The 144179-nt window shown below is 42.9% G+C and overlaps 1 long non-coding RNA gene across 1 annotated transcript; it reads right to left on the reverse strand.

The window, feature by feature from the left end:
* Positions 1–18024: 18024 nt before the first annotated feature.
* Positions 18025–95196, reverse strand: LOC130273165 (uncharacterized). Its single transcript, XR_008843896.1, has 4 exons — positions 95032–95196; positions 84718–84796; positions 62603–62636; positions 18025–18383 (listed from the first exon to the last, which is right to left on the reverse strand). It is a non-coding gene; the product is annotated as an uncharacterized LOC130273165 (long non-coding RNA).
* Between the last annotated feature and the right edge of the window lie 48983 nt (positions 95197–144179).

Below are 144179 nucleotides of genomic sequence, written 5' to 3' on the forward strand. Positions count from 1 at the left end.
CTTCAAGTTTGTCATACACTAGTCATGCCCCCTCCCGTAGGCTTGCATTGTGGGGCAGAGCATGATGTCAAACGCCGGCGCAGGCATGACGTCACATGCCGCCCGCCCTGTAGTCACCGGTAATCAGTCCCGGAGCGAACATGCTCCGGGGACTGATTAGAAACGGGGTGCCGCGTGCATGATCCCGGGGGTCCCCAGCGGCGGGACTCCCGCGATCAGGCATCTTATCCCCTATCCTTTGGATAGGGGATAAGATGTTTAACCCCTTAAGGACCAGGCCATTTTACACCTTAAGGACCGGAGCGTTTTTTGCAATTCTGACCACTGTCACTTTAAACATTAATAACTCTGGAATGCTTTTAGTTATCATTCTGATTCTGAGATTGTTTTTTCGTGACATATTCTTATGGTAACTTGCATCCTTTCTTGGTGAAAAATCCCCAAATTTGATGAAAAAAATGAAAATTTTGCATTTTTCTAACTTTGAAGCTCTCTGCTTGTAAGGAAAATGGATATTCAAAATATATTTTTTTGGGTTCACATATACAATATGACTACTTTATGTTTGCATCATAAAATTTATGAGTTTTTACTTTTGGAAGACACCAGAGGGCTTCAAAGTTCAGCAGCAATTTTGAAATTTTTCACAAAATTTTCAAACTCACTATTTTTCAGGGACCAGTTCAGTTTTGAAGTGGATTTGAAGGGTGTTCATATTAGAAATACCCCATAAAAGACCCCATTATAAAAACTACACCCCCCAAAGTATTCAAAATGACATTCAGTAAGTGTATTAACCCTTTAGGTGTTTCACAGGAATAGCAGCAAAGTGAAGGAGAAAATTCAAAATCTTCATTTTTTACACTCTCATGTTCTTGTAGACCCAATTTTTTAATTTTTGCAAGGGGTAAAAAGGAGAAAATTTTTACTTGTATTTGAAACTCAATTTCTCTCGAGTAAGGACATACCTCATATGTCTATGTTAATTGTTCGGCGGGCGCAGTAGAGGGCTCAGAAGGGAAGGAGCGACAAATGGTTTTTGGGGGGCATGTCACCTTTAGGAAGCCCCTATGGTGCCAGGACAGCAAAAAAAAAAAACACATGGCATACCATTTTGGAAACTAGACCCCTCAGGGAACGTAACAAGGCATAAAGTGAACCTTAATACCCCACAGGTGATTCACGACTTTTGCATATGTAAAAATATATATATATATATATATATATATTTTACCTAAAATGCTTGGTTTCCCAAAAATTTTACATTTTTAAAAAGGGTAATAGCAGAAAATATCCCCCAAAATTTGAAGCCCAATTTCTCCCGATTCAGAAAACGCCCCATATGGGGATGAAAAGTGCTCTGCTGGCGCACTACAGGTCTCAGAAGAGAAGGAGTCACATTTGGCTTTTTGAAAGCGAATTTTGCTCTGGGGGCATGCCGCATTTAGGAAGCCCCTATGGTGCCAGAACAGCAAAAAAAAAAAAAACACATGGCATACCATTTTGGAAACTAGACCCCTCAGGGAACGTAACAGGGGGTAATTTGAACCTTAATACCCTACAGGTGTTTCATGACTTTTGCATATGTAAAAAAATATATATATTTTTTACCTAAAATGCTTGTTTTACCCAAAATTTAACATTTTTAAAAAGGGTAATAGCAGAAAATACCCCCCAAAATTTGTAACACAATTTCTCCTGAGTACGGCGATATCCCAAATGTGGCCCTAAACTGTTGCCTTGAAATACGACAGGGCTCCAAAGTGAGAGCGCCATGCGCATTTGAGGCCTAAATTAGGGATTTGCATAGGGGTGGACATAGGGGTATTCTACGCCAGTGATTCCCAAACAGGGTGCCTCCAGCTGTTGTAAAACTCCCAGCATGCCTAGACAGTCAACGGCTATCTGGCAATACTGGGAGTAGTTGTTTTGCAACAGCTGGAGGCTCCGTTTTGGAAACAGTGGTGTACAGACGTTTTTCATTTTTATTGGGGAGGGGAGGGGGGTTGTATAGGGGTATATGTATATGTAGTGTTTTTTACTTTTTATTTTATTTTGTGTTAGTGTAGTGTTTTTAGGGTACTGTCGCACGGGCGGGGGTTCACAGTAGTTTCTCGCTGGCAGTTTGAGCTGCGGCAGAAAATTTGCCGCACCTCAAACTTGCAGCCGGATACTTACTGTAATCCTCCGCCCATGTGAGTGTACCCTGTACATTCACATTGGGGGGGGGGGACATCCAGCTGTTGCAAAACTACAACTCCCAGCATGTTCGGTCTATCAGTGCATGCTGGGAGTTGTAGTTTTGCAACAGCTGGAGGCACACTGGTTGTGAAACACCGAGTTTGGTAACAAACTCAGTGTTTTGCAACCAATGTGCCTTCCGCTGTTGCAAAAGCTACAACCCTCAGCATGTACGGACAGCGGAAGGGCATGCTGGGTCTTGTAGTTATGCAACAGCGGGAGGCATACTACTTTGGCTGGGGATGCTGGGGATTGCAGTTATGCAACAGCTGGAGACACACTGGTTTGCTACTTAACTCAGTGTGCCTTCAGCTGTTGCAAAACTACAACTCTCAGCAGTCAGACAGCCAACGGGCATGCTGGGAGTTGTAGTTATGCAACAGCTGGGGTCTCCCTGTCTGGGAAGACACCGGCAGAAGGCTCTGTTCATACTATACAAAACGTACAATGTGAACAGAGCCTCAGACTTACCAGCCTGGCTCCCGTCTCTAGCTACACGGACTTCATCTTCTGTACACACTATATACAGCTATCTATAGATTGCTGTATATAGTGTATACCGCCCAAAGGGGCCACAGGAGCAGGGAATCCTGTCAGTCTGGTGACTGGATTCCCAGCTCCTGTATAGTATACACGGTTACACTATGCACTCCTGCATACTATAGGGCCTAGGGAGGTGAGTAGTGTTGCTATATATCACTCCTTACCTCCTTACACTCTGTCGACTGACCGCACAGCATCCGACCCACAGAGTTGTACCCTGAAAAACTGCAACAGGATAAAAATTTGTCTATTTCCACACACCAGAAAAAATGCAGGTAAAAGCTGGGACAGTTTTGCTGGCGTTTTTGCTGGTGTTTTTTTAGATGTAAAAAAAAATAAAAAATAAGTGGAAACCTAGCCTTACTCCTGGGCAGCAAGCTTGCTGTCTTGAAGTAATGATATATTCAGATTTGTCCTTTACTCCATATAATAAGTCCCTTTATATTCTTGCCACTCGCACCTTAAAAACAACTTCAAAACCTGTTCTTTTTTTTACTATTGAAACAGCTAAAACTTTGCTTGTTGCTTTGGTTCATTCTCACATTGTCTATCTTAAAAGGGTTATCCACCATAAGGTGATTTTAGTGCGTACCTGGCAGGCAGTAATGGACATGCTTAAGAAGGATCTGCGCTTGTCTTGGGGCTAAATGTCATGAGATTACCATAACACTGTGGCTTTTTGTGAACTGGTGTTTTCTGTTTGTCTTTTCTTTTTTTTTTTTTACTAAAATCCCACAATTCCATTTTCCTACCTCCCACACATAAGCCACCCCACCCATTGAATCATAAATGAGCTGCATCCATTCAAAAGACCTGTGGTTTTCAATCAGGGTGCCTACAGCTGTTGCATTAGTTGCAGATTGATCTCTCTCTCCCACCAAGCGATCGCTCCACCCATTGAAGCAGACAGGCTCCTTATCATCAGCTGACTAGTGAGTCAGGTCTTGGCCGCATTGCAAGCTGGGAAAAATCTGAGACAACAGTCATTTTGTATGCTGGTAAAAATAAATATTGGGGTGAAAATCACAGAAGAATTGTGAGAAAACCGTCACACACAGGTACAGACACTATGAACAACACTAATTTTACAGCCCCTGTTACATAGTCAAATATGTTTCACCGATGCCTCCCCCTGTGTCAGTCACTACAGTCCCACAAAGCTCTCCACAGTGCTGTATCACCCTCCATCTCCTCTCTCTTCTCTGTCTACCATTCTACATGTGTTCTCCGATCTGCTAATGATCTGAAACTAACATCTTCTATAATCCGAACTTTTCACCCTAATCTCCAAAACTTTGCCCATGCTGCATCAATTCATTGAAATAAAATACCCTGAATCCTCAGACTTATACCCAACACACGGAGGTTTAAACATCACCTAAAAACACATCTCTTCAATTCCCCAGTTGGTCTCCCTACTATTACTTTGCCCCCTTTTGAGACCTCTGGGTCTTAGAGACACCAAAAGTGCCATCTTGTGCAGTCTCCCCCTACTCTCTGCACTTTAGCCATTTAAAAATTAGTTGGGGACTGGTTCACCCACCTTTATGTACTGAACTTATTTATAAAACATGGCTGGATCATTGCAACAATAAAGCATATTCTGCCTTTTATCTAAATCCCATTCCTCATAGACTGTAAGCTCTCGTGAGCAGGACCCCAGCTCCTCCTGTTTGAATATTTAGTGTGTAATATTGTAATGTCTGATACTTGTCTTTATTTGTATCCTCAAAATTGTAAAGTTCTGTGAAATCTGTTGGCAATATATAAATAAATAAATATTATTATTATTATTATTATTATAGTACATCATATAAGGGATGGAGCTATAATATAAGGTACTGCACAGAGAACCATCTAACTAAAATCCATCCCCGATTGCTATCTACATGTAATTTATACAGCCTGTTATTGGTGTCCATTATTATAACCCAAACAAGTGTTTACTATTTACCCAGTTTATGTTGCCCCCGATAGTATGGGGATTTTAATTAAAGATCAAGATGATTTGTTTTTCGTCTTCTCTAAAAACAATTATGTAAAAGTGAGGTTATGAACTTTTTGTTATTAGTAATAACACCATTATACATAGTGACCTGATCTAAACCACTTAGTATGTCAAATGGTTAATATGAAAATTAATTTATACCTTTCTCTGTAAGACATAATTAAAGTCTAGAGGAAATCAGAAGCATAATTGAAAATGAGTAACGAGCAAAGCTGGATGTTATGGAAAAATTAGTTGTTTAATTAAGAGAGGAAGTCAATGCAACCAGGAAAAATTATGCATGTCACCTACGGTACAATTATATTTCATTGATAGTGTTTAACCAGAGAATAGAAAACAGAAGAGCTGAACTGTATCAGCAAGTTTCATTGTGTCTGGCAAAAAATGCTTTGCTAAATTAACTAGTGTTCCAAACAACTTTAATTAAAATGACTATTTCTAATGCTCCAACATTTAACACATAAATAATATTATATTAAATGCACTGGCGATGAGTACTGGTGAACATGCTGGAAAACTCATTGTCTATATGGCGTCACAATGAACATGTGCAATAGTTTACATACAACCATAGGCAAAACTGTGACCTTAGTAGGGAAAGTTCCTTTGGAATCTAAAATGAAAGGGGCCACAAAGATGCAGGAATGTTGTCTCCTATTTGGGACCTCCTTATGGGAGATAATCTGCTATCTGGCCCTATTGTTTACATATTCTATGATGTGCCCTTTGCTGTCGTTTACACAAGTTGGACTTAAGAAAGTTACATCAAACAGCACCTATGTATTTCCACATCTTCCTAAAAATCAATCTACTGTTGACTGACCCCAAGATGATGATATGGGAACGAGCTGTTTTGTTGATGCTTCAATATCCTGAGCCAATCGACTGAGCCTAGAAGAAGAGCTGTGAGTGTAATACTTGCCAATACCTGCTATTTTCCCCAAAGTACATTTTGTCTTGCTCTAAGTGAAGTCTCTGATTTTTTTTTCCTTTTGAACTCTAGCTATGTCCGTATGTATAACCTATGACAGCATTCAAGGTTTAGCAACTTAACACAGACTGCCGAACATGTCTGTCACCTGTGTCCTAGCAGACAATGGAGTGAGCTCAAAACCTGAGCTTGCTTTTAGACAGCAGGTGACAGATGCTTTTTAGTGTTGCTCGCGAATATTCGCAATGCAAATTTTATTCGCGAATATCGCATATTCGCGAATATTCGCGAATATAGCGCTATATATTCGTAATTACGAATATTCTTTTTTTTTTTTTCACAGTATACATCACAGTGATCATCCCTCTCTGCTTCCAGGTTGTGTGGTGTAAAGAAGGCTCTAATACTACAGTGTAAGACTGGTGTGCGAATTTTCGCATATGCGAAAATGTACATGTGCGCATTTTCACACATGCGAAAATTAGCATATGCTAATTTTCGCATATGCGAATTTTCGGAATATTACAAATATGCGAATATTCGCGAATATATGACGAATATTCGTCCATATATTCGCGAATATTCGCGTATTCGAATATGGCCTATGCCGCTCAACACTAATGCTTTTAGCAGCCAGCACTCACCATCAAAGATTAGCATAAGCCATTACACTGGTGGTAGCCTTTTAACCCCTCAAAGACCCAAGGCGTACCTGTACGCCTGCGGGAATTTTGGTCCCTGAGGCGCATCGGGCAGGGACCAGACCGGGATGCCTGCTTAAATCATTCATACAGTGCAAATGTCTGGGGGGGGCGAAGATCAATTCAGATCGGCGATTTGCGGCGATTCCGGGATGATCGGGTCTATGGGTATCCGATAGCCTGGAAAATAGGGCTGATCGGAGCTGACAGTGACAGCTCAGTGACAGCTCCGACCATCCTGAAGGATATGAGCAAGGTGGCAGTGGTGCCACCTTCTCCTATCTGACCAGCGGCAGGTAAATTGGGCATGCAGGGACCAGCGATTGGAGCAGGGGAGGACCGGCAGGCAAATGGAGGCAGCCGTAGTGTCAGAGGCAGCAGTGAAGATCGCTGTAAAGTGATCTTCACCGCTGCTTCTAGGAGTTTCAAAGCTTCAACTCCTAGAATGCTGGGAGAGGTAGTTTTGCAACATCTGGAGGCCCACAGTTTGGAGACCCCTGAAGGGCTATAGTTTGGACACCACTGTATAGTGGTCTCCAAACAACGTCCTTCCAGATGTTGCAAAACTACAACTCTCAACATGCCCATACAGTCCAGGCATGCTGGGAGTTGTAGTTCTGTAACATTTGGCCCTTCAGATGTTGCAGAACTACAACTCCCAGCATGCCTGGACAGTCTCAGCATGCTGGGAGTTGTAGTTTTGCAACATCTGGTAGGACGTTGTTTGGAGACCACTATACAGTGGTGTCCAAACTGTAGCCCTTCAGATGTTGCCAAACTACAACTTCCAGCATGCCTGAGCAGTCTGGGCATTCTTGGAGTTGAAGTTTTGCAACATCTGGAGGGCTACAGTTTGTACACCACTACACAGTGGTCTCCAAACTTTTCTCCTCCCGATTTTGCAAAACTACAACTCCCAACATGCCCTTTGGCTGTCTGGGCATGCTGAGAGTTGTAGTTTTGCAACAACTGGAGGCACACCGGTTTGGAAACATTGTCTGTTTCCTAACTCAGTGTTTCCCAACCAACAGGGCCTCCAGCTGTTGTGAAACTATAACTCTCAACATGCACCGACAGACCAAGCATGCTGGGAGTTGTAGTTTTGCAACAGCTGAAGACAAACTGGTTAGAAAACACTGAGTGAAGTAACAAAGTGTGTTTTGCAACCAGTGTGCCTCCAGCTGTTGAATAACTACAACCCCTTCATGCACGGACAGCCAAAGGATATGTTAGGAGTTGTTGTTTTGCAACAGCTGGAGGTTTGCCCCCCCCCCTCCCCATGTGAATGTACAGGGTGCATTCACAGGAGTTGGGGTTTACAGTGAGTTTCTCGCTGCAAGTTTGAGATGCAGCAAATTTTGCACTGCAGCTCAAACTCCCAGCACGAAACTCACTGTGAACCCCTGCCACTGCGAATGTACCCTAATAACTATACAATACTCTTACACAAACTAAAAAGTAAAAAACACTACATGTAAACATTAGTGTTGCTCACGAATATTCGCAATTCGAATATTATTCGCGAATATCGCATATTCGCGAATTCGCGAATTTCGCGAATATAGCGCTATATATTCGTAATTACGAATATTCGTTTTTTTTTTTGTTTTTTTTCACAGTACACATCACAGTGATCACCCCTCTCTGCTTCCAGCTTGTGTGGTGTAAAGAAGGCTGTAATACTACTGTGTGAGACTGGCGTACGAAAATTCGCATATGCGAAAATTAGCATATGCTAATTTTCGTATATGCGAATTTTTCGCGAATGTTAATTTTGTGTATGCCAATATGCACATATGATAGTTTTCGCATAGGCGAATGTTCGCATATGCGAAAATAAAACGGGAATATGCGAATATTCGCGAATATATGACGAATATTCGTCCATATATTCGCGAATATTCGCGAATTCGAATATGGCCTATGCCGCTCAACACTAGTAAACATACTCCTACACAATCCCCCACCCCAATAAAAATGAAAAACATCTGGTACAGCACTGTTTCCAAAACGGAGCCTCCAGCTGTTACAAAACAACAACTCCCAGGATTGCCAGACAGCCATTGGCTGTCCAGGCAAGATGGGAGTTTTGCAACAGCTGGAGGCACCCTGTTTGGGAATCACTGGTGTAGAATATCCCTATGCCCACATTGCAAATCCCTAATTTAGGCCTCAAATGCGCATGGTGCTCTCTCACTTCAGAGCCCTGTCATATTTCAAGGCAACAGTTAAGGGCCACATATGAGGTACTCCCGTACTTGGGAAAAATTGCCTAACAAATTTTGGGGTGACTTTTTCTCCTTTTACCCCTTATGAAAAGGTAAAGTTGTGGGTCTACTCCAGCATGTTATTGTAAGGAAATTTAAATTTTTACACTAACATACTGGCGCTGCCCCATACTTTTCATTTTCACAAGAGGTAAAAGGAAAAAAAGACCTCCAAAATTTGTAACACAATTTCTCCGGAGTAGGAAATACCCCATATGTGGACGTAAAATGCTCTGCGGACGTACAACAAGGCTCAGGAGTGAGAGCGCATGTACATTTGAGGTGATATGCACAGGGGTTGCTGATTGTTACAGCGGTTCTGACATCAACACACAAAAAAACACCCACATGGGACCGCATTTTGGAAACTACACCCCTCACGAAATGTAACAAGGGGTATAGTGAGACTTAACACCCCACAGGTGTTTGAAGAATTTTCGTTAAATTTGGACGTGAAAATTTTTATTATTTTTTTTTCCACTAAAATGCTGGTGTTATCTTAAATTTTACATTTTCACAAGGTATCATAGGAAAAAAGCCCCCCAAAATTTGAAACCCAATTTCTTCTGAGTATATAAATATATAGAGGTAAAGTGCTCTGCTGGTGCACTACAATGCTCTGAATAGAGGAAGCGCCATTGGGCTTTTGGTGAGAGAGAATGTGTCTAAGCCCCCATAGTGCCAGAACAGTGGAGCCCCCCCCCCCACACGTGACACTATTTTGAAAACTACACCCCTCACGGAATGTAATAAGGGGGGGGGGGGGGCAGTGAGCAATTACACCCCACAGGTGTCTGACAGATTTTTGGAACAGTGGTCCATGAAAAGGAAAAATAAAATTTTTCATTTGCACAACCCACTGTTCCAAAGATCTGTCAAACACCAGTGGGGTGTAGATGCTCACTGCACCCCTTGTTACATGCCTTGAGGGGTGTACTTTCCAAAATAGTATGCCATGTGGGTTTTCTTTTGCTGTTCTGGCACTATAGGGCTTCCTAAATGGGGCATGGCCCCCAAAAAAACATTTCATCAAAATTTGCTTTCGAAAAGCCAAATGTGACTCCTTCTCTTCTGAGCATTGTAGTGCGTCTGCAGTGCACTTGACATCCACAAATGGGCTATTTCCATACTCCGAAGAGATGGGGTTACAAATTTGGGGGGCATTTTCTCCTATTACCCCCTTGTAAAAATTTTACATTTAAGGGAAAACCAGCATTTTAGTGGAAAAAAACCCCCCATCATTTACACATCCAAATTTAACGAAAAGTCGTAAAAACACTTGTGGGGTGTTAAGGCTCACTGTACCCCTTGTTACGTTCGATGAGGGGTGTAGTTTCCAAAATAGTATGCCATGTGAGTTTATTTTTTTTTTTGCTGTTCTGGCACCATAGGGGCTTCCTAAATGTGACATGCCCCCCAAAAACCATTATAGAAAAACTCACTCTCCAAATCCCATTGTCGCTCCTTCCCTTCTGAGCCCTCTAGTGCACCCACAGAGCACTTAACGTACACTTATGAGGTATTACAATTTTTAGGAAGATTTCTCTCCTTTTACCCCTTCAGTGTAAAAAATTAAGATTTTGAATTTTCTCCTTCACTTTGCTGCTATTCCTGTGAAACACCTAAAGGGTTAAGAAACATTCTGAATGTCATTTGTGAATACTTTGAGGGGTGCAGTTTTTATAATGGGGTCATTTATGGGGTATTTTTAATATATAGGCCCTGTAAATCCACTTGAAAACTGAACTGGTCCCCGAAAAAAATTCCGATTTTGAAAATTTTGTGAAGAATTGGAAAATTGTTTCTGAACTTTGAAGCCTTCTGATGTCTTCCAAAAGTAAAAACATGTCAACTTTATGATGCCAACATAAAGTAGATATATTGTATATTTGAATCAATATATAATTTATTTGGAATGTCTATTTTCCTTATAACCCCATAGCTTCAAAGTAAAAAAAAATGAAAAATTTTCAATGTTTTCATAAAATTTTGGAATTTTTCAAAATGATGCAAGAATTTTTCGAAATGATGCAAGTATCGACAAAAATGTACCACTAACATAAAGTAGAATATGTCACAAAAAAACAATCTCGGAATCAGAATGAAAAGTAAAAGCATCCCAGTGTTACAAATGCTTAAATTAACAGTGGTTAGATGTGCAAAAAATGCTGGGGTCCTTAAAGGGGTTATCCAGGAAAAAACTTTTTTTATATATCAACTGGCTCCAGAAAGTTAAACAGATTTGTAAATTACTTCTATTAAAAAAAATCTTAATCCTTTCAGTACTAACAGAATTACAAATCTGTTTAACTTTCTGGAGCCAGTTGATATATCCAAAAAAGTTTTTTCCTGGATAACCCCTTTAAGGTGAAAATGGTCTGGGTCCTTAACCTCTGTATGTCCTGCGCCTGATCCCGGTATTTAAAATGGGGTCATGCCATGACCCTGTGTCATACCGGGTTGGTCCTGGTGGCTAATGATAGCCGGGACCCTGGGCTAATAGGGTGCAGCACAGATCGTTGTGCCGCACACTATTAACACTTCAGACGCGGCGATCAAAGTTGATTGCCGTGTCTAAAACCAAAATAAAAGCTTACCAGCAGCTCAGTCAGGCTGATCGGGACTATCGCGATGAAATCGCAATGTCCCAATCAGCTAGGATGTGAGCGGAGGCCCCCTTACCTTGCTCCGTCGCGTCCGATTGGCGTTTGATTGCTCCAAGCCTGAGCTACAGGCTTGAGCGATCAACCCCCTATTACGCTGATCCATGCAAAGCTGTGGCTTTACAGGGATCAGGGTAAAAGATCAGTGTGTGCAGTGTTATAGCCCCCTATGGGAGCTATAACACTGCAAAAAAAGTGAAAAAAAATTAATAAAGGTCATTTAACCTCTTCCCTAATAAAAGTTTGAATCACCCCCCTTTTTCCATAAAACAAACTGTTTAAATAAAAATAAACATATGTGGTATTGCCGCGTGCGTAAATGTCCAAACTATAAAAATATATCGTTAAGTAAACCGCATGGTCAATGGCGTACGCGCCCAAAAATTCAAAAATAGTGCATTTTTGGTCACTTTTTATATCATGAAAAAATGAATAAAAAGTGATCAAAAAGTCAATACAAAAATGGTACCGATAAAAACTTCAGAACGGTGCAAAAAATGAGCCCTCATACCGGCCCGTACGCGGAAAAATAAAAAAGTTATAGGGGTCAGAAGAAGAGAATTTTTAACGTATAAATTTTCCTGCATGTAGTTATGATTTTTTTCAGAAGTACAACAAAATCAAATCTATATAAGTAGGGTATTATTTTAACCATATGGACCTACAGAATAAAGATAAGGTGTCATTTTTACCAAAAAATTTACTGTGTAGAAACGGAAGCCCCCAAAATCTACAAAATGACATTTTTTCTTCAATTTTTTTTTCTTAATTTTTTTTTTCCATTTCGCCGTGGATTTTTGGGTAAAATGACTAATGTCACTCCAAAGTAGAATTCGTGGCACAAACAATAAGCCATCATATGGAATTTTATGTGCAAAATTGAAAGTGTTATGATTTTTAGAAGGTGATGAGGAAAAAATGAAAATGCAAAAACGGAAAAACGATAAGTCCGTAAGGGGTTGAGGGGTTAAAAGGCTAAATGACAGGTGCCACTTCTGTTGGTTGTCCAATCTTTACCCCTGCAATGTGATCACAGGATGCCGATCAGTTCTATGGCAGATGTAGAGGTCTCCGCAGGCTGTACAAACAGAGCACTAATCTAACTGATGCAATAGCATAGCATTGATCAGTATAAGCAAACTAAATATTGCTTAAAAAGTCTCCTAGCCTAGAAGGACTCAAAAAGTGTGAAAAAATGAAGTATTATTAACAATATTAACCCCTTAAGGACCCGGGGTTTTTCCGTTTTTACATTTTCATTTAAAATTTTGCACCTAAAAATCCATATGATGGCTTATTTTTTGCGCCACCAATTCTACTTTGTAATGATGTCAGTCATTTTAACCAAAAATTTACGGCAAAATGGAAAAAAAAAATCATTGTGAGACAAAATTGAAAAAAAAAAAAAAACATTTTGTAACTTTTGAGGGCTTCCGTTTCTACATTTTTCGGTAAAAATGACACATTATATTTATTCTGTAGGTCCATACAATTAAAATGATACCCTATTTATACAGGTTTGAGTTTGTTGTACTTCTGGAAAAAATCATAACTACATGCAGGAAAATGTATACATTTAAAATTGTCATATTCTGACCCCTATAACTTTTTTATTTTTCCACATATGGGCAGCATGAGGCCTCATTTTTTTGCACCGTGATCTAAATTTTTTATCGGTACCATTTTTGCATTGATAGGACTTTTTGATCGCTTTTTATTCATTTTTTCATGATCTAAAAAGTTACCAAAATGCACTATTTTGGACTTTGGAATTTTTTTGCGCGTATGCCATTGACCGTGCGGTTTAATTAACTATATATTTTTATAATTCGGACATGTCCGCACGTGGCAATACCACATATGTTTATATTTATTTTTATTTACACAGTTTTTTTTTTTCATGGGAAAAGGGGAGTGATTCAAACTTTTTAGGGGAGGGATTAAATGATCTTTATTCACTTTTTTATTCACTTTTTTTTGCAGTGTTATAGTTCCCATAGGGACCTATAACACTGCACACACTGATATTTTACATTGATCACTGGTTTCTCATAAGAAACCAGTGATCGATGATTCTGCCGCTTGACTGCTCATGCCTGGATCTCAGGCACTGAGCAGTCATTCGGCGATCGGACAGCGAGGAGGCAGGTAGGGACCCTCCGGCTGTCCTGTAAGCTGTTCGGGATGCCGCGATTTTGCCATGGCGATCCCGAACAGCTCCATGAGCTAACAGGTATGGTTTCACTTTCACTTTAGAGGTGGCGTTCAACTTTGAACGCCGCGTCTAAAGGGTTAATAGCATGTGGCCCGTGTTATAGATCGGGAGCGGACTCATGATGTACGCATATGTCATGGGTCCTTAAGAGGTTAAAGGTCCCTCCCCTAATAAAAATTCTAATCACCCCCATTTACTATTGTTCAAATAAGAAACTATAGAAAAAAAAGAAACAGATTTTGTCTGAACTATCAAAATATTTGTCAGGCATGGTGAACAGCATAAATAAATAAAAAATACTAGAATGCCAGAATTGCGGATCTTTGGTTAGATCATTTATCAGATTTTTTTTAAAGAAAAAGCAATCAAAAAGTCCCATCAGTTACAAAAGGGCATAACAAATGACAGATCATGGTGCAAAAAATTATCCCTCTTACAGCCCTGTAAATCCCTCAGACAGAAGTAAATCATACTAACCCATAGTATAAACATAACATGTCAGTTTTAACGTTAAATACACTGCGTACAAAATTTGCTGAATTGTGTTTTCTTTTCCGTTTTAATCCACAAATTATGATTTTTTTTATTTCTCTGTATGTTATGGTAAAATAAAATTTGTTATTACAGAGTACAATTGGTCCTGCAAAAAACTGGTTCTGTGAATGGAAAAGAAGAATTAGGATTCTTAAAAGGTCAGTAGGAAGTAAGAAAAACACAAAAAAGAGAATTGGCCCGCTTGTTAGGGATTAATAGCACATGTGGTTAAAATATGTTTGAATATTACTGATTGAAAGAGTCAAATAGTGAAAAGACCCTAAAAGTAAATGACCACTTGCTTGGTGCTGTAAACCTTGACTCGGTGGTGGGGTATGTCTGTTCTTTATATGAAATCTCATAAGTTAAACTTAGAGAAACAATGGCCCAGATTTATCAAAGAATGTCTACAGTAGAGCTATTTCCCACGTTTATTTGGGTGGTGGGTTTGACTAGCGTGCATCTTATTTATCAAGAAGGTGCAGCAAGATGATGAATTTTGCGCAGCTCTGCTGTGGTGGGAAAAGCTCTATCACATACACTTTTTCTAGACACTTGTGAGGGAGGGACGTAGACACTTTCCTGGGTCCTGAACTTGGCAGGTTAGGTGTTTTTACTTAATTTCACAGAGCTGCCGGGACATTTTTACTTGTGTTTTAGATGCTATAATCACATTTAATTGCTGTTTCTAAGGGGTTAAAGCCGGGCATTACCGTGATCGGTGATGTCTGGCATTAGAGATGGGTCCTGGTGGCAGATAGTCACCAGGACCACCAAGCCATGACCTGCGCTCAGCTCCTGAGCGTGTGTCATAGAAGGGGAGTGGGACGCTGTAGTCCACAAGAGGTTAAAGGGGTTCTCCGGTGCTTAAACATCTTATCCTTTGCATAGGGGATAAGATGCCTGATCGCGGGAGTCCCGCCGCTGGGAACCCCTGGGATCATGCACGCGGCACCCAGTTTGTAATCAATCCCCGGAGCATGTTCGCTCCGGGACAGATTACCGGTGACTACAGGGCGGGCGGCATGTGATGTCACGCCTGCGTGGCGTGTGATGTCACACTCCGCCCCTCAATGAAAGCCTACGGGAGGGGGCCTGATATCTATCATGCCCCCTCCCGTAGGCTTGCATTGAGGGGTGGAGCGTGACGTCACACGTAGGCGTGACATCACACGCTGCCCGCCCTGTAGTCGGCGGTAATCAGTCCCGGAGCGAACACGATCCGGGGACTGATTACAAACGGGGTGCCGCGTGCATGATCCCGGGGGTCCCCAGCGGCGGGACTCCCGCGATCAGGCATTTTATCCCCTATATTTTGGATAGGGGATAAGATGTTTAAGCACCGGAGAACCCCTTTAAAGGTTGAAGTGATTCTCACGCTTACTGGTAGGTGGTGTAGCTTTGCACCTAAAAAAGTACCTTTGCGCACAAAATAGCGACTTTTGACAAAAGTCGCAAATGATAAAGACGTGACCACTCATGGTCAAAAAGAAAAAGTTCTATGGGCAGGAAAAAAGAGTGAAACTGTCCATATCAAAAGATGCATAAAAGTTGCTAAATATGCTGCTTGTGCCTGAACTGCGCCAAAAAAATGCTCTAAAAGCAATGATAAATCTCCCCCAATGTCTCTTTTTTGTTTTCTCTACATACAATAGGTATCAAGAGAAAAGTACTGCATTCTAAAGGAAAAAGATATAAAAGCGGCCTATGTGGCATTAAAGCAGTGGTAGAGAACCTCCAGGCTGCAGGCCATATACGACCCATGATATCAATTGGTCTTTCCAGCCAAGTCTATAGACCAGTGGTTTCCCTCAAGGGGGCCGTAGCATTCTGGTTGGGGAAAATGTTGATAGAAGGTGATAGGACGTGGGTGCCTGAGCAGGTCTTATTTTTCTTCAAGGGTATGTTCACAATGGGGAATTGTGTTCACACTCGAGGAATGCAAGCTGAAAAGTTTCCGTCTGAAATGCAGTATTTTAATTTTGCGTGGAGATCGTGAAATCAAGAATTTGCATGAAAATGTAGTCCTCCCACACCCTTTACCCTTCCACGTGCAAATTCCACACGGAAGGGTAAAGGGTGTGGGAGGGCCAAATTGGGCTGACTATTTCAAGATTTTGCGCGGAATTCCACGAGAAATTATTTCGGGTGGAAATGTTTTTTTTTATCATTGACTTCAATGGAATTCTGCTTGCGTATTCCGCAAGAAGAATGAACATTCTCTTTCTTCTAGCTGAACAGAATTCTGCGGTGAAATTACGCGAGCGGAATTTACTAAGTGTGAATAGTGCAGAGTGAAATACATTGAAGTCATTGGTAAAAACAGATGTTACTTATTTCTTTTATTTAGTTGTCAAGTGATATATCCATTTTTAGGAGGAATACAGATTTCTAGGAAAAGATTCTCTTTAAAGGGGTACTCCGGCGTTTAGACATCTTATCCCCTATCCAAAGGATAGGGGATAAGATGCCTGATTGCGGGGGTCCCACCACTGGGGACCCCCGTGATCTTGCTCGCAGCACCCCAGTTAAAATCAGTCCCCGGAGCATGTTCGCTCCGGGTCTGATTACCGGCGACCATGGGGCCGGTGGCGTGTGACATCACGCCTCTGCCCCCGTGTGACATCATGCTCCGCCCCTCAATGCAAGCCTATGGGAGACAGCTGTCACGCCCCCCTCCTATAGGCTTGCATTGAGGGGTGCTGTGTGCAAGATCACGGGGGTCCCCAGCGGCGGGACCCCAGTGATCAGGCATCTTAGTGTCCAAAAGGTGGGTCCAAACTGCTAAGGACCGCAGACTGGCACCCTCCCCGCTTACCCCCACCTCCCAGCCCCCCCCCCCGTGATGGAGCTATGTGGCACCTTCAGCTCCAGGAAAGGTGCAGTTTGCTTTTACAGTGACCCCCCGACCTACGATGGTCCCTACATACGATAATTTCAGTATACGACCACTATGAGATGCCATCGCATGTTGAAGGCAGCATCAACGTACGATGCTTTTGTATGTCGGGGCCATCGCATAAACGGCTATCCGGCAGTGCAGACTGCTTCGGCTGCCACCGGATAGCCATTTACATTGCCCCGTGTGGTCTGCTGACGATCACTTACCTGTCCTCGGGGCTCCGGCGCGTCCTCTTCGGGATCCCCTGCATCGTCGGCGCTCTCCATCATCGTCATCACGTCGCTGCGCACGCCGTCCCGTCATCCAATAGGAGCGGCGTGCGTATCAACGTGATGGCGGCGAGGGAGAGCGAGGATCCTTGGGAAGCAGAGACGTCCGGAGCTTCGGGGACACCCGGGGACCCGGTGACAGCGATGGACGGCGACATCCAGGGCAACGGTGACAGTCCGGAGCGGCGGGGACAGGTGAGTACAACTTCCTATACCAGTGGTCTTCAACCTGCAGACCTCCAGATGTTGCAAAACTACAACTTCCAGCATGCCCGGACAGCCGTTGGCTGCTACATCTGGTGGTCCGCAGGATGTAGACCACTGTCCTATACTTTACATTGCGATGGTTTCAACAAACGATGGTCCATTTGGAACGGATTACCATCGTATGTTGAGGGACCACTGTATACCCTAACATCTATTCAGTTGTGCCTGAAGCTCTTACAGCTGACAGATTCCCTTTAAACTTTTATTTTGTTTAAAGTTTAGGAACCATCTAATGTAAAAAATAAAATCAATAATAGTGGTTTTGTGGACGGAGGCAAATATATGTTTTCTCTGCCCCGTATGTGCAGCATAAGAACATTGCTTTGCGTCTTGCACACATTTGTGAAGCAGGGTCATCAATCTGCCCTGCAGGTGCCTTGTACAGATGTATTATTTAGTTTTCCTGCGTGGAACAAGCCTCAGTGAATAATGAAGAACATTACTTCTCATTGTTTTACAAAGAATTTTACTTAGGAAGGAATTATTTGTATGCCCATCGGAAACGTCTCTGTTGCTTGTCGATTTTGCATTTTCTTTCTAGAATCACTTTTGCCCCAAGTGTTTCCTCCGGACCGGCATCTTAATTGTTGTTATTTGGCAGCATGAAATATTGATGACATTGTTCAAAAAGATTGACAGCTGCATGAATTGTTATTAACCAGCCTGTTGGTTGTAGCTTAAAGTTCAATAAATTCCAAGATAAAGCGTAAGCCCTGGGGAATCTGTGTCTTTTCTGAGCAACTAGAATTAACTATTCAATGACTTTATAAGCCATTGAAGTTTTCTCTTTAAAAGTTGGATGACTGATCTGGAACAAACATATTTATCTTCCGATTCTTTTCCTTGTAATAAAAATATGTGAAAACAAAATAATTTAATGTAAGAAAACACGATACATCAGATTTAAAGGGAACTACATTTTCTAAAGGAAACTTTCTCCAACAAATATAGAATTGCTAAAGTAGAAATGATCTGATCTTTAGTTAAAGGGGTACTCCACTGAAAAGCATTATTATTTTTTTTTAATCAACTGGTGCCAGAAATTTAAACAGAGTTTTTAATTACTTCTATTTAACAAACGTAATCCTTCCAGTACTTATTAGCTGCTAAAGCTGCACAGGAAGTTCTTTTCTTTTTTAATTTCCTTTCTGTTTGACCACAGTGCTCTCTGCTGACACCTCTGTCCATTTTAGGAACTGTCTAAAGTAGGGGAAAATCCCCATAGCAAACCTCTCTTGCTCTGGATAGTTACTAAAATGGTCAGATGTGTCAGCAGAGAGCACTGTGGTCAGACAGAAAGGAAATTCAAAAAGAAAAGAACTTCCTGTGCAGTATTTAGCAGCTGATAAGTACTGGAAGGATTAATATTCTTAAATAGAAGTCATTTGAAAATCTGTTTAACTTTCTGGCACCAGTTGATTTAAAATAAAAATGTTTTCCAGTGGAGTACCCCTTTAAGACACTGGTGTGATCTGTTATATCATACTCATATACATACAGATGTTGTCATTGTCAACATGAGTACAGTGGCACAAAATTCACCTCTTGGCTGTGTATGGGTGCAATCCAATCACGTGTATATGAGCAGTGATGCATATACTGTGTGCATCGCTGTTCACTGAAATACATTCTACATATGATAGTTTGCATCTAAATAAGGGTGGTTTCACACCACGTTTTGTACTTACGGTTCCCGTATACGGCTGGGAGGAGGGGGGCGGGGCTTAAGCTCGGCGCTCGCACTCAGCCGTATAGGGGAACCATATTTAATGCATGTCTATGAGCCGACTGGAGTGAACCGCAGCCTCCGGACGTATGCAGTTTCCCGACCGCAGGCAAAAACATGGTCGACCGCGTTTTTGCCTACGGTCGGGAAACCGCATACAACCAGAAACGCAGCTGGCCGGAGGCTGCGGTTCACTCCGGTCGGCTCATAGACATGCATTAAATACGGTTCCCCTATACGGCTGAGTGTGGGCGCCGCGATTAACCCACGCCCCCCTCCTCCCAGCCGTATACGGGATCCGTAAGTACAAAACGTGGTGTGAAACCACCCTAATAAATACTCTCACATTGACAATTGCTTCTGCAGTGTCAATGTCTGTAAACGTTGAGTGGTGGCTGGTAATAATAAAAGGTGGAAATAAGAGGAGGAGGGAATAAATGTTGCAGTGCTTTTTCTAATAAACTTGTGCCCTCCTTCACATTTTTTCCTAGGCGGTTGCCTATCCTGCCTACCTCTTGTCCCGGCCCTGACAAGATTCATAGCGCCTTTATTTAATTTATTTTCTGTACTTTGTATGGTGCAAATCATATAGCATGCCACTCGAGTAGTAAGCAGCCAAACATGGCATTCATGTAAATCTGTATATTCGTTGACTGGATAAGGGAAATAAAATTGGTCTAGAAAGCATAAAAAGCTGTTCTGGTATTGCCTGGGTTAATGCTACCCTTGTTGGTGCCATCATGACTCATTGGAAATTCCTGCTCAGCCAACAACTGGCTGCAGCATTCTAGTGGCATGTAGTGGGCCTCTGTTTTTCTGACCTGATGAGCGATATAGTTCTGGCTGCAGACAGCCACCATTAGGAAGCGCTACTTCAGCAACTAATATTGAATTTAATAGGAGATGGATTCATGTGTATGCAATGTAGCTCTCCCTAGTTGCGGGAAGCTGCTTTGGAGGTGTCACAGTAATCAGGGGTAGATCAATGCTAGCCCACTTGCCCCATAGGCCTCATTGTAGTCTAATGCCCTATCTCTATAGTAGATATGCCATTCCAGATACCCATAGACCTTCACTGGTAAAGTGAAAAAAAAAGGGAAAAAATAAGTACTTTTACCAACATATAGACTTTTCACATTTGCATACTTTTTTTGTGGGATGGATTACTATAGCATACAATTTTTGTATAGTGCATCTTGAAAAACTTTTTCACAATGTATGCTTTTTTTCTCATTTGAGGTGCGTTCCCACAGGGCGTATACGCAGTATATTTGACGCTGCGCAAAATTTACGGCAGTATCGGGAAATACACTGCGTATTCCTCGCTCACTATACACACAGGGCTTTCCGGTGGCAGCCCAATGTGTATAGTGAGTTTTGGAGCCGGAGCCGCTCATAACACGCCAGCACACGGCCCCTCCTCCAAAACTCAATATACACATAGGGCTGCCGCCGGAAAGCCCTGTGTGTATAGTGAGCAAGGAATACGCTGCTGCCATAAATTTTGTGCAGTGTCAAATACGCTGCGTATACGCCCTGTGGGAATGCAACCTAAAGGGGTACTCCGCCCCTAGTCTGATCAGGGGGGACCTTCACGATCCAGGCTGGCATCGTGGCACTCTGAACACGAAAACTGGGGCTTTCATGTTCGTGACATCACCCTATGCCCCCTCTGTTCATGTCTATAGGAGGGGGTGTGATGGCTGTGTACTAGTCCAATAGTCAGACATCTTTAGATCTCTAGGGATTGAGCACTCCTTTAAAGTCAATGGCAAAGGCATAGTTGCAGCAAGGAGAAAATGACTTTTAAAGAGGCGCCCAGATATCCATGGAAAGATCAGAACAAGGTCATGAAAGTGGAAAAAAGCTTCAAGTTTATTGCAATAGCAATGAAGCTTTTCAGGGTGTCTAAACCCCTTCTTCAGATTAAGCAGATTCATAAAATAAGATAAACATCTTGGCTTTAAATATGCACACTGATAAAAAGATGGTAGCCAGATCAAAGGTCAAAGTGACACTTTCTAATAAAACAATGTAAATACGGTACTCAAAGAAGATCAGATTTCACATTGGTAAACAGTAACCTAGCTATAATATAACTATAGACATTAGAAATAATCATTGTACTATATATAAAATAATATATTGGAAAAAACATGTTTGAGTTCGTCCGGTTGAGGACCAGGATGAGGCTTGATCCACATCTTGAAGTTGCCGTGCGCTCCATGGCTAGTAATCAAAAGACAACGTGCCACAGCTTATGAAATTGACAGAGCTGGGCGGTGTGTTGGTTGAGAGGGACGCGTCACTAAGGAGCGCATCTCTCCAACAGAGGTAATACAGAGAGAGCGGACTGTCGTCGCGGCTCTGTAGTGAACAGTAATACGCCGCCTCTCTGATATAAACATACTGGTTGCTCAGGAGGCGTCGCTAAGGAGCATGTCTCAGCAAAGACTGTATAGCGGATCGCACTGGCCGCCTGTCCGGAGGGAATATTAGGTGGTGAAAGGGTTGATGTTTTGTTGATAGGAATGCTCTAGTACAAATTGAAACATAAGATTAAAGGGGTATCCCAGGCCAAAACTTTTTTTATATATATCAACTGGCTCCGGAAAGTTAAACAGATTTGTAAATTACTTCTATTAAAAAATCTTAATCCTTCCAATAGTTATTAGCTTCTGAAGTTGAGTTGTTATTTTCTGTCTAACTGCTCTCTGATGACTCTCGTCCCGGGAGCTGTGCAGTTCCTATGGGGATATTTTCCCACCATGCACAGCTCCCGGGACGTGACATCATCATTGAGCTGTTAGACAGAAAACTTCAGAAGCTAATAACTATTGGAAGGATTGAGATTTTTTAATAGAAGTAATTTACAAATCTGTTTAACTTTCCGGAGAGTGGACAATTGAAGTGCAAGTAATACATGGAACATACATTTTTCCAATGTGAATGGGAGAATAAAGTCCAACTAAGTACATAGACAATTAGAGAATGGTACTGATAGACGCAACTGAAGGAATGGATAGAGTGTGAATAAAGCAAACAGCTCCTGCATATTATACCGACATTCTTCAATAGTGGTGCACAACTCAGCATAATGTGTACTGCACCATAAGCTCATTCAGATGAATGCCATCATTTACCAAGTATCCATATTTAGTGCGGTGGATGGATTTAAATGCGCACAAATATCACTAACACATACATGCAAGTGTAAGCTATGTGAAAACGTACCTAAGTGAGTGCGAGGAAAGTCAAAATAGTGACCGCATATCCAAACATAATAAACATAGGATCTGGATATCTAAAGAAAATATACTGCATATGTGGAGGAGGTGCGTATATGACGGTCAGCAATGTAACTTGGTTTACGGAGAAATGTCTCTATACACTGAGGACTAATATCTAACATAATATCAACAATACATATAGGCAAGTGGCAGCTGTGTGAACAAGCATTGATACAGAGTGCAGAAAAATCACTACAAAGACTGTGTCTGAACAAATAAACACATGAACTGTTCTTGCAAGCACTTGGATCTTAAAGAAATCGTGTATAGACGACACATATGAAAAAAGCGCATGCACAGCGGCCAATAATGTGACTTGGCTCATATATTTAGGACTGATCAACAGATTCTAAAGAAAAGGGGAAGGAAAATCCTTGGAACAAGTATACATGTTACTGATGAAGAATGTTGAAATTATTCTAGTACACTGGTGGCGGTCAAGAATAAAAAATTGTTTTATAATATTTTGTTCTTATATTGAAAAAATGTTAAGAAGACGTAATAAAAGTGAAATTTTAAAGGTTCCCTTAATTCTGCTTTTTCTGCTAAATACTGGGAGACCTAACCTATATAGTGGTTAAAACCACATCATCTATCTATCTATATATATATATATATATATATATATATATATATATATATATATATATATCTATATACAGTATACACATATAAATATATACACATATAAATATATACACATATATAAATATATATACATAGATGGGAGAGAACAATCCATACGCATATATATAAAAATATATAACATATAGATACTAAATATATTAGACATAAATATGCAAAAACAGGAGGGTATAAGAGAAGTGTAAAAATGTCTGTAAAACACCTTATGGAGTTAATCTAATATAATCCTCCAACATCCCTCCCCCCCTGCTCTCTGATACACCCTGATATTGATCCCACACCCAGCGCTCACACCACATGGTATTTCCAATCATACCGTAGTACATCAAGTACAGGTTCATTCCATTCTTCAAACAGTTCCGGAAGAATTATTGGCCCAAACTGAAGACCAATCACACACCACCAACCCTACTCTTCCTTCCGGTCGATTCCATTCCATTGCGGAACTATCCTATGGGCATGCACGGGATTCCCCTTCCATTATACCTCTGCATGAGGTTATATGCGCATGTAATATATATCAAGGTGAGCGGCCATTTTATTGACTCCACGTCTGTCCCATTTTATGTGGGGCATATCTTTGTTTAATTAGGGTAACGCACGGGGTGCCTTTCCTGGGCCTTTTCTTTTTCTACTTCTATACAGATTGGGAAAGGCTGGGAACATAAAGACTAACATATCTATTTTCTCAGCGTATATTTATAAAGAATGTTTCACATACACGTAAAAAACGTAGATATGTACAAAGTTGCATGTTTGTCTACTTTTTTAGGCATATGTTTAAGGTGAAATGCACATTAAACTATGGTGTGTAAGGCACCTAAAGAGTGGAGTTCCTTCAATAACACTGCACCATGCCATGTGAGCTTTATATATTGGATTTGATGTTCAGCTATAGGGCAATTCATTCTCCTAATGTTATGATATCCCTCGATATGTATAAACCTTTCATAATCAGCAGTTTTAATGTTTTAAAGATGTAGAAACCTTAAAGGGGTACTCCGCTACTCAGCGTTTGGAACAAATTGTCACACCGCCCCTCAATGCAAGTCTATGGGAGGGGGCCCCCCTCCTATAGCCTTGCATTGAGGGGGGCGGTGCGTGACATCACGGGGGGCAGGGCTATGACGTCACAAGCTCCCGGCACTGGCTCCAGCGTTTGGAAGAGTTTGTTCCAAACGCTGAGCAGCAGAGTACCCCTTTAAGACTAAGATAACATTGCGAGACAGAAATATTTTCATAATTTGACTGACACTGGAGTGCAGAGCCTGTAGCTATAAGTTCTTATCATCCGTGGTGTCCTCAGAACAAACATATGGCTAATGCTATCTGTATTCTAATTCCATTTCATCAAAACAGATGTTCTCCAGCATCGACCACATAAATTCATATATGGTATCAATATTAAACAGATTTATCTGTACCATGGAATAGCAGAAAAGGATTGTAGGGACAATACATACAAATCTCATTGATCCTGAAAATAATTTACAGCCCTTCCAACATGAGAAGTTGTATTATTACATTTTGAGCCACAGAAACCAATGCTTATATGGTTTATTTATTATATTTGTCTTTGAACCTATTTATTACTTTATCATAATACAGAAATATACTAATAAAGGGAAATTCATCCATGTTACAGTTCACAATCTTTTCTTATTGCCAACAAATTCTAAAGCCAACAAATTTAGAACATTAATGAATGAAAAAATATTAAAATATCCTCCCAAATTTCTTTTGTTATCCCATGACGATCACCCACCGTTTTCTAATGATGAGCCATGGTGGTCCCCAGTCTATAGTAACCAGCTTTTAGTGCCCCTCGCTCTTTCCTGCTCTAAGGGTGGTTTCACACCACGTTTTGGCTGGGAGGAGGGGGGGGGCTTAATAGTGGCGCCCGCACCCGTATTTAATGCATGTCTATGAGCTGACCGGAGTGAACCGCAGCCTTCAGTCGGCTGCGTTTTCGGCCGTATGCGGTTTTCCGACCACAGGAAAAAAACGCGGTCGACCACGCTTTTGCCTACGGTCGGGAAACCGCATACGGCCGAAAACGCAGCCGGCCAGAGGCTGCGGTTCACTCCGGTTGGCTCATAGACATGCATTAAATACGGTTCCCCTATACGGCTGAGTGTGGGCGCCGCAATTAAGCCCCGCCCCCCCTCCTCCCAGCCGTATACAGGAGCCGTAAGTACAAAACATGGTGTGAAACCACCCTTACAATGAGTTGTTGCTGAAAAGGACCCCGCGATCTTGGCTGCGGCACCCCAGCACCTGGTCATCATGACCACCTTTGGATAGGGGATAAGATGTCTAGGGGTGGAGTACCCCTTTAAACTGTTGTCCTATCCAAAAGAGGACTTAAATGGGTACTGTCAGATACAAAAAATTTTTTAATGCTTTACAAAAAGGAAATAACATTTTCCCATGAAGTATATTAGAAAAGTTAATGTTTTCCCAAAATGTACAACATATAAAAAGTTTTTGAATCTGACAGTGTCCATTTAAAGTGTTCCTGTCATTTCAAGAAAAAAAAACATAATAAAAGTCACAAAGACATGTCAAAAGTTTTGATCAGTTGGGTTCTGACTGCACAGCACCTAACTGACAGCTTCTATTGTAAGTCTATGTAGCCCATCTACTGCAGCGAGCCAGAGAGAGAGGCACTCAGGTGCGCTCTTTTCCCAGCTTATTTTAGCAATAGGTGGGGGTTTGAATACCCAGACCCATCAAAACTTTTCACATTTATCTGTGACATGTCGAAAGTGTTTTTTTTTTTCAAATCACAGAGACTCTTTATATCCTGTCTCATAGCACTCCTCTGTGCTCTCTCCTGTCTCATAGCACTCCTCTGTGCTCTCTCCTGTCTGATAGGACTCCTCTGTGCCCTCTCATATCTGATACGCCTCATCTGTGCTTTCTCCTGTCTGATAGCGCTCATCTGTGCTCTCTCCTGTCTAATAGGACTCCTCTGTGCTCTCTCCTGTCTGATAGGACTCATCTGTGCTTTCTCCTGTCTGATAGTGCTCTTCTCTGCTCGCTCCTGTCTGATAGCACTCCTCTGTGCCCTCTCCTGTATGATAGGAATCCTCTGTGCTCTCTCCTGTCTGATGGCACTCCTTTGTGTTCTATACTGTCTCATAGTACTCCTCTGTGTTCTCTACTGTCTCATAGTACTCCTCTGTGCTCTTACCTGTCTGATAACACTCCTCTGTGCTCTTTCCTGTCTGATAGTACTCCTCTGTGCTCTTTCTCATCTTATAGTACTCATTTGTGCTCTCTCCTGTCTGATAGGACTTGTCTGTGCTCTCTCCTGTCTAATAAGACTCCTCTGTGCTCTCTCCTGTCTGATAGGACTCCACTGTGCTTTCTCATGTCTGATAGGACCCCTCTGTGCTCTCTCCTGTCTGATAGCACTCCTCTGTGCTTCTCCTGTCTGATAGTACTCGTCTGTGCTCTCTCCTGTCTGATGGTACTCTTCTCTGCTCTTTCCTGTCGGATAGCTCTCCTCTGTGCTCTCTCCTGTCTCATAGTACACCTCTGTGCTTTCTCCTGTCTGATAGTATTCCTCTGTGCTCTCTCCTGTCTGATAGTACTCCCTTGTGCTCTCTCCTGTATGATAGGACTCCTCTGTGCTCTCTCATGTCTGATAGCAGTCCTCTATGCTCTCTATTGTCTGATAGCTCTCCTGTGTACTCTCTCCTGTCTGATAGCACTGCTCTGTGCTCTCTCCTGTCTGATATTACTCTTCTCTGCTCACTCTTGTCTGATAGGACTCATCTGTGCTCTCTCCCATCCCATAGTAGTCCTCTGTGCTTTATCCTGTCTGATAGTACTCTTCTCTGCTCTCTCCTGTCTTATAGCACTCCTCTGTGCTCTCTAATTTCTGATAGGACTCCTCTGTGCTCTCTCCTGTCTGATAGTACTCCTCTGTGCTCTCTCCTGTCTGATAGTACTCCTCTGTGCTCTCTCCTGTCTGATAGGACTCATCTGCTCTCTCCTGTCTGATAGTACTCCTCTGTGCTCTCCCCTGTCTGATAGTACTTATTTGTGCTCTCTACTCTCAGATAGTACTCCTCTGTGCTCTCTCCTGTCTGATAGGACTTCTCTGTGCTCTCCTGTCTAATAGAACTCCTCTGTGATCTCATCTGTCTGATAGTACTCCTCTGTACTCTCTTCTGTCTGATAGGACTCCTCCATGTTCTCTCCTGTCTTATAGTACTCCTCTCTGCTCTCTCCTGTCTGATAGGACTCCTCTGTGTTTTCTCCTGTCTGATAGTACTCCTCTGTGCTCTCTATTGTCTGATAGTACTTCTCTCTGTTCTCTCCTGTCTGATAGTACTCCTCTGTGCTCTCTCCTGTCTGATAGTACTCCTCTATGCTCTCTCCTGTCTTATAGTACTCCTCTGTGCTCTCTTCTTTCTGATAGTACTCTTCTCTGCTCTCTCCTGTCTTATAGCACTCCTCTGTGCTCTCTCCTGTCTGATAGGACTCCTTTGCTCTCTCCTGTCTGGTAGTACTTATCTGTGCTCTCTCCTGTCAGAGAGTACTCCTCTGTACTCTCTTCCATCTAATAACACTTCTCTCTGCTCTCTCCTGTCTGATAGTACTCCTCTGTGCGCTCTCCTGTCTGATAGGACTCCTCTGTGCTCTCCTGTCTAATAGAACTCCTCTGTGATCTCATCTGTCTGATAGTACCCCTCTGTACTCTCTTCTGTCTGATAGGACTCCACCGTGTTCTCTACGGTCTGATAGTACTCCTCTGTGCTCTCTCCTGTCTTATAGTACTCCTCTCTGCTCTCTCCTGTCTGATAGGACTCCTCTGTGCTTTCTCCTGTCTGATAGTACTCTTCTGTGCTCTCTCCTGTCTGATAGTACTCTTTTGTGCTCTTTCCTGTCTGATAGTACTACTCTGTGCTCTCTCCTGTCTTATAGTACTCCTCTGTGCTCTCTCCTGTCTGATAGTACTCTTCTCCGCTCTCTTCTGTCTTATAGCACTCATCTGTGCTCTCTCCTGTCTGATAGTACTCCTCTGTGCTCTCTCCTGTCTGATAGTACTCTTCTCTGCTCTCTCCTGTCTGATAGGACTCATCTGTGCTTTCTTCTGTCTGATAGTACTCCTCTGTGCTCTCTCTTCTGTCTGATAGTACTCCTCTGTGCTCTCTCCTGTCTTATAGTACTCCTCTGTGCTCTCTCCTGTCTGATAGTACTCTTTTCTGCTCTCTCCTGTCTTATAGCACTCCTCTGTGCTCTCTCATGTCTGATAGGACTCCTCTGTGCTCTCTCCTGTCTGATAGTACTCCTCTGTAATCTCTCCTGTCCGATAGTACTTATCTGTGCTCTCTTTTGTCAGATAGTACTCCTCTGTACTCTCTTCCGTCTAATAACACTTCTCTGTGCTCTCTCCTGTCTGACAGTACTCCTCTGTGTTCTCTCCTGTCTGATAGGACTCCTCTGTGCTCTCTCCTGTCTGATAGTACTCGTATGTGCTCTCTCCTGTCTTATAGTACTTATCTGTGCTCTGTCCTGTCAGATAGTACTCCTCTGTACTCTCTTCTGTTTGATAACACTCCTCTGTGCTCTCTCCTGTCTGATAGGACTCCTCTGTACTCTCTCCTGTCTGATAGTATTCCTCTGTACTCTCTCCTGTCTGATAGTACTCCTCTGTACTCTCCCCTCCCTGATAGTACTCCTCTGTGCTCTCTCCTGTCTGATAGGACTCCTCTGTGCTCTCTCCTGTCTGATAGGACTCCTCTGTACTCTCTCCTGTCTGATAATACTCATCTGTGCTATCTCCTTTCTGATCAGGGGAATGCACAGGTTGACTAGAAAGGGGGCTTGAGCCTCTGCTCTTTTGATGTTCCTCCTATAAGTGCCCTGGGAAATATGGCATCATTATGTGGGCATTTATATAAATAATTATAATAAGTGTCCTTTTTTTTTTAGTTCATCCCCTGCCCCCAAAATGTCTGTGCACGTTCCTGTGTCTGATAGTACTCCTCTGTGCTCTCTCCTGTCTGATAGGACTAATCTGTGCTCTCTTCTGTCTGATAGTACTCCTCTGTGCTCTCTCCTGTCTGATAGTACTCCTCTGTGCTCTCTCCTGTCTGATAGGACTCCTCTGTGCTCTCTCATGTCTGATAGTACTCCTCTGTGCTCTCTCCTGTCTGATAGGACTCCTCTGTGCTCTCTCATGTCTGATAGTACTCCTCTGTGCTCTCTCCTGTCTGATAGCACTCCTGTGTGCTCTCTCATGTCTGATAGAACTCCTCTGTGCTCACGCCTGTCTGATAGTACTCATCTGTGCTCTCTCCTGTCTGATAGCACTCCTCTGTGCTCTCTCCTGTCTGATTGTACTCATCTGTGCTCTCTCCTGTTTAACAGTACTCCTCTGTGCTCTCTCCTGTCTGATAAGACTCATCTGTGCTCTCTTCTGTCTGATAGTACTCCTCTATGCTCTCTCCTGTCTGATAGTACTCCTCTGTGCTCTCTCCTGTCTGATAGGACTCATCTGTGCTCTCTTCTGTCTGATAGTACTCCTCTGTGCTCTCTCCTGTCTGATAGTACTCCTCTGTGCTCTCTCATGTCTGATAGGACTCCTCTGTACTCTCTCCTGTCTGATAGAAATCCTCTGTGCTCTCTATTGTCTTATAGCAGACAGGAGAGAGCACAGAGGAGTGCTAGCCCACTCTCACTTTCTGAACTTTGTCCTTGCCTGTACTCCAGCATGGACAAAGCCATGATTTCTGTAAAAAGGAAATAACATTTTTCTTATGAAGTATATTAGAAATGGTAATGCTTTCCCATAATGTGCAACATATAAAAAGTTTTTGAATCTGACAGTGCCCATTTAAAGTGTCCCTGTCATTTGAAGAAAAGAAAAAAACATTATAAAAGTCACAAAGACATGTCAAAAGTTTTGATCAGTTGGGTTCTGACTGCTCAGCACCTAACTGACAGCTTCTATTGTAAGTCTATGGAGCCCATCTACTGCAGCGAGCCAGAGAGAGAGAGGCACTCAGCTACGCTCTTTTTCTAGCTTATTTTAGCAATAGGTGGGGGTTTGGACACCCAGACCCTTCAAAACTTTTCACATTTATCTGTGACATGTCGAAAGTGTTTTTTTCAAATCACAGAGACTCTTTATATAGTTCCAAATTCTGGTTATAAAAGCTCACGTAAACTGCAACACAGAAGTAAATCCAGTATATAAAAAAAAAGTCCCAATTATCATAATTATGATACATATTATACATGACATTTTCTCATAGCAGTGACAATCCATCATCACTATTACTATCCAATGTATTACTTTATGGGTAACACAAATAATGTATTGTATCAAAGATCACTGTTGAGAAAAACATCGACCAATTGCTTCAATAGTTCCTTCTCATAGTTTATATTGCTGCAAGTAGCAATCTATCACAAAGTCCCATACCGCTAAACACAGCTAACAAGCACATCATCACTCCAGCCGATTGTCATCATGCTATCCGATAGCTGCTGAATCATTTTCATTCTGTCCCCAGTGGAAAAATACAATGTTCTCTGGATTCTGACACTCCTTCAAATCAACATAAAAACAGCAGGTACAAACATTTTTTACTGATCCACCAAGAGAATATAACTCAGATGCCACATCAATATAAAGAAAAGTCTGTCATCACCACGGCCCCGCACAACACAAAACTAATATTGTGTGAGGAGGATCTGAGCAGCTGGAATGTTTCATGTAACCAGCAATAAAAGGTGTGTGTGCTTGTATGTGTGTGTGTGTGTGTATATATATATATATATATATATATATATATATGTGTGTGTGTGTGCATGTATGTACATATATTATATGTGCATATGTGGGTGTGTATATATATATATATATATATATATTCCAAAAGGACTGCAGCACTCCAAGTTCAGGTGAAAATAAAGGTGGCGTTTATTCCATCTAGTTCAAAGGCAACGTTTCAGCTGCGTACCTGCAGCCTTTATCAAGCAAACACACAGTGTACAAGTAGTGGTATAAATATGGTGGAGACTGTGACATCATCATTACATCACACATTTGCATAATGATCATAATACATAAGAAAACAAAAGCGATCTCGCGATCGGTACAGGGTGATATCAAAATCGTGCATATGTATATAAAATAGACATAATAATAACATAAAAGTGACTCACATAGACGGAAGCTCTGGGCGGAACCTGCTTGATGCAAAAAACAGACGCCGGCTGCGTCATCACTCTGTGACAGGCGCGAGCACGGCGTGTACAGAGTTCGCGCCTGTCACAGGGTGATGACGCAGCCGGCGTTTGTTTTTTGCATCAAGCAGGTTCCGCCCAGAGCTTCCGTCTATGTGAATCACTTTTATGTTATTATTATGTCTATTTTATATACATATGCACGATTTTGATATCACCCTGTATCGCTATTGACATGCTTTACGCTACTGTATGTACACTTGATTGAATATTTGTACCGATCGCGAGATCGCTTTTGTTTTCTTATGTATTATGATCATTATGCAAATGTGTGATGTAATGATGATGTCACAGTCTCCACCATATTTATACCACTACTTGTACGCTGTGTGTTTGCTTGATAAAGGCTGCAGGTACGCAGCTGAAACGTTGCCTTATAACTAGATGGAATAAACGCTACCTTTATTTTCACCTGAACTTGGAGTGCTGCAGTCTTTTTGGAATATATCTACCTGTATCCCGTGACCTGGGTTTGACTGATAGCATCCACCCCAATTTGGTGTGCTGCTCCATATTGGATTTATATATAAATATATATATATATATATATATATATATATATATATATATATATATATTTTTTTTTTTTTTTTTTTTTTCTATTAAAAAATATTAATCCTTCCAGTAGTTATCAGCTGCTGAAATTGAGTTGTTCTTTTCTGTCTGACAACAGTGCTCTTTGCTGACACCTCTGCTTGTCTCAGGAACTGTCCGAAGCATTAGAGGTTTGCTATTGGGATTTGCTCCTACTCAGGACAGTTCCTGAGACAAGCAGAGGTGTCAGCAGAGAGCACTGTTGTCAGACAGAAAAGAACAACTCAACTTCAGCAGTTTATAACTACTGGAAAGATTAAGATTTTTTAATAGAAGTGATTTACAAATCTAAATGAACGAAATATAGAATAGTGGATGGCACTCACTCAGGTTGAAGCTTCAATAAATCCTTTATTAAATAGACAGAGTGGCGGTGTCAGACAGGTGAACAGACAGGAACGCCGAGGACCTCAGTGTGCAGGTAACAGCTGTGTCGTACTTCCGTACTTCGTCAGACCATAATTTACAAATCTGTTTAACTTTCTGGAGCCAGTTGATATGAAAAAATAAAGTTTTTCCCTGGTATACCCCTTTAACAAGCCTTTGACATGGCTCAATTAAGGCGCATAGCACCACACAACTATGGATTATTCATGTAACCATTGGCTGCACATGGCATATGTAACATAGTGATGTGCAGTTGACTAACAAGGATGTTTCCATGGTTAAAGTCATTTGATCACCTGACAAACAGACATTTGTTCTTAATCAGCTGATTGTTGGGCCTCGTACATAAGGCATTTGTTACCCTGTGTATTAGGGCCGCTACTTGTCTGCTATAAGTTGTGGCAGACTTGGCCAGTGATCCAAGTTAAGTGACAGTCAGCAGCAATCTGTAGGAGCCTCATGTTTGGGAAAATTTTTGGAATCTAAGTAACGTTGTTGTGTGGACTGTTAATGTTGAGTGTGTTGCCTGCCAGTGCCTGCTGAATCCAGATTTGGTCCTATAGCGCATACTGCCCTGTCTTTATTACATACTGCCCTGCTACACCCTAAAGGTTTATTGAGGGCACTCTGCAAAAAATCAAAAACACTCAGGATCAGATTAAAGGGGTATACCACCCCTAGACATGTTAGGGGATAACATGTCTGATCGCGGGGGTCCGGCCAGCGGCTGGACCCCCACGATCAGATATGTTATCCCCTATCCTTTGGATAGGGGATAACATATTTAGCGGTGAAGTACCCCTTTAAGACGCAAGTTTTGTCTGCTATCTGTTACCATAGAAATTCATACGTTTGCATAGGAACTGTAGATTAAAATTGTTTGATTTCTTCATTAATTTTAATTGAAATTTTTTGTATTGAAGTATTTTCGGAAATTTCAGAAATGTTTTTAAATGGGCACTGTCAGAAACAAAAACTTGGGCACTGTCAGAGTTAAAACATTAACCATTCTAATTTACTTCATTTTTATATCCTTTTTATAGAAATGTACTTCATTTGTATCTCCTTTTTATAGAAATTATAAAAAAAAAGACCACTAGGGGTCCCCATACCATCCATAACACAATCCTGTCCAGCTGAGCATTGTCTTTGTCCCAGCTGAAGCACAGGCTGAGATAAAGTTCAGGAATTGAGGGCGGGACTAGCACTCCTCTGTGCTCACTCCTGTCTTATCAGATTCCAGTCTGCAAACAGAGAGGAGGGGGTTAAAGAGCAGCCTGCAGTGATTGGATAAAGGGACCCAGCACAGCACAGCAGACTCAGGAAGTGATTGCATGGTGAGTGAGGACAGGCATAGTGTTTGCCTCAGACTTGCCCCTTCCTGATCAGTGGATATCGGAATGAGTGAGCAGCAGAACATAGGGAACAGTGAGCCAAATACAGAAGATAGACACATAAAAAAGACATGGAAAGAATCTGCATGGCCTAGTGAGTAACATACATAAACATTATTTATTTTTCTGTGATGTGACAGGTACACCTTAAGATTTATCTTTTTCCACCACCACCAACTTTCATAACCTTCTGCCTAAGAACGACTCTTTGTTCATGTTTATTAATTACTAGTACGTTTCTTATTCATTTCCCACCCATTATAAATTGCATTCATGGTTAAAATAATATATTCAACAAGACGTAAGCAATTCCATAAAAAAAAAAGAAGAAGGAATAATTGCGCAATTTAATTTTGACAATTTTAGTGCTATAAAGACCTTTCATGGCTGGTGAATTTTAAACCATTTTATTTTGCACATCATGAAGTAGTCTGTCAAGAAATAATGCCAATTTAAGCCCTAACTATTTATATGAGCATTGCAAGGATAGACGCAATGGTAAATTAATCTTCAAGCAGCACAAACCTTCTTAAAATAGGTTTTCAATATGCTTTGGTAATGAACTATTGCTATCTCCACTGAACAGACCTATTTGAATTACCGGGTCTAGAGTTGGTTAAAAGATTTCCTGAAAATTCCACTTCCAGACAGTTTTTTCCCTTGTGATAGAAAACAAGACACCCTGTATTTAGCTTCATCTCAGGGACGGAAATCGTAAATCAGTCCTGACTTTTACATGCTTTCCGTGCAACCTTCTTCCTGATAATCATGATGACAAGCTTCAAGGAATCAATCAATTTCCATAAAGGCATTAGTCTTCAAATGAATGGTACAATATTACCGTATATACCCGAGTATAAGCCGAGTTTTTCAGCACAATTTTTCGTTCTGAAAACACCCCCCCTCAGCTTATACTCGAGTGAACTCTCCGCCCTCAGTGGTCTCCAACTTGCGGACCTCCAGATGTTTCAAAACTACAACTCCCAGCAAGCTCGGCCATCGGCTGTCAGGACATGCTGGGAGTTGAAGTTTTGAAACCTCTGTAGGTCCGCAGGTTGAGGACCACTGCCCGGGCCTTCGTCATCATCCAGACCCCCCTCCCCCCCCCCCCTTTAGTTTTGTACTCACCTCCGCTCGACGGGACATTAGGGTGAGCTGGTCCGGGCCATCTGTGCTGCAGGGACCGTCCGGTGGGGAGGGATAGTCATTCCGGGCTGTCCATCTTCACCGGGGGGGGCCTCTTCTCCGCACTTCGGGCCCAGCCCTGGAATAAGGACGTTGCCTTGACGATGACGCACAGGGACGTTGCTCATGAACGTCCCTGCGCGTCGTCGTCAAGGCAACGTCATTATTCCGGGGCCGGGCGCAAAGCGCAGAGAAGAGGCCCCCCGGTGAAGATGGACATCCCGGAACGACTATCCCTCCCCACCGGACGGTCCCTGCAGCACAGATGGCCCGGACCAGAACACCCTAACGTCCCACCGAGCAGAGGTGAGTACAAAACAAAAAGGGGGGGGAGGGGTCTGGATGTTGACGAAGGCCCGGGCAGTGGTCTTCAACCTACAGACCTCCAGAGGTTTCAAAACTACAACTCCCAGCATGCCCGGACAGCCGATGGCTGTCCGGGCATGCTGGGAGTTGTAGTTTTGAAACATCTGGAGGTCCGCAGGTTGAAGACCACTGTTAAATCAGACATTGACAAGCGGTGATGATGAAGGGGGTGGTGTGGGATGATGACAGGGTAATGATGACAGGCGGTGATGATGAAGGGGGGGTGTGGGATGATGACAGGGGGATGATGACAGGGGGATGATGATGAAGAGGGGGATGATGAAGGGGGGATGATGACAGGCGGTGATGATGAAGGGGGGATGATGACAGGGTGATGATGATGAGGGTGTTAATGACGGGGGTCTGGATGATGACAGGGGGGGATGATGACATGGGGGGATGATGCATTTCCCACCCTAGGCTTATAGTCGAGTCAATAACTTTTCCTGGGTTTTTGGGGAGAAATTAGGGGCCTCGGCTTATATTCTGGTCGGTTTATACACGAGTATATACGGTAATGCTACAGATTAAACTGAATATTTTTCAGAATTATTTATTTTTCTTTCTAAATAGTTTCTAGGCTTCATAATATAGTAAAATAATATAAAAAAAAACATTCCATCCTACTGGAGTTATACATGTATAGCTAAGATAAAGTAAATAAATAAATAAATCATTTCTATGAATAAGTCCAGGAGGTTGGGATGGAACAGATGACGGAGACACCTCTAGTTATAATTGCATGTTCCGTTCATCTGCTGCTCTGTCACTCAAGAATGGAACATCTGCATTAATAACCCTAATCATAACCTGTTCCTCACATCACATTTTCGTCTTCAGAACCACCTTTAATGTAACAGCAATCCTCAGCCTCACAGCTTCCTGTCTTATTTATTCAGTCATTATTTGTATTGGTGTCTTGCTTTGCCTGTGTTACATCTTTATCGTTTTCATTTTTTTTCTCTCTGAAGATTTAGGGTTGATCAAAAAAATTAGTAGTTAAGTAGTTACATAGTGTGTTGAAAAAAAAATGCTGACATCCAACAAGCCTTTTATAGATACAAATCGAAGCTGCTACTTAGCTCATGTATTATCCACAAATGAGGATTATCATAAATATAGGTGTATATATATATATATATATATATATATATATATATATCTGTAGATGTATATGCTAGCCATTGACTACAATATAAAAAATATATATTAATATTAAAAAATAAACCTGTCGTTACCTCTAGTGTTCTCACGGTGCCCCTGGTGTACTGCTCCTGCACCAGGCTGTGATCCTCTTCTTGTTAAGAAGGATGATACTTGAACCCGGAGTGATGTCAGGGCCCAGGGTGTCATTCTGGTGCTTACTGACCACACCGATGTCCTGATGACAGTATGACACTCTGGGCCCCGTTGTCACCCTGAGCCCAAGTGTCATGCTTTTTTACAACAGAAGGATTGCAGCCGGGCACTGGAGCGGAGGTACTGGAGCAGGGACTGGAGTAGAAGTACCACAAGAGTTCTGGAATAAGCAAAGGTCTATTTTTTTTATATAATGAACGATGGCCATTCTTCTAAATCCCTCCTCCCGCAAAGTAACCCCTTTAACTGTTCAGCACTTCCTGCTCTTGTCTTAAGCTGCAGGAAATATCTGCTTAGCTATTGACTGGATGTAGCGGCACTCCATACTTATATTTTATTTGAAAATGTAGTCATTGAATGGGAACCTTCATTGTTTACGTGCATTGGTTACTGCTACTCCAGCTTCAGTGTAACTTTAAGTAATATTTTGTGGGGAAAACCAAGTACCAGCGCAAATTTGTGCAGTCAGTGGAGTTTCAGCCAGCCTCCAGGCTATGTACGTGTGCCTACCTCAGCTCTCCACACAAGTAGGCACAAAGCTCACCTGTCTAGGCATATGTGGAAATATATTATAGCCTCCTGCAAAGAGCATAACCAGTCCAGTCCTTAGTGAGGGAATATCATGTATCCTGACACCTTTGAGAAGAAGATGACTATTTTGCCCCTTTGAGAGGGAGTGAATCAGATTCACAAGAGCCCCTTTGCCCTTCTGGTAGTTTTTGGATTAGTCTCCAGCTGGGACCAGAGCTTTGTGGCTAATAAGTTTCATCTCTGCACAGACCTGCATCCTGCTACAGGATACTGCAGCTCACCATCCCTAAGTATATCAATGTTTACCAAACAGTGAAGAATCTTTTAGTTGGTATGTACTGTAGAGTTTACCCAGTCAAGAACTGTTCTTTTCCTAAGCTACAGCTGGTGTCTGGCTGCGTAATTACAAACTGAGCAAAGCAGGTACCCCAGGGCCATTCTTTGGACACATTACCCTAGGTGTGCCACAAGGGTCAGAGACTCATAGCATCAGTGCTAGTTATCAATGCTGTGACTCAGGGCCAGAGGTTGCACTCCACCTATTGTGACTCAAGTTTTGCTGTTTTGGAGAACTAAAAATCCCATCTGCACGATCTTGGCTGCATTTCATTTGTAAAACGTGTACAAAAGTGCATATTGATCCCATGTCCCCACTGTCTTCATTGACATCACACTTGGCACAGCTCACTGACATGCCGAGGAGGACTTGGTTCAAGCCAGAGTAATCATGCTGTGAGCAAGGACATTATGAGTAGTCACTACTGCAGCACTGGCCAGATGAATATTTGTGGTTTTATAAATAATGTTTTCCCCTAATATTAAAATGATCAACACATATTAAATATTGGTTATAGTGGCACGTTACACTATCAAAAACTAAAACAATGAAAAAGGCATGTTTTTGCTTTTTATACTTTCCCCCGATCTAAAAAAAATGCTATTATAAACATGATGTAACAAGTGTATCATGAAAAAGAAAAACACCAAGATGCATTAACCCCTTAAGGACCAAGGACGTACCGGTACGTCCTTGGTCCTGTTTTCCTGATATGACGCGGGGTTACACGGTAACCCCGCATCATATCACGGCGGGCCCGGCGTCATAGTGAAGCCGGGACCTGCCGCTAATAGCGCGCAGCGCCGATCGCGGCTCCGCGCGCTATTAACCCTTTAGCTGCACGCTCAGAGCTGAGCCACGCGGCTAAAACTGAAAGTGAAAGCTGCCGGTTAACTCAGTGGGTTGTTCGGGATAGCCGCGGCGAAATCGCGGCATCCCAAACAGCTTACAGGACAGCAGGAGGGTCCCTACCTGCCTCCTCGCTGTCCGATCGCCGAATGACTGTTCAGTGCCTGAGATCCAGGCATGAGCAGTCGTGCGGCAGAATCATCGATCACTGGTTTCCTATGAGAAACCAGTGATCAATGATGAAGATCAGTGTGTTCAGTGTTATAGGTCCCTATGGGACCTATAACACTGCAAAAAAAAAGTGAAAAAAAAGGGAATGAATATCATTTAACTCCTCCCCTAATAAAAGTTTGAATCACCCCCCTTTTCCCATAAAAAAAAACACAATGTAAATAAAAATAAACATATATGGTATCACCGCGTGCGGAAATGTCCGAATTATAAAAATATATCATTAATTAAACCGCACGGTCAATGGCGTGCGCGCAAAAAAATTCCAAAGTCCAAAATAGTGCATTTTTGGTCACTTTTTATATAATTTAAAAATGAATAAAAAGCGATCAATAAGTCCTATCAATGCAAAAATGGTACAGTTAAAAACTTCAGATCACGGCGCAAAAAATGAGCCCTCATACCGCCCCATACATGGAAAAATAAAAAAGTTATAGGGGTCAGAAGATGACAATTTTAAACATATTAATTTTCCTGCATGTAGTTATGATTTTTTCCAGAAGTCCCACAAAATCAAACCTATATAAGTATGGTATCATTTTAATTGTATGGACCTACAGAATAAATATAAGGTGTCATTTTTACAGAAAAATTTACTACGTAGAAACGGAAGCCCCCAAAAGTTACAAAACGGCGTTTTTTTTTCAATTTTGTCGCACAATGATTTTTTTTTCCGTTTCACCGTAGATTTTTGGGCCAAATGACTGATGTCATTACAAAGTAGAATTGGTGGCACAAAAAATAAGCCATCATATGGATTTTTAGGTGCAAAATTTAAAGAGTTATGATTTTTTAAAGGCAAGGAGCAAAAAACGAAAATGCAAAAACGGAAAACCCCCCGGTCCTTAAGGGGTTAAAGAAGTACTCCACCCCTAGACATCTTATCCCCTATCCAAAGGTCTGATGTCCCCAGTGGCAGGACTCCCGTGATCTCCCTGCTGCACCCGACATTTGTTTAGAGCTTCGGGTGCAGTGCCAGAGGCTCGTGACTTTACAGCTGTGTCCCACTTGTAATGTCATGGCCATGCCCCCTCAATGCAAGTCTATGGGAGGGGGCATTGAGGGGGCATGGCCCTGACATCATGAGCGGGGCGTGACCATGATGTCACGAGCCTCTTTGCCGCCTTACCAGTCATCAGGATGACTGGGGTGCCGCAGCCAAGATCGCTGGGTCCCCAGCGACGGGACCCCCGCTATCAGACATCTTATCCCCTATCCTTTGGATAGGGGATAAGATGTCTAGGGGCGGAGTACGGGGCCGGATCATTTTGATGTCATAGCTCTGCACTGTGTGATGTCATACTCCACCCCCTCAATACAAGCCTATGGGAGGGGGTGTGAAAGCTTCACACCCCCTCTCATAGGCTTGCATTGAGGAGTGAACATGCTCCGGGGGCTGATGGAAACGGCGACAGGACCCCCGCGATCAGGCATCTTATCTCCTATCCTTTGAATAGGGGATAAGATGTCTTCGTGCCGGAGTACCCCTTTAAATAACTGAACAAGAAGAAATGTTTTAGCTTAAAACCTCCATTAACAGAGCAAAGTAGCTTAGTAGTGGCCTATTGATGCTTTATAGCAAAAAGTAAAAATTTAGTTTGAGAAAGAAGATGATAGACATTTACATCTAGAACTCTATGTTTCTGCTTGTTAAGAGTTATATGGTTAATATTGTCGGAGTTAATCCCCTCTGACTTTGGGAAGGTCAGGTGTTCTGCACTGATATGATTTCATCTGATAACATCATAACAGAAAGATAATCCTCATTATGTTGTGGTGACGTATTGATAGTTCTTCTCTTTATATTTGTCATTATATTGATCACTAAGATCCAAAGTCCAGGAATACTTTGCAGTGAAGGTTCTTCTCAGTGAGCAAAAAAAAAAAAAAAAAACATTATGTTGTAAAATTCTTACATTTCTTCTGGTTGTACGACTTACACCACCATATTCCAAAATAATATGTTTAAACCGGCTTTCCAAGTTTGTAGGTTCTGACTATAGAGACAGCAAAGACTACCGTAATTGTTTGTATCTCCACCCGTAATATACTTACTTTTTAATCATAATACCTTCCAAACTTTATAAAAATGCAATTCAGACATTTTTTGTTTATGCTATTCGCCATGAAAGATTCATAATTAGTTACATTTTTAAAAGTTATTTTATTGATTTATATCTGAGAAGAAGGGAAGAGGGGGGTGATTTGGAAGGGGTTCATTGATGTATGCAAAAACGTAATTACATATATATTTTACACTTTGTTAGTCTCTCGAGAGGACTTTTATAAGCAATGGTTTGATTGCGTATAGAGATTAGTGCAATATGTCTGTCACTGCACTAATCTCTGCTATATGTGCTCTATTGCTTGATCAGTAGAAGAGTAATGGCAGCCTCTGGGGCCAAGGTAATCCCTCCGGCTGCAACAACATTTGATCCACCCCCCCGTGGCGCAATCTCGCCGTGGGGAGGGGAAATTGCGATCTACACCAATGCAACACCAATGGCAGCTGTCAACTTTGACAGAGGCATCTAAACGTTAATAGCTGATAGCACTGTACATTCTGATCGGCTGTATGACGTGTAAACATGTCATGAGACATTAAGGGGTTAAATAAAATCCTGCTTTCTTCCAGTTCACTTGATTATTAGGATGTGCACATCTCTTAGTAAACAGACACAGCCTGGAGGGGCAGGTTGTCCAGACATGCTGGGAGTTTCGCAATAGTTTGTGGTCCACAGTTTGGAGACCACTGGTATAGTGCAATATTAAAAAGTACCTGTCACCAAATAAACTGTTCTAAACTACCTCATGCTACGTTCCCTAACTACTCCTAACACCCCTCCAGCCCTTAAAAAATGTCAGAGCTTTAAAAAGCTGTGTATCTTACCTTTTTTCTTACTCAAATTTCCCAGCAGGTGAAAGTGGGCATTTCCTAGCAGGTATGACATAACTAAAGCCTGCTGGGGGACCACTTCCACCCTCACATCGTTGCAGTGCTGTGATGAAGAGAAGACCTCAGGTTCTGTGCATGTTTCAGTCTGTGTTGCTATCAGTGAGGCTCTCCTGCAGCTTTCAGTCTGTGAACCAGTTACTAATTGTCTCAAACTACAATAGAATGAATATTGTAACTTAACCCCTTAAGTTTTAGCATTTTCATTTTTTTCCTCCTTACCTTTAAAAAATCAGAAATCTTTAAATTTTGCACCTAAAAATCCATATGATTGCTTATTTTTTGCGCCACCAATTCTACTTTGTAATTACATCAGTCATTTTACCTAAAAATCTACGGCGAAATGGAAAAAAAAATAATTATTAGAAAAAATTGAGGGCTTCCGTTTCTACACAAAACTTTTTTCGGTAAAAATGACACATTCTCTATATTCTGTAGGTCCATACGATTAAAATGATACCCTACTTATATAGGTTTGATTTTGTCGTACTTCTGGAAAAAATCATAACTACATGCAGGAAAATTTATACGTTTCAAATTGTCATCTTCTGACCCCTATAACTTTATTATTTTTCCACTCATGGGGCGGTATGAAGGCTAATTTTTTGCGCCGTGATCTGAAGTTTTTAGCGGTAAGAATTTTGTATTGATCAGACTTTTTAATCGCTTTTTATTCATTTTTTCATGATATAAAAAGTGACGCATGTATGCCATTGACCGTGCTGTTTCATTAATTATATATTTTTATAATTCGGACATTTCCACACATGGAGATACCATATATGTTTATTTTTATTTACACAGTTTTTTTATTTTTATTTTTTTTTATGGGAAAAGGGGGGTGCTTCATACTTTTATTAGGGAAGGGGTTAAATGATCTTTATTCACAGTTTTTTTTTTTTCACTTTTTTTTGCAGTGTTGTAGCTCCCATAGAGGACTATAATACTGTACACACTGATCTTTTACATTGTTCAATGGTTGCTCATAGTAAACCATTGATCGATGATTCTGCCGCTTGACTGCTCATTCCGCGGCCCCAAGTTATAGAACGGGAGTTGACTCAGGACGTACCGGTACGTCCTGGGTCCTTAACAGGTGAAAGGACCTCTTTTCCAGTATACAGTACATGAAAGATGTCCTAATGGTTACATTATTGTTTTCATGTGAAATACATATTACATTTCTCTGTTATACCATGCAATGTTACAATTTTCAGTTGGAATATTAAAAAAAAAATCTGTTTCTAGATATAGCTATTACATACTTGTAATGCCCCCTGCTGTTTCTCTTGATTCTCTTTTCAGAACATCCACCTAATGTGTTAACTACCTTCAATGAGGACAAGTAACTTCTCCCACTGGTTCCCATTAATTGGGCTGCACATTAGCAGGAATCAATCTGCCACCCCTGTAGAAGCATCCCTGGAAGTGTTAGTTAGTGAAACAATTAATGGGCACATCCCTGGTGGTCTAGGGTGATGAAGAGATTAATGCCATTATAGCTGTTGTAGTTCATTATTCACCTTTTCCCAAGTGTTGGATAGCTGAACTAAGAATTATCATGTTTAACTTCTTCATGTCTTGAACTATTTATCGGGATCAATGCAAGATAGGTGGTAGGATCATATGACAACCACTCACTTCGAAGGTCTCTCTATCGCTGGGCCCAGGTCATTGTAGGAATGCGTGCTGGTAGATCAAGGAACTCTCAAGTGGATTATTTTGAAATTCAGCACTTGGCTATATGTTAACATTATTGATGGAGGATTGAAACTCCTCATGGTTCGTGCTGCATTGGTGCATCCTATGGCATTAGAGTATTTGCAGTATCCATGTACCCTGCATTTGGGGTTGATCGAGTTAAGGTTGTGCTTTTGTATTTGTTTAGTGTGAATAATCATTTGATTTTATTGAATGTGTCATTTATGATTTCACTCTTTTGTATAAATTTGTATGAACATGTTTAAGGATACATTCATATATACAGGATCCTGCACAGATTTGATGTGCAGGATTTGTAACTGCCGATTAGAAGCTGTGCTCAGTCTTTTAGTTTACAATGAAATCTGCAGCAGAAAATCCTGTGCATCAAATCTGCATATGTATGAACATACCCTTTAGGGTACGTTCACACGTGCGGATTTACAGCGTATTTTAAGCTGCAGATCCGCCGCTGAAGGACCTCTGTATGGTGCCCTTAAATGTGTCTGCTCAGAGCGGCAATACACTCCGAGCGATGTGCGAGTCGCCGCGCATGCGCGGTGTACTCACACACATCTCGGCCGCTTCCCCTGCTCAATGAGCTAGGCCGAGAGCTGCCGCGATGTGGAAATATACTGTGCATGCGTGCGGCGACTCGCACATCACAATGTGTCTGCTCGTAGCGGCGTATTGCCGCTCCGAGCAGGCACATATAAAGGCAGCATATAGGAGGTCCTCCAGCGGTGGATCCGCAGCGAAATAAGCTGCGAAAATCCGCACGTGTGAATGTACCATTAAACTATATTTTTGTACTATTGTAGGTAGATGGTACTGAGTCAGCCTGACATTACAATACACATGGCATGTTAGTTTCTTCCTTGCTAGGACTCCCTAATTGGTAAATTAGCATTTAGAACATTCTGGCACATGAAGGGTAAATTAGTATTCCGAACATTCTGGCACATGAAGGGTAAGTTACCCAGTACTTATTCAATTCTGGCCCTACAGAGTAGGGGGATGCTCTGAGAGAGAGTGGGTAGAGTGGATAAGAGAGAGGACAAGCATGAGTAGCATGTGAGGAGTTAGTAGTCAAGGCCTACCATGGGTTACTCGGAAGTCATGACCAAGCTGGTTCCTGTGATATGCCACAAATGACACCAGGAGTTGTCGCCTTGCCCTGGCCTGAGGGATATCTCTTTTGCAGCTTACAGGAAAAAGACCAGCATCAATTCTCTTTCCTAGTCAGAGATTACAGTTTTCAAGGACCTCTTAGAAGTTTGTGACCTAAGTAGACCTCCAGTTCGGGCTACTTCTACCACCGGGAACCAACTGGTGTGATTTTTCATCTATGGGGTTTTTATCCTCTCAGAAATGGCTGTCACTGCATGGGTTAACTTTTTGACATCTGCTATTACCATGTTCAAATTGTAACTGTATGTCAATAAAGAAATAGAAAAGTTACCTGTGGTATTATACTTTACTATTGGCCAAGCACTGTATTCTGATGTGCCCAGGGAAAGTTTTAGGGGCAACTATCACCCAAAACATTGGTGCACCCCCCCCCCCCCCACTCATCACGATTGACTGAAAGGGGTACTCCACCTCTAGACATCTTATCCCCTATCCAAATAATAGCTGCATTTATGATGTGACTTTGGCCTTATAAATTTTTCTTCCAGTGAATATAATGGATGTGGTTTGGTCCTGGTTTGCATGCACACAGTTTACACACTGATTTATGGTATACAATAGAGATGAGCTAAAAACTCGGCTTGGTCCGAGTGAATCTCTATTAAAAACTGCTATTTCTGGCCTACAGAGAGCCTCAATAGGGATGTAGAACGCTTTGCCCTGCTGTAAGTATGACATGCAGAATAGCGTCGCTATTAGAATCACTGTTGCAGAGTGGCACAATGACAGAGCCTGGAGGTGGCATCAGTATGAAAAGACCATATAGTGGCTGAATGACACAACGTGAAGGTGGCGACAGCATGAGGAGACCATATAGTGCCTGAATGACACAGCGTGGAGGTGGCAGCAGCATGAGGAGACCATATAGTGGCTGAATGACCCAGCCTGGAGGTGGAAACAGCCTGACAAGACCATAGGACCTCACAATTGAAAAGATTAAAGATATTTTTTAACATTTAAATTGAAGATTTCAAATACATGAACCTAAAAAGTTTTATTTAACTCCTCAAGGATGTAGGGCGTACCTGTACGCCCTACGCCCGGTCCCAGTGTTTAAAATGGGGTCACGCCATGACCCCGCATCACACCGGGTCGGTCCCTGCTGCTAATCATAGCCGGGACCCTGGGCTAACAGCGCACGGCATCGATCGTTGTGCCGCGTGCTGTTAACCCTTCAGACGCGGCGGTCAAAGTTGACTGCCGCGTCTGAAAACTAAAGTAAACGCTTCCCGGCAGCTCAGTCAGGCTGATCGGAACATCGCAATAAAATCGCAATGTACCGATCAGCTGGGACGCAGGCGGAGGTCTCCTTACCTGACTCCGCGGCGTCCGATCGTCGATTGATTGCTCCAAGCCTGAGCTACAGGCTTGAGCAATCAAGCCCCTATCTGACTGATCTGTGCAAAGCTATGGCTTTGCAGGGATCAACATAGGAGATCAGTGTGTGCAGTGCTATAGCTCCCTATGGGAGCTATAGCACTGCAAAATAAAAGTGAAAAATGAAGTTAACAAAAGGTCATTTAACCCCTTCCCTAATAAAAGTTTGAATCACCCCCCTTTTCTCATTAAAAAAAAAACTGTGTAAATAAAAATAAACATATGTGGTATCGCCACATGTGAAAATGTCCGAACTATAAAAATATATTGTTAATTAAATCGCACGGTCAATGGCGTGCGCAAAAAAATTCCAAAGTCCAAAATAGTGTATTTTTGGTCACTTTTTATATCATAAAAAAATGAATAAAAAGCGATCAAAAAGTCCGATCAATAGAAAAATGGTACCAATAAAAACTTCAGCACACAGTGCAAAAAATGAGCCCTCATACCGGCCCCTACGCGGAAAAATAAAAAAGTTATAGGGGTTAGAAGATGAAAATGTTTAACATATAAATTTTCCTGCATGTAGTTATGATTATTTTCCGAAGTACGACAATATCCAACCTATATAAGTAGGGTATCATTTTAACCAAATGGACCTACAGAATAAATTTAAGGTGTTATTTTTACCGAAAAATGCACTGCGTAGAAACGGAAGCCCCCAAAATTTACAAAATGACATTTTTTCTTCAATTTTGTCGCACAATTACTTTTTTCTCCGTTTTGCCGTGGATTTTTGGGTAAAATGGCTGATGTCCCTGCAAAGTAGAATTGGTGGCACAAAAAATAAGCCATCATATGTAATTTTAGGTGCAAAATTGAAAGTGCTATGATTTTTAGAAGGTGATGAGGAAAATATGAAAATGCAAAAACGGAAAAACCCTGCGTCCTTAAGGGGTTAATGTGCCAGCAGCATGAGAAGACCACATGGCGGTACAGTGACACAGCCTGGAGTTGGCGGCAGCAAGAGGAGACCATATAGTAGCTGAATGACACTGCCTGGAGGTGGTGGAAGCATGAGTAGACCATATAGTGGCTGAATGACACAGCCTGGAGTTGGCGGCAACAAGCGGAGAGCATATAGTGGCTGAATTGCAGAGTCTGGAGTTGGCGGCAGCAAGAGGAGACCATATAGTGGCTGAATGACACAGCCTGAAGGTGGAGGAATTATGAGGAGACCATATAATCGCTGAATGACACAGCCTGGAGTTGGCGGCAGCAAGAGGCGACCATATAGTGGCTGAATGACACAGCCTGGAGTTGGAGGCAGCAAGAGGAGACCATATAGTGGCTGAATTGCAGAGTCTGGAGTTGGCGGCAGCAAGAGGAGACCATATAGTGGCTAGTGTTGAGCGGCATAGGCCATATTCGAATTCGCGAATATTCGCGAATATATGGACGAATATTCGTCATATATTCGCGAATATTCGCATATTCGTTATTTCCCGTTTTATTTTCGCATATGCAAAACATTCGCGTATGCGAAAATTAGCATATGCGAAAATTAGCATATACAAAATTAACATACACGAAAATTCGCATATACGAAAATTAGCATATGCGAATTTTTGCACGCCAGTCTCACCACAGTAGTATTACAACCTTCTTTACACCACACAAGCTGGAAGCAGAGAGGGGTGATCACTGTGATGTGTACTGTGAAGAAAAAAAAAAATAAAAAATAAAAAAACGAATATTCGTAATTACGAATATATAGCGCTATATTCGCGAAATTCGCGAATTCGCGAATATGCGATATTCGCGAATAATATTCGAATTGCGAATATTCGTGAGCAACACTAATAGTGGCTGAATGACACAGCCTGGAGGTGGCGGAATCATGAGGAGACCATACAGTGGCTGAATGGCACAGCTTGGAATTGGCGGCAGCAAGAGGAGACCATATATTGGCTACATGGCACAGCCTGGAGGTAGCGGAATCATGAGGAGACCATATAGTGGCTGAATGACACAGCCTGGAGTTGGCAGCAGCAAGAGGAGACCATACAGTGGCTGAATGGCACAGCCTATAGTTGGGGGCAGCAAGAGGAGACCTTATAGTAGATGAATGACACAGCCTGGAGATGACACAGCAAGATAAGACCATATAGCGGCTGAATGACACAGCCTGGATTTGGTGGCAGCATGAGTAGACCATATGGTGGCAAAATGAGACAGCCTAGAGATGGCAGCAGCACGAGGAGAACATATGGTGGCAGAATGAGACAGCCTGGAGGTGGAAGCAGAATGAGGAGAACATGTGGTGGCAGTATGAGACAGCCTGGAGCTGGCATCAGCATGAGGAGAACATATGGTGGAAGAATAAGACAGTCTGGAGGTGGCATCAGCAGCATCAGGAGTCCTTAAAGTAACCCAGTGACACAGTGGGGCGGTGGGTGGCAATACCAGTACTCGGTGACGAAGGTGGTTGAAAAAAGGAGACCTTGGCATCAGATGTCTGGCATCAGGCGGGGTGCAGGATCAGAATAGTAACTGAGGCAGGTAGGCAGAAGAAAATGGTCTCTTTTGTAAAATTGTTAGTGTGCTCAAGTAAGTATTGAGGATATGCATTACGAAAAACTTTACTTTTAATGATATTCTTAGGATAAAATATATGTACACATATTTTTTTTTTAATCAACATGATTGAACATGTGTGCCATGCAGGGCGCATGGCACAGGCTTCCTTGATGCAGCACAGACAAGATGTTCTTCCTGTTGTCAGTCACTATTGTACCCATTTCCAGTTTTAGTGGAGTAAGCCATGACTCAATTTCTTGATGAATGGCTATTAGCAGTTCCTCCCCTGTGTGACTCCGTTTGCCAAGGCAAGCCATGTGAAGAACAGCGTGACACCGCCGTGCATTGCACATATAGTATGCTGGAGGGGCACTTAGACTTTAGTGTTGAGCGGCATAGGCCATATTCGAATTTGCGATATTTCGCGAATATATGGATGAATATTCGTCATATATTCGCTAAATTTGCATATTAGTAATATTCGCGAAAATTAGCATATGGGAAAATTAGCATATACAAAAATTAGCATATGCTAATTTTCGCATATGCGAAAATTCGCAGGCCAGTCTCACACAGTTGTATTAGAGCCTTCTTTACACCACACAAGCTGGAAGCAGAGAGGGGTGATCACTGTGATGTGTACTGTGAAAAAAAAATATTCGTAATTACGAATATATAGTGCTATATTCGCGAATATGCGAATTTCGCGAATAAAATTCAAATTGCGAATATTCACGAGCAACACTATTAGACTTGTCCGTGCAGTGGAGGCAGAGGACATGGTGGAGGATGAGGAGGCGGAGTCGCACACTGTCACAGGACCAACTGCCTGAGAGCATGGAGGCGTAAGTGGTGTGACCTGTCCAAGTTGCTGTTGTGGCTGTGCAGGAACCACATTCACGCAGTGGGCCATAAAGGACACGAATTGTCCCTGACCGTAGTTACAGCTCCACACGTCGGTGCTGCCGTTCACTTTGCAAAACAAAGAAGAACCAACAGAGTCACTTATGCAAACAAGTACAGTGTCCAATGGACACAAATTTTATTGAAATAACAGCGACAATACAACTGAGGTAAAAAACATTTTTAAAAAGAGGAATACAGCAAGTAAAGGTGATATCACCTGTTCCGCCAACTAAAATGGGTACATGCTCCTTAATTATGTAGATAACATGTGGGTTGTATCTAGAAGCAACCAAAGACAATAGTCAGGTTGCGATTGTTACGCCGAGCGCTCAGGGTCCCCCTCCTCCTCCGGAGCGCTCGCGGCGGAGACGCTGCTCTGAGTCCCCCGGCGGGGATGCGATCCGCGCAGCAGGACGTGCCTGCCCACGGGTCACATCCCGTTCTTCTCACCTGTCCTGTTCCCCGGCTGTCCAGGTGCGGCCCCGCTCTCTAGGGTGCGCGCGCGAGATTGCGCAACAAGGACAGCAGCTGACTCAACTGACCGTTATGCTGCAACAGCTTCTGCCGCAACTACAGCAATAATCTCCTCCGCCAGCTCCTGTATCTCCTCCGCAGCGAGTGGCTGCTCCCAGCTTCCGCCTGTCTCTACCGGACAAGTTTGATGGGGACTCTAAACCGTGCCGTGGATTCCTGTCCCAGTGTTCCCTACACCTGGAGATGATGTCGGACCAATTCCCTACTGAACGGTCTAAGGTGGCTTTCGTGGTCAGTCTCCTGTCTGGAAAGGCCTTGTCATGGACCACACCGCTTTGGGACCGCAACGATCCCGCCACCGCTACTATCCAGTCCTTCTTCTCTGAAGTACGTAGTGTTTTTGAGGAGCCAGCCCGGGCTTCCTCAGCCGAGACTGCTTTGCTGAATCTTGTCCAAGGGAGTTCTTCTGTGGGTGAATACACCATCCAGTTCCGCACCCTCGCCTCAGAGCTGTCCTGGAATAATGAAGCCCTCTGCGCGACCTTCAAGAAAGGCTTATCCAGTAACATCAAGGATGTCCTGGCCGCACGAGAAATTCCTGCTAATCTGTCAGAACTCATCCATTTGGCCACCCGCATCGACATGCGTTTCTCCGAAAGATGCCAGGAACTTTGACGGGAAAAGGATCTTGTTCGCACCAGGCGGTTTTTCTCCCCGGCTCCTCTCTTCCAACGTCCTTTGCAATCTGTTCCTGTGCCTTCCGCCGAGGAGGCTATGCAAGTGGATTGGTCTCGCCTGACCCTACAAGAGAGGACTCGCCGCCTAAATGAGAATTTGTGCCTGTACTGTGCTAGTACCGAACATTTCCTAAAAGACTGTCCTATCCGCCCTCCACGTCAGGAGAAACGCACGCACCCACTTCACAAGGGTGATACGACTCTTGGTGTGAATTCAGCCTCTCCACGTCTGACTGTACCTGTGCGGATTTCTCCTTCTCAACTCCTCCTTCTCAGCAGTGGCCTTCTTGGCCTCTTTCGTTAATAGGTTCAGTATTCCAGTAAGCCGTCTCGTCAAGTCGCTCTTTATCTCTTCTGTAAACTGAGAGAAATTGGACTGCACTGTGCGCTACCGCACTGAACCCCTGCCCATGAGCATTGGACTTCACCATGAAAAAATTTAATTTTCCGTTCTGCCTAACTGCACGTCTGAAGTTCTTCTAGGCCTGCCGTGGCTCCAACATCATGCTCCTACCCTTGACTGGACCACCGGGGAGATCAAAAGTTGGGGTCCTTCTTGTCACAAGCGATGCCTCACATCTGCTCCCACTTGTCAAACCCCTGAGGCTTCATCTTTACCGGGCCTTCTCAAGGCTTACCAGGACTTTTCAGATGTATTCTGCAAAAAGCAAGCAGAGATCTTACCTCCTCATAGACCTTATGATTGTCCCATTGACCTCCTTCCTGGTACCACTCTGCCCCGTGGCAGGATTTACCCTCTGTCAGCCCCAGAGACTCAAGCCATGACGGAGTATATCCAGGAGAACCTAAAGAAAGGTTTTATTTGGAAATCCTCATCCCCTGCTGGAGCGGGGTTCTTCTTTGTTTCTAAAAAGGATGGATCCTTACATCCATGTATTGACTACCGCGGTTTAAATAAGATTACCATCAGAAACCGCTATCCCCTGCCTTTGATCTCCGACCGTCTACGCGGAGCAAGTATCTTCACCAAACTGGACTTAAGGGGCGCATATAATCTTATTCGCATCCGTGAAGGTGATGAGTGGAAAACCGCTTTCAATACCAGAGATGGACATTTTGAATATCTAGTTATGCCCTTTGGGCTCTGCAACGCCCCTGCAGTCTTCCAGGACTTTGTTAATGAGATCTTTCGGGACTTATTGTATACCTGTGTTGTGGTCTACTTGGATGACATCTTGATTTTTTCCTCTAACTTAGAGGAACACCGTCGTCATGTCCGTCAAGTGCTCCAAAGACTCTGTGAAAACCACCTGTACTCTAAATATGAAAAATGTCTCTTTGATTGCACCAGCCTTCCTTTCCTAGGTTACCTTGTCTCTGGCCAAGGGCTTCAAATGGATCCAGATAAACTGTCAGCGGTTTTGGATTGGCCACGCCCTTCTGGACTCCGCGCTATCCAATGCTTCCTGGGATTCGCCAACTATTATCGACAGTTTATTCCCCACTTCTCCACCATTGGGGCCCCTATTGTGGCTCTGACAAGCGGATGAGGCCTTCAAACGCCTCAAAGCTGCCTTCGCCTCTGCACCAGTTCTGTCCAGACCTGATCCGTTAAAACCATTCTTCCTGGAAGTAGACGCTTCCTCAGTCGGAGCCATACTTCTGCAAAAAAACGCTACCGGATGTAACATTACTTGTGGTTTTTTCTCAAAGACTTTCTCTCCGGCAGAAAAGAACTACTCTATTGGAGATAGTGAACTTCTGGCCATCAAGTTAGCACTCGAGGAGTGGAGACATCTATTGGAGGGTTCCAAACACCCCATTGTCATTTACACTGACCACAAGAATCTGTCTTACCTCCAGTTCGCTCAGCTGACACCCTTTCTCGTTCCTCTGATGCCTCCGAGTCTGAAGCCCCTTTGCAGCATATCATACCGCCTGAGTGCCTGGTCTCCTCTGCTCCAGCCTCACTGGGGCAAACCCCCCCTTGAAGGACTTTTGTTCCACCGCGCCTTTGCCTTAGGATCCTCAAATGAGGGCATTCTTCTCACCTGGCTGGTCATACTGGAATTAAAAAGTCCTTACGGCTAATCTCCCATCTGAATTGGTGGCCTACACTGGAGGTTGATGTCACTGATTTTGTTCGGGCTTGTACTGTTTTCGCCCGGGATAAAACTCCTAGCAAGAAGCCTGCTGGACTCCTCCATCCTTTGCCCGTCCCTGAGCATCCATGGTCCCAAATTGCCATGGATTTCATTAAAGATCTTCCAGTATCCCATGGCAACATCGTCATCTGGGTGGTCGTTGATCGTTTCTCCAAAATGGCTCACTTCATTCCGCTTCTGCGCCACAGTTGGCCAAGCAATTTTTTCTGCAGATATTTCGTCTTCACGGGCTTCCCACGCATATCGTCTCGGATAGAGGCGTTCAATTTGTGTCAAAATTTTGGAGAGCTCTCTGTAATCAATTCATTGTGGCTAATGTCTTGGTCTTGTTCAGGATGGATTGCATGATGGTGATGTGCGGCTGTTCTTTGTGCTGTCTTGTATTCTATCTTGTGCTTGATTACTTGATTCCTGCTCTGGGGGGGCCTGGAACGACCTACCATTATGTGTTAGTCTATGCTGTCTGGGTGGGAGGGGGAGGCGGACTGTTTGTTTGGGGGGTGGGAGGAGGGGTGAAGGGTTGTTTGCATGTAAGCTGTTATTTTTGGTGTTGGAAAACTGTTCAAATTTAATAAAAACATCAGATTTAAAAAAAAAAAAAAGATTAAATTAAATTTCTCGTCCTCCTATCACCCCCAATCCAATGGACAAGTGGAAAGAGTAAACCAGATTCTTGGTGACTACTTGCAACATTTCGTCTCCTCCCGCCAAGATGATTGGGTCGACCTTCTGCCCTGGGCTGAATTCTCGTACAATTTCAAAAATTCTGAATCCTCCGCCAAATCCCCATTCTTTGTGGTTTACGGCCGTCACCCTCTGACCCCCCCCCCCCCCTCCCCATTCCCACTTCTTCTGGAGTTCCTGCCGTGGATGAACTAACCCGGGACTTCTCTGCTATCTGGAAGGAGACTCAAAAGTGGCTCCTACTGGCCTCGTATCGAATGAAGAGACATGCAGATAAAAAGAGAAGAACTCCTCCTGTCTTTCTCCCTGGGGACAAAGTGTGGCTCTCTGCCAAATACATATACGTTTTCGTGTCCCTAGCTACAAGTTGGGTCCTCGCTACCTCGGTCCTTTTAAAATCAAGAATCAAATTAATTCTGTCTCTTACAAACTTCATCTTCCTCCTTCTCTTCGCATTCCTAACCCTTTCCATGTGTCTCTTCTCAAACCTCTTGTGCTTAACCGCTTTTCTCCCAAGGTTACTGTTCCGGCTCCTGTTTCTGGCTCCTCTGATGTCTTCGCCTCCAAGGTGGTCAGAGGTAAAAAAAAAAATTGGGTGGATTGGGAGAATTGCGGTCCTGAGGAGAGATCCTGGGAGCGTGAAGCCAACATCTTAGACAAGGACCTCATTGGCAGGTTTCTTGGCTCCAAAAAGTGGGGGAGATCCCCTCCTCCGGAGCGCTCGCGGCATCTTCTGCCCTGCAGCGCTCAGGTCAGGAGCGCTGACCGGAGACGCTGCTCTGAGTCCCCCGGCGGGGATGCGATCCGCGCGGCAGGACATGCCTGCCCGCGGGTCGCATCCCGTTCTTCTCACCTGTCCCGTTCCCCGGCTGTCACGTCCCAGCATGCGCGGGCCCGCTCTCTAGGGTGTGCGCGCGCCGGCTCTCTGAAATTTAAAGGGCCAGTGCACCATTAATTGGTGCCTGGCCCAATCAGTTGTTAATCACTTCCCATTCCTATAAAAACCCACTTCGCCTTCCTGTCCTTGCCGGATCTTGTTGTCCTAGTGTCCTGAGAAAGCGTTTTGTGTATCCTCATTGTGAGGTGTGTTGCCATTGCTGCTATGGATATATAGGTGCAATATATATATTATACATTGTGTATGTTTACATATTGCAACCTGACTATTGTCTTTTGTTGCTTCTAGATACAACCCACATGTTATCTACATAAGGAGCATGTACCCATTTTAGTGGGGGGAACCGGTGATATCACCTTTACTTGCTGTATTCCTCTTTTAAAAAATGTTTTTTACCTCACTTGTATTGTCGCTGTTATTTCAATAAAATTTGTGTCCATTGGACACTGTACTTGTTTGCATAAGTGACTCCGTTGGTTCTTCCGTTGGCCCACATACTTATCCTGGGGGTACATCTCTACATAGATATATAAACCTACCCAGTTGTCTTTACCCCAGGGTGTTGTCCTTATATATTTATCTGCCGTTCACTTTGGTACACACCGACAGGCTCAATAACTGGCCTACCTTCTGTTCCACAAAATTGTGAAGGGCTGGTACTGCCTTTTTCGCAAAGAAATGATGGCTTGGGACTCTACACCTCTGCCAGCACAAGCCATCAGTATTCTGAAAGATGCAGAGGCCACCACTTGAAAAGGGAAAAACTGCAGCACCAGCAACTTGGACAGGAGCATATTGAGCTTCTGTACAATTGGATGAGTGGGAGCCTACTAATGGACATGGCTTTGCCGATGAATTGCTGGCAGAATGACTGACTAGAAGTAGGAGGAGCAGGAGCGTCTGAAATGACATAAGATGGATATAACACACAGCTTCCATTGGCTGAGGTGGTGGACCCTCACCTGGCTGAAACAGGGAGCGGCATGGCATTGGGTGATGCATCAGGCTGGACCACCACATCAGAGCCATGGTTCTCCCAGGCTGCTTTATGGTGATGCTGCATATGTTGATGCAAGGCCGTGGTGCCAACATTTGGACCCTGGCCACACTTCACCTTCTGCCGACACATCTTGCATGTGGCCATGTTAACCTCCTCCGGATGCTTGATGAAAAACTGCCACATCGCCAAGTAGCTGATTTTCCCACCAACAGTCCGCACTGATTGACTGCTACTGCCTCCAACTCCAGGAACTCCTGTTCCACTACCTCCCAGGAAGGTAGGCTTCCGCGAAGCAGATGGTCTACCACGGGCACGTTTGGCTCCAAACTTTCCACTTCTGCCACTATGCTGATTGCCAACCATGCTACCACCTTGCTGGCTCAGCTGCTGCCTTACGGGCAACCTGCAACCCTCTTCTCCTGATGATGATGAAGCCCCTTCTGCACCTGGCTCCCAAGTGTGATCATCATCGAGTTGTGTCTGCACGTCACTGATGTCCTCCCTTGGTTCCCCAACTGTGTCTGCTTCAGGAGCCTGAACGCCACGCCACTTCCCATGCCCCTCTCCTCATCACTATTTGCCCCCCTAGCGGAGAAAGCAGCAGATATCTCCTCCCCTTCTTGGCTGGGCAGTAGCGGCTGACTGTCCTCTAGTAGATCATCCTCATTGAATAGTGGAGCTGAACCCACAGCATAAGATACTTCTGTGGGGGAGGGAACAGCATAGGACAGAGGCAATGGGAGGACAGGGACTTCCAAGGGTTGTGTCTGAGGAACCGACGACTATTGACTGGGGGTGTCAGATGTCACTTGTGGTGAAGTGGATGACTGTATTAACCAATCGATGACAGCAGATGGGATGCTGGTCAAGACACGACCGTTAGCTGATACAGGGAGCTCAGGCCTCTCACTGCAACTCCTGCTGCCACTCGCCCCTTGTCTGCTGTGACCTCTGCATGATATATTTAGGCCTTTGCCACTCCTCTGTGCATGTCCTGGCACTTTTCTGCCTGACATACTTATTGCATATATGAGGGGAGTACAATACGCTCCACTACGCTTAAAACAGTATTTGTCTACAACACCAGCAGGTGTGTACTTTTGGCTGGCCTCTTAGAGTATCAAGGCCCTTAGGACTTTAAAAGGAACAAAATGGTACACCACTTAGATGTACGTACGTGGTATGCATTTATGAAGGGAGTACAATGCGCTCCAGTACGCTTAAAACAGTATTTGTCTACAACACTAGCAGGTGTGTACTTTTGGCAGGCCTTTCTCAGTAACTAGGCCCTTAGGACTTTAACCCATAATGACCACGAACGTAAATGTATGTTCTGGTTCTGCGGTACTTCGCACACCAGGACGTACATTAACGTCCTGTGTATGACCGAGAGCATCAGAGCTGCTATCGTCGATCGAGCGGATGTCCGCCATTAACCCCTCAAATGCTGTGATCAGTACAGATAGTGGCATCTGTGGCAATGTGCATGTTAAAATAGATGATCTGATCGCCCACAGCGCTGCCACGGCGATCAGGTCATCAGTAATGGCGGACGGAGGTCCCCTCACTTGGCTCCTTCTGTGTCCCGGCGTCTCCTTCTCTGGTCTGAGATCGAGCATACCAGAGCAGGAGCCTATAATACTGATCAGTGCTATGTCCTATGCATAGCACTGAACAGTATTAGCAATCAAATGATTGCTATAAATAGTCCCCTGTGGGGACATAAAAAGTGTAAAAAAAAAGTTGAAAAATTTAAAAATAAAAAATAAAAAAAAGAGAAAAATCCACTCCAATAAAAATGAAAATTGTAAATTTTTCCCATTTTACCCCAAAAAGTTAAAAAAAAAAAAACATATTTGGTATCGCCATGTGCGTAAATGTCCGAACTATCAAAATATAATGTTAATGATCCCGTACTGTAAATGACGTAAATGTAAAAAATTTACAAAATTATGCTTTTTTGTCACATTTTATTCCCCCCAAAATTTAAAAATGATCTAAAAGTTTTAAATATGCAAATGTGGTATTGATAAAAAGTACAGATGAGGGTGCATAAAAGGAGCCCTCATAACGCCCTATATTCGGAAAAGTGAAAAAGTTATAGGTGGTCAAAATAGGGCGATTTTAGATTTCTGATTTTGTACAAAAAAGTTTTCGTTTTTTTTTAAGTGGTACAAAAATATTAAAGTATCTAGCCATGGGTATCATTTTAATCATATGGACAGAATAAAGAACACATGTCCTTTTTACCATAAATTGTACAGTGTGAAAACGAAACCCTCCAAAATGAGAAAAATGTGGTTTTCATTAAAATTTCCTCCCTAAAAAAATATTTCTTTGGGTTCGCCGTACATTTTATGGTAAAATGAGAGGTTTCATTACAAAGTACAATTGGTCACGCAAAAAACAAGCCCTTATATGGGACTGTAGATGGAAATATAGAAGAGTTATGGATTTGAGAAGGCGAAGAGGAAAAAACTAAAATGCTAAAATAAAATTGGCCTGGTTCTTAAGGTGAAAATGGGCATGGTCCTTAAGGGGTTAACAGGAACAAAATGGTAAACCACTTAGATGTACATACGTGGTATGCACTTATAACGGGAGTACAATGCACTCCAGTACGCTTTAAACAGTATTTTTCTACAACACCAGCAGGTGTGTACTTTTGCCTGGCCTTTCACAGTAACTATTGCCATGAGACTTTAACAGGAACAAAATGGTACACCATTTAGATGTATGTAGGTGGTATGCACTTATGAGGGGAGTACAATGCGCTTCACTATGCTTAAAATAATATTTGTCTAGAACAGCAGCAGGTGTGTACTTTTGGCTGGCCTTTTACAGTAACTAGGCCCTTAAGACTTCAACAGGAACAAAATGGTACACACCGATGTACGCACATGTTACATTTAATAGAGGACAATATGCTCCACTACTCAACCAGTATTAGGCACTAATTGCAGGTGATTGTGGCTTTTAGTGCTCTGCTCACCCTAACTGGCTGGCTACTATTAGCTTTTCAGTTGTTGTGCACACATTGCTGCATACTGTGTACTACACCCAAAATTGCACTTTCTATCTCAATCTCTCTCACTTCCTTTTCAGTGCTTCTAGGCTGGATTTGGGCTTGAGGTAAATCGCTGCTGTAGTACACCCACAATTGCTCTTTCTCTCTAAATCTCTCTCCCTTCCCTATCAGTGCTCCTAGGCTGGATTTGGGCTTGAGGTGAATCACTTCTGTAAAAATCCTTTTCTGTGCAACGTACACTACTCTTTGTCCCTCTCTCTCTGCAATAGAACGCTGATGTGAGTGGCTGCAAGATGGCTGGGCTGTGACATCACAGGGGTGGCTGGCTGCTTATAGGCTGCATGTGATTCAGGGTCATCCTTAAATGGAGTTAAATGAAGCGATTTGTGCGATCTAATCGAGGCGATATTCGCATTCGTTGCAACGCAAATTTTTCCTGAAATTCTTAACGAATTCGGATTTGTCAAATTCGATTCACTCATCTCTAGTACACAACTTTGGAAAAAGTTGCACAGGTTTGCGCAGAGGCCACTCCAGTCAGGACCAGGTGAAGACATCTGCGACGGGCTGACTTACACACTTTAGCTCTGTAAACATTAGCCAGCATTTATCAAAAGTCCCAGGATTCTTGATAAATGCAGATCAGCTGCACTGGGCACACTCTAGTTTGCCGTACAGGGGACCAAACATATTGCACATATTTCTAAATGACCTTCAAAGTGTATACAAAACAATTCTGAATACATGGAACTTTATGCACAAGGTAAAAAAAAAATTAAATCTACTTTAATGGCATAGCTATAGTCTTCTTTCTGTTTTTACACTTACGTACATAAAAACATATTTGTTTTTCCTGTAACGTCTTTGTCATGTAAATACATTTGGGGATTCAAAACAAACCCTGTTGCTGTACATGTCTGAAAAAAATATATATACATTATGGGAAGGGGGGTTACCAAGATCATCATATCTCACACCAGTCTTAAAGGGGTACTCCGGCCCTAGACATCTTATCCCCTATCCAAAGGATAGGGGATAAGATGTCTGATCGCGGGGATCCCTCCGCTTTGCACCTCCGCAATCTACCTGCTGCACCCGGCATTCATTTAGGGCATCGGGAGCAGCGCCAGGGGGCTTGTGACGTCACAACCACTCCCCCTCAATGCAAATCAATGGGAGGGGGCATGACATTTCGCCCCGCATCGCTCGCCATCTTGGCTGCGGCACCCCAGGCATCCGATGCACAGAGCAAACTTTGCTTTATGCACCGGATGTCTGGGGTGCCGCAGCCAAGATGGGCAAAGTATAGGGGATAAGATGTCTGATCGCGGGGGTCCCACCGCTGGGGACCCCCATGATCAGACATCTTATCCCTTATCCTTTGGATAGGGGATAAGATGTCTAGGAGCGGAGTACCCCTTTAAGTGCCGGGAAGGTGCCTCTGGGTCTGTGGTCCGTTATAGCTAATGTTGCATCAGCAAATTACGACCTTCAGTGTTCTCAAGTTTCATCTGACTCTACATCTAACCGTTGTGCATTTCCAGTCCCATGCTGCATGTAGGTTAGGTCAAATCATCAACTGCAACTTTTTGTAAACCCTGTGACCTGCAACCAGAATGTTTTTGTTTACATAACTGTAAATGTATTTTTTGGATTCCCTCTTAAATATGTCAGCGTACAAACTTTATATTAATAACCGTAAGCAGCAAAATTAAAAGTAATAAAATGGCAATAACTCTTTTGGATGCCCCTCTCTGTAATTTTTTTATATTTAATGTTTCTTAACTCCATATAATCATCTTAATCAAAATGGGATGAACTACTTAATTAGCCAGGTAGACTTTCACTAATGGGAATGAATTTAATTAAGATTTATTTTTAAAACAAATGAATAAAATGCAATAAAACAACCAGATGTTAAAATAGTCCCTTAATTAAAATTATCATCAGCAGAGCATCATCTTTTCCATCTGTAATTGCATTGTATTTTGTTATATTCAAATGATGTTTTTGCTGACTTGAAACAGCAAAGAACCTTGCTGTGCAACCAGGATATGGGACATGTTTTTATTAAAGGAATGTACAGTAGGAAAAATATAGAAATACAGGTGACCGCAGCCCGCCACTGCGAAGTAATAAGACAAGACCACCTGGTTCCTTGGAAATCCAATGGTGCATGGTAACACAGACCATTGTGTAGATGGCTACAGCACTCTGTTAGTAGGTAGGGAATCAAGCACATTATCTTAGTAGTTGATAAAACTCTCAGGTTTTTTAAACATTGAACAACAAAATAAGGGTAGGGTCTCACGCCCATCCGCAACGTATTTCACATTGTGGATGCACCAATGGCAGTCACAAGAGCGAGCTCCCTGCTGCAGCTGGGTAGCTATGTGTGTCCAGTCGAAAGGGAGCAGGGATCTCGCTCTTGTGACTGCCGTTGGCACACCCTGTGGTACAAAGTCACCATTCAACTAATTCCAAGACTCTAATACAGGCTCTTAGTCATGTACAGTACATGTGCCCAATGTAGTCTAATTGTGCGGTCCATAAAAAATCTCTGGGAACAGAGAATTCTAGACATCTGTAATCTACTTATTTATGATCCTGTAAATAAAAAAATAAAAAAATAAAAGAATATATATATATTGTGACGATCCGTCTTGGGGATTAGCTCTGGGATCGTCCTGGAACACGCCACAAGATGCGTTTCTTCTCAATAAACCAGCAAACAAACGCTTATCATGCAAATCTGGCACCTTGCCAGTTTTATTAGACAGGTTGCAGGGAAAGAAACAAACAAAAAGCAGGAACAAAACAAAATCCTAGACCGTCTGGTCACTGACTAAACAGATCAGTTTGTCCTGACTAACAACCGCTGAGCTTCCCTCAGCCGGTTAAACATATGTCCCCTGCAACCTTCTACTCACAATGTCACTCTCTTTGAGCCCCTCATAGCTCGGGCTGTGTACTCTTCAGCAGGCTCTGTCTCTTCCCTACAGCCCACATGCTGTCTCCTAGGAAGAGCCTAGATTAGACTGAGTCTCCATCTCATATACACTTCCCTTCCTTCCTGCCTCATTACTTAAGAAGCAGGTGAGAGCTTCTGCAGGGTGAGCCAAGGAAATACACCCTTTCCTTGCCACACTGCCACAATATATATATATATATATATATATATATATTAATCCTGACATAACTGGTGCAAATGATGCATTTTGGCAGTGTACTTACTGGAATTCAATTCATAGAAATGTCTACTGTGTTTTGTTAGATTGTGAGCCCTCTATGGGACATGGATGAATACGAGTAATGAACTCTGTTCTGTACAACACCGAAGAATATGTTCCCACAATATAAAAAATAACAACCAGGCTGATGAACAATCATAAACTTCGACTTTTTGGCGTTATTGCATCTTTTGTAGTAATGTACATTATCACTATTTCTGGATAGACGCTTGCTAGTGGGGCGAACTGCGTGTACCTAGCCCCTGCCCCTGCAGCTTTGCAAACTATATTTTCCAAACAGTGGCCAGGAATGTGGTATATAAAAATCGCAATTCTTTATTAATCATCCATTAAAAACATAGATAAGTGATATATAAAAACAGAATACACATACAAATGGAACAAAGGTGTGTATATCATAGATGAGTGGAGTACTTTTAAAGACAGGGATCAGTGTCAGCATAGTAATGAGACACTCCTAATATGTACATATAGAGTTGCATAAGACTATTAACAGTACATATAAGTAAAAATGTGTATGGCAATGATAAGCTCACAGGAAAGAAAATAGCATTAAAATGTACAAGTCATGCCATACACCCAAATACAAGATACCTCACCTTACCCCGAATGCGTTTTCGCTAATATGCTTTCTCAAGGGGCGTATCTCAACATGTAACCCTATATACCCTAAGCCAGCCAATAACATGAGTCACCTACGTCAGTGTCATCCCCCCTAAATTAAACAACATCACCTGATCGAGTCATGTGTTGGAGATCTCCGTCGCTGGGAGATGACGTGCACCTAGTCCTGTAATGCGTATACACATGAGGTCTTGCGATGTGCGGGACATCCTCCGGCATGAGCGCTCAGTCTCGGCGCTCAGCCGTGGATGTGCGCGTCATCGCGCATAGCACATGACGTCGGCAAGTCACGTGAGAGGTCATATGACTGCCCGGCATCACGGTGGTTGCTAAGTAGCGCTTCAGCATAACAATAAAAGAAAACAGAAATACCACAGTGTTGAAGAGGTGCATGAAAAGTGATGGTGAAAGAAAAAGAACACTCACCCGCCACCAATGAAATGATCACAGTAACACAGACCTATAGTGAACAAAAAATTATTAATATTCATATCACACAAAAGAAAACATATATTGCATGTGTAACCTATAGATGTGACCTGACAATGTAGATATGTGTAATAAATAAGGTTATCCTGTTACATGTATAGCCTATAGATGTAACCTAACAATAAAAATATATGTGTTATCCATTCAATAATAACTGTGCTAGCAATAGTTGCACTGATAAGCCAGCTGGACACACATCCAGCATAAATCATTAGAAGAGTCCAACATCCAACATGGGACCTTTATTCTTATAAAGTGTACAATGTTTCGACCCTTACAGAGAGTATTGGTCTTTTTATGCTATGTTAGAATATAATTGAAATGTTGAAATGGATCCTGGATTCTTGTGGATTTTCTTTTCAAATATAAATTGTCATGGGCGAAACTGCTTGTGGTTATTTTGTACATTCTGTAATTCTCTGTATTATTTGTTTGCAAAAATACATGGTGACACAAGATGCTAAACTATAAGAGAGTGATGAGACAGTAAGTGATGTAGTATGTGACTGAGACTGTATGGAGTTCCAAGGACCTGTTGCTGGCCAGTCAAGGGGATCCTGTTACAGAAATATAATGGTAAGTAAAGGGTGCATGTAGAGATTGTAAGGTCTCCAGTTCAGTGTGCCAAAGCATAATATGCCTATACATTTACCGGGTGCTGCTTAGCTGTCTAACTCACTGTCATTGGAAGTGTAGAAAGAGAGTTGTCAAGTTTTAAATTGCACTTTGCTAAGCCGGTTGTATGCATTTTGGGGGGTCATGTAGGAATCTATTTTTATGTTCAAATTCTGAACATCTTGTGCGCTGCTTGTACAGAGCTGTGTAATTTCCTCTGGTGAATTTAGTGGGCAAGGAGTGGGATTTTTCATCCTGGCGTATTATTTATGCCAGGATGTATTACGTGCAACGTTTAAAAAAATACATATTTCAAAGTTAGAAAGAGGAGTCCAGCGACCAGAAACTCGGAGGATAATATTTATTCACCTGATGGTAATGACAGGAACACAGGGTACAGTGACGCATTTCGGCTTTACAACAAAGCCTTAATCATGTATGATTAAGGCTTTGTTGTAAAGCCGAAACGCGTCACTGTACCCTGTGTTCCTGTCATTACCATCTGGTGAATAAATATTATCCTCCGAGTTTCTGGACGCTGGACTCCTCTTTCTTCTGTTGTTCAATTGGGCGAGGTCCGCGCTCTGTCCGTGCGCACCTGGGGTGAGCTGAAGCATTGCTGTTTCTCTATATTTTAAAGTTGCTCATTAAGTCGCAAAGTCCATGACAGTCAGGACCTGATTTACAAACCACCATCTTGCTGGCCTAGGAGGTGCTCAGAATTTATCATTTGAAGCTTAATGCATAGCATTGTCATGGATGTGCTTTATATTGCTGTGCATAGGGCATGGCTGTGTACAGCACCAGAGCCAAGACACTTGTTACCCATTATAAAAAGTCCCTGCATTGAGTAAGGTTGAGCTGTGCCAGTGTCTATACAGCTGTGGGTACAGCTTAGGCTGGAGAGGAGATATACTGTACTTACTATGCATCACTACCTAACTCTTTGGGGACATATAGTAAACCAGAAATCTTTATGGATGCTGCTTGTTTACTCTATCCTCCTCCCCTCTCGCTAAGCTCTTTGTGCCGGCCCAGCAAGGAAAGACTTTAGTAACAATGCTGAGCATTGCTCCTTAACTCTTTGGCGGTACAAACTCTATCCAGTGATGTATATACAGCCATCCCCTGTCATGTTAATTTTTCTTGGTCACCTCTGTTTTAATTTGCTGTACAATATGCAGATTCATTTGACAACTGTGGCAGAACAGAGAGCCATTAGCTTCCTGCTCTGTCACTTGCACTTGTAGGCATCAGACTGCTTTAGGCCCATGGCCTACATATCTGCAAAAAATGGTGATGGCCGAGGACTTTTCCTTCTCGTGTCCAACAGTCTGCCCCTGGTCCCATGGGACTTTAGTTAGTTGTGCCCCTACACCAAATCATGAAATAGCATGTAAGATGGGATATTCTTCACAATAAGGAAACAGATATAAACTTTCTAAAGCAATAAAGTACATTTATTAATGCATATCTACTAAATTGGTTCAAAGCAGAAAAGTACATAGGGCCCTAAAGTTAATCAACTAGAGTCAACAAGACAACTATAACACCCAGAGAGAAGTGCCCCTGCAGGAAAAGAAAAGTAAGTAAGTAAGTGTACCAGTAACTGTATGTTTTGACATGAGGAATATAATGTGCTTGTTCAAGCAATTGTGAAGCAATTGTTAAGGGAATGTTACTATTTATTTTATTTTTATTTTTTACTGAAACGGTATAGCTTGTAGAAATTTATAAAAGTAAGATACCTTTTTAACATTTAACAATTTAACATTTCCAATTTTTTTTATTGAATACAGTTAAAGGGGTACTCTGCCTGAAAACATGTTATATGTTAAGATGTCAGATCATGGGGGTCGTGTCCTTCCGTGTTTGTAATGTCATGCCATGCCCCCTCTATCCATGTCTATGGGAGGGGACATGACAGCTAGTACGTATCCATCACGCCTCCTCCCTTAGACATGAATGGAGGGGGCGTGATGGCTGTAGCCGCCAGTCAACTAGCATAGAGCAGAGTTTGCTCTGTACACCAGATGACTGGGGTGCTGCAGCGGAGATCACGTAGGGTCCCCACCGGTGGGGCCCCCCAGCGATCAGACATCTTTTTCCCTATTCTTTGGATAGGGAATAGGTTGTTTTCCAGTAGAGAACCCCTTTAATGTGTGAAAATAAAATTTTGTACTTGTGGGATTTTTACTGAAAATACAGCATCCGGTAAGTTCAATTTAATTTGTTAAAATTAAATAGAAAAAGAAAATGATATGCTAGATCATAAAAATATTCATGATTTTTTTTCCTGCTCTTAAATACACCACTTTAACAAAGTAATCCCTTCACACTTGTCATTTTCAACAGACCACAAATAGTCTTCATAATTTTCAAGTGAATGCGAAATCGGAGTTCTAATTAAAAAGATGATGTTTAGAAGGTTAAATTATTTCCCTATACCACTTGTACTCATCACGAGGATAGACTTTAATTAACAAGTCTGTCATATTAGCAATGAAGTTTAGTGTATGGCAGATCCAAATCAAAATAGCTTTAAGAAATATTTTCCATTTTTTTTTATATTTTTATTTTTTACTATCCCATAGGGATTACACTTTAGAGAAATAATTAATTTGGAAGCTTTTGCTAGCATCTGCCGCTTGTGATTGAATATTTTTAATATCATGTCATAAACAAATTTAGGACTTCTATTTAGAGGAAAATTAAAGTTGCAGCAGGGTGTTTACAGTATTTGGTTGTTTTTGCAAGACCTTTCTTTGTTGTCTTTATCATTTTTGAAGCTGTTAAGTTATATTATATAAGTTAAATATAATATATCACCTTCATTATATATAAACATCAATATAGGTATCTTCCATCAATATATAAGTATGCATTAACATTGTAAATGTGTGACAAGGGTTTAAAGCCTGTCAGAGACTTCCAAACACCATAAACAAATGACATTAGTGAGTGATGTATTTTTTTCAGTTTATACAGTGCCCATGTAACACCACCGCCACTATTGGACTTGGTCATTTTTTTTACCCAGTTACAGTAAAACTGTAAAATATAAATTGAAAATCTAAATGACCCTAGTGGTCTTTTATGACATATGTAAAACAAAATAAAATAAATAAATTTATTGAAAAGCAAAAACTAAAATATTGCATACAAATAACATTAGAATTCAGACTCTTTACTGAGTGCTTAGTTAAAGTGCATTTGCCACAAGGATTGCACACCTGGATTTGGGAATTTTCTGCCATTGTTCTTTAGAAATCCTCTTAAACTCTGTCAGGTTGGATGGGGGCCGTCGCTGAAAGCTATTTTCAGGTAATATTCGATGATGTTCAAGTCAGGGCTCTCTCTGGGCCACATAAGGACATATACAGAGCTGTCCCTAAGCCACTCCTGTATTGTCTTGGCTGTGTGATTAGAGTCATTGTCTCAATGGAAGGTGAACGTTCAGTCTAGTCTTAAAGAGTACCTCTCATCAAAAAAATTGTTTTTTATTTTATAGTTTAATATGTATAGATTAATTTTCTAATTGGGTTCTATTTAAAAAAATGTACACTTTTATGTGTTTTTTGTGTTTATACTTTTGTCCTGTAGAGTTCTCCCTAGGAGTCCCTTTTTTAGTGATTTCGGACTCACGCCGCTGGGCAGCTGAGTCCGAAATGGCATACTCAGCACAGCTCCCCGCCTGTCAATCAGACAGGCCGGAGCGAGCGCTGTGCACGCATCCCTGCAGGGCGCGCTCCTGACTCTGCCATTGTGAGGGGAAAAATTCAAACCCGTGGCTCTGCATGATAAAAGCAGTAGGGCTAGAGTTGGGGGAGGGCAGAGCAAGGGGAGAGAGGAGGTACACGCCCCCTCCCTCCTCTCCCCGAGCTCCGGAGGATGCAGATCTCCACGGGGAGAAGTACACGCCCCCTCCCTCCTCTCCCCGAGCTGAGGACGCAGATCTTCATGGAAAGCCAGAGCAGGTCTAGAAGCCAGAGCACAGTTCCTCATGTCCCCTGCCTGAGCTCTGACTGTGTTTACTGTACACGTGCTGGGGATTCATACACTGCAGGGTCTAGGAATAAATCTCTGCTTGGGGATGATTTCTATGTGAGGAGGAGGGGGGAGTCCCTGTTATGTGTGTATGTATGCTGGGAGTTGTAGTCCCTGTTATGTGTGTGTATGCTTGGAGTTGTAGTCCCTGTTATGTGTGTATGTATGCTGGGAGTTGTAGTCCCTGTTATGTGTGTGTATGCTGGGAGTTGTAGTCCCTGTTAGGTGTGTGTGTATGCTGGGAGTTGTAGTCCCTTTAAGGTGGGTGTGTGTATGTATGCTGGTAGTTGTAGTGAGGGTGAGCTCAGTGCTTGTCTCGGACACGCCTCTTTCTGAGCAGTGGATTTGTCAATATGAGTGAGCAGCAAAACAGAGGAATTTGTGAGCCAAACATAGATGCTAGACACAAACTGATGTGAAAAGTACACTTTAAGTTAAAACTTAATAAAAACAAAGTACTGAGATCAAACCTGATGCTGAGTGCTCTTGACTTAAAGAGCACCTATCATCAACTAAACTTTCCCTAATCCCCCTCCCCATCTGTCCCTGACTCTATCTCTATCCCTGTATTTCTTTTTGTTTAAAGCCCCATGTATATACCTTTTTCATAGCATCTTCGGCAGCTCAGTGTTAAGCAGTATACGAGGACAGGAAGTGGGCATGGCCCGGCAGGCGCGACGTCATCAGAAGCCTGGCCGGGCCAGCATCCGCCCTTCTTCCTGCATTCTGTGCTCCCTTTCCGGAGCGCGCATACAGGCGGAGTACAGGGGAGGGCCGATGTGAGGTGGATTTTTGCGCCCCCGTCAATTCTTGTGTCCGCTCCTCCCCCAGCTCTCCTAAGATTTCTGAAGCTAGAGCTGGGGGAGGGCAGAGCAAGAGGAGAGAGAGGAGGTACACGTCCCCTCCTTCCTCTCCCCGAGCTCAGGACGCAGATCTCAACGGGAGAAGTACACGCCCCCTCCCTCATCTCCCCGAGCTGAGGACGCAGATCTCCATGGAAAGCCAGAGCACTGTTCCTCATCTCCCCTGCCTGAGCTCTGACTGTGTCTACTGTACATGTGCTGGGGATTCATACACTGAAGGGACTGGGAATAAGTCTCTGCTTGGGGATTATTTCTATGTAAGGAGGAGGGGGGGTCCCTGTTATGTGTGTATGTATGCTGGGAGTTGTAGTCCATGTTATGTGTGTATATGCTGGGAGTTTTAGTCCCTGTTAGGTGTGTGTGTATGCTGGGAGTTGTAGTCCCTTTTAGGTGTGTGTGTGTGTGTGTGTGTATGTATGCTGGTAGTTGTAGTCCCTGTTAGTTGTGTGTGTATGCTGGGAGTTGTAGTCCCTGTTAGGTGTGTGTGTGTGTGCTGGGAGTTGTAGTCCCTGTTAGGTGTGTGTGTGTGCTGGGAGCTGTAGTCCCTTTAAGGTGTGCGCTGGGAGTTGTAATCCCAGTAAGGTGTGTGTATGTGTGTATGCTGGGAGTTGTAGGGATGTACAGGAGAAATAACACTGTAGCATGTACAGCTTCTTCCAGGGGAAATTGAGAAGGAGGAGAAAACGGATGAAGCTGTACATGCTACAGAGTTATTTCTCCTGTACGTCCCTCCCGACATGATTTTCTCTTAAAGCTGCTGTACAATGAACGCTGACATGAAGACCTCTGTAAAAAACCTGTGCATCTCTGCTTCCCTGTATGAACCCCATGCATCTCTGCTTCCCTGTATGAACCCTGTGCATCTCTGCTTCCCTGTATGAACCCCGTGCATCTCTGCTTCCCTATATGAACCCCGTGCATCTCTGCTTCCCTTTATGAACCCCGTGCATTTCTATGTCCCTGTATCAACCCCGTGCATTTCTGCTTCCCTGTATGAACCCTGTGCATTTCTATGTCCCCTTTATGGGGCTAATGAACACCCCATGAAAAAGCGGAAACCAGTTCGCAGAAAGGGAGCGCAGCATACAGGAAGAAGGGCGGATGCTGGCCCGGCCAGGCTTCTGATGATGTCGCGCCTGTTGGGCCACGCCCACTTCCTGCCCTCGTATACTGCTCAACACTGAGCTACCGAAGATGCTATGAAAAAGGTATATACATGGGGTTTTAAACACAAATAAATACAGGGATAGAGATAGTTAGAGTCAGGGACAGATTGGGAGGGGGATTACGGAAAGTTTAGTTGATGATAGGTGCTCTTTAAGTCAAGAGCACTCAGCATCAGGTTTGATCTCAGTAGTTTGTTTTTATTAAGTTTTAACTTAAAGTGTACTTTTCACATCAGTATGTGTCTAGCATCTATGTTTGGCTCACAAATCCCTCTGTTTTGCTCAAAACAAATCCACTGCTCAGAAAGAGTCGTGTCTGAGACAAGCACTGAGCTCACCGTTACTCACCATGCACTCAATTCCTCCCTGAGTCTTTTGCAATACATATAGCGAAAAGTATTTAGGAAAAAAGCTGCACTCAGTTTTAATTTCCAGAAATTGGTCTTTATTTCTGTGTCAAGAAGCAGGGCAAGTGAATCGCTGTATGAGCGGGGAGCAAGAGACACAGGTCTCAGGTGCGGGGGACGTGCCACAGGATGACGACTAGTTTCACAACATTACAGATGCTTCTTCCGGTCAGCTGGATGAGTGACATTCTTATATTTCTATATGTTGGATTGCCTATGGACTAGCTTTTCTGGAATAGAGAACCCTGTACTGCTTATAAAGTTGTGACGACCCGGCAGCTTGATTGTTCACAGGCTGTAACCGTCAGCTGTGCCGAGCACTGTTTCTCTACATATATCTGTACTGTCCTTTTACAACAATTGGTGTACCACAAATAAAAACTGTCACACTTTCAATGACACCTATTTTACAGTGACAAAATAGATTCTGAAGATTCTCTTCAATGCTGCTTTACTATAATTACTTGATATGTCTTCACTGCTCACTGCCCCTCACAGAGTTCTTCACCTAACTCTGCTATTTAAAATGACTGCTAAAGCTATGTGTAAAGGCTTTTGTAGTGTCTCTGACAAAACCTCTATGCTGCCTCCTGGTTGCCTGTAAGAGTTGTTTGCAAGGCATTGTGGGATTACATTTCATTATGGCATTATGGGAACCTTACATGCAGGGTGTGCGTGTCTCTATCTAGAAGTGAACCCTTCTGTTACAATTAACAGATATTTGTAGGAGAAGCCTTAAAGAATTTCAAGCACAGTCAAAATCAAACTGAAGATACTCATTTACACCCAGATTTTCTTTTTTGCCTTTTTTACCCTGTTAAAAACCACAAATAAAACATTTGCCATCTGGGACATTCAGTTACAAGTAGATTTAATAACATTTCCTAGAACAATTATTTTTTAATTGATAACTGTTTCCAGATGGACTATTTAAGACATTTAAACAAGTGACATTGGCTGTACCCACAAAATGGTCTCAGATTATTCACTCAGGGGTTGGGATTGGATGAGAGTTTACAAGCCTAATATAAAAATTAGCTGGATATGTCCAACCCATCCTATACAATACATGCCCTTTATTCAAGAAAAAAGAACCCATAAACTTTGTGCTTTAGATACATCTGCTTGATTTAGTTACACTGTCTTTTGTATATGTGAATTTTTTGGCTCGGTCTATAAACTCATTAAAATATAATATAAAGAAAATGTTTAAACGTCACCCCATACTGCAAACATGCTTCCCATAATAATAATAATCATAGTAAAAAAAACACACACACACATATACCATGTGGCAATTATTTATATTCTGCTTCTTTTATTTTTATTTTTTTGCTGCATTTCTTTGTATTGTGTTAATAGTTGCCATTTTAATAAGTTGTTGCTTGGCTTAAAATCCATTGGGAGATTTACGATGTCATTTGAAACGGGTCACTGCCAGTTCTACCATTCATAAGTACATATACATACTCTTAATAGACTTAATACAGAAGCAGGAAAGGCATAAAAGAGCCGCATGAAATATTTATGTAACTACCAACATTTTCTTGTAATCTCTAACTGAGGAACCTTTGCTAACAGCGAGAACATGAGGTTAGTCCTTTCTCATCTCTGCAGGGCATAATATGTACACTGATGCTGCATTCTTTGCCTTGTCTCAGCCCCGTGCAATGATTTTTATACAACCAACAGATTGCTACACTTTAGATAGGCACATAAGACTCTACTGTTAACAATATGACCTTCTGGCTATTGTTATAGAACAAGACTTCTAAATATCTCAGATTTTAGGCATAGAGATTTTCAATATTTTAAGATATTTTACTATATTTTTTTTATATATTTTACTTCTGCTCAGCTTTCAGGGAGACTTTATGCCCGGAGATAATGTTTGGTTTGACAGAAGAGCAAGGGAAGGAACTTGTGAGCCTGGAAAGTTTTAGACTTTTGGAAAGTTTGAACAAATTTTTTTCTTAAAATAGATTTATACACTTTATATATAAAAGAAAAATGTCTACTGAAGAGTGTATGACAGGGCATATAGTGGAAGCAGTATAAACACAGGAGTGATTCATTGTACTGTGTGGGTACAAAAGCTGAGCAATGTATTATTTTTTATTTTTTTTGCAGAGTGCCATTAAATTGATTTCAGCTCTATGTGACCATATGAATATTGTTTCTCCTGTTATGTTCTTCATCAATGTCCTTAGTCTTCTCAATGGATTGTTCATGATTTTTCTTGTAGACGTTCATGTTGCTCTCTCTCTTTTTTTCCTCAACTGTTCCAAACATATGTGTCTAAGGAAATGCTGTCCAAAGAAGCCAGTGTGTTTGCCTTTGTCTTAGGCCAGTGGTCTCCAAACCGTGGACCTTCAGCTGTTGCAAAACTACCACTCACAGCTGGAGGTCCACTGTTTAGAGACCACTGGTGTAGGCCAGTGGTTCCCAAATTGTTGCTGTTCATGACTCATTTAGTGTATCAATAGTTTTCTAAATAGCCCTAAAGAGTACATCTCGTGATCTTGTTAAATGTTATAATCCTCTTAGTTCACTGCCCTCATTATGATAAACCACCCCCTGCCTTTATTTTTTATCATTTTTTACTTTTCTACCTTGACATTGCTCTGTATTTTCTGCTCAGTCTCAATCAGATTCACAGACTGGGAAGGGGCGTTCCCCAGCAGCCATGACATCATCTGAAGCCGTACAGGGGAGAACTTCCTCTCTCACTGTGCTACACACAGCCCAGAGCAGTTCAGTGTGAGATGAGAAATGATTGACTAAGGCTGCACACACACCCCTCAGCATTTCCTGCTGAGGGGTTTGCCCCATATAGTAATTAGGGCCAGCTTTACTGGAGTTTGCCTGCTGTTCTCCTTATACACTATGTAGTAGAGCTCTGTGCGGGACTGGTTTTTCAATCCCGCTCCCGATTATTTTTTTGTCCAATCCTGCCCGCTAACAGGACTGTACAGATACTAGGGTGCAATGCTCTGCAGATACTCCCAATGTAAAGCAGTGTGTGTAGTACACACACTGCTATACATGGGGGGTATGTGCAGAGCATTGCACTCTAGTGTATTTACAGATGTGAATAGCAGTGACTGCACAGGCCCCTGGGTCACTGACCGATGCAATGCTCTGCACATACCCCCACCTGTATAGTAATGTACATACACACATGACTGATGAGACTGAAATGCCTATTTTTTAACTACAATGCCTAGGCTCCTCCCCTTATGAAGAAAAGTCCAGACAGCATATTACTTTTCTTAAAAGGGTTGGGTAGGCCACAGCATTTATTAATTCTTTTTTATAAATATAAACAAAATTTAAATAAGAAAATATAAATGACAAGGCACTTAAAACTAGGTCAAAGCTGGGCAGTTCTGCCACACCGTTTTACCGGTGCACAGGTGCAGGAGCAGACTTCACACTCCGGAACACCAGCTGCTATGAGAAGACAAACAACAAAAAACAAAACAAACAGGGAGGGGGAGGCACAAAACCTCCGGGTCCAATACGGGAAGTGAAAATCACCACTCAAATATATAAACAAAACTCAAATATCAATCAGCAGTTCCGGTCTCACATAACGTAGCAACCAGAACGCCAGCGCCCCCACTCTCTGCACCTCAAACTCAGGAAAGCCCGCCCTGGTGGCCTCTATGGCCGCCTCGATTCAAAAAGAGTGAGTCCCAAACTCACAGGGGTCAAGCCCCAGAAAAACCAGGCACCACCGAAAAATTGACAAAAATTGAAAGCGGGTAAGAGGAGCAGAATCGTCATGCAACAAAAACAAGGCCCGGGGGGCGCAAAGCCAGAAACCAAACAGAAAGGGCACGCCTACCCAGGGACCGCATAAAGCGCTAGCCAAGTGCCATGACCAGCCTGATCGGTCTTGGAACGGTGAATACGCAAGCGCAAAAAAACAAAGCCAACAAAAACATCATCTGAACAGAAACCCCCTGGCCGGAAACGAGAAAGAGGGGGCAGCTCGCCAACCCCCAGGGCCCCAAAAAAAGCAAGTGCAAAACGGCTGAAAAAAGAGCAGACTCAAAACTGGATGAACAGACATGGACCGTCGCCGCAACCAGCCGACACAAAAGCGGGAAAGACACAGGAAGCCGAACATCAACACATACACACGCTCCCATGCCCAACTCTTCAGCGCCTGGCGGACCACGAAAGATTTGGTGACATCTGCCGATCCCAGTAGCTAAAAATAAAAAGCCTCACTAGCCAAATGCCGAGCATCAGAGAGACCACGCTGACGCATTGCAATTAAATAATCCAGTGTGACCTTCAACCTGTTAGACACCACACCAGCCATACTCCTGGAACCCACCAATGCCAGCCACTCAGCCCACGCCTTACCATGGGATGACCATGTAGCAGGAGCAACAGAAGAACGCACCAAGGACATCAGGCACTCCCCACAAGAATGTCCGGGCATCGGTGACCCTCCGCTTCCACTTACGGTAACAACCGCCAAAAGTCCTGCAAATAAAACGGGATAAAGCAGAAACATTATTATGAACGCCAGGGACATGCTGGGCCCTGAACGACACATTGAACTAGATTACGGCACAAACCAGACAAAACTTCCCGCCTCCTTCTTGGGGACCAAGCCCAAAGGTGACACCCTCAAATTGGAAAAAGGAAGAGACAGAAAAGGAGCCACCATCCTGCCTAGAGGGACCTCACCGGCCAACTTGACCCTCAAGACATCCGGGCACTCCCTAGCCAATTTCAGATTAGGGGCAAAGCGGGGAGCCGCAGCAAACAAGAAAGGGCCGAAAAAGCCAAACAAGACACCAAAACGTAATCGGCCAGCAGTTTCCTTATCAGGATGGCGGTCGAGCCAGAGGCCCATCGCGACCACGCTCACTGTGGTCATTTTGATCACCGTTACCGGAGGGCTTGCTGAGCAAACTAGAGGAAAGGTGGGGGCACTTAAAAGCAGCATGGGCCCCCCACAGGAGGAGCATTCGTGCTTGTATTTACACAGCCCAAAAAATCGACAGTGTCCCTCATTGAAGAGCCAGCAAGCCCCTGGGCAGCAAACGGCCACTGCCCCTTGCCTGCCAGGAAGTCCGGGAGCAACAACCCCTGACTGAAAGGGAGCAGTTGTAGGAGCAAGCATAAGACACAACCACACATCAGCCACCTTAACCCCCCAACCCACATCAGGCTGCAAGGCCAGACTCCTCCTGAACTCCTCGTTGTACCGCCACCATGCGGAGCCCCCATGAGACATGTACAATGAGTAGATCAAATCAAAATTAATAAAAAGTTCAGCACAATGTTCAGGGTGCTTCTGGCCCATCACACAGCCGAGAACACCAATCCACTCCGAGAACACAAAACCTGAATCCAATTAGACATGGTCCTCACCACCTTTGGCTTACGCTCATAAATTGTAGCACACCCAATATGATCAATTAGAAAAATATTTTATTGATACAAAATATATTAGAGACAAACAATTGCAATCACGAAGAGAATTCAAAATATTAAAATCCCTAGCTTATTAAAGCCAGCACACAATTTAGGGGAGGGGCCATGAACCCCCTCTCCTAACCTGACACCCGCCCTCAATGTTACAATAAGCAACCTGTGTGTCAGGTATATAGTTCGCATGCAGGTAACAATAATATCAAATATGCAATACGTTACATCATATCAATCCGAAAACCATATGATGACTACACTGCAGCTATGTATAGTGACAGATTACCACATAGAACCAGACATCACAGGCCAGGTAGCGTGTCAGATTAAGGGGGACTGGTGAAGGGGGGAGTGTCTGATTAATATTATCTCAGTTAGCAGTTTTTTTCTGTATTTAATGTGTTTGATATACAGGGTGGGCCATTTATATGGATAATTAAAAAAAATGCTTAGGCGCTCTTTATGGTATGTGGCCGTTGCTCACTAGCTGCTAAGTTTAGAATGATTCCCTATATGTCACACTGATATAAAACAAGAGGGGATTCTTGCTTATAAAGAACTAAAGACTTTTATAACCAGCGCTTAATGAGGCTTCAAAGGTTGTGAGTATACAATGTACAGGAATTGTTACTCACACATATCTTCTGTGTAGCGAGTGTGTCTTTATATCTTGCGATGTCCCGCAGCTCCTGGGTACACCGCTTTCTCTGTATGCGGATACACTGTCTCGAATGTATCCGAAAAGTTTCCGGGTACGGAATAGTTGGTGATGTAATCCGGATGCTGTCCAAAAGGTTCCAATGATAACTGTAAAATGCAGGTATTGTAGAGGGGACGTAGCACAATAGGGAGAGGGCCCCGGCCGGGGGCGTCTCTCCACTGCTAGTTCCTGCCGGCGTGTGGAATTCCGTGGCTCTGTCTGAGTGACGTCACTATAGGGCACGGTAAGGGACAAAGGAGAATACCTCCGAAGCTTTTCGGAAGCTGACGGCTTCCTTCCTCAGGGATGGACTTCCCCTGTCCTCGACTTCTATTTATACAATGTCGGTAAGTGGTGTTATTGCATTATTTTACAGTGTATCACAGTTCCTTCTGTTATGTGGATTATAGAATTATTGCAAAAAGCCGAAAAGTTCAAAATCTGTATTCAAACCTTTCGGGATAATTGTGTCTAACTGGAAAATTCACTTTCCTTCTGCTCGTGACATCTGGCCATTGTAGTCGCCACCCCTCCAATTTGGAGTGACCTTTTCTATGCCAAAAACAATGGAATTTTCAATGGATGATTGATGTTTGTCCTTATAGTGCTTCGATAAGGGATATCCCTCAAATCCTCTTTCAATATTATATAGGTGTTCCCCCATACATTTATGCATTAGTCTCTTAGTGCGACCCACATATATTTTTTTACAAGGACATTGAATCCCATAAATGATTCCACTAGATTTGCAATGTATATGATTTTTTATGTTTATAGTTTCCTCTGTTTTATCATTTGGTATGCATAAAATGGGGTTTTTTGCTTTTATCTTTTTGCATAATTTGCATTGTCGGCACTGGTAAAAGCCTGGTTGTGGTCTCAAATTTATATGTTCTGTATAATTTTTTGTGTGATTTTCTGTAGTTATTGTTTTACCTTTCACTGTTGGTGCTACTGTTCCCCATAGGTTTCGTGCTTTTCTAAAAACAAAAAAGGTTTTTTTTGGGAGCTGATGTCCTATTACTTTATCTTTCCTCAATATTTCCCAATGTCTCTGTATGATGTGTTTCCATTTATAACTGTACTTCGAGTAAGTGGATATTATAGGTATATGCAGGGTGTTTTGTACACTTTCCTTTTGTTCTATTGTTGTTATTTCTACCTTATCCTTTTTGCAGACTTACAATTTTCTCCTATCCAGAGTCTGTTTTCCCGTACTGGTGGAAATTAATTTGTCTTTATCATAGCCCTTCATTTCTAATTTATTGCACATTATTTCAGCCTCTTTTTTTGTAATCCTCCAATTCTGTGCAGTTACGCCTCAGTCGCAGAAATTGGCTCCTAGGGATATTGTCCAGCCGTAGAGGAAGGTGACAACTGTCACGTTGGATATAGCTATTGCTATCTGTTGGTTTATAAAATATGGTGGTAATAATTTTATTATTTTTAATTTGCACCTTTAAGTCCAGGAAGTGAATTTCAGTAAAACTATATGATGCGGTAAAATCCAGATAAAACTAATTTTTATTAATATTAGTTAAAAATTGTGCTAGAGTGGATTCTCCCCCTTCCCAAATAAAAATGATGTCATCAATAAATCTTTTCCAGAGGACCAGATTTGCATCCAATTTGCCATCCTTGTATATGGCTTGTTCTTCCCAATGGCATACATATAGATTTAAATAACTGGGTGCGAATCTGGCCCCCATCACTGTGCCCCACCTCTGTAAATAAAACTGATCATCATATTTAAAATAATTATGATTTAAAATAAAAGCTATGCATTCTCCTATAAAAACTGTTTGGCTCGGGGGCATAGAAAGTGTTCAGCTGCCAGTCTTCCTTTCTCATGTTGAATTACCGTATACAGGGAAGTAATATCCAATGTCCCTATAATGTATCCTTCTTTCCATTCTATTTCATTTAATATTTGTAAGGGGTGAGTAGTGTCCTTCAAATGTGCCGGTAATTTTTTCACGCAATTCTGAAGGTGCATGTCCACGTATCTTGCCAGATTAGCTGTTAAACATCCAATACCAGACACGATCGGTCTGCCTGGGGGGTTTTCTAAAGATTTATGCACTTTAGGTATATGGTAAAATACAGGGATTATAGGGTTGTTTGTTGTCACATATTCTTTTTCATTTTTATTCAAAATTCCTGCTGCAGTGCCTTTTGCAACAAGTAATTCCAAGTCTCTCCTGTATTTTATTGTGGGGTCACCTCCTAATTTTACATAAGTTTTTTCATCCCCCAGCAGACGTAGTGACTCCTGGTGATATTTATCCTGTTCCATAATAACTATACTGCAGCCTTTGTCTGCGGGTCTAATGATAATGTCATTATTAATCTGTAGTGATTTTAAAGCAGCTTTTTCTTTTATTGTCAAATTTGAGTATGAATATTTATTTTGTTTTATATTTAATTGGCGTAAGTCCTTTGTCACCATATTTTCAAATGCATAAAATACCTCTGAATATTCATTTTGTGGATTAAATTTGGACGTGTTTTTCAGGTTTGTATGTCTAAAAATGTCATTATCACTATTTTCTCTTCTGCTAATCGGATTTTTGGGGAAGAATTTCTTTAGTGATAAGTTGCGCATGAATTTCTTGAGACCTATATAGGTCTCAAACCTATTCATGTTAGTGGTGGGGGCAAATTTTAGACCCTTTTTTTAACAACTGTTCTTCACTAGGGGTTAATATATAATGGCAGGGTCCATCCGTCTAATTATGGAATAATGAGAGAGGGTCTGATTAATGGGGACAGAAAAGTGGACTGGTGAAGGGGGAGGGGAGAGGGGGGTCTGAGTCAGATTAAGGGGGACTGGTGAACGGGGCAGGGTTGAATTAATATTATCTCAGTTAGCAGTTTTTTTCTGTATTTAATGTATTTGATATACAGGGTAAAATAATAAATAATAAAATGGGAATGGTTGGTGATATTAACTACCTGTTTGGGGCACATTAGTATATGTGAGGGAGCAAACTTTTCAAGATGAGTGGCGGCCATTTTGAAGTTGGCCATTTTGAATCAAACTTTTGTTTTTTTCAATAGGAAGAGGGTCATGTGACACATCAAACGTATTGGTAATTTCACAAGAAAAACAATGGTGTGCTTGTTTTTAACATAACTTTATTCTTTCATGAGTTATTTACAAGTTTCTGACCACTTATAAAATGTGTTCAATGTGCTGCCCATTGGGTTGGATTGTCAATGCAGCTAGACATGTGCAGAACCAAAAATTTTGTTTTTTTAGTTATGTTCGTCTTCGTTTTTTTTTAATTTTCGGTTCTGTGAATATTCGGAATGATGTGCATTCGTCATATTCGGTTTTCGGATGCATCCGCGAAATTTTTTTTTTCCGTTTTCAGATGCATTCGTTTAAAAAACGGATGCATTCATTGGAAACAACGAATGCATTAGTTAATTTAGATTTTTGGTTCTGCACATGTCTAGTGATCCCTCAACATACTATGGTAATTCGTATGTTGAGGGATTCGTGCAATGTATAAAAGTAAAGTCCAACTCACCTGTCCCCGCTGCTCCAGATGGTGTCCCCGGGCCTCTGCTGGGCTCTCCTAGTCCTCTTCGGTACTCCGCTGGGCTCTGCTGGGCTCTCCTGGTCTTCTCCGGTCCTCCGTTGTCTGCCGCAAGGCCTTACTGGGCCTCCGTAGCGACGTCATCACGTCGCTGCCGCACGCTGTTCCTATTGGATGACGGGACGGCATGCGCAACGGCATCATGACGACATCAGAGGGAGACCCGTATGAAGGCCCCGGACCAGCCCAGGACCCACCGGAGGAAGTCCCGGAGCAGCGCGGAAAGGTGAATGAACCTGCCCAGACTGCTTCAACTGCTATCCGGCAGCAGCTTAAGCATTATGCGCTGCCGGATAGCAGTTGAAGCATGGCCCCGACATTCGGTATACAGATAACGAATGCATTCGTTGTTCGTTAACATGCATATTCGTTATGCGTTAGTTAACAAATGCATTCGTTAACTGTATATTCGTATTTGTACGCTTTTTCGGGATTTTGTAATTTTTTTTTTCGTTCATTCTTTTCGTAAAGAACATCCGAAAACGGGAAAATTAGTTTTGTTCCGTGTTTGTTATGAAACTAATTGCACATGTCTAAATGCCACCCTCTTCTCCCACTTTTCACACACTGATAGCAACACTGCAGGAGAAATGCTAGCACAGGCTTCCAGTATCCGTATACACTGCTATATACTACTATATACACCGCAGGAGAAATGCTAGCACAGGCTTCCAGTATCCGTATACACTGCTATATACTACTATATACACCGCAGGAGAAATGCTAGCACAGGTTTCCTATTGAAAAAACTAAAGTTGTATTCAAAAAGGTCGACTTCAAAATGGCCACCATGGTCACCACCCATCTTGAAAAGTTTCCCCCCTCACATATACTAATGTGCCACAAACAGGAAGTTAATATCACCAACCATTTCCATTTTATTAAGGTGTATCCATATAAATGGCTCACCCTGTACATGATTGTTACCAGTCAATCCAGTTATTTATTATTGCACTTGTTTGCACTTGCACTTAAATTATCTGTAATAAAAAAAAATATTTGTTACAAAGATTTTATTCCTCTTTGTGTATGTTTATGGGATAACAGGGGGGGGGGGGGGCGCCGCAAGGTTAGCTTGCACAGGGCACCTGAACACCTAAGACTGGCACTGCTCTGACCTACCAGGCCGGCAGGAGAAGATGGGGTACAGAGTAAACAATCTTCCCGGGCAGGCTGGGTGCGCCACAAAATGGCAGTGCGGTGGCGGCATGTGGAGGAGACAGGACCGGGTGGAGCACTGTGAGATGGTCATTGAGTCGGACTTATATTGAGGCTGCCATGGTGGTGCGGCATTTGCGGGATTTGATCCTGACTGCCCACGCCCGCCCACAGCAGTCTTCTGACCGCCCGCACATTTTGGGTTGGGTCCTGTGGGATTCCAATCCCAATGCAGGCCTCTACTATGTTGTAAAACTAAATGACAACCAATATGGCTGTCAACATGTATGTTATCCAGCTTTCCCATGCTTACTACTGGGGTGACACTTACTACTGGTGTAACAAACCTACTCCTTAATACTGGGGTGACACACTGTAACAAGCCTCCTCCTCATGTAATCTCCTTACTACTGAGCAGCCGCACTGTAACAAACCACCTGCCCATCTCCTTACTACTGGGGTACATGTTGCTGTATGAGGGTGAACATGCTGTCACACTTGCTCCTTCTTCTCCTCGATGCTATGGACAGAGCTCTGCACTGAAACATTCTCCTCTCACTCAAGCTGCAGAGGGGGTGTGAGGGGGTGGGGCCTCCTCTCAGCCATTCACAGCAGCTCACACACTGCCTGCTCTCCTCTTCTCTCTGTGTGTTCGGAGATCCTCACACAGGGAGCGCGCACAGGCTTATAAAGTCCCCGCTTTCAATTCCTGTATTCCGATGCTGTTGTTGCCACAGTTGGAAAGACCATAGTAACAGGTGTAGGACATTTTATGAGGATCTCTAGTGCCCACTTTATAGGAGCAGTTTTCTAAGGGAAACTGAGGAAAAAATTATGAAATATTGTAGTGTTAGAGATATACTTATTTTCTATGGCTCTATTGTTTTTGAAAATATAGTTTTGGTGATAGTGGCCATTTATGGTAACAAGGCTTCAGACAGATATCAAGTGGCAATGCAAGCTTTAAATTCTCCGCTAGCATGCTGTGATTGTGCAGTGCTGGTTGTGTTGGCTATAGTAATGTAGTGGAAAGGCCCAGGGCTCTGTTCCATTAGAATAAACACTTTCTTCTTAATTGATAATCCATAATGTAAAATATCAATAGATTAATCAGAAAAAAATATTTTCGGACCATTGGTTCTTACTCCTTGTGCATGTAGGAGTATTGAGCTGGACTTGGACATGTTACACATGTTAAAGGGGTACTCCTGTGGAAAACTTTTTTTTTGCACATAAGAAATAGGTGGCGCTCAGACCAAAAGGAAGATAAATCCATATGTATTTGCAGATGTGTAGAAATAAGTCGGCCACTCACCGGTCTTCTTGTTTCAGCAAATTTCTTTATTTAAGCATATACTCACAACAATGTTGCCCAGGGAGAAGACATAGATGGTAACAAGCAGGGGGGGGGGGGGGGCACCACTGAGAGGCGACAATGCTGTTTGCACTAAATAAGTGCTTTGTAAATCCCCTCTTTTAAAAAATCTTAATCCTTCCAGTACTTTTTAGGGGCTGTATACTAAAGAGAAATCTAAAAAAAAGAAATTAATTTCCTCTGATGTCATGACCACAGTGCTCTCTGCTGACCTCTGCTGTCCATTTTAGGAACTGTCCAGAGCAGGAGAAAATCCCCATAGCAAACATATGCTGCTCTGAACAGTTCCTAAAATGGACCGCAGAGGACAGCAGAGAGCACTGTGGTCATGACATCAGAGGAAATGCATTTCTTTTTTGGCTTTCTCTTTAGTGTACAGCCCCTAAAAAGTACTGGAAGGATTAAGATTTTTTAATAGAAGTGATTTACAAATCTGTTTAACTTTCTGGCACCAGTTGATTTAAAAAAAAAAGTTTTCCACGGGAGTACCCCTTTAAAGATTAGCACAGCGTCATGCTGCAACCGCACAAGGTGAGAAACAAGGTGTGCCAAATTATTATATTTGTGTAAATTCATGAATAAGCAGATGACTTTAAAGGACATCTGTAATGCAATATAACTTATCCCCTATCCAAAGGATAGGGCATAAGTTATAGATTGCGGGGGGTCTGAGCACTGGGGCCCCCTGGGGTCTCCTGGACGGGGCAGCGGCAGTATGCTGGCCCCCACATGAAGCAGTGGCAGACACGCCCCCTCTATGTGCCCCATGGAGATATATGGAGGGGGTGTGTCTGCCACAGCTTTCTGCTGGGGAGCCCCAATGCTCGGACCCCCCATGATCTATAACTTATCCCCTATCCTTTGGATAGGGGATAAGTTATGTTGCGCTGGAGTACTCCTTTAAGGATATTGTCAATATCATACAGAGTTCTACCTTCAGATTCCCCTGCTCTTCCATATGTGGGGAAGGAATAATAAAGTCTTGAGACATCCTTAAAACAGCTAAGATTTTCTACCTCCTGATGTAATTTCAAGGATGGGAATATATACTGTAAGCTGTAAATGTGTGAGGGAGTAAGGTCAACCTTTTTAGTTCTTATGAGGTAGATCAGTGTTTTTCAAACAGTGTGTCTTCAGCTGTTGCAAAATTACAATGCCCAGCATGCCAGGACAGCCTTTGGCACTAACCAGTTCTGCAGCATCATACTTGTCCATGAGTCATGGACAAGAGATGACTCATGGGCAAGGCTGAATGAGCAGACACACCAATTACTGTATTTTTCGCCGTATAAGACACACTTTTTCTTCCCCAAAACTGGGGGGAAAAAGTCGGTGCGTCTTATACGGGAAATACACCCCTATAGCGGCGGTCCCTGCGGCCATCAACGGCCGGGACCCGCGGCTAATACAGGACATCACCGATCGCGGTGATGCCCTGTATTAACCCTTCAGACGCGGCGATCAAAGCTGACCGCCGCATCTGAAGGGAAAGTGACACTAACCCGGCTGTTCAGTCGGGCTGTTCGGGACCGCCGCGGTGAAATCGCGGCGGTCCCGAACAGCCCCACTGAATAGCCGGGTTAGTGCTTACAGGACACCGGGAGGGCCCTTACCTGCCTCCTCGGTGTCTTCTCCGTTCAGGGATCCCCTGTATGGCCGGCACTCTCCTTCCTCGTCATCACATCGTCGCGTACATGCGTCGGCGTGCGTAACAACGTGATGGCGGCGACGGAGAGCGAGGATACCCGGCCGGCAGCAGAGACGTTCCAGAGCGACGGGGACACGCCGACAGCGATGGAGCGACATCCAGGGCAGCAGTGACGGGTCCGGAGCGGCGGGGACACGTGAGTATTACCTCCTATGCAGTGGTCTTCAATCTGCGGACCTCCAGATGTTGCAAAACTACAACTCCCAGCATGTCCGGACAGCCAACGGCTGTCCGGGCATCCTGTGAGTTGTAGTTTTGCAACATCTGGAGGTCCACAAGTTGAAGACCACTATTGGGTTCAAAATCTTTATTTTTTTAGATTTTGCACCTATAAATTGGGTGCGTCTTATACGCCGGTGCGTCCTATAGGACGGAAATTATGGTACCTCCCACCACCACAAAGGAGGGATACAACTCCTTCCCCTGAGAGGATTTCTAACACTGTGAGCTAATAAAAAGAGGAGTTTTTATAATTATAGGTGACAGAGGCATAAAATTAGATGTACATGGCCAGGATTAGGTATTGTGTAACATATCCATTTATTTTGTGGGATCCGACAGGTACAATTAAAGGAAAAATTCAGAATATCCCTTTGAAGAAAATAACAGATATTATCAAAGCATAGAAATATTTTTTTTTAGTTTAAAACTAATAAGAATAATTATACATATGCATATATTTTTTTTAGATATTCCTTACATTCATTTGAAATCAGACCTCTTCATATTACTTCTGTAGTTAATACATTGACCAGCATTATTACTATTATTCTATACCACTCAAGCATCCTTCTTAAATCCACTTACCAGCCGGCATGATCTGTGCATTGTACACTGTTTTGACAACTAAATTGCTTGCCACTGTTACTTGAAAGACATATATATAAATAGCGGCAATGGCTCCAAATATATTAAGTCACATAAAAAGACATATGCAGCATGCTAATGATATACCTGTTCTAAACTGGAAAGATGAATGGTAACATTTTCCCCTTCAAAGAGTTGCAAATCTGTGAATGATGCTAACAGTCATCTTTAAAAAAAAAAAAAAAAAAAAGTATTAAAATGATACTAAAGTCAATTTATACTTTTCTTGTCTTAAACATATAAGTTGCACATTTAAAGGGATACTCCACTGGAAAACATTTTTTTTAATCAACTGATACCAGAAAGTTAAACAGATTTGTAAATGACTTCCGTTTAAAAATCTTAATCCTTCCAATACTTATCAGCTGTTGTATGCTCCAGAGGAAGTTCTTTTCTTTTTGAATTTTCTTTCTGTCTGCTCTCTGCTGACACTTCAGTCCATTTAAAGAACTGTCCAGAGCAGGAGCAAATCCCCATAGCTAACATCTCCAGCTCTGGACAGTTCCTGACATGGACAGAGATGTCAGCAGAGAGCACTGGGGTCAGACAGAAAGGAAATTCAAAAAGAAAATAACTTCCTCTGGAGCATACAGCAGCTGATAAGTACTGGAAGGATTAAGATTTTTAAATAGAAGTCATTTACAAATCTGTTTAACTTCCTGGCACCAGTTGATTTAAGCGGAGTACCCCTTTAAAGAGTACCTGTCATTTCAGATGACTTTTCAGCATTAGCAGCACTGTGTGTGTACATTAGCAGCAGCACAATTTTTGGTTTAATCCTTACTTATAAAAGATATATATGACATATTTAGCAGATTTCGGCTCTGCAGACTTTACCTATAATTTTTTAGTTCCCTCCGAGCTGATAGGTGGAGCCTTAAATCTATTGTGTCATGGGCAATGGCAAGTTATGGCCCCGCTCGGCCAATCACCCTGGAGACTAGTAAAGGCCTTTGGCTGCCGCAGTAACAGATCAGCACCCTGCACATGCTCTCCTACTTTTCATCTGCCACTCTGTCACACCACACAGGGAAAAAAAATGCCTGTACTTCACCTGTGTGCTTTGATTAACATAATGTCCAAATTAAGCTTCTGCATTAAGATTTATTTTTCTATACATGCAGTGTCCATTAAAATATATATCAATTTGTGGTACAAGAAAAGGGTAGTGGTAATGGCCATGTCGCGCCTCCTCTCTGGCGCTTCGTAAGAGGTGTGGTCTGACGAAGCACCAAAGAGGAGGCGCGACATGGCCATTACCACTACGCTGGCCTGACTCGGCTCCGGCGTCCCGCAAATGGACTTTTAAGCACATGAAATAAAGAAACCTGCACAGCATCAAAACGTGAGTGCCTTCTGCTTTTTCTTGTACTACAATTTTATGAGCTGCCACTCACTGAATGAGCACCACGATACACTTGGAGCACTCCTGAAGCCTCCACTCCCCCACCTGTCTAATCACAGCTACCCCAGCATTAGAGCTCCAAGAAATGATTCAGTGCCAACCCATCTCTTTTACTACTACCTTGTAAAATATATATCAACACTCAATGAAAAAAATGATTGTTGCCACAAGAGGGCGTACAAGTGCTCTAAGAGGCTACTTTTGGGTAGTGTATCTATTGGCGATTGTTGACTGCTAGACATGACACACTTGAGAACCGGCCACGTGAGATAGTGAAAGATTTCGTCCAGTTAACCGACTGTGAGAGGATGGCACATCATTGGAAAGAGAGGCCCTTTTGACAAGTTACCGCCATCTAGGAAGTTCTGACCAAATTGTTAGGAGGTTTTGGGAGCTGTGGTTCTGTGAGGGCATGCACACATGGCCCACACAGTTTCCTTGTCCACCATCCATTCACAGGTTACACTTTTCTTACACACCACTGTCCCTGCCCGGGCCCTTTCCAAGAGCTAGAAGAGTATTGTCTTTAGTGATAGGTCCAGGTTCTCTTTGGCATCTAATGACGGTCAGGTTTGAATATGGAGGCCTCATGGTGAATGTCTCAGTTCTTTGTTAAAGGGGTAATCCGCCAAAAAACATCTTATCCCCTATCCAAATGATAAGGAATAAGATGTCTGATCGTTGGGATCCCACCGCTGGGGACAGGGCCGGACTGGGGATGAAAACCAGCCCTGGAAATAATTGCAGACCAGCCCCAAGGCATTGCATCAGCCATCGGTAGCCACGCCTAGATTCATCACTTTACAGTACACTAATATATATATTTATTTATTTATTTAATTTATTTCCTCGATATATATTTTGAAGAAATAAATTGCTACTGTATTTCACTATGGCACAAAAAAAAAATTCTGCGGGGCACACCCACCAAAGTTGACGAGCAAAAAAAAAAAAATATGTTTTTTTTTTAAAAATCTGCAATGCACACAAATTCCAATATCTATTTATCAGTGGGTATGTAGTTTAAAGTGCTGCTTTATACAGCAACTCACCAATGACGTCTTCTCTGATCAGCGTCGTTCGTCTGGTCTGGACCGTCCTGACCATTTCTTCCAGCCACAACTCTTCACCGTTAAACCTGCAAAACAAATCTATTAGGCACGTTACCAGCATCAGCCTCCAGATTCCCCTTTTACAAGTGAAGAGGAATACAGGGGCGTATAGGTGTAAAGTGGTAAAAGAGGGGGTGTACATGGGAGACAGATGTGTAGAGCAGTGTACAGGGGAGACAGAGGGCTGTACATGGGTGACAGAGGGCAGTCTCAAACCTCTCAAGCCAACGGCTGTCCGGGCATGCTGGGAGTTGTAGTTTTGCAACACCTGGAGGTCCGCAAGTTGGAGACCACTGGCGTACAGCATAGAGTTCCAGCGCCAGCTCCCCACAACAAAGAGGAGGAGGGCAGTGCTTGCGGGTGACATATGTGAGTAGTACCCCGCTGGCCTGATAATTAATTGGGGGGGGGAGAGCAGAACAACGCTTGCAGGTAACATGATTTGGTGGTGGGGGGGGAGCAGAACAGCACTGGCGGGTCGCATGATTTGGTGGGGGGGGGGGGGGAATACTGTGTGTATACCGTGGAACCGCCATAAGTTACAAAAGATACAAATATTTGGTCATACCGCCCAGCTCTATCCACAGCCACAGGCAGATACACTCTCCCCCACCCCTTAGGCAGATACACTCTACACCCTCCCCCCCTCAGGCAGATACACTCTACACCCCCTCCCCCCCTCAGGCAGGTACACTCTACACCCCCCTTCCCACATTGGGCACGTAGGTGGTCCAGAGGCAGATACCCGCCCCACATTAGGCAGATAGAGATAGGTCCAGATTCCACAGTGACAGGCTGAGGCAGATATTTCCCCCCTACATTAGGCAGCAGCAGATAGGTCCACAGGCAGAGTATGTGTAAAATAAAAAAGGGACCAGTAACTTACCTTAATCAGCACACGCCCGACGAACTTCTTTCCGAGCCTGCGCCTGAGCCTGCCCGGTAACGTGACATCTGCGATCCTCGTGCCGGCAGCGTGATGATGTCATGCGCCGCGAAACCTCCTCTGAGCAGATGATGTCATGACGACGACGATGAGGAGGGTGAGTGACACTGACAACTGACGGGGCCGGGAGGCGGAGCCGGAGCTTATAAGCTTCTTCGTTACACGGCCGCTGCTGCTCTGCATACAAGGGCCTGATACTAGTATCAGGCCCTTGTATGCTAGTGTAGTGTAGAGTGCATGGGCGGGCCACGGCCGCAGGCAGCCCGACCGCACTGCGCCGCAGCCCGCAGCCTTGCTGAATATATAAACATGGGTCAGCCATTGGTGTCTGAGCAATTGGCCGACCATTGCCGGCCCCAGGTTGAGCGGCCCACCGGGAATTTTCCCGGTATCCCGCTAAGCCAGTCTGGCCCTGGCTGGGGACCCCTACGATCTGTGGCGTGGCATCCTAGTCATCCGTGCACAGAGCGAACTCAACTCCATGCCAGATGACTGGCGACTACAGCTGCCATGCCCCCTCCATTCATGTCTATGGGAGGAGGCGCGACGGCTACGTAGTAGCTGTCACGCCCCCTCCCATAGGCATGAATAGAGGGGACGTGGTGTGATGTCATGAACATGGAAGCTCTAAGCTTCTGTTTTCCGGACACAGCTGCTGCCGGCCTGGAGATCGTGGGGGTCCCCAATGGTGGGACCCCCACGATCAGACATCTTATCCCCTATCCTTTCAATAGGGGATAAGATGTATTTCAGCGAGTACCCCTTTAACACACTGCCCCAATTACTGGTGAAATTACTTGATGGACATATGTCTTTTTTCGACCGTACTAACTATGTAACTATGTAACTATGTAACTATCTGGGGAACCATTGTGTATGACAGTCGGTCACCCCTAGTAGTGATACGGGGGACACTAACAGCTCTGTGATATGTGCAGAACTTTCTGTGGCCACAGGACTACCAAACTAAATTTTTCAGCAGGATAATGCTCAATCACACATAGCAATGGTTTCCAGGAATGTCTTTGTAAGACTGCAACACTTTCTTGGCCTGTTCAGTTGCCAGTTTTATTACCAATTGAGCATTCATGGAACCAGCTTGGCTGCCAGCTTCGGCAACCTACGAGTGTGCAGGCTTTACAGACTGATCTGCAATATTCATGGACAAATTTTACTGTAGGTTTCCATACGAAGCCTGTATTCCTTCATGCCCAACCATATCTCTTCTTGTATCCAGGCTGAAGACGACCCAACCTGTTTACTAGAGCCTCCTTTCCCCTTTTTAATAATAAACTCATCCTTTCCCTCTAATACAGTTTCATTTGATTCCAACAACTGCTGCCTGGTGAATGATTTTTAATTTTTAATTTTGGCTATGAGTGTAATTTAATACTTTGTAGACATACAGCAAAATATGCAACTCAACTTAAAGGAGTACTCTTAGGGTGCGTTCACACTGAGTAATTCAAGAGGAATTTACTCGATTAATTTATCTTGAATTCTCCTCTCCAAACTAATGCACATCTCCTCTGCCCATTGACTTTAATGTTTTTTCCGCTGTCCTGTTCACAATGCAAAAATTCCGTTAGCAGAATTCCGATGTTGAATTCCTTTTTGCTTGCAGAAAGAACATGTTAATTCTTGAAACAGAATCCAATAGAAGTCAATGGTAAAAAAAATAATAATAATTCTGCCTGACATCGTTTTCAAGCGGAATTCAGAAAAGTAGATTACATAGCCTCCTCCTTCATTCCTCTTCATTTCCACATGGAAATTCCACTTGAATTCTGCTTAAATTCCACTTGATGGATAAAATGACAGAGGGCAACAATTTCCTTACCAAAATTATTCCTTGTGAATTTCTCTTGAATTTCTCAGTGTGAACTTAAGGGTGCCTTAAGTGGAGTTAAACAGATTTGTAAATTGGAGCAGAATAGGTTTGCTATGGGGATTTGCTCCTGCTCTGAACAGTTCCTGACATGGACAGAGGTGTCAGCAGAGAGCACTGTGGTCAGACAGAAAAGAACTACACAACTTCCTCTGGAGCATATAACAGCTGATAAGTACTGGAAGGATTAAGATTTTTTAATAGAAGTAATCTACAAATCTGTTTAACTTTCTGGAGCCAGTTGAGTTTAAAAAAAATAGCTTTAACTTATTGAGTGACCAGATCAGGCCATCAAGTAAATTACAAGAAAACCCTACAACAGTATGCATTGTGTTAAACCTACAATTAGCTTAAAGGGGTACTCCGGTGGAAAACTTTATTTTTAAATCAACTGGTGCCAGAAAGTTAAACAGATTTGTAATTTACGTCTATAAAAAAATCTTAATCCTTCCAGTACTTATTAGCTGCTGAATACTACAGAAGAAGTTATTTTCTTTTTGGGACACAGAGCTCTCTTCTGACATCACGAGCACAGTGCTTTCTGCTGACATCTCTGTCTATTTTAGGAACTATCCATAGCAGCATATGTTTGCTATGGGGATTTTCTCCTCTTCTGGACAGTTCTTAAAATGGACAGTAGAGGTCAGCAGAGAGCACTGTGGTCATGATGTCAGCAGAGAGCTCTGTGTTCCAAAAAGAAAATAATTTCCTCTGTAGTATTCAGCAGCTGATAAGTACTGGAAGGATAAAGATTTTTTTAATAGAAATAATTTACAAATTTGTTTAACTTTCTAGCACCAGTTGATTAACCCCTTAAGGACCGGGGGTTTTCCGCTTTTGCATTTTCGTTTTTTCCTCCTTGCCTTTAAAAAACTCTTTTAATTTTGCACCTAAAAATCCATATGATGGCTTATTTTTTGCGCCACTAATTCTACTTTGTAATGACGTCAGTCATTTTGCCCAAAAATCTACGGCGAAATGGAAGAAAAATCATTGTGAGTCAAAATTGAAAAAAAAAAATGCTGTTTTGTAACTTTTGGGGGCTTCCGTTTCTACGTAGTACATTTTTTGGTAAAAATGACACCTTATCTTTATTTTGTAGGTCCATACGATTAAAATGATACCCTACTTATATAGGTTTGATTTTGTCGAACTTCTGGAAAAAATCATAACTACTTGCAGGAAAATTAATACGTCTAAAATTGTCATCTTCTGACCCCCATTACTTTTTATTTTTGCGTGTATGGGGCGGTATGAGGGCTATTTTTTTGCGCCATGATCTGAAGTTTTTAGCGGTATCATTTTTGTATTGATCGGACTTATTGATCGCTTTTTATTCATTTTTTCATGATATAAAAAGTGACCAAAAATTCACTATTTTGGATTTTGGAATTTTTTTGCGCGAACGCCATTGACCATGCGGTTTAATTAACGATATATTTTTATAATTCTAACATTTCCGCGCGCAGCAATACCATATATGTTCCTTTTTATTTACACAGTTTTTTTTTTTTATGGGAAAAGGGGGTGATTCAAACTTTTAATACGGAAGGGGTTAAATGATCTTTATTCCCTTTTTTTTTCACTTTTTTTTTGCAGTGTTATAGCTCCCATAGGGACCTATAACACTGCACACACTGATCTTTTACATTGATCAGTGGTTTCTCATAAGAAACCAGTGATCGATGATTCTGCCGCTTGACTGCTCATGCCTGGATCTCAGGCACTGAGCAGTCATTCGGCTATCGGACAGCGAGGAGGCAGGCAGGGACCCTCCTGCTTTCCTGTAAGCTGTTCGGGATGCCGCGATTTCGCCGCGGCTATCCCGAACAGCCCACTGAGCTAACCGGCATACTTTCACTTTTCACCGTGATCAATGCCGCGCGCTATTAGCCATGGGTCCCGGCCGTTGGGTCCCGACCCACCGTGGCCCAGCGTTATAGATCGGGAGCGGACACATGACGTTCCAGTACGTCATGTGTCCTTAAGGGGTTCAAAAAAAAGTTTTCCACCAGAGTACCCCTTATATAGATACAATAGCTTTTAGTTTGACCTGTATGAGTTGAATGACAAGCTCAATCCATAACTTGATCTTTGTCTTTATTTTTCTGTACAATGATTGTCATTGCCATCTGCACTCATGCTTATATTTCTCCAGGGTTTCTAACCACTGGAAATAAAATAGCAGCAAGTAGCGAGACCTGAACATGGGCTGTAAGAATTCTGCCGTTACTCAAATTGCACAACATGAATGAAGCTTACACTAAGTAAATTTCCATATCAATTTATTGCCATGTCCTGAGGGAAAGAAACCTTGAAAGAAAAAAAATTCTGATAAATTTGACAAGAATTTTTTTTCATAAAATAAAACAAAAGTAAAATACTCAACATGTAGCTGATGATAATAGAACATTTCTAATAATGGTTTTCTTGAATTTTTCTATGAGCTAAAAATAGCATTTTTTTTTTATGTAGTTGAGATTGTATGGCTAAAAAAGTCTGTGAATATCTGAACATCATTTGGGGAAAATCTAATGTAAAAACTATGCACAGCAATACGGAGTAGATCTCACCATGTTTAAGGCTCCATTGTCCTGGAAGACCAATAGGTTTTGACTGGAGGTTGGGCATTCAGGTTGGCAAATAAGAATAATCCAAAAATCTGATGGTGAAATTCAGGCAGGTGCGGCGAATAGTTAGAGCAGGGAAGTGAAATAAGAATGTAATATAAGGATGGGATATGAGGACGGGATATGAGGACAGCATATGAGGACAGGATATGAGGACAGGATATGAGGACAGGATATGAGGACAGGATATGTGGATGGGATATGAGTACAGGATATGAGGTCAGGATATGAGGTCAGGATATGAGGTCAGGATATGAGGACAGGCTATGAGGTCAGGATATGAGGACGGGATATGAGAACGGGATATGAGGACAGGATATGTGGATGGGATATGAGGTCAGGATATGAGGTCAGGATATGTGGTTGGGATATGAGGTCAGGGATATGAGTACAGGATATGAGGTCAGCATATGTGGTTGGGATATGAGGTCAGGATATGAGGACAGGATATGTGGTTGGGATATGAGTACAGGATATGAGGTCAGGATATGTGGTTGGGATATGAGGTCAGGATATGAGGACAGGATATGTGGTTGGGATATGAGTACATGATATGAGGTCAGGATATGAGGTCAGGATATGTGGTTGGGATATGAGGTCAGAATAGGAGGTTGGAATATGAGGACGGGATATGAGGTCGGGATATGAAGTCAGAAAATGATGATGGATATTAGGACAGCATGTGAGGATGGGATATGAGGACAAGTTATTAGGTCAGGATATTAGGTCAGGATATGAAAGTGGAATATAAATTCAGAATATCAGGTTGGGATATGAGGACAGAATATGAAGTGAGGAAATTAAGTTGGGAAATGAGGACAGCATATGAAGACGGAATATGAGGTCAGAATATTGGGAAGGGATATAAGGTTGGGATATGAGGAAAATATAAGAGGTCAGGATATGAGGACGGGAAATGAGGTAGGGATATGAGGGCGGTATATGAGGACAAGGTATGAGGACGGGATATTAGGACGGGAGTCGAGCTATGAGGACAAGATATAAGAATGGGATATAACTATAAGGATGGGATATGAGGTCGGGATATGAGGACGGAATATGAGGATATGTGGAAGGGATATTAGATTAATATACAAGGTCGGATATGAAGACAGGAAATGAGATCAGGGTATGAGGATGGCATATGAGGTTGAGATATGAAAAGAGAATATGAGGTAGAGATATGAGGAAGGTTATGAGGTTAGGATATGAGGACAGGATATAAGGATGGCATATAAGGATGAGATGTGAGGTTAGGATATGAGGACAGGATATAAGGATGGCATATAAGGATGGAATATAAGGATAGGATATGAGGACAGGATATGAGGGTGGGGTATGAGAACAGGATATAAGGATGGCATATAAGGTTGAGATGTGAAAAGAGAATATGAGGTAGAGATATGAGGAAGGTTATGAGGTTAGGATATGAGGACAGGATATAAGGATGGCATATAAGGATAGAATATGAGGACAGGATATGAGGGTGGGGTATGAGAACAGGATATAAGGATGGCATATAAGGTTGAGATGTGAAAAGAGAATATGAGGTAGAGATATGAGGAAGGTTATGAGGTTAGGATATGAGGACAGGATATAAGGATGGCATATAAGGTTGAGATGTGAGGTTAGGACATGAGGATGGGATAAGAGGTGGGATATGAGCCTCACAAAGGTCAGTAGCAAAATACATGAAAAAAATGTATTCGAAATTTCGTACATTTTGTACAATTTAAATGCATGTTATATTGCATACATAATATACTGTATATTAGGAGAGATTTTTGGAAGATTAACAGAAATCTTGGTTTCATTGGCTTTAGATTGTTCCTTTAAATGTAAAGCTATGTTGACACACCATTTTCTCAGCCTCATTTTGAGCTGTAAATGGACATTTTTTTTGCTTTTTTTCTATTTGATCTATTTGTGCTCCTCAGGTTTGAGTTTGGTATTCCTTTAAGTGTTTTTTTGTTTTGTTTATTCTCAATAAATAAACAAGGACAATAAGCAAAATGTTTGCAATCCAAAGGTGGACAATTCCGTGTAGTAACAGAATGGAACATGCAACATAGAATGTAAGGAGCATTTTCACTTCTGTAAGAAAGAAGTTTTCCAGTAGGATAGTAATCTATTATAATATGAGCCATCAAACGTGACAAATGAGGATGATTACAGGTTGAACATTAAGACAGGGGTGCCAATGCCGGGATCTGAAGAGCTTGGCATGGTCTTTGATACATCCACCTGCAAACAATTATTTTTAGCTAGAGGACACATTTATCACTCCAATTAGGCGGTGTAGCACTGTATATAGTAAAGTATTTACCATGTCTTTGATCTTCAGCATTCTACACAACATGCGGGAATAAAGTCAAGTTTAATTATAAAATGACTGACACTCCAATATTTCTGGATCATACCTTATACTATCTCTCTATGGAACAAATTTAGATCCCCATAGGGTTCTGTGAAGTTCTCAGCTCAGTCGAACTGCAGGGTATTGGGATGCAGCAGCCAGAACATGGATGCTAAAATCTGACAAAAATCTGTACATCTGGCCTCATTTATAAAAAAACAAATTTACTTTATTGCCTAAAAACATAGGAGAGATTTATCAAAACCTGTCCAGGGGAAATGTTGCTGAGTTGCCCATAGCAACCAATCAGATCGCTTCTTTCAGTTTTCAGAGGCCTTCTCAGAAATGAAAGCGGCAATCTGATTGGTTGCTATGGGCAACTCAGCAACTTTTCCTCTAGACAGGTTTTGATAAATCTATCCTATGCTGTTTGTATGGTTCTATATTATATTGTGTGATATTAAAGGGATTACCCAGGAGGGGGTAGGTAATACCTTATCTCACTTCCCGCCTTTCACTTCTACCTCCCGCTCTTCTCGGAAATATAACGTCTGAGATGGAGGGGGGAGGGGGTTGGATCCCACAATAATATAATTTCCTGCAGGCAAACACATGCCAACATACGGTAACCAATAGCTGCACGATGTTGTTGATATTATTGTGTCTGGGAATGCCCCCTGGACTTTTGAGTCTCATTTGCATATTTAAAAAAATGCCTATATATTGGTCAGATCATAGGGGGGGATCTGACTGCTGGACTTCCCTCACCCCGCGATCTCATGCACAGTGCCATAAATTTCCTCCTGAATGGGGCGTAAGAAGTGATGGCCGACATGGCCCCTCAATGCAGCTCTATGGGAGAACTGGAGATTCCCAATTGCAGTGCCCTGGCTCTCCCATGTGTCGGTCATCGCTTTGTGTGGTGGTTGAACACATCCCATTCAGAAAGAGATCTGGGGTCCAGAACCCAGGGAGGGGGGGGGGGGGGGGTTGGTTGTATGGTATGGGGGATAGGTTTTTAGGTATCCTGGAGTACCGCTTTAAAGGTGTACTGCAAGTCAAGTTTTCTCATCCATTATTCACAAGATTAGGCACAGCTCTCAACTCTGTTCGGGAGCACCATATACAATGGATGGAGTTGTTTTGCAAAATCCCCCATCCAACCCCCTGCCCACACCCACTTATTCAATATCTGGGGGATAGAGGATAAGTAAAATTAACTCAGAATAACCCTTTAAGAATACAAATAAGACTTTCATTTGCATATTTTATGATTTGAACACATTGATGATCCACCATGAAATATGTTTGTAGCAGTGTAAGATGTCCCTGTCACTCAGTATGTTATTAATGACCTCAGTGGCAGCTCTGTTTAGTACAGCAATGAATATTATTTCACACCTCCATGCTTACAGATGCTCACAGTGATGTTTGATCACCACAACATAGAACAGATGTAGCACAGCTTGAGGAAAACCACACGCAAGCCTTCAGTACAATAACCAAACAGGTTCTAATGCTGGGGAAAAATAATACTTCCACCTATAAATAGATACACCGAATGTATCGCAGAACTGTTAAGGTTGCAAATATATAACAATGTACTGTACACTGTGCCTTGAAAGAAAAATATTAATCCCTTGAACTTTTTTTTATGTTTTGATGTGGGACAACATTTTTAACCACTTGTGTACTGATGAACATCTTACAATGTCCGGCTGGACTGCACATGACTCTTCCAGGACATTCGTGAACATCCTAGATGAGTCTTCAGCTGCAATAGAGGAGATCTAGCTAATAGGGCCCATCTACATGGCAGAATTTCCCTCCAGGTGGACATTCTGTGTTCGGCAGGTGCCAATCCATGCTAGGACCGGAAGAAGATTTGCCGTCTTCATAGATGGTTATGCATTTCCAAGAGGAAACATGCTCATTCTGCGGAGTCTGGAATTTGAAATTCTGCAGCAAAATTTTCTGCTGTGGGAATATCTGCCATATGCATGGTGCAGTAGAATCATATTGAAAACAATAGGAGGCTGATGCGGGAGAATTTCCAAGCAAAATTCCCCTCAGAAAGTCCGGTGTGTAAATAGGCCATTAGAGCTAGCCAGACTCCAAAATGTCCGAGATGTCCAAAATGTGGGATCATTTTTTCCATATGATATGGGAATGCAGGAAAATTGAGAAATTTTATATGGTATGGCTATATTAAGAGAATAAATTGAATATTACAATTATGGCTTCCCCAATAAAGGTGCTGATGAGAGATGTGAATTGTTTTGGCTGCCTCAATGAGCTATTTATAAATGCATTCTTCTTAGCAAATAATTTGACTCTAAGGGGTGGGTTTGCTACGGAGGCCCCTACAAAGTCTCATTGGGTAAACTTGGTGAGCAAGGTTAAAGAATATGAGTTGGGTCGTAGTAAAGAACATACTCAAGGCATGTGGAGCTTGTAAGGTAATAAGAAGTAATGGTGAGGATAGGGGATAAGATGTCTGATCGCGGGGGTCTTGCCGCTGGGTACCCCCTTGATCTCGGCTGCAGCACCCCAGACAATGTTAACGCCTTAGCATTTTTCACTTTTTCCTCTTTTCCTTCTAAAAATCATAACGCTTTCAATTTTGCACCTACAGACCCATATAAAGGCTTGTTTTTTGCATCACCAGTTGTTCTTTGCAATTACATCACTTATTTTATCATATAACCTGCGGCGAAACAAAAAAAAATTATTTGTGGGATGAAATAAAAAAAGGAATACGCCATTTTGTAACTTTTGGGGGCTCCCGTTTCTACGCATTGCAATATTTGGTAAAAATGACACCTTATTTTTATTCTGTAGGTCTATACAGTTACAAAGATACCTAATTTATATATTTTAATACTAAAAAAATTATAAACTATATGCACCAAAATTAGTTAGTTTAAAATTGGCATCTTATGACCCCTATAACTTTTTAAATTTTCCGTGTACGGGGTGGTATTAGGGCTCATTTTTTGCACCGTCATCTTGAGTTTTTATAGGTACCATTTTGTTTTGATTGGACTTTTTGATCGCTTTTTATTAATATTTTTATGGTATATGAAGTGACCAAAAATGCACAATTTTGGAATTTGTTATTTTTTTTTTACATGTAAGCCATGTGTTGTTTAGCTAACCTAATATTGGAATCCTTTGGAAATTCACGCACACAGCAGTACCACACTTAATTATTTTTCTTCTTTATTACATTATTTTATTTAGAAAATGGGAAAAGAGGGGTGATTTAAAATTTTAATAGGGAAGGGGTTAATAAACTTTCATTTTTTTTACACTTTTTTTTTTTTGCTCCCATAGGGGGCTAAAACATGCAATCTTCTGATTGCATACACTGATCTGCTGCTGTAGCCGGCTGCACAGGCATGCAGCAGTAGATCGCCGATCGGACAACTGAGAGGCAGGTGAGGACCCTCCCATCATCCTGTAAGTTGATCGGGACATTGCGATTTTGTCGCGATAGTCCCGATCAGCTCCGCTGAGCAGCTGGATTTATTTTACTTTCGTTTTAGACTCCGGCATTAGCCGTGGGTCCTGGCTGCCCTTAGGGACCCACCGGGTTTAACCCATTCTCCGCCAGTGAGAATGGTTTAAACCCGTTACACCGGACCAGGGCGTACAGGTACACCCTGAGTTCTTAAGGATCGGGGATGCTGGGTGTATGCATACTCACTGCATCCCCAAGAGGTTAAAATGCTCTGCAAAGACTTTTCAAGACATAATAGGGGTCAAAATGGTGGGAATTCATGAATCAGTTTTTCAACATTATCACACACAGTGACCAGGTTTTGGATGGCCCAGACAGACCATCAGTAGAAGGGATCATTTTACCTGCAGACAAGCAAGAGCAGCTCCCACAGTTTTCTGTTCACCATCCAGACATAGTTGGCACATTCACTGCACACTCTTTAGCTGTCTGGACCATTTCTAGAAGCTAAGCAGAAGGAATTCAGTGTCATGATGCTCATTACATGTCTTGATAGCCTTCATTTGCAGTGGTGTTGTGAATAAGAAACCTGGACTGTCACTTACTGGAACCATATCATGAAATCCAGGTTCTGTTTGGGATTTGATTTTCAGGTTTGAGTATGGAGGCCTCATGGGGAGCGCTATAATCCTGTCCCAACTGCTGTTGTGATGATCTGGGGAACCATCACATGACAGTCATTCAACCCTTATAGTAATGTGAGGGACACTAACAGCTTAGAGATATGTGCAGGACATCCTGTGAGCCTCACATGGTTTTGAACTGGCATTTTTCAGCAGTATATTGCTCATACATAGCAAGGGTTTCCCAGAAATGCCCGGTCACCAGATTTATCACCAATAGAGCATTTATGGGACCAGCTTCAACAGCCTTTGAATGTGCAGGATCTATAGGCAAGGCGTCAACATCTATGGGCAAATGTGCTGGAGCATGCCACACACACAACCAGATTAGTTGGTTTAATCCCAACTGATGGCCTACAAAAAGGTTTTATTGCCAAGGTATCAAAATAACCATATCTCATGAAAGGTAAAAGCAAAGAGCTATCTCAAGACCTTCCTTTCAAATTGTTACAAAACATAACAATGATGTTAGGTACAGGAGCATTTTTAAGCTTCTAACTGTTCCAGTGATCACTGTGGGGGCCATAATATGGAAGCGGAAAGACAACCATTTCACCATAAATTTACCTCTGCCAGGTGTTCCTTACAGGATTTCTGACACAGGAGTGGAAAGAATAATCAGAAGCAAATTGGACTATGAAAACTTCACATAATCAAAAATAAGACTATAAAAAATTCACATAGTTGAAGGAAGGATGAACAATGCATTTGACTAGTTTTTCCATACAGAAGATGTCTTAAAGCTATCATGACCAACAAAGGCTTTTGTAAAAAGTATTCAATGAATATCATGTGTTTGACACTTTTTTCCTGTGTCAATTTACATTATTACACATAACAATATCTAAGCTTATTTGTTTTTAGTATGTATAGATTACTTGGGTTGTTACCAACATCTGGTGAAAATTTCATGTTGATAGCACCTTGTAAATATATTTAGTGAGAAAAATGGTGATGTGTTCCACACTTATTTCATCAGCTCTTAGTCTAGATCTCCTAGGCCTTATGATCTAAAGGGGAACGTTGCTGCTCTTTTCCTACAGGAGATGGAAGAAACTTACTAAAACTTACCAAGAGTGAACAAGAGCTGGCTATTACTCAGAACACTATATATATCCTGTGTTAAGTCTCTATCCTGACCTGAAATACTTACTTGTGTCCTCACATATGTCTGGCAATCCAGCTCTCCAGCACTGTAGAAAAGCCCCAAAGGGAAACTGATCCCAATCATTTGAATCGTACAGTTCATATTAATCTGTAGTCTTATTGGGATGCCAGTCCCCCATCCAGCCTGCAGAAATATCTAGGCACCAGACTAAACAACTGACGCACATTGCCATCAGTTTTGGCCAGTGGTCTGATTCAATACTGAGCCAGATAGTTGGACACATGTGATGGCACCCTTACTTAATTTCTTCTGTCCTTTCTTACCTTAGACCGGAAAAGCTCCCAATGTGTCATTGGCCTTCTGTTGGTAGACAGCAGCGAAAGAGACACTATCTGGCATGCACATCAGTATGACACAAAAATATGTAGGTATGGATGACATGGTCTATAAGGTCTGATAAGAGGGGAAAGAAGCATTTTTTCAATGGTTTTTGTGAAATTTAGTTTTATAAAAAGTGATATTTTCCTTCTCTGACTAGTAGAATGTAATAAAAGTGCAACATTAAAAGTTTAAGCAAGAAGTGAGAGACCTGTAAAATGAATGGGAATCATTTTTATACATCTTTTTAAAGCGCAGCATTGATTCATATTGTCATCTGGCAATTGTTGCATATGTACAGATGTGCCCTTCCTTAACTTGTCTCTAAACCCAACATATCTTAAGGTGTATGGTGCAAGATGTTAAAAAAAAGTTTATGTCCGATGGATGCCTCAATAAATGTCATTAATAGGTTATCCTTTGCTCATTTACATTACCGGATATGGTCTTTTCACTGAACCAATGCCTCCGATAGATGTCATTCATCCCCTAAATATTACCCTTAGGCTGCCACGGGGCGTAACTATGGGGGGTGCAGAGGTAGCAGTCGCAACGGGGCCCTAGTGCCTAAGGGCACCCCAAAGCACATCTGCCCTCTCAAGAAAACAGTATTATAATCAGCACATGGTGCCTTGTTGCTGATTTTGCATCGGTGTCCCAAAGCTACAAGCTATGCCTGTGGCCTGCCATATAAAAAGAATTGCATGATACAATTAAAAAATGATGGCGGTAACAGTAAGATCTGCTGGTACTTGTGGTTCTGCTTTTGTTTCTACTAGGGGTTGCTAGATGGGGACTACCTTCAATGATGTATGTACAAGATAGCATATGGACAAGGATATCGAAAACAGAGATCAACCAGAACCTTTGCTATTAAGCAGGATTGTCAAGCTGTGATTGATGGAAATATTTACTTGTAAACAAACATTCTTATCAAAAGGCATAAATGGCTTAAAGGGGTACTCCGGCCCTGAGACATCTTATCCCCTATCCAAAGGATATGGGATAAGATGTCTCACTCCGCGGGTCCCGCCACTGGGGACCGCCGCAATCTTGTGTTAGTCACCCACCTGTTTGAGCTGCACACCACGGTGCCAGCTCACAAACAGCTGGTTGGCGACCATGGGGCCGGAGTATCGTGACGTCATGACTCTGCCCCCTGTGTGACGTCACCCCCGCCCCCGCTATGCAAGTATATGGGAGGGGGCGTGACGGCCGTCACACCGCCTCCCATAGACTTGCATAGCGGGGGTGGGGTGTGATGTCACACGGGGGCGAAGTCATGACGTCACCATACTCCGACCCCGTTGTTGCCACCCGGCTGTTTGTGAGCTGGCACTGTGGTGGGTGGGTGACTAACACGAGACAGGTGGGTGACTGTGGTGGGTGGGTGACTAACACCTAACAGGTGGGTGACTAACACGAGATTGCTGTGGTCCCCAGTGGCAGGACCCCCGCGGTGAGACATCTTATCCCTATCCTTTGGATAAGGGACAAGATGTCTCAGGGCCAGAGTACCCCTTTAAACATATAGAAATAATGCCAATTTGAATAATGCCAGTTTGAGTTGTCATTTGGCCATTAAATATCTTATTAGTTAGCTGAGTGTAACTAGAATTCCCAGCATAGTGGTTTTTGTAAGTTTGCTGCCGTAGATGTTAGAGGCGAGCATTGTTAATATGTTTGCGGTTTTTGCTAATAGCATGCACATCTGTAATGTAATTGGTATCACTGTATTACTCGTGCAGACTGCATTGCTTTCCTTCTCCCTTTGGCACGCTCGTTCAGACCCGTAATGATATGCTAACAACTCTGCTAAAGGGCTTTTCAGTTTTATCACATTTATAATTGTCAAATCATCTGAAATTCCCCACAGCAGTTCCAGAAATAAAGAAAAAACAATAACAAGTGCACGTAAAAAGCAAACCCAGACATAATGATAGACATTCTGCATAAGCTCAAACTTTTAAAATGGATAATATGGAATCAGAATTGAATATTTAAGTGTGGTTTTTAAAAATTAAAGGGATTTCTAGGAATGACACAATATGACTAAACTAATAGAGAACATAACTTTTTATTTCACTGTAAAAATTTTATTATTGAGTCAAGAATAATGAGATTTCCCCTATAGACTGGTGTGGCAATATGTCTTTTGTCAAAACTGGTGTGGAGTGAACCAAACCCATAGAACCCGGTCTCGATCAGAACTGTATCAAATGTTTGCTATATTGCGTAGGCTAATATTGTCCGGTTGGCATCCCAGCTTCCTGTAATATATTCGCAGGCTGTGTATACTGCCTAATAATATGACTGCCATTCTCAGTATACCTGATTTTGGGGGATACTAAGGTAATTATGAGGGGGGTTATTGTTAGCCATTTTACAAGCTAAAGCTATGATTTGGTACAGTAATGGATGCTGTCCATCAGAAGGCATATAGAAAAACACACAAAGTAAAAAAAAAAAAAAATAATAATTCTTCTGTGCTTGTCCTGTAGTAGGGTTTCCAGTGTGGCACTCATCACATACTGGTAGGAAAGTTTTTTCCATCACTATTATTGAGCTATGTATTGTTGGTGCATGGAGAACATATGTGCCTATATGTGGGCTTTGATATAACTACAGGTTCAGTTATTGTACAACTTAAAGGGGTACTCCGCCCCTAGCATCTTATCCCCTATCCTTTGGATACCCAAAGGATAGGGGATAAGATGTCAGATCGTGGGGGTCCTGCCGCTGGGGACCCCCAGGATCTTCACTGCAGCACTCTGCTATTATTACTGCACAGAGCAAACTCGCTCTGTGCGTAATGATGGGCAATACAGGGGTCGGGGCATCGTTACTTCATGGCCCCGCCCCCCGTGATGTCACGGTCCGCCCCCTCAATAAAAGTCTATGTGAGGGGGCGTGGCGGCCATCACGCCCCTCCCATAGACTTGCATTAGGGGGCAGGCCGTGCCGTCATGAGGTGGCGGAGCCGTGACATCACGATGCTCCGGCCCCTGTTTCGCCAGTCATTACACACAGAGCGAGTTTGCTCTGTGCAGTAATGATAGTGGGGTGCTGCAGTGAAGATCTCGGGGATCCTCAGCAGCGGGACCCCAGCTATCTGACATATTATTCCCTATCCTTTGCATAGGGGATAAGATTCTAGGAGCGAAGTACCCCTTAAAGGATCAGAGGTGTACGTATTACAGGATAGTGGTTTAGTGCCATTTGGGATAGGTGCATAGGCCCCTCCTTTAAGGTTGTGGATCTGGCTTAGGGTCTGAGCCACTCTCAATTTTTTTTTTTAACCCATTAAATGGGCATTGTCATTAAAACTACTTTTTGTTATTGCACTCCTATGAAAATAATGAAGTTTTCTATTTTTTTATTTGTGTTTTAAAAAGCTGCCACTAGGAGCCTTTCTACTTGTCCAGAGCACATTTCCCCCACCCCATCTCTTGCACAGACTTTGGACTCCTGCTTGCCTGGCAGAAGTCCAAAATCAGGAAATGCAGTCTGGAATGTTGAGGGGTGTGTTTGTGCTGCCTTAGCCAATCATAACTAATCTCACACTGAAACTCTTTTTTTATTAGAAAAATACAAAACTTTACCAATAGAGAACACAAAACAAAACAAGCTTAACCAGCTATAACATAAATACAAAATACTCTTCTACAAATACAAAAAAAAAAAACTGCCTAACCGGCCAGCCCAGCTTTCCTGAATTACTAAATAATAAAATATACCTACTACACCTAACCAAACTATCAAATTACATGATCCCCTCATGTTCCCAACTATGTTGGAGGGGATGCAGGTTGACAGGCACCATAAGTCACATTTTCTGGTCGTGTCCTGCACTTCACACATTGAAAAAAGGTGTGGAGGAATTAGTACAACTGGTTTCACACAAGTCATTATCCATATCCAGCAAACTTGTACTTTTAAACATAGGCCTTCACACAGCAGACGCCGTTTATAGAACACCTTTATGCCATATCCTAATAGCCTACAAATCCCAACTTGCAGCTAGGTGGAAATCCTCTTCTTTCCCTTCTACAGCTGACATTATAGAAGCAGTCAAGTCCAATTGTTTTTACGAAATGACGTACACTTGGAAGCTAAACAACAGACGGACCTGCTAGTCAAGATGGAAGACCTGGACGAAGAACTATCCACTGGCCTAGGTATGCTAATTAACCATGCACATCACTTCTATCACGGTTTTATTAGATTTCATGCTGTTCTGGGATCCATTCCATTAAATTATGTTCATCCTATATTAATAAATGGTATTACTCTAACTACCCATTACTACTTATGAATACTGGGTGTCACACTTTGCACACATTTCCGGTAAGTCTCCCTGATACGAGAGAGGGGAGGACTACGGGATCTAGTAAGGAAAAATCCTATTCTTCGCTGCAGAGTTATAGGTATGACTATAAAATACTTTAAAACTGCTTATGTGACGTTTTTATTTTTCAAGATGACCTATAATGATCTACCGGATATGTCTATAATATCCGCAACATCCAAAGACATTATTCTGCAAATTAATATTTCTACATACAGCTGAGTGATTGCTTTAGTAATATTTATATAACTGTGTTATATTTGTTATGTATTGTTCTTTGGCCATGTTGTTTTCTTTGGCCAATCTTTCCTTTGCTGTAAATTTCTCAAAAAAAAAAATCCAATAAAAATTATTTAAACCAAATTAACACACTCACACACATACTGAAAACAAACATAAAAACAGCACAACTTGGCGTATCAAAATATAAACATAAAATTTAGCACTACCTGGGTATAACTGAAACCCATCCATGCTCAGCAAAACACACAAGAAAACAAAACAGAAAACATAACAAGCACACCACTATTACACACACATTCCATTACAAAACTAAATCAAACTGAATCCTCATCCGGAACTAACAAAAGTACCAAAGAAACATAATAGATACTCCTCTGCAAAAAAAAAAAAAAAAAAACATATGACATTACTAACAACACAACATCTGGTCTGACTGCCATATCTATTAAAAAGCTATATAATACAAAACAATATTGATATAAAACACAGTATAGACACAAAACACATAAATCTAATATATACATATAATATGCACTGCAGCTTTTTTTTTCTCTATACACAAATACAAAAACAACAGAAAACCCTACACTAAAACTGTCCCCTCACCCACACCACCCCTCATTTACATGGGTCAAAGTCCATGCTGTTCGTCCAGTTCCACCACACACAAATACACCCTCCCCAACTAACACTCCACCCAACCAACTTATACACAGGCTTATACACACACTGAACCACAACCCACTTCAGGCCCAAGTTTGGTAGTCTGTAAGCCCTTTATACAATATAAGCTTAAAACAAAACAAAAAGCTAGTGTGCACATGAATTAGCCCACCACCAGGAAGAAGGATGGCAGACTTGATACATTCAAAATAATTTTAAACTCTTTCCCTAACTCCCCCTACAATTCTCCCTAACTCTATCCCTCCATTAAAACTAACCCTGTTCTCACCCTACCTCTATCCCTATAACACCGCCCTTAACTAAAATAAAGGTACTCTACCGAAAAAGTCTAGTACCTAGGGCATATCAAAAGAAAAACCTCTCCATAGGAGAAAAGCCCTACTGGTACCAAGACTGCCATACTCCAAAGACCTGATCTTCCCGAGGCCACCGGTGATATTCCTACAGGCCTCCACCTCGGAGAGGATATTCTGCTGGGTCTACACTAAATAATGTGCATTCCACGTGTAGTACCTAACCACTAAGCTAACTATGAATAAAGAGCTCTGGTCTCGGCCAATCAAGTTCCTAAATGCCCCATAAGCCCACTCCGGATAGGTAAGGCCGGCAAGTTGACTCCAGCTGATGGAAGCACCCACCTGGTTGTAGACCCCTATATTAAAGGGACAATGAAGCAAGAAGTGGTCCATGCTTTCCGCACTCTTCTCGGGGACATCCCCGGTCATCAGAGTTCCTGTACTTGAGGTTGTTCCTTACATATAGCTTCCTCTGAAAGCAGCGCCAGGCCAAGTCCCAAAACTTCTGGGGGATACTTTTCATGTTTAACCTGTTAAGGACCCAGGGCATACCTGTACACCCTGAGTCCGCTCCCGATCTATAATGCGGGGCCATTAACCCTTTAATTATTAACCCTTTAGACGCGGCGTTCAACGCGGCGTAAAATGAAAGTGAAACCATGCCGGTTAGCTCAGGGAGCTGTTCGGGATAGCCGCGGTGAAATTGTGGCATCCCGAACAGCTTAAAGGACAGCTGGAGGGTCCCTACCTGCCTCCTCGCTGCCCGATCGCCAAATGACTGCTCAGTGCCTGAGATTCAGGCATGAGCAGTCAAGCGGCAGAATCATTGATCACTGGTTTCTTATGAGGAACCAGTGATCAATGTGAAAGATCAGTGTGTTCAGTGTTATAGGTCCCTATGGGAGCTCTAACACTGGAAAAAAAAAAGTGAAAAAAAGTGAATAAAGATCATTTAACCCCTCCCCTATTAAAAGTTTGAATCACCCCCCTTTTCCCATGAAAAAAAAAACTGTGTAAATAAAAATAAACATATGTGGTATCGCCGCGTGCGGAAATGTCCGAATTATAAAAATATATCATTAATTAAACCGCACGGTCAATGGCGTGCGCGCAAAAAAAATTCCAAAGTCCAAAATAGTGCATTTTTGGTCACTTTTTATATAATGATCAATAAGTCCTATCAATGCAAAAATGGTACCGTTAAAAACTTCAGATCACGGCGCAAAAAATGAGCCCTCATACCGCCCCATATGCGGAAAAATGAAAAAGTTATAGGGGTCAGAAGATGACAATTTTAAACGTATACATTTTCCTGAATGTAGTTTTGATTTTTTCCAGAAGTACGACAAAATCAAGCCTACATAAGTAGGGTATCATTTTAATTGTATGGACCTACAGAATAAAAAGAAGGTGTCATTGTCAAAATGTACTGTGCAGAAACGGAAGCCCCCAAAAGGTACAAAATGGCGTATTTTTTTCAATTTTGTCTCCCAATGATTTTTTTCCGTTTCACCGTAGATTTTTGGGTAAAATGACTGATGTCATTACAAAGCAGAATTGGTGGCGCAAAAAATAAGCCATCATATGGATTTTTAGGTGAAAGATTGAAAGAGTTATGATTTTTTAAAGGTAAGGAGGAAAAAACAAAAATGCAAAAACAGAAAAACCCCGTGGTTAAAAGGTACAATCTCACCCTCAGATCCCGACCTGGGCTGTCCCTGAGAACCAGAGGCTTCTGGAAGTGGGTCAACAGAACCTGTTTGTCAAGGAACTGCCTTGACTGGGTCCTGATCTCTCATACTCCCAGACCCCACAGATGTCTCGCCTTCAAAGTCGGGGTAGCATAAGCCGGAAGATATCCGTGTGGCGTACGGAGATCCTTCACTCGCTCTCCTCTCTCCCATTCCTGGAAGAAAGACCGAAACCATTCCCTGCAGGAGAGTACCCATGGAGGAGCCCTCTCTTTCCGGAGGTTTGAGATTTTAGCTTTCAAGAAGGTGTTCGTTAAGAACACCACCGGGTTTACCATAGATAAACCCCCTAGGCTCCTCATGCGGTACGTAACATCTCTCTTGACTAGGTTCAACCTGTTCCCCCATAACAGCTGTAAAAACAGTCAGTAGATCCTAGTGTAGTAGGCCTCTGGCAAGATACAAAAGCTGCCCAGATAGATAACCAAGGGTAGCAGGTACGATTTGATCAGGTGTACCCTTTCTCTGAGGGTCAAAGACCAACCCTTCCACTGGTTCCCCCTCTGAACAGCATCCTGGAGCTTACCATCCCAGTTTTTGGTGGGATAATCATCCTGGCCGAATGTGATGCCTAAGACTTTTGCTGACTCTTCGGGCCCTGGAATCTCCCCCTCCCAGCCAAAGACTTTCACACTTATCCCGGTTGATCTTAGACCCGGATGCCTCCGAGTAGCGGTCCACTTCCGACATCACCACACCAACGAAAATAGTGACATCGTTAGCGTACACCATCGCCCTCTGGATGGCCTCTGGCTCCGCCAGACTCATCCCGACTCCTGCCAATGATCCGCGACTCACCCTCATAAGTAAGGGATTGATCGCGAACATATATAAGAGCGGGCTCAAAGGACAACCCTGACGGACTCTGGAGCCCACCTCAAAAGAGTGGCAAGACCACCTGTTCACCAGCGGGAAACTCTCTGCCCCTGATTACAAGATCTTAAGCCAATTAGCAAAAGTACTCGGTAAGCCATATCTCAGGAGGACGGACCAGAGGTACTCATGGTTCACCCGATCAAATGCTTTGGTCTGATCCAAGGGCAGCAAGTACCCCTTCCAGAGACCCGCACTACTCCGCTCCACTGCCTCCCTGACACTAAGGACAGCATTTAAGGTGCTTCGGCCTGGAACAGGGCAGTGCTGGGCCTCCCAAAGGAACCGGGGAACAAACTTCACCAACCGATTAAACATTATCTTAGCCAGAAGCTTCCTGTCCGCATTGAGAAGAGCTATGGGCCTCCAATTCTCAATACGGATGGGATCTTTACCCTTTGAGAGAAGAATCAGGGCTCACCTCCTCGTTGACTTCGGCATTGTGCCCGAGGAGAGACACTCATTGAATACCTTAGTCAAGAGGGGAGCTAAAGACTGCTTAAAGGTCCTGTACCACTCGGTTGTTAAGCCATCCGGACCTGGCTACTTCTTAGGGGCAAGCCCCTCGATCGCCAGTCTCCCTTCCTCTTCCCTGATCTCTTCTGCCAAAACGTCAAGAGAGGGGTCTACCCATGGCTAAGGAAAGGCTTCAGCCTGGAAACCCAACATCACATCCCGATCCAGATCCTTCCTTCCCTAGAGGTGCGAGTAGAAGGATCTGACAATAAGTCAGCGGGTTATTGGAACCTCTCCTATCTTGGGACCTCGTGACATTATTGAAGTCCCCTGCAAAAATAACTTGCCGACTCGTAAAAAGAAAGGGCTTAATCTTCAAAAAGATATCTTTACGGCCCCACCTGGTTTGTGGGGCATAGACGTTAATGAGCTGGAGCTCTTGTCTCTTCATGAAGACATCTAAGATCAGGCACCTCCCCATTTCTAATTCAATTACCCGTCGGTATTCAACAGGAGCGGTAAAAAGGACCACCACCCCACTATACGGCTCAGCCGCAAGAGACCAGTGGGAGGGACCGCGGCTCCACACTCTTCTGGCTTTTACCAGAGAGGCTAGATCTGACAACCTGGTCTCCTGTAAAAAGAAAATGTTGGCTTCAACATGGCCGAGAAAATCAAAGGCTGCAAATCTATCTGACTTTATGCTGGCACAATGAATACATGCCAGCGTCAATGGGGTGAGTGCCGCCATACAGGGTGATTAAATTAGACAGCCACACCCTTTTCCTTTGCTTCCCTTTCTATTTGGCCTCCTCATCCCCTGAAGAAGATGAGAGGGCCGGACCACTTTTGGATCTTTTTTTACACTCAGATTGATTTATATGGTCCCCATCTCTGTCCGGCCCCGGTCTAGCCCTGCTCTCTGAGGAAGGTGCCTCAAAAGGACAGGGCCAAGTTCCCCCCAGATGCTCTTTCTCCCTAGGCACCTCAGCCTCACCTTCCCCTCAAAGGAGGGGGAGGAGATGGTATCGAGGACAAGGTACCGGTTTGAGGGGGGCAGTCAGGCTTCCATTTTGGACCTGGCCCACAATACAATGAACAGAGGGCTCTGATCTCTTCTTTCTCCCTTTCCTTTGCCCTTATCTTTCTTTTTGGGCCTCACCCCACTCTCCTCATCCACACTTTCATAGTGGGAGGAATGGGAAGGGTCGGCCATATTGCCTTCCTCTCTGTGAAGCCTCCTGATCTCCTCATCCAGCAGATTCTCCTCCAGGGCTTCAGGGGTTACAGGGCCCTCTTCAGGAGCAGGTGCCGGAGCTACCCCCGTCACCTGGGCACTCTCAAGCTCCCTACTCCTCCCACGATTTTCCTCCCACAATTTTCCTCCCACCTTAGTTTGGCAGGGCCCTTTTTCCTCCTCACTAGCCATGTTGCGCCCCCATCCCTGCCCGTACCCTCCCCAGTCGAGGCAACTTCACAGCTCCCAGCCGGAGCTGCCACTTAATGGGTGAAGGCGGTAGGACAACGGCTGAAAGGGTGTCCCAGGACACCACACAGGTGGCACCTGATCTGTCTACAGGATGTGGCCAGATGACCCACCCCACCACACAAAGCACCGACCTGCACAGTACAGGCTGTGCTAAAATGGGTGGGGCTGCTACACCCATGACAGACCTGCGGCTGCCCCTGATAGAAGACCTGGATCCTATCACGTCCAAGGAAGGCGGCTGACGGAATGTGGGCAACCGTACTCCCTGAATGCTTGAGTTTGACGGAAAACATCCAGGCCCCTGACCAGATCCCGTGCTCATCCAAATTTTTCTTGAGCATGTCCGTCACATCCCCATACCGTCCGAGCCAGGTCATGATGTCGTAACAAGAAAGCAACTGGTTGCGAGTCAAAACGGTCACTTTCTTGACCGAGTTCTGATGGGAAATCGCCAGTTCTTTGCCACTTCGTAGTTTGACCAGAAGAGTTCGAGACCCTCCGGCCAAACGAAACTGACATCAAACTTGGACGAACAGTAGGGGTGAATCCGGGCAAAGATGTCAGTTACCCTGAATTCCATCTGAAGGAGGAGCTCTACCACTTTAGAGCGAGGTGGGCACGCATCCTTGCCCCTCCAAATCAGACGGACCACATTCCTACGGTTGTTGTCCTGTCCGGTTGTCGGGAGGGACCAGACCACCTCCCCATTCCGCTCTCGGAAGCCCCCAAACCATGCCTCTCTATCCAGAAAGACAGGTTGACCTCACCCCTTCCCTCTACCTGGATCGACCTGTCACCCCTAAGCAGAGACTCCAGGAGGCTCTGTTGCAAATGGCCTCCAGAGCCGGATGGAGACAGGGACCCCCCTGGATCCCTGGCAGCGACATTGGCATAGCTCCTAGGAGCAGTCACTACCGGGGGGCAGCCGGACCAGAACCACCATTCACACCCCTACTCCCATCATCTTTTTCTCCATCCATATCAGACTTAACAAGTCATACCACTACTACTCCCACCATCATTCACTCCACTGACACTCCCACATACACTCCTCTCATCCACAACACTTCCACACTCAGCATTCTCACATCCTGCACTCTTATCCTGACTAAAAGATTCTGGGCTGGCTGGGACTTGTAGTACTGATTTTAGTAAGGCTTTTGACACTGTCCCACTCTCCCACATAGAAGACTTATCAATAAACTGCAGTCATTGAGCTTGGACCCCCATATTGTTGAGTGGATTAGGCAGTGGCTGAGTGACAGACAACAGAGGGATGTAGTCAATGGAGAATATTCAGAGCAAATATTCAGAGTCTTGTCACCAGTGGGGACCTCAGGGATCTGTACTGGGACCAATATTGTTTAATATCTTCATTAGTGATATCGCAAAAGGTCTCGATGGTAAGGTATGTCTTTTTGCTGATGATACAAAGATATGTAACATGGTTGATGTTCCTGGAGGGATATGCCAAATGGAAAAGGATTTAGGAAAACTAGAAGAATGGTCAGAACTAGAGATGAGCGAATTGAAGCTGACGAACCCGAATTCGTTATGAATTTCATGAAATATTCGATTTGCAACGGATGCAAATATCGCCACGATTCAATCGCGCAAATCGCTTCATTAAACTTCATTTTACAGCGTTCCAGGCTAAAGGAGACCTCAAATGGCAGATCCACATGTGAGTACATGGGGCAGGGGATTATGGGAGGGCAGGAAACAGCAGGAGGAATGAAGGTAGGCGGGATGACCCTGAATCACATGTGAGAAGCAGCCTATCAGTATTCACTGACCCCTGTGATGTCACAGCCCCTATATAATTGGCGGCCATTTTGCCTCTCTTCATTTAATATATGCACTCAGGTAGAGAGAATGGGACTGCGTGTGTCTGACTAGCTTATACAACAGCTTTACACTGCAACTGCTAGTCACATCAGCATTAGGGAAAGACAGGAGTGCAGAGTGCTTTGGTGTTCTCACTGAGAAGGATCTTTAATTGCTAAACCTCCTATTCACGTTATTGAGCATTGCAGCAGAGAGGGGCAGATAGCTGTCAGCTGCCTCATACAGATCTCCAAGCTGCCTGAACTTTATCAACCATCTTACCACATCATTTTTCAGCACAATTCAGTGTTGTTTTTGCTCCACAAATCATCTGCTGCTCTGAATTGTGTGACAGAGTGCAATTTAGGGTTTAATCCCTGGATTTTTATTTTGCGGTGCTGCACTGTTGTGTCCTGCTGCTGTTCACAAATACGTTATTTTCAGTGGACTGTATTGCATTTGTCTGCCCTCATACATGGATAACACATGCCTACATCAAAGCAGTCTACTATTCTGTATCTGTAACAAGTCTAGATACAGGGAAAGTCCTGACTCCTGGCAAAAGTAATCACCTGCTGGTGTTTTTAAAAAATACTTATTTTTTCTGCGTATTGTTGCGCATATTATTGCCCTCATCAGTGCATACCGCATATGTACATCCAAGTATTGTGCCATTTTGTACCTGTTAATCTGTCAAGGGCCTACATACTGTCAAAGTCCAAACAATAGTATTCACCAGCTGGTGTTTTACAAAAATACAGAGCTTTTTCTGTGTATAGTTGCGCATATTAATTAAAAAATCTGATATTTCAATGGTCTCCTCGTGCATCAGCCAACTTCAGGCTGTGTTATTCAGGCAATATATGGTTTACTGATGGCACTGCTGGGCCTGGGTCTGGGAATTTCACATTTTCTCATAGGTAGCACCCGCTATCCAAAATCTTCTTCAAAAATTTTAAAAATTGTTGAGTTTCTTCTTAGGTATTGTGAAGCCCTAGTGTGTACTCATGCATCAGCCAACTCCAGGCTGTGTCATTCAGACAATATATGGTTTACTGATGCCACTGCTGGGCCTGGGTCTGGGAAATTCAAATGTTATCATAGGTAGCACCCGCTATCCAAAATCTTCAGTTTACATTTCTAAATTCATCTTTTAATCTTAGGGATTGTGAAGGCCTAGTGCCTACTCATGCTGCTGGAAACTCCGGGCCTTGCCATTCATCCACTATATGGTCTCCTCATGCTGCCAACCCCTCCACACTGTTTCATTCAGCCACTATATGGTCTCCTCATGCTGACAACATGTCCATGCTGCGTCATTCAGCCACTATATGGTGTAGTCATGCTGCCAACACCTCCACGCTGTGTAATTCAGCCACAATATGATCTCCTCATGCTGCCAACACCTCCATTCTGTGTCATTCAGTCACGATATGGTGTCCTCATGCTTCAGCCTCATCCAAGCTTTGTCATTCAGCCACTATATGGTGTCCTCATGCTGCCAACACCTCCACGCTGTGCCATTAAGCCACTATATGGTGTCCTCATGCTGCCAACACCTCCACGCTGTGCCATTCATCCACTATATGGTGTCCTCATGCTTCAGCCTCATCCAAGCTGTGCCATTCAGCCACTATATGGTCTCCTAATGCTGCCAACACCTCCACGCTGTGTCATCCAGCCACTATATGGTGTCCTCATGCTTCAGCCTCATCCAAGCTGTGTCATTCAGCCACTATATGGTCTCCTCATGCTGCCAACACCTCCACGCTGTGTCATTCAGCCACTAAATGGTGTCCTCATGCTTCAGCCTAATCCAAGCTGTGTCATTCAGCCACTATATGGTCTCCTCATGCTGCCAACACCTCCACGCTGTGTCATTCAGCCACTATATGGTGTCCTCATGCTTCAGCCTCATCCAAGCTTTGTCATTCAGCCACTATATGGTGTCCTCATGCTGCCAACACCTCCACGCTGTGCCATTCAGCCACTATATGGTGTCCTCATGCTGCCAACACCTCCATGCGGTGTCATTCATCCACTATATGGTGTCCTCATGCTGCCAACACCTCCATGCTGTGTCATTCAGTCACTATATGGTGTCCTCATGCTGCCAACACCTCCATGCTGTGCCATTCAGCCACTATATGGTGTCCTCATGCTGCCAACACCTCCACGCTGTGTCATTCAGTCACTATATGGTCTCCTCATGCTGCCAACACCTCCACGTTATGTCATTCAGTCACTATATGGTCTCCTGACACTGATGCCCCCACCAGACTCTGTCATTGTGCTGCTGTGCGGCAGTGATTCTAAAAGCGATGCCGGTAATCTGCATGCTATTCTGAATAACAGTATTATTTCACTACCCCAGCACACTCCATATGTGTTTTAGAACACAGCAAAGTGTTCTATACCCCTATAGAGGCTGTATGTAGGCTAGAAATAGCCTTTTTTAATATAGATTTGCCACGAAAAAATTTGGATCCAAACAATCTTTTTCGGAAAATTCGGCAAATCGGCCGAATCTAATTTTTCAAAAGTTCGCTCATCTCTAGTCAGAACTCTGGCAACTAAAATTTAATGTGGATAAGTGCAAGATAATGCACCTGGGGCGTAAAAACCCTCAGGCAAAATATAGAATATTTGACACAGTCCTGACCTCAGTATCTGAGGAGAGGGATTTAGGAGTAATTATTTCAGAAGACTTAAAGGTAGGAAGACAATGTAATAGAGCAGCAGGAAATGCTAGCAGAATGCTGGGATGTATAGGGAGAGGTATAAGCAGTAGAAAGAGAGAAGTGCTCATGCTGCTGTACAGAACACTGGTGAGACCTCACTTGGAGTATTGTGCGCAGTACTGGAGGCCGTATCTCCAGAAGGATATATATATATATATATATATATACTCTAGAGAGAGTTCAAAGAAGAGCTACTAAACTAGTACATGGATTGCAGGACACAAATTACCAGGAAAGGTTAAAGGACCTTAAAGGGGTTATCCAGGAAAAAAACTTTTTTATATATATCAACTGGCTCCAGAAAGTTAAACAGGTTTGTAAATTACTCCTATTAAAAAATCTTAATCTTTTCAGTACTTATGAGCTTCTGAAGTTAAGGTTGTTCTTTTCTGTGCTCTCTGATGACACGTGTCTCGGGAACCGCCCAGTTTAGAAGCAAATCCCCATAGCAAACTTCTTCTAAACTTGGCAGTTCCCGAGACACGTGTCATCAGGCAACACTTAGACAGAAAAGAACAAAAGAACAACCTTAACTTCAGAAGCTCATAAGTACTGAAAGGATTACGATTTTTTAATAGAAGTAATTTACAAATCTGTTTAACTCTCTGGAGCCAGTTGATATATGAAAAAAGTTTTTTTTCCTGGAATACCCCGATACGATAGAGACTTTTAAATACATAAAGGGAATCAACAAGGTAAAGGAGGAGGGCATATTTAAAAGGAGAAAAACTACCACAAGAGGACATAGTTTTAAATTAGAGGGGCAAAGGTTTCTGCAGTAATATCAGGAAGTATTACTTTACTGAGAGAGTAGTGGATGCATGGAATAGCCTTCCTGCAGAAGTGGTCGCTGCAAATACAGTGAAGGAGATTAAACATGCATGTGATAGGCATAAGGCTATCCTTCATATAAGATAGGGCCAGGGACTATTGATAGGATTCAGATTATTGGGCAGACTAGATGGGCCAAATGGTTCTTATCTGCCGACACATTCTATGTTTCTATGCTTGTTTTATTACACTCTTCTTTGCTGGCTTAGTTGCAGGGGTTGATGTTGATGTTCCTTCTCCGTCGCTGAAGTCACTTCCGGAGTCTGGGGCTACCCCTCCGGGTGCACCCCAGCTCCTCTCACAGTGCCAGAGCTTAGCTTGCCCGACCGAACGGGCTCTGCAGCTGATCCTGGTGCCCGGACACTCCCCCCCCCCCTCACAGAGGAGTGCCCTGTAGCGCCCACAGAACACACAGTACTTGGGGGACCGCCCCCCCCTCGAGCACATGGACCCACCGCTCTCTGCCACCGATGCCCAGACACTCCCCCCCCCCTCACAGGTGAGTGTCCTACAGCGTCGGTAATGCCAACAGCACTCGAGCAACCACATAACTTGCTCTGGCGCTCAGACACACCCCCCGCCACCCTGGGGCGGTCCTGCAGCGCCAGAGCTGCCCACCATGAGCCCATTCTGCCCTTCCATACCGACAGGATGGGTGAGCTTCACATCTATTGCGTCCGCAGCCATCATTAACGCCATGCTATACTTCCCATGCTGGCCCCGTTCCACAATAGAAACGGGGTCTGGCAGTCTGGGGGGCCCAGCAGTATTAACCAGCTTTGCAGCAGGCCCCGACTGCTGAAAAGGAACAAACATGTACTGCACTGTCTCCTGGGTCTTCTGCTTCTTAGCTTTACGCTTTACTGCCACATCTTACTGCCACATCATCGCACTGATCATCTCCAAAGGTAAAATTCTTGAGGTGGGCTGGGGACTCCCGCATAACAATCGCTCTGAGCAATCCCCCAGCCTCACTCTTCACCATCATCCAAACTTTCACTTAAAGGAAGCACCACCTGGGCTAGCTCTATGTAGCTGTCCTGGGTGGTCTTGGTTGTCTGCGTATCACATGGAGTAGAAACAGAATCTTCCTCCACAACCTGTACACTGTCCTTTCCCTCCTACTCCTTTACACTCTCACCGCCTTCCTCACTATCTTCACCGCCACTACTCTCCCCATCATCCACCTCCACCTTCACCTTACCTGGGGATTTCATGGTGGCAAACCGGTTGTCGTTCTCATGCTTCTCCTTAAAGAGACCGCTCCCCTCCAAGATCTCTGCTCTCCTCTCCTCCAGCTGCACAATTTCAGCTTTCAGTGCCATGATCTTTTTTTTTTTTTTTAGCTCTGGCCTGTTCTTTTTGGACCCCATATTCGCCAGATTCTGAGCCCCATGCAGGTCCTCTCTGGCCAACTTTAGCTCCTTGCCGCACTGATCATACTCAGCAAACCGCGCGGCCATGCGGGAGCAGTAGGTGGCCCTGGACTCCTTGGGCCCTCTCTCAGCCCACAACTCCACACTTCTCCTCCTTGCCTTTCTTCCACTGCTGGATCTCTGGCTGGCAAGGAAGGAGAGCCTGGGAAGCAGAGCCTGCATTGCATCAGACTCTGCAAGATCTTCTCCATCTGGCTGGAATATTGGCCGTGGCTGTGTTCTCTCCACCCCCCGCCAGCCTGGAAGAACGGGAGATGGAGGCCCGGGACTTCCTGGGCTCCATGCAGGGAGGCCCTTCCCAGGAGGCTGCCACACTCCTGAGAAAGGCTAATAGAACACCTACTTCTCCTCCTGGAGTCCTGAAAGCACAAGGAGACACACCCGTACAAACTGCACACTATACTGCTCTGGGCTGTGTGTAGCAGAGTGAGGGAGGAAGTTCTCCCCTGTATGGCTTCAGATGATGTCATGCCTGCTGGGAAATGCCCCTTCCTTCCCGAGCAAAAAATACAGAGCAACATCATGGTAGAAAGCTAAAAAATAATAAAAATAAAGGTAGGGGGTGGTTTATCATGATCGGGGCAGTGAACTGGGAGGATTATAAAATGTAACAAGATCATGACAGATTCTCTGGACATGTTTTTTTTGAAAATTGTTTCCTCTTGGTGTTCTAAAAGCCATAATGCTTTCAATTACATTTTTCACTTACAGACCTTTATAATAAGGGCTTGTTTTTTGCGCAACCAACTGTACTTTTTAATGGCATCACAAATTTTACCACCAAATCTACAGAGAAATAATAAAAATCAAATATATATATATGTATTTGTGTGAAGAAAAGAAAAAAAAAGCAATTTAGCAACTTTTGGGGGCTTCTGCTTTGCACATTTCGGTACAAATGACATGTTATATCTATTCTAGTCCATACAATTAGAATGATACCAAACTTATATAGGTTTTCGTTTATTTTACTACTTTAAAAAAAATTACTTTTTGTATGAAAATTAATGTGTTTAAAATTGCCCTCTTCTGACCCTTATAACTTTTTTATTTTTGTTTAGACAGGGACATGTGAGGGCTCTTCTTAAAAAAATGTTTTCACCATGGTCTTAAGTTTTTATTAATACATTTTTTTTCTTTCTTGATGAGACTTATTGGTTGCTTTTTTTAAATTTGTTTCTGGCATAAGAAGCGACAAAAAATACGCAACTCTTGACTTTGACCATTGACCGTGCAGTTAAATTAACATTATATTTCAATAATTTGGGTATTTACTCATACCACATATGTTAATATTTATTTTTGTTTACATAATTTTATTTAAAAAATGGAAAAAGGAGGGTGATTCAAACTTTTATTAGGGAAGGGGTTAATTCATATTTATTAACTTTTTTAAACACTTTATTTACAATTTTTTAGTCCCCATAGATGACTATTACATACAATCTTCAAATTTCATACACTGATCAATGCTGCTCTATAGGCGAGCATTGATCAGTGTTGTCGGTGCTCGTTTGCTACAGTCTGCAATGGCTAACTGCAGCAAAGGAGCACCGATCGTACGTCAGGGAAGGAAGCAAGAGACTTCCCTGCGCCCTTACAGTTGATCCAGGAGTCGCGATTTCCCGGTCAGCTCTGCTGAGCAGCTGGGAACAGATTTCGGTACTTTTACATGCCGTGATCAACTTTGATTGCTGTGTCTAAAGGGTTAATGCCAGACATCAGCCTGATCGGCGATGACCGGCATTAGACATGGGTCCTGGTTGCTGATAGCAGCCAGGACCATGCAGGTATGATGCAAGCTCAACTCCTGAGCTCGCTTCATACCCCTGCCATTCCCCTATGCCATTTATAAATGACATTTTGTGACAAGGGGTTAAAGGAGCAGTTGTTGTGTATATATTTATGTGTGATTTTGATGACAGTCCAGCCTTTTCACACTTCTAAAATATTTTTATGTGCACCTTTTATAACGTTTATCTTCTTCTTGAATTCGGCATATGAGGTTTAAACACTAGGCAAGCACCTATGTGGATGTTTTAGGTTGAGCCCCCTATTCTTAGTTCTGCATCAGTAATTGACACTGTGTATCAGATGGCATCCACTAGTATAACATACAAGGTTTAAAAAAATATATATTATTCTATAGTAGTATTGGTCTTCTTCCTGTAAAAATAAAACAATAAAAATCAACAATACTTACCTTCCTAGCGTCATCTGCTGGGAGAAGCAGAATGTTTCTGACACACAGCCAGAAAAGCTTTTTTTCTTGGAAAACCTGTAGCTGTCAGCTATAGTTAAGCAGCTATGAATACGGCTAGGAGACGTAGAAACTGGGCACTGCTAGAGGACAAATGCAGAGGAGTATACACGTATAGAAAATGTCTGTATGGCATCAGGGGTGGGACGAAGTGCAAGGAAATCTGAGTGGTGCTGACTCATCCAATGGGAGAACTGTAAATTTCATGTAGAAGAAAAAGAGAAATGGAGCAACACACCTGGATGACTTGCTAGTGAAGATTTATTCTATTTTCATAACCAGCAGGTTACAAAGTCCCAACACCTTCACACCAAGCAGAGCTGGAGCGACAGGAGCCACACACCTGGACGACTGCGCTGTTTCACGCCACAAAGGTGTTTCCTCAGGTCCCTCACCAGGGACCTGAGGAAACGCCTTTGTGGCGTGAAACAGTGCAGTCGTCCAGGTGTGTGGCTCCTGCCGCTCCAGCTCTGCTTGGTGTGAAGGTGTTGGGACTTTGTAAGCCGCTGGTTATGAAAATAGAATAAATCTTCACTAGCAAGTCAACCAGGTGTGTTGCTCTGTTTCTCTTTTTCTTCCACATGAAATTTATAGTTAAGCAGCACTGGCTTGCTGTATAAGGCTGGAAACATTTTCCTTTGTCAGGAGTAGTTTGCCTGGCACAGAACCTATTTAAAGTAACATCCATGAAAGGCAAGCTTTCTTTGTTGAAGTTCGGCCAAAGCATCCAAACAGACCATTGAAATAGTAGATGCGTGGTTCTTGCTGTTGAGTTTGCATTATTTTCTTATGATCTGATCTTTTTTTTAAATTCTATACACCCCCATTTGTTAAATTGGAGATGTCCCTACTTTTTAAAGGCCTTGTTGCGGTGGAGCCTCATTCTGCAAGATGTTGACCCAGAAATGTATTGGTGTAGGCCATAGCTACTACTCCAAGTATCTACCATGGCATGCACTGTGCTGCACACTGACAACTGCATGGAGTGGCCCACCCTCTCCGCCACATGATTTTGCAAAGCAAGGATGGCTTTTTTTTTTTTTGGCAAGAAGGAGTAATGAACTTCCGGACGCAGTGAGCGGAGCTCCGAAAGTCAGGACAGCGCACAACCCCTTTAAGCAATACAATAATGGAAAAGCATGTAACCATGGGTATCATTTTAATCATATTAACTCACAGAATAAATAGAACATAATAGAACATATAGAACATGAATAGTCATTTTTACCATAAATTGTACTGTATAAAACCAACTCCCCCCCCCCCCCCCCCCCCCCCAAAAAAAAAAAAAAAAAATTTGGGGAGAAATAGCAGTTTTCTTTTTAATTTCCCGCCATAAATAGCATTTTTTTTTTTGGGGGGGGGGGGGGGGGCTACAAGAAACAACAAACCCCCATATGGGTATGTGGATGAAAAAAATAAAGAGTCAAAATATGGATGTGTCTCATAAAAAAAAGATGGGGGATTATGGAGACTAAGAAACTAGGGGATTGAGAAACATTTTATCAGGTCTATTTATTTTTCACAGTAATATTCATATACATATTTAATACTGTATTTAATTGACAGGGAATCTGAATTCTCTTATCAGATCTTTGTTTCTAAAACCAGCCAAGTGAAGACTTATACTATCAGGCTCTGATTTTGTAAAAAGAGCCACTAAACATTCCTTGTATAAGACCTGCCATAGGTCTAGTCATTTTTGACCTCCAAGAGTCAATGAGGGATGAAATATGAAAAAGCTTATGCCCAGTTTTTCCATAAACCATATTTTAAATTCTCTTTGCGGTCAATGAGCTGCAACTTGCACTGATGTGTCAGTATATAAACTATTTCAGAATGAGGTAATCAATCAAGTGTATCATTATTCTGTAAATGTGATAATAACTTAACACCCCACAGACTGATAAACCTCTCTGAAAGACTGTCCTGGGCCATGGCCATGTAGATACAATAATGGTGCTGCTTCTGGGGAAAATAAACTTAATAGTTACAGTCATAGTTAACTGGAAAACAATGGTCATATTTTATTGCATAATGACATTCACTCTTTATATAAATTAGACATTTTAACCTTTTAAGCTGATGTATGATTAACTTAAGAAATGTTATACAACCAAATAAATGATGTGTCTGCCGGTATGCACTGTCGTCTTAGTGTTGCTTTAGCTTGATATTCAACTTCTGTTAATACCCCCAAGTGTAGAAATAACGACGGCACTCAACATGTATTGCAAGTTATTTTATTCCAAAGAAACAACCGGGTGAGAACACAGCCGAAACGTCGGCCATACTGTGTTTCTTTGGAATAAAATTACTTGCTTTACACAGTGAGTGCCGCCGTTCTTTGTACAGTTGGGACTATGGAAAAAAAATTATACTCACACTTTTCGTTCCCCGCTGCGTCTAGTGCTTCCACTCCAGTCTCCTTCTCCAGCTTTCTTTTTTTTGGCTGCAGTAATGATGCACCGTATTTATTTTATTTTAAATTTTTAGCCTAAAGTCTACCTGCGTGTTATACGCCGATAAGCCGCTGCAGTTCAATGATTTAAAGCGGGCGCTTTAAATCAATGAACTGCAGCGGCTTTGCAGGTGCAGAGACCTGCCGTCGCTGCCGGCTTCAATGCCCCTGCCTGTCCTGGGGTCTAGAGCCCTGCTGCCGACCCTTCTCTCCCTCTGGCTATCGGTGCCGCTGCCCGTTCTGTCCCCCTGGCTATCGGTGAGATAGCCAGGGGGAGAGAAGCTGCGCCGACAGACAGGGGGAGAGAAGAGGCAGCGGCACCCATTGCCGGCGCCGCTGCCCCGTTGCCTCCCCCATCCCCGGTTGTATAATTACCTGTTGCCGGGGTCGGGTCCGCGCTGCTTCAGGCCTCCGGTGTGCTTCTCCAGCGTCGTTGCTATGCGCTGCGAGACGCAATGACGTCACTCGTCATTGCGTTGCGCCGTGCAGTGCATAGCAACGACGCATGGGATGCACACCAGAGGCCTGAAGCAGCGTGGACCCGACCCCGGCAACAGGTAACTATACAACCGGGGATGTGGGAGGCTCCCCCTGGCTATCGGCACTGGCAAAGGGGCACAATAGTCAGGGGGAGAGAACGGGCAGCGGCGCAGATAGCCAGTGGGAGAGAAGGGCCGGCAGTAGGGCTCTAGACCCCAGGAAAGGCACGGGGAGAGAAGCGGGCAGCGACAGCCTCTCTCCCCCTGCCTTTCCTGGGGGTGTATTGGGGTATACGCACATACACATATGCACCCTCATTTTACCAAGGATATTTGGGTAAAAAACTTTTTTTTGCCCAAATATCCTTGGTAAAATGAGGGTGCGTGTTATAGGCCGATGCGGGGTATAACCCGATAAATACGGTATTTGTTTACCTGCTGCATTACTGATGCCAATCACAGGCCTTAGGAGTATAAAGCTTTGTTTCTTCTTTTTTTTTTTTTTTTTTGGCAAATGACGCCAATAAAAAGCCAAATCTGCCGCACTGCGTTTTTTTTTTCAGTGAAAAAATGCAATTTCCACTTTTTGTAATTGGCAGCATGTTGAGACTCTGGTGTTTTTTCACAAAAATTTCCGTGTTTTTCTCCCATAGAAGTCTATGAAAGTGAAAAAAGACACCAAAAAAAGCTTTTTTAACCACTTAAGGACCAAGGACGTACCGGTACGTCCTTGGTCCTGCTCCCGTGATATAACGCGGGGTTAAACGGTAACCCCGCATCATATCACGGCGGGCCCGGCGTCATAGTGAAGCCGGGACCCGCTGCTGATAGTGCGCAGCGCCGAGCGCTATTAACCCTTTAGCCGCGCGCTCAGAGCTGAGCCACGCGGCTAAAAATGAAAGTATAAACTGCCGGTTAGCTCAGTGGGCTGTTCGGGATAGCCGCGGCGAAATCGCGGCATCCCGAACAGCTTACAGAACAGCGGGAGGGTCCCTACCTGCCTCCTCGCTGTCCGATCGCTGAATGACTGCTTAGTGCCTGAGATACAGGCATGAGCAGTCAAGCGGCAGAATCATCGATCACTGGTTTCCTATGAGAAACCAGTGATCAATGATAAAGATCAGTGTGTGCAGTGTTATAGGTCCCTATGGGACCTATAACACTGCAAAAAAAAAAAGTAAAAAAAAAAGTGAATAAAGATCATTTAACCCCTCCCCTATTAAAAGTTTGAATCACCCCCCTTTTCCCATAAAAAAAACACAGTGTAAATAAAAATAAACATATATGGTATCACCGCGTGCGGAAATGTCCGAATTATAAAAATATATCCAAAATAGTGCATTTTTGGTAACTTTTTATATCATGAAAAAATGAATAAAAAGCGATCAATAAGTCCTATCAATGCAAAAATGGTACCGTTAAAAACTTCAGATCACGGCGCAAACAATGAGCCCTCAAACCGCCCCATACACTGAAAAATTAAAAAGTTATAGGGGTCAGAAGATGACAATTTTAAACGTATTAATTTTCCTGCATGTAGTTATGATTTTTTCCAGAAGTACGACAAAATCAAACCTGTATAAGTAGGGTATCATTTTAACCGTATGGACCTACAGAATAAAGATAAGGTGTCATTTTTACCGAAAAATTTACTACGTAGAAACTGAAGCCCCCAAAATTTACAAAACAGGGTTTTTTTTTTCAATTTTGTAACACAATTATTTTGTTTTCCGTTTCACCGTAGATTTTTGGGCAAAATGACTGACGTCATTACAAAGTAGAATTGGTGGCGCAAGAAATAAGCAATCATTTGGATTTTTAGGTGCAAAATTGAAAGAGTTATGATTTTTTAAAGGCAAGGAGCAAAAAACTAAAATGCAAAAATGGAAAAAACCCCGGTCCTTAAGGGGTTAAAACAATTTTAGCATTGGCACTTTTGCATTATGTTTTTATACTTTCTTTTTTTACTTTAGCTTTTTCAATTACATTTTATAGGTTACCACAAAAAAAATTGTAGGGAACACATTTTCAGAATTTTCTATTTTTTAGAACACATTTCTTTTTTTTTTTTTCAGTGAACAATTTGTGTGTGTGGGCAGGGACCTGAATACAGTCATGGCCGTAAATGTTGGCAGCCCTGAAATTTTTCTAGAAAATGAAGTATTTCTCACAGAAAAAGATTGCAGTAACGCATGTTTTTCTATACACATGTTTATTCCCTTTGTGTGTATTGGAAATAAACCAAAAAAGGGAGGAAAAATGGACATAATGTCACCAAACTCCAAAAATGGTCTGGACAAAATTATTGGCGCACTTTCAAAATTGTGGACAAATAAGATTGTTTCAAGCAGTTGATGATTCTTTAAACTCACCTGAAAGCAGATAAAAAGGAGGGAAGTTCACTTAGTCTTTGCATTGTGTGTCTTAGCATGGACTACGGAAAGAGAAGAAGAGAACTATCTGAGAACTGTCTGCAGAAAAATACCAACAATCTCAAGGTTACAAGTCCATCTTCAGAGATCTAGATTTGCCTTTGTCCACAGTGCACAACATTATCAAGAAGTTTGCAACCCATGGCACTGTAACTAATCTCCCTGGCTGTGGATTGAAGAGAAAAATTGATGAAAGGTGTCAACGCAGGATAGTCCGGATGGTGGATAAGCAGCCCCAAACAAGTTCCAAAGATATTCAAGCGGTCCTGCAGGCTCAGGGAGAATCAGTGTCAGTGCGAACTATCCATCAACATTTAAATTAAATTAAACGCTATGGCAGGATACCCAGGAGGATCCCACTGCTGAGACATAAAAAAGCAAGACTACATTTTGCCAAAATGAACTTGAGAAAGCATAAATCCTTCTAGGAAAACATCTTGTGGACAGAGGAGACCAATATAGAGCTTTTTGGTAAAGCTCATAATTCTACTGTTTACCGAAAACGGAATGAGGCCTACAAAGAAAATAACACAGTACCTACAGTGAAATATGGTGGAGGTTCAATTATGTTTTGGGGTTGTTTTGCTGCCTCTGGCAATGGGTGCCTTGAATGTGTGCAAGGCATCATGAAATCTGAGGATTACCAACTGATTTTTGGTCGCACTGTACAGCCCAGTGTCAGAAAGCTGGGTTTGCTTCTGAGATCTTGGGTCTTCCAGCAGGACAATGACCCCAAACATCAAAAAGTCAAAAAGCACCCAGAAATGGATGGCAACAAAGTGCTGGAGAGTTCTGAAGTGGCAGCAATGAGTCCAGATCTAAATCCCATTGAACACCTGTGGAGAGATCTTAAAATAGTTTGTGTTATCTTCCAATAAGAGAGACCTGGAGCAGTTTGCAGAGGAAGAGTGGTCCAACATTCCGGCTGAGAGGTGTAAGAAGCTTATTGATGGTTATAGGAAGTGACTGATTTCAGTTATTTTTTCCAAAGTGTGTTCAACCAAATATTAAGTTAAGGGTGCCAATAATTTTGTCCAGACCATTTTTGGAGTTTGGTTTCCTCCCTTTTTTTGGTTTATTTCCAATACACACAAAGGGAATAAACATGTGTATAGCAAAACATGTGTTACTGCAATCCTTTTCTGTGAGAAATACTTCATTTTCTTGAAAAATTTCAGGGGTGCCAACATTAACGGCCAATGAATAAGGGGTCCATGTATTTTTAAAAATAATATATTTAGCATTTAAATTTAATACAACTTTTTATTACTAATGTATTTACCGTATTTAATAATGTTATTTTTTATTATTATTTATTAATTATTATTATTCTTGTGTATCATATTATATATAATTTTTAAAAAGACATGGACCACTTATCCATTTTTAATATTGCCAGTTACATTTTCAGATCCCTGCCCACACACATAAATTGTTCCTTGCTTTAAAAAAAAACAAAATTTTCCCTATCCGTACTGCATTTTTTAGTTTTTTGGTACCCAACAAAATTTGGAAAAAATGCCCACAGGGAAACTGACAAAGGGCCAAAAAGGCAATTTCGAAAGAAAGAAAGAAACGCATAGGAAAATCTGTGGCAGTTTTTCTGCCCTTTTTTTTTTTTTTTTTTTTTTATTACCTTAATAAAATACCAGAAACAAAAACAAGTGGAAACCTAACTTTAGGTTCACAAGTTTTCCGGATAAGGGGTCCATGTCTTTTTAAAAATAATATATTTAGTATTTAAATTTTATAAAACTTTATTTTACTAATGTATTTACTGTATTTAATAATGTTATTTGTAATATATATTGTGTATAATATTATATATCATTTTTAAAAAGGCATGGACCCCTTATCCATTTTTAATATTGCCGGGTACATTTTCAGGTCCCTGCCCGCACACATAAATTGTTCCCTGTTTAACAAATAAAAACAATTGTTTTTCTGGTCTTTTTGTTGGTGTTTTTTACCTAAATAAAAACACCAGAAAAAAAAAAAACAAGTGGAAACCTAACTTTAGGGTACCTTCACAAGTTTTCCGCTGTGGGTTTAGCCAAAGCATATTTTCTGCAGCAAAATTTCAGCAGAGGAAAATCCATAGAAGACCCCATTGAGGTCAACAAAATATGCAGGAAACCCGCCCGGACTAAATCTAAAGCTGAGAATTTGCAGAAGATCAGCCCTTGTGAACATACCCTAAAGCATGACTCTAGTGATCGGATGCAGTGGTCAGGTGGGTTATACAGGCAAGTCATTGCTGTAGCCATGTAAAAAATGTGGGTAGGAAGACTGGAGAAGTGGTTCTAGACACATCAGGGGATTAACCCCTTAAGGACTCGGGGTTTTTCCGTTTTTGCACTTTTGTTTTTTCCTTCTCACCTTTTAAAAATCATAACCCTTTCAATTTTGCACCTAAAAATCCATATGATGGCTTATTTTTTTCCGCCACCAATTGTACTTTGCAGTGACATCAGTCATTTTACCCAAAAATCTACAGAGAAACGAACAAAATAAATCATTGTGCGACGAAATTGAAAAAAAAAACGCCATTTTGTAACTTTTGGGCGCTTCCGTTTCTACGTAGTACATTTTTCAGTAAAAATGACACCTTATCTTTATTCTGTAGGTCCATACAATTAAAATGATACCCTACTTATATAGGTTTGATTTTGTTGTACTTCTGTAAAAAATCATAGCTACATGTTGGAAAATGTATACGTTTAAAAATGTAATCTTCTGACCACTATAATTTTTTTATTTTTCTGTGTATGGGGCGGTATGAGGGATCATTTTTTGTGCCTTGATCTGAAGTTTTTAGAAGTACCATTTTTGTATTGATCGGACTTTTTGATCGCTTTTTATTCATTTTTTCATGATATAAAAAGCGACCAAAAATACGTAATTTTGGACTTTGGAATTTTTTTGCGCGTACTCCATTGAACTTGCAGTTTAATTAATTATATATTTTTATAGTTCAGACATTTACTCACGCGGCGATACCACATATGTTTGTATTTATTTTTATTTACATGGTGTGTTTTTTTTATGGGAAAAGGGGGGGGGTGATTTGAACTTTTATTAAGGAAAGGGTTAAATCACATTTATTAACTTTGTTTTTTACACTTTTTTTTTGCAGTGTTATAGCTCCCATAGGGACCTATAACACTGCACACACTGATTGCCAGGACTGTTCACTGAAAAGCTATAACTTTGTAATGATCAGCGTTATCGGTGGTCGATTGCTCAAGCCTGAATCTCAGGCTTGGAGCAATGAATCACAGAGGAACACGCCGAAGGCAGGTAAGAGGACCTCCGCTCGTGTTCCAGCTAATCGGGGCAGTAGTCCCGATCAGCCCCGCTGAGCAGCCGGGCAGCTTTCACTTTAGTTTTGGAAGTGGCGTTCAACTTTGAACGGCGCGTCTAAAGAGTTAATAGCGCGCGGCACCGCGATCACTGCCGCACGCTTTTAGACCCGGGTTCCGGCATTAGATACATGCATGGACCGACCAGATATGATGCCGGGTCACCGCGTGACCCCGCGTTATATTGCGGAAGCCGGCCAAGGACATAAATATACGTCCTTGGTCGTTAAGGGGTTAAATGAGTATAGCTTATTTTTCTTTTATTGTATTGCAATCCAAGGAGGCAGACTTTTTTTTATATAAGTCCAACCTTAAAGGGGCACTCTGCCGCATAGACATCTTATCTCTTATCCAAAGGATAGGGGATAAGACGTCTGATCACGGGGGTCCCGATGCTGGGGACCCTCACGATCTTCCTGCTGCACCTGGCGTTTGTTTAGAGCATCGGCTGCAGCGCTGGAGGCTCGTGACGTCTAGCTTCTGTAATTGGCTCACAAATCCCTCTGTTCTGCTTATTTTGGTAAAAAAAAAAAAATCCATACATTCTATAGAATTTATATGTGCACACTTTTTTTTTTTTTTTTTTAATTGTCACATGGATGGTATGTGATAAATTTGGTGCTAGTACATTAGTTTTTGATCATCCTTAATTTTTTCCTTGACTTTTTCAGCAAATTTTCTGTGATTTTTTAATCTGTTGCATCAAATTTATGTGACTTTTTACGAATGCTCTCCACAGACAATTTTGTAAGCCAGGTCTGAATGGGTGTAGATTGGAGACAAATTGAGGGCTCTGCAACTTTTTTTTTGTGACTATTCATCAAAAATTTGCACATGATAATTTTATGACCACTGCAGAAAAACAACTTGATTTCAACCTACCTATACAAATATAAGAAAATTGTCTACTTGAAAAGTCACAAAAAAGTAAGTGAAACAAATTTAGCGACACATTTTGAACAAAAATACAGTTAATGATAAATTCCCCTTAAAGTGTACCTGTCATTAACAAAAACTTTTTATATTATGTAGATAATGCCAATATATGTATATTTGTAATATACATTGGTTAAGAAATGTGTATATTTTTGTCACTGCAGCTATTGTCTGTGTGTCTGTTTGAGGAGTCCAAATACAAGAAGTGTGGGTGGACAAGCAGGGCTCTGTGCACTGAGGACAAGCAGGGCTCTGTACACTGAGGACAAGCAGGGCTCTGTACACTGAGGACAAGCAGGGCTCTGTACACTGAGGACACGCAGGGCTCTGTACACTGAGGACACGCAGGGCTCTGTACACTGAGGACACGCAGGGCTCTGTACACTGAGGACACGCAGGGCTCTGTACACTGAGGACAAGCAGGGCTCTGTACACTGAGGACAAGCAGGGCTCTGTACACTGAGGACAAGCAGGGCTCTGTACACTGAGGACAAGCAGGGCTCTGTACACTGAGGACAAGCAGGGCTGTGTACAATGAGGACAAGCAGTGCTCTGTACACTGAGGACAAGCAGGGCTCTGTACACTGAGGACAAGCAGGGCTCTGTACACTGAGGACAAGCAGGGCTCTGTACACTGAGGACAAGCAGGGCTCTGTACACTGAGGACAAGCAGGGCTCTGTACACTGAGGACAAGCAGGGCTCTGTACACTGTGGACAAGCAGGGCTCTGTACACTGTGGACAATCAGGGCTCTGTACACTGAGGACAAGCAGGGCTCTGTACACTGATGACAAGCAGGGCTCTGTGCACTGAGGCTCTATGACACGCTCCTGGCTCACATATCAGGATGATTGACAAGCCAGGAGTCTGCACAGAGCCCTGCTTGTCCTGCCCTCACCTCCTGTATTTGGATTCCTAATAGAGACACACAGGCAATAGCTGCAGGGACAGCATTTTTTCACCCAAAAACATACACATATTTTTAACCAATACATATTACAAACATACATATAATAGTATTATCTACATTATATCACAAGATTTTTGTTAATGATGGGTACACTTCAATGACCGTAACATACACATATATGGCAACTTTCCCATCCTGTAGAGGCTATTTCGGAGCTGATGTCCTGTAATGTGGACACTGAATAGCAGTGGTCTCAAACTGAGGCCCTCAAGATGATGCAAAACTTCAACCCCCAGCATGCCCAGACAGCCAACGGCTGTCCGGGCATGCTGGGAGTTGAAGTGTTGTAACATCTGGAGGGTCAAAGTTTGAGACCACTGCTGTATAGTTTTAAAAAGTAAAGGAATTATGGTTAAACAATTCTAAACACGAAATCTGTTACCTTTTGTCACCTCCATTAGTAACAGTTATTGCAGGTTTTACTTATTAATATTTCAATGAACCGAAACACATAATAATGTGGATGGGTTAGAATAGACTGACTGTGTAATATCATATCCTCTGTAATATGGAAAATGGAACATGGTAGCAGTTTGCAATTCTAAAGATTTATACTGGCTACACATTATCCGGAGGCAGAGGTAATTTTAAAGTTTCTTTATTCGGCTATATGCACTTACAAGGAATGATGGAATGAAATACGGATTTTTTTTTATGTGCACATGACAAAAGGTTATACGGGAAGAGCGTCCTAGTGGAATATATATTTTGTTAATAAGCAAGGTATGTTCCAACATCGCCTTCAGTGATTCAATCTGTTGTTGCCTGCAAAGAAATTCTTGGCTTCTGAACAACATTAGGAGGTGTTCTCCTGGCAAAGAACATCCAATAGCTAAGAAAAGACTAAGCCTTATTATGAATGTTCCCCTGTAAACATCACTTTATTGTTAGGACCAACGTCCTGTGTGAATTGGCTTTTCAAGATCTGTTTTTTTAATTTATTTGATGCTTAGTTTTTCTGATACAGAACTCTATATCCCCTGCAATAATTGGATTTTGGTCACCTGCAGCCCCTACTGGAGCATGATGAAACTGTAGTTATTATTTAGCTGGAAAAGCTCCCCCTAATGTTGTTTAACCCCTTAGCGACCACGGATTTAAATGTACGTCCTGGTTTGGTACTTCGCGCACCAGGACGTACATTTACGTCCTGTATATGACACCGAGCATCAGAGCGGTGCTCGCGTCATACACGGCAGGTTCCGGCTGCTATCAGCATCACACGGATGTCCGCCATTAACACCTCAGATGTCGTGATCAATACAGATCACGGCATCTGCGGCAATGCGCATGATAAAATAGATGATTGGATCGCCCGCAGCGATCCGATCATCTGTTATGGAGGACGGAGGTCCCCTCACCTGCCTCCGTCCGTCTCCCGGCGTCTCGAGCATACCAGAGCAGCAGTTAGCTGAAAATACTGATCAGTGCTATGCATAGCACTGAACAGTATTAGCAATCAAATGATTGCCATAGATAGCCCCCTATGGGGACATTAAAATAGTTTAAAAAAAAGTTGAAAAATGTAAAAATAAAAAAGTTAAAAAAAATTTTTTAAATCCCCTCCCCCAGTAAAAATGAAAATTGTCAATTTTTCCCATTTTACCCCCCAAAAATCGTAATTTTTTTTAAATAAATATATTTGGTATCACCGCATGCATAAATGTCTGAAATATCAAAATATAATGCTTATGATCCCGTATGGGGAACGGCGTAAATGTAAAAAATAAAAAAAGTCCAAAAATGCTGCTTTTATGTCACTTTTTTTTTTTTTTTTTTTTTTAAGTAAAAGTTTATTGAAAGTTTTCCAAAATATAAACATAAACACATAGAGAGAGGCACATGCATGAGCATATACATGGTGAATTCGGGTAGAAAAACAGACATGGTGCACATCTACAATCTTGTATAATGATCTGATTGCTTCTCAGCATAATATCAAAAACTAACAGGTTGTTAGTATACATTTTTGATCAAAAAGTACAAGCCCACTCGCCACGTCAAGGCAACCTATTTAGAGTGGGTCCCTAACGTCCCTAGCATAAAATGGCGCAGCACCGAGCAGCGACCACCACCGCCGCGACACCAATGCCCACAGGGGGGAACGACCCACCGGCAGAGCGGCCCCAATGCCACTCAAACCAGTCTATGGGCCGCACCCCCCCCCCCCCCCCGCAGACACGACGCCACTGCAGTAACGGACACCGCACAGCACCACACCAGTGTGAACAAGGTGTAATGGCTCACTTACCATGCTCTCCCAGTCAGACTGGGAGGCTGCTAGGAAAGAAATGACCCATGTGTAGCTAACTACTACTTATATAGGGTTGGGCTGAGGGGGTGGGGAAGAGTGCAGACAACATGTTCAAACAAAAAAAAAAAAGAGGGGATAGAAATCACAGTGTGAATTCGGGTAGAAAAACAGACATGGTGCACATCTACAATCTTGTATAATGATCTGATTGCTTCTCAGCATAATATCAAAAACTAACAGGTTGTTAGTATACATTTTTGATCAAAAGTACAAGCCCACTCGCCACGTCATGAGCATATACATGAAGTGAAGTAGAGGAGAACATGTGCATAAATATCGACTAGAATAATCAACTGCTCCGATTCAAGGATAGCAAGAGACAACCCCGTGGATGTCTCAGTACTATGGCTATGTCGGAGCATACATAAAAGTGGCAATCAGGAAGGGAGGACAGACAAGAAAAAAGAAAGAAAGAAAAGGAAAGAAGGAGGGTAGAAGAGAAGAGGAAAGGGGGAGTACAAGAAAGGAAAGGTTTACCTCATAACAGGGTGCATGGACTAGGTTGCCCAGCATGGCGTGTCAACACCAGGCAGCAATCATGCGATGGGAAGGATGAGCGTGAACACCCCCCTAACGGCCATCAACTCAGGGAGGCTGTTCATTGACCTATAGTCAGTGGAGGACATGAAAGTAACCCACGGGCCCCAGACTAACTGATGTTTGTCCATCAGTCATCTTTAGTCCGCCAACAACTCCTCCATCCTATGGATATGGGAGAGTTCCTGGACCCATGATGAAAACATAGGTGGGGAGGTGGATTTCCATAGTCTGGAGATTACTGATCTGGCTGCTAATCACATGAATCTCGCTAGGTTTGCTGGCCATTTTGGAAGAAGGGGGGGAAGAATGGACAGTAACAGGGGGCCCGGCTCCATGTCCAGTCTTATTGATGTCAGTTTATAGATCACATCTAACACCAGAATGGACCAAGCCCTGGACATTTCAACCAAATGTGAGCCATGGTGCCACCCGGCTCCCCACACCTCCAGCAGACATCAGGGGTCCCCGGGAAAAATTTAGACAACAGAGCCGGGACCCAATACCATCTGGTTAAGATTTTATAGTTAGTCTCCTGGGCCTTACAAGAAGTGGAAGTTTTATGACAATGTCTCAGGGCCCTACTCCATTCCTCGTCCGAGTATTCTATCCCCAGTTCTCTTTCCCATCCCCTCCTGTAAGGTAAGGAATCATTGCTGAGTTCGTCCAGAATAAGAGAGTAGCTACAGCTAATCGGACGGGACGGTCGGGAGTCCGGGGAGCACATTTTCTCGAAGGGGAACAGAGGGCGATGGAGATGAAGCTTGTGTTGGTGTTTCGAGTAGAAATGTCTCAGTTGAGTGTATTGAAATGAGTGCATAAAAGTGGGGGGTGTGTCTCCTAATAAGTCTTCCAAGGGTCGTAGAGAGTTTTGAGTCAGGAGGTTGATGAAGGAAGGCGAAGAGCATCTTTCTAGACCCAAGAACGCAGAAGTGGACGAGGTAGCGGAGAACAGTGGGTTATCAAATACTGGGGTCAACGGACCATCTGGAGTGAACAGGTGTGAGGTAGACAAATAGGTGTTCCGTGTCTGGGCCATCGTGGCGAGTATTGGGGGCATATCGGATAAGGCTTGGGGGGAATGTGGTATGGTGGGACACCACATGAGCATTTTGGGGTCCAGAGTGCTGGAGTCACGTTCCAGCGTTACCCAAAGTTTTACTGGTAGAGGGGCATGACAATCCAACACCCTCGTGAGGACAGAGGCTAAATGATAGGCTTGGCAATCCGGGAGGCCGAGACCCCCTTCAGATTTGCGTCTAGAAAGAATCTTGCGGGCCAACCTCGGACATCTATGAGTCCACACAAAGCCAGCCAGGAGCGCAGAGAGTCCCCCGAAAAAGTGCTTCATCAGTAGGGCCGGGACAGCAGAAAATAAGTAAAGCAAGCTTGGGAGAATGTTCATTTTTAGTATATTAATCCTGCCCAGCCAGGAGAAGTCCCTGTGCTCCCACCTAGCCAAGTCAGATCTCAGTAACTGCAGTATAAGTGGGTAGTTAAGCATGTAGTTGTCAGTTAGAGAAGAGGGGACTTGTATACCTAGGTACGTGAGTGATCTATTGCACCTTTTTGAAAGGGAAGGAGTTGTGGAGCTGAGAGACAATATGAGTGGGAAGGGGGATATTGAGTGCCTCGCTTTTAGACGGGTTTATTTTATAGTTACTGTATTGGGAGTAGGTGTGAATAGTGGATAGTAGAGAGGGGAGAGTGGTGATGGGAGAGGAGAGAAAAAGTAGAATGTCGTCTGCAAACGCTGAGCATTTGCAATGGCACGAGGGGGTCTGTAGGCCTTTGATATTCTGATCATCGCGGATCGCGTTGAGTAGGTGTTCCATACAGAGCACATAGAGGATAGGCGATAGGGGGCAGCCCTGTCTCGTGCCATTGCGAATGTCGAACAGTGAGGATAACTGTCCATTGATACGGACCTGTGCCTGTGGGTTGGAATGAAAAGTCATGAAACAAGCCCTCATCATGGAACTTAAACCAATTTGGGATAGAGTAGCGTCCAAGAAACCCCAGTCCACCCGGTCGAAGGCCTTCTCTGCATCGAGGGATAATAGAAAGAGAGGTCGAGCGTGTTTACGTGCGTAGTAAATGGTGGAGAAAGCTCTCAGAGTGTTATCTCTAGCCTCTCTCCCTCGGATGAAACCAACCTGATCAGGGTGGACTAGGGACCTCATGCTGACAGCCAATCTGTTAGCAATTTATTTTGCAAAGAGTTTAGTGTCAACATTTAAAAGAGAGATGGGGCAATAGTTTTGGCAAAGTGTAGGGTCTTTACCCTCTTTAGGGATTAAGGCTCTTAAGAAGGAAGGGGGTAGAGGTGAGGAATCAGGTATAGAATTAAAGGCCATAAGAAGCGGCCATAAAGGCCATAAGAAGCGGGGACGCAAGTTCTGTCCGGAGGGACTTATAGAATTTAGCTGTGTATCCATCCGGGCCTGGAGATTTGCCCGCTGGTAGTTTGGATATCGCCAGTTCCAGTTCCTCCGGGGAGAACGGGGATTCTAGAGAGGAGACAGCTTCCGGGGGAAGAGTGGGAAGGGCCGTGGAAGAAATGTATTGTTGTAGGGAGATGTGCGTGGGTTGGGAGGTAGATGTGGCAGAAGGCGATGGCAAGTTGTATAAGTCTGAATAATATTGTCTAAAGGGAGAGAGGATTTCCGGGGTTAGGTGGGATAATTTGTCTGACAAGTTTTTGATGGATGGGACAAAAAGCGAGAACCTCCTTTCTCTCAGGGCCTTTGCCAAGAGTTTCCCCGACTTATTGCCCCACTCATAGAAATATCTGCCTGTCAATTGTTTGTAGTACCTATGTTTCGAATTTAGCACAGACAACAGTTCCTGACGGACTTGAATCAGGTCTCTCAGTGTCTGTTCCTGTAGGGTCCTTTTATGCAAGGTCTCAAGTGCACTGAGTTCAGAGTGAAGCGAGGCTAATTTAGCCGAGTTTTCCCTTTTCAACCTAGCCCCATGCTTGACCAGGCACCCCGTAATACACATTTTAATGCTTCCCATTTGATAATGGGAGGGGAATTATCATTCACGTGGTCAACCTGATAATTAGCAATTGTATGTTTGAGCTCCTGGGAACACAGTGTGTGAGGGAGAAGTGCTTCGTTCAGGCGCCAGGTTGCATGAGGCTTGGTGAAAGAGGGGAGAATAAAGGAAAAGAAGGTGGGGGCGTGATCAGAAAAAGTGATGGAGCCAACAGAGGCTGAGGTTACGGAGGGCAACAGGTGGTGGGAGCAGAAAGCATAGTCAATACGGCTATATGTCTGTCTAGGGTGGGAGAAAAATGTGAAATCACGGCCCTGTGGGTGGAGAGTGCGCCAAGTATAGCTGAGCTGCAGAGTGTGAAGTTTTTGGCGTATTAGGCGTAACTGGCGATAGGGCAGATAAGAATGTTAAAGAGGTTGCAAGGGTATGTTAAAGTCTCCACAGAGGATAATATGGCCTATGGCAAAGGAAGAGAGGGTGTCAAGTGTGTTGCAGAGAAATGAAGTTTGTCCCTGGTTGGGTGCGTATATGGAGGCTACAGTGAACTTTTGGTCTGAGATTTCACAATTGACAAACAAATAGCGGCCATCGGGGTCGGCCGCAGTGTTTAAGATCTTAACGGGCAATGATTTATGGAATGCAAGAGTAACGCCTTTGGTTTTTGCCTCAGGGTTAACACTATTAATCCAAATATGGTAATAACGATTGGTAAACTGTGGCAAATGGCCCTCCATAAAATGAGTCTCTTGTAAGGCCAGAATATGTGCCCTCTGTTTATGGAGGAATATAAGATTTGGGAACGCTTTTCTGGGGTGAAGCTACCTTAATGTTAACCGCCATGTGTATTGGAGAAAGGAATGAGTAGTCTTACCACCACGCCGGGGATCCCTCCGTGCAACCACTGTCCAAGGTGCAATGTATGAGGTAGACCTAGAGGTGAGAGAAAAGGGGAAGAAGGGGAGGTTAGAAGGTAGAAGAAAAGCAGCAACCTGAAGGAGATGGCTACATGGGGACTACAAGGACCAGAAGTAAGGCCAGTACCAGACTGGCCATGTCCCTAGTGGGGGTAAAGTGGAAGGGACGCCAGGAAGGTAACAAATCCATAAGTAACATAAAACAACAGTACCGTAGGAGATGCCAGGAGACTCGCTACGAGAGCCTAGTTGAAATCAAATGCCAACTCCTTCCAGAGGCTCGGGTAAGGAGTATCAAATGATAAGGGCATTATGAAAGCAAGGGTGTCTGTAGACACTCATTGAGTCTGATGGCAGGTCTGATGGCAGGGCGGCATATGACTACTATGAAAACAACATTATCGCAACAATATTTGGGCAAGTAATATATGCGATACAATAGAAAAGCAGGCAAAAACATGGCAAGTAACTTGAGGAGACCCAGCTGGGTCAGTATCAGTATCCGACAAACTACACGGAGGCGCAGTCCATGTTCAGGTCAGGAGAAGTAGAACAAAATCGCAACAGCAATAGCAGCTACAATATTCAGGAAAAGTCAGGTTTTGCGCTTCTGTCGTTGTGGAAGGGGTGCAGGCGGAGTGGTGTCCATATGTCCTGCGTGGGACAGTCCTTCTCTCGGGTACCCTGGGCGGGTCTGGAGTGGAGGTAAATAGAATGCCTCCCAGTCTGGTAGAGCAATCTGAGGGAGTTTGAAGGTGGACAGAAATTGTGGGAGATCTCTGGGAGATCGGAGGGTGGCAGTAGTAGCGCCGTGTCTGGCAGTCAGCGAAAAAGGGAAGCCCCATCTATAGATAATACGTGCATTCTGTAAAGTTTTCAGGAGGGGTTTCAGTGAGGCCCTGAGGCGGAGAGTGTGGATAGGACGGTCGGGATAAAGTTGGATCGACGTTCCGCTATAAGCCAGTTGCTTAAGATCTCTTGCCTTTCTCATGACTGCATCCTTGGTGGCATAATGGTGGACTCTGCAGATCACATCCCGGGGTTTAGTCGGGTCTGGATTTTTCGCTTTGAGCGCTCTGTGGGCTCTGTCAAGCTCTATGGGGTTATCAGCGGGCTTATCCAGGATCTCATTAAAGATGCGTTGCACCACTCCTTGCAGTTCTTGGGTGGTCACAGATTCAGGGAGCCCTTTAATCTGCACATTGTTGCGATGGTTGCGGTTATCTATATCGTCCAGATGTTCAATCATAGTTGAGTGGGACGAGTAGAGTGTTGTAGTGGCTGATCTTAACTCGTTTATTTCAGCGGACACATCGGTACGGAAAGTCTCCAATTCCTGGACTTTTTTGGTCAAATGGGTAACTTCCGTTTGTACTGGTTCTAAATCTTTTTGCCAGGCAGCTTTCAAGTCTGAGGCTAAGGAGAGCATGTCCATTTTGTAGGCAACAAGGCCAGGAGGGCCTGCAACTCCGGATGGTTCTTTAGAGTGTGCACAGCCATTTCAGGTGTCGAGAGTACTGGTTCCACAGAGGCATGGATGGAAGGTAGATCATTATTCAATGTGGATGGGGACACAGGGGAACCAGTGTGGCGGCGAGAATGCTGCTCTCTTCTATGTGCCTCCTCTGATGAAGAGTAATCAGTGCAGGACGAAGTGCTGAATTGACTCTTTGAGGGGTCCGGAAAATCTTTTTTTTGGCAGGGGGACTGGCCCCCCAATATTCTGGAGGACTATCACCTTCCGTGGAGCCCCCACTAGAGGCTGATGTTCCAGAGTCAGTGTGAGTTTGCACTGACTGTTTAGGCAATTGAGGAGTAGGTTGGCTGTGTGTTTGAGTGGACGTGGACTCTAAGGGGTTAATGCCCTGAGAACGGGATGCCTGACTAGGCTGGTCGTGGTGAGGTGAGCTAAGCTTATTCTGGACCAGTGCAGGGTGTTCCAAGCTCAGAACTGACTGTTCTCTCCGTTTCAGGGGAGAGGGGAATGGAGCTGTCAGGTTGTGTGACAGGAGCCCGGTCCTTCTGCGCGCCAGGAGCTCCCTGTGCGGGCTTCTTCAGCATGGGAGAGGAGGCAGCTGATGTGGGACAGTCCGCCATTTTCTGTGAGGTAGCGCACGGCTCAGGGGACTAAGAGGCCGGTAAGTGCTCATGTCTAGGGGAAGGTTTACTTGCCGGTCCTGGTAGCGTGGATCGTGCGGCAACCCCGTTGGGCAGTGTAGTAGCGAACTCCGGCATCTCTATCAGGGCAGCGAAGCTTCTGTCAGTGTCAGCTTCTGGGAAGACAGGCTGTAATGGCGCCGGCGTCTGGGAGCAGAGCTGCTCTCTCTGTCTGATCGGGTTCCCTGGGGTGAGGCGAGGCTGGAAAAAGGCAGTCAGTGAGGTGAGGGGTTGTTGCTGGGGCTTTTGCTTGCGCTTCTGTTTGTTCTTGTTGCCCATAACCGCCACTATAAGCCCTTAGATCTGGTGGCTCAGCAGGAGCACTAGCAAGACGCGGCCATCGGTCCAAGCCACGCCCCCTTTATGTCACATTTTATTCTAAAATAAAAAAGAAAAAATTATATGAAAAGTTTTATGCATGCAAATGTGGTATCAATGAAAAGTAAAGATTAGGTCACAAAAAATGAGCCCTCATACCGCCCTATATATGGAAAAATGAAAAAGTTATAGGTGGTCAAAATAGGGCTATTTTAGATTACTGATTTTGTACAAAAAGTTTTAGATTTTTTTTAGGCGGTACAAAAATATAAAAGTATCTAGCCATGGGTATCATTTTAATCGTAGTGACCCACAGAATAAAGAACACATGTCATTTTTACCATAAAGTGTACAGCGTGAAAATGAAGCCCTCCAAAATATGCAAAATTGTGGTTTTAATTTAAATTTCCTCTCTAAAAAATATTTTTTTTGGGGTTCACCGTACATTTTATGGTAAAATGAGAGGTTATATTACAAATTATAATTGGACACGCAAAAAAGAAGCCCATATATGTGTCTGTAGATGGAAATATAAAAGAGTTATAGATTTTAGAAGGCAAGGAAGAAAAAACTAAAATGCAAAAATAAAATTGGCCTGGTCCTTTAGGTGAAAATGGGCTTGGTCCCAAAAATTGCTGTGTACCATGGAGGGGACTCTCATGGACTTAACAACTGTAATGGGGGCACTAAAATCCCTTTGCCACCACTCTGAAGGGTTATTCTAACAAAACAAAACCAAATCTGACAGGTATGCTATAACCCTATTTCCAAGCAGTAGATTTGGACTTGATGGTAGATTTGTAGCAAAAAACTAAAGCATTGACCACTAAAAACATTTTTTTTAAACTGTATTAAAACTATTTAGAAAAAGCCTAGAAAAACAAACATGGTTTAAAGGTAGATATTACTATTCACAGATTTCACATAGTGAACACTAGAAGCATCTACATTGTAATTTATATACATTACAACTTATGTCTAGGAAATACACCAAGTATTATAACATTTTACTATATTAACCTCTTGGGGACTCAGGGCATACCTGTACTTCCTGGTCCTGCTCCCACGATATAACGCGGCATCACGCGGGTCGGTCCCGGTGTCTAACAGTACCCAGGACTAATAGCGCACTTCACCAATTGCGTTGACGCCCACTATTAACCCTTTAAATACGGGGTTCAAAGTTGATTGCCGCATCTATACTGTAGAAAAAAAGCATTCCCGGCAGCTCAGTCGAGCTGATCGGGACCGCCGCAGTAAAACCACAGTGTCCCAATCAGCTAGGACACGGCTGGAGGGTCCGTTACCTTCCTCCGGTGCGTCCTATCGGCGATAGATTGCTCCAAGCTTGAGATCCAGGCTTGAGCAATTTACACCCAAAAACATTGATCAATGCATAGAATCATATGGCATAGCATTGAACAGTGCTGGCAATCAATGTATTGCATGTTATAGCCCCCTATGGGGGCTATAACATTGCAAAAAAATTGTGTAAAAAATAAAAGTTAATAAATGTGATTTAACCCCTTCCTTAATAAAAGTTCAAATCACCCCCCTTTTCCCATAAAAAAAAAAACATGTAAATAAATATAAATATAAACATATGTGGTATCGCCGCCTGCGTAAATGTCCGAACTATAAAAATATATGGATACAGAGACAAAAAAAGACATGGTCGCACATCCACAGCATGCACAAATGATCTAACGCTTCTCAGCTATATATATTGAACAAACAGGTCGTTTGTGTACTTTATGATCATAAAGTGCTTGAAGCCCGCCAGCCTCGTCACAGCCACGTGGATGTGGCAGGTCCCTAACATCCCTAGCATAAAATGGCGCGGCACCACGCGGCGACCACCACCGCCACGACAACAGTGCCCACGGGAGGGGACGACCCGCTGGCCGAGCAGCCCCAAATGCCAATCGAACCAGCCCATGGGACGCTCCCCCCACGCAGACACGGCGCCACGGCAGGAGCAGCCGCCATGCAGTACCACACCAATGTGAACAGGGTGTAATGGTTCACTCACCATGTGCCTCCAGCCAGAGACTGGAAGCCTAGCCAGGAAGGGAGGGGCCCTAGAGCACTTCCTTCTCACTTATATATGCAAGGGCTATGGGGGAGGGGGGAAGTGCAGACCAAGCAATGTATATATATTTAATTAAACTGCACAGTCAATGGTGTACGCGCCCAAAAATTTCCATGTCTAAAATAGCGTATTTTTGGTCACTTCTTAAACCATACAAAAATGTATAAAGCGATCAAAAAGTCAGTTCAAAACAAATATGGTACCCATAGAAACTTCAGATCACAGCGCAAAAAATGCATACCGCCCCGTACGCAGAAAAAAAAAGTTATAGGGGTCAGAAGATGACAAAGTTATAGGGGTCAGAAGTCCGACAAAATCAAACCTATATAAGTAGGATATCATTTTAATTGTATGGACCTACAGAATAAAGATAAGGTATCATTTACAGAGGAATGTACTGCGTAGAAACGGAAGCCCCCAAAATTTACAAAATGGCGTTTTTTCTTCAATTTCATTTCAGAGTATGAGTTAAGGGGTAAGACTGGTGACCCACGAGCCTTGTGGATGGCCACTCACCTTAAAGGGGTATTCCAGGCCAAAACGTATTTATATATATCAACTGGCTCCGGAAAGATAAACAGATTTGTAAATTATTTCTATTAAAAAATCTTAATCCTTCCAATAGTTATTAGCTTCTGAAGTTGAGTTGTTGTTTTCTGTCTAACTGCTCTCTGATGACTCACGTCCCGGGAGCTGTTCAGTTCCTATGGGGATATTCTCCCATCATGCACAGCTTGGGACGTGACATCATCATTGAGCAGTTAGACAGAAAACTTCAGAAGCTAATAACTATTGGAAGGATTAAGATTTTTTAATTTACTAATATTTCAATGTATTAATAATATGCAATGTGACAATAGAGTATAAAATAAATGCAAATAGTAGCGACTGCGTCTCACAGGGCCCTTATTAAAAACTATAATATATGTATATCATAATGTGTAAAATATTAAAAATTATTATAAAAATTGAGACCACCACTATCAGACTGCTAGTTGCTAAGCAGGGCAAGTACACTGGTGGTCTCAATAGATATTAGGGGACGCTGGACGCGTTTCAGGACTGTCTCAGTCCTTTCTTCAGCAGCTAAGAATAATTATTCTTAGCTGCTGAAGAAAGGACTGAGACAGTCCTGAAACACGTCCAGTGTCCCCCTAATATCTATTGAGACCACCAGTGTACTTGCCCTGCTTAGCAACTAGCAGTCTGATAACGTAAAACAAAACTGTCAATCACCCGACACCCGGTAAAGGAGACATCCGCGCCTCATTGCCACGAGGACGCCACCGGCTTACCAACATACTCACCTGTAGAACCGCTGCAGTACCACCACCCGGAACCCACTGTCTTCCAGCATCACCACCGTGGGAGACGGCCGAGTCTCTGGTGATGCTGTTTCATGCCACGAGAGCCACTCAGTGTTAACACACTGCGGGATTCCATAGTGCAACTTGAGGAGATCGCAGCATCCCCGTGAAGTCCAGCGCATCAGTGTCCGGGAGCGGTGAGATACAAAGTATCCTAAAAATATGCATGCATACCAACAGTGACTGTACACAAGCATATACGTTGAACATTGTCTGCAAATAGCAAGTATATTATCTGCTAAGGTGTTTAATTGTGACCTACTACTATAGCCGGACACATTTAATTGGTTGCTATGGGTTACTAACCTTATGGTTGCTATTGGTTACATAATTACTGGAATCTGTCTATACTTGCAGTACTTTTCAAGAGAGGAGATAATTGACGATTGTGGATGGACTAAGACTCTCCCACCCAGATTCCTCTCCCTATATATATTTATGGTGGTTTCAATTTTGATAATAATTTTTATAATAATTTTTAATATTTTACACATTATGATATACATATATTATAGTTTTTAATAGTTGGTGCTGCGCCTACACAAGGGCCCTGTGAGACGCAGTCGCTACTATTTGCATTTATTTTATACTCTATTGTCACATTGCATATTATTAATAAATTTAATTACTATCTGTCCAGTTGTCTCAAACCCTGAGCCCTAATATATATATTTCTACAGACAAACTACTTTTTGACACCTCGGGTATAGGTGTCTAATTGGGTAGCCCGGGTTTATTTGGTGGGCAGTTGGACAAGAGCCTCTCCAACTCCTTTATATAATTTACAAATATGTTTAACTTTCCGGAGCCAGTTGATATATAAAAAAAAGTTTTTGCCTGGAATACCCCTTTAAAGCAGAGTAATGTAAGCCTCTCATCCCAGCGATAATGGGGTACTAAAATTCCTGCAGTCCTTCTGGTTTGCAGGATTAGGCAAATGCTGTCCTGTTGCAAAGATAAGATGAACTGGAAAAAAGACTCCCTGTAGAATGGCGCTGCGGAC

This window comes from Hyla sarda, chromosome 5 (genome assembly GCF_029499605.1).
Source record: "Hyla sarda isolate aHylSar1 chromosome 5, aHylSar1.hap1, whole genome shotgun sequence".
Lineage (NCBI taxonomy): Eukaryota > Metazoa > Chordata > Amphibia > Anura > Hylidae > Hyla > Hyla sarda.